At 36.8% G+C, this 144,179-nt stretch overlaps 2 protein-coding genes across 5 annotated transcripts in view; both read right to left on the minus strand.

Moving 5' to 3' along the window:
- Positions 1-26,718: 26,718 nt before the first annotated feature.
- Positions 26,719-111,514, minus strand: LOC128999258 (intermembrane lipid transfer protein VPS13D-like). The gene is made up of 77 exons (XM_054425653.1): positions 111,242-111,514; positions 110,149-110,339; positions 108,254-108,436; positions 107,499-107,744; positions 106,460-106,514; positions 105,492-105,607; positions 102,273-102,455; positions 100,989-101,129; positions 99,674-99,865; positions 98,176-98,318; positions 94,072-94,229; positions 93,289-93,436; positions 92,242-92,440; positions 91,474-91,660; positions 90,254-90,404; positions 89,552-89,675; positions 89,081-89,241; positions 88,301-88,448; positions 87,712-87,890; positions 86,852-87,018; positions 86,256-86,483; positions 85,746-85,841; positions 85,166-85,372; positions 84,285-84,539; positions 83,505-83,673; positions 81,338-81,538; positions 80,889-80,997; positions 80,228-80,334; positions 79,424-79,613; positions 78,632-78,914; positions 78,020-78,156; positions 77,242-77,479; positions 71,694-71,863; positions 70,996-71,152; positions 70,575-70,833; positions 69,622-69,793; positions 68,663-68,855; positions 67,904-68,101; positions 67,141-67,292; positions 66,809-67,010; positions 66,048-66,147; positions 65,504-65,625; positions 64,818-64,960; positions 64,181-64,360; positions 63,460-63,607; positions 62,261-62,442; positions 61,541-61,737; positions 60,630-60,782; positions 60,251-60,394; positions 59,883-59,986; positions 55,806-55,948; positions 55,037-55,190; positions 54,232-54,448; positions 53,086-53,299; positions 52,582-52,761; positions 50,974-51,081; positions 50,239-50,346; positions 49,403-49,627; positions 48,887-49,065; positions 44,249-44,393; positions 43,708-43,907; positions 39,744-39,936; positions 39,265-39,445; positions 38,076-38,105; positions 37,258-37,330; positions 36,690-36,783; positions 36,030-36,299; positions 34,857-35,012; positions 33,654-33,860; positions 33,181-33,363; positions 32,473-32,647; positions 31,904-32,103; positions 31,111-31,217; positions 30,705-30,845; positions 29,658-29,777; positions 29,126-29,279; positions 26,719-28,143 (listed from the first exon to the last, which is right to left on the minus strand). The coding sequence occupies exons 1-77, from the start codon at positions 111,336-111,338 to the stop codon at positions 28,048-28,050; spliced, it is 12,618 nt and encodes a 4,205-aa protein (XP_054281628.1). The 5' UTR covers positions 111,339-111,514; the 3' UTR covers positions 26,719-28,047.
- Positions 111,515-120,564: 9,050 nt separating this feature from the next.
- The window catches only part of LOC129000901 (protein enabled-like), a 39,267-nt gene continuing 15,652 nt past the window's right edge, over positions 120,565-144,179 (minus strand). For 3 of the 4 annotated variants that reach the window (XM_054427979.1, XM_054427978.1, XM_054427977.1), the window contains exons 2-11: positions 136,583-136,748; positions 133,640-133,795; positions 131,680-131,834; positions 130,566-130,664; positions 129,652-129,713; positions 128,360-128,655; positions 127,592-127,768; positions 126,758-126,889; positions 125,671-125,791; positions 120,565-124,321 (exon numbers count right to left, since the gene is read on the minus strand). In XM_054427979.1, the coding sequence (XP_054283954.1) occupies positions 124,293-124,321; positions 125,671-125,791; positions 126,758-126,889; positions 127,592-127,768; positions 128,360-128,655; positions 129,652-129,713; positions 130,566-130,664; positions 131,680-131,834; positions 133,640-133,795; positions 136,583-136,748 (1,393 nt within the window). In that variant the 3' untranslated portion in view covers positions 120,565-124,292. Of the gene's footprint in view, positions 124,322-125,670; positions 125,792-126,757; positions 126,890-127,591; positions 127,769-128,359; positions 128,656-129,651; positions 129,714-130,565; positions 130,665-131,679; positions 131,835-133,639; positions 133,796-136,582; positions 136,749-141,031; positions 141,131-144,179 lie in introns of those variants that run through there. The other variant, XM_054427976.1, reaches the window with a different exon arrangement.

Below are 144,179 nucleotides of genomic sequence, written 5' to 3' on the forward strand. Positions count from 1 at the left end.
ATCAGGGATTGATATGTTTAAAGCCCAATAAACTAAGGTGACCACGTGCGGCCCGAGCCTTATCTGACATCAGAAGTCTACAAATTGCCACATCAAGAGGGGGGGGGGCATAAACGACACCTCCCCCAATAAAAACCGCTTCTGTATCGTACAATCTGTAACTTGCAGCCTATATCCCATCTCCCACGACGAATTTAACCCCTCCGAATAAAAAATTGAATTTGTCAATTGATATGACTTTTGTTATTAGAAGAATCGAAAGATTCAAACGGTATTCTTTAAGTGAAAGCACACACTGTCTATAGTATGTGGTGAAAGTAAAGACTACTTGATATGCTGATACATGGAGGATTAAAGCACCAAAATAACCCTGATGGTTGTGGTGTGGTATAGCGGTTAAGCAAGGTTGTACCTGAGACATACCTGAGAACGTAATATAAACTAAGGAAACTTTTTGGTATTTTGTTTAACATTATCTGTTGTTCATGTGTTATCTTTTTGGATGCTAACATTAAGAAAGAATAATGGTGACTTAAGCTGGTCCCAATAAAAAAGGGTTTCATTGATTTTTCATTCACACTTTCTCATTTCATTAGGCCTACTTTAGATTTTTCTTGTACATTATATTTTGTTCGTGATAAGTATTTTATTGATAAACTTGAAAAAGAATCATGAAGAATAACAAAGAACTAACAAACTAGTATTCTTTTTCTCATTTTTCATTCATACTAAAAGAAAATTTAAATTTACAATTTTTTAATATAAATTCAGGTGCGAAAATGGAAAAAAATGACTGCAGATTATTATTATAGCAGCTATTAGACTTGCCAAATCTAGAAAGTTGGTGGACAAAAATACCTTAAGCCCGAAAGCTACATATTTAATGTACTGGAGTATTAATGTTTTTTTTCTTTTAAAGAAATCTCCATTGTAAGCTTTTGACAGACAAATCCATATACTACATGAAATAAAATCATGTTTTTCCTCCAATAACACACCACATTTTTACAATATGCTTTCTTAGCATTATAAAGTATATTTTTTGTAACCTCCTATGATTAAGAGTCAACTATAACTCACAAGCATTCACTCAAATCGGGCGTTAAAGTCTTCAAAAGCTGCGCTGCGCCGCCCTCAAATCAGGCCAAGATCCCATTCCAACCTGACATTTACATTGCAAATCAGCCATTATATTTGCTATTAGTTAAGACTTGAAGGCAGTATTTATGTAGGGATGGACTAATTTGTAGACAAGGGCATAATTCGGTCGTTAAACAACCAATATAAACGAGCGTGCCATTAGCTACAGCCAGTGGCTGAACTAAATGAATTTCAAAACACACAACCCTTCCAATGTTTTTATTGGGTTCATTGTTTTCAGTTTATGTTCGACGTTAATGTTCGCCTTATGGTAATCGGAAGCAGTCTGTCTGTCTGTCTGGTGATAATTTTGGAACTGTTCCTGGTATCGGGCCGATGGTGTGTAAGTATGGTTCTTTTTTAATTATTACACGAGATTTCACTCAAATACGTAGATGGATCTCCTTAAGGACACTTTTTCATCCGACGAATAGAACTTTCGATCTGTCTACTTGAAATCATTTTTATAACTAACTGTTCATTCTTTGTTTGAAGTTCATTGCTGGTGATGGTGAGTTAATGTTGTTCAAAGGTTTATTGCGGACATTTTCCATCACGAATGTAAAAAACAATACACAACGTTTCGGGATCTGTAATATGTTGTATCATGACTTGACCGCTATCCAGTGCATATTTTTTACTACTACCCTCTGTAGTGTATTCCAACTTAGGTTGGGCGTTTGTGTATTGTTTGTTGTAATGTGTTAGTTAAGTTTTTTCACCTGAGGACGGGATCAGATTCCAGATCCCGAAACGTGTATTGTTTTTTACATTCGTGATGGAAAATTTCCGCAATAAACCTTTGAACAACATTAACTGTTCATGTTTTATTGCCTCTGAGTCAACATTGTTCTAATTATTATTGTATAAGTTTATTAAATGTTTAAAAACGAAATTTTCGTTATAATAAGTTAGAAAATGCTTACAATACGATAGCAATTTTAATTTGAGGTTTCTTCCCAAAAAAATGGAATATAACATACAGAACTCAGAAAGTATACAAAACCAAGTATGCAGTATGCAGAATGTTATATGCAGTATGCAGAATGTTATAATGCAGTATGCAGAATGTTATATGCGGTATTTAGAATGTTATATGCAGTATGCATATGTTTTATGCAGTATGCGGAATGTTATATGCAGTATGCGGAATGTTGTATACAGTATGCGGAATGTTAAATGCAGTATGCAGAATGTTAAATGCAGTATGCAGAATGTTTTAATATGCAGTGTGCGGAGTACAGTAGCAGCTGCAGAAGCCGCCATGACTAGCCATTACAAATTGGTAACGGTAACTAAATTAATTTACGCGCCTGTAGGCAGCGTCGCGTATGCTGAGGGATGTCATCGCATACATCATGTGTGTAGAGGAAACGCATTTCATACACTGTAGAATCATTCAATTAGTTTTGAGAACTTTTCGATTCGTAATAATGATTCCGTTTTATATATATACAAGTAATAATGCACGGGGAATTGCCGCTGACATTGAAAATGCATTCAAACTAGAAGTAGTCGTTTAATCAGCTGGTAACAGGGAACCTGCAGACTTGACAAATTTCAGGGTATGTTTTACAACAATGTTCCAAATAGTTTATAGTACGGTAAAATATAATATTATATAATATAATAAATATATAATATATTATATAATATAATATAATATAATATAAAATATAATATTATATAACGGCACTTGTATTTATTAGGCAGTATAACAAATGGGTTCAATAAGTCTTCAGGTTTGCTGCTGCGAGTGACTTTAGCACATGAGGAAATGGATTAAGGGAATTTGTAAAAAAATATATTGATATATTTACAATTATATATTATGAAATATAATTAGCTTTCCTGATAGGCGACAAAATACTGCGCTTGCCAGTTGGCATACAATGTTAATGTAATGTACTAAATTGTGAGGCCGGGGAAAATTGAACAATAACATTGTTTTTAACTATTAAAAGATTATGGTTAAGTTGAGAAACCCCCTCCCGTTATTTACGTCCCAAACCATTTTCAATGGTTTGACCGGGCTGTTTGAAATCTTATTCGATTAAATTATAATCTACAAATTTGATTAAAATATTATCAAGTTCAGTCGGTGAGTCTGTAAGAATAACATGTTACAAAATAATAAAACTGTATGTTTTGTTTCCAATGACCCCAAAACAAATAGTACAGTTCGGAGTATGATAAAAATCATTGTTGCCTGCGTTGAAAATAGAAAGTATTGATCAAACAATTGCATGAAAATCATTGATAAATATATATGCCTATGTCTCTGACAATAAAAGTTTCCTATAGGCCTATGCTGACAAACATATTCCATAGGACTACACCTTTCAGTAAGATAATGTCACCTGACGTTTGACGTTGATGTTTTGAAGATGGTGATGCTTTTTCCGTCCAAATTAACCGGCCTTACATACTCTGGCATATATTTGAAGGATCAACAGTAATAATTAATTCTCTACACGCAAACAACCAAATTATTCTATAAAAATTTCTAATGGTATTCTCGTGCATATGTTACTAAAAAAAACCCTAACAATATCTAAATCATCTCAGCTATACATTCAAATACTATATGTATTTCTGACATCGGAGAAGACATTCCAACCAACGTTTCATTCATGTACAAGAATAAAACCTTATTAATGGTGGAGTCTGCCAATTAAAAAATCTTATGATTTCTTGCCCGGCAGTTAAGTAAAGCGGAATCACTAACTGAGGCCGTCCAAATAAATTATCGTCGTTATAACCCAATCAATTTTTATGTCGGACATACGTTCTAACGAGTCGATGAGCGATTTTAATGCCCTAATTATAAAAGCAAATATGTTTAATTGCCAAGCGAGGGAGGCCCTCGACTGCTTTACGGTCCTAGGGTCCCCAGGCAGCGAAGGGGAAGGGAGGGGGTGGTCGCCATACGGCTAACGAAGTCGTAATAACTTCATTAATACACCGGACCTCGTCGTAACTCAAACTCCGACAATTCTTTTCTAATTGGGTAAACAAACAAAATAATCGTTAACGTTGACTGGCGCTTATAATTGATTTACGGTCGCCCGCTAACGAGGCTACAGCGGCCGTATTTGTTTTCAATTCTGTGGCGGCGTAAGTAGTCGATTTGTGTTCGAACAGGGCTGTAAATCATGCGTGGGCGCCATCTATAGGGGCTAACCTGGGGCGCCGCTGTTGAGGGTGCCATCTATAGGGGTTAACCTGGGGCGCCGCAGTTGAGGGTGCCATCTATAGGGGCTAACCTGGGGCGCCGCTGTTGAGGGAGCCATCTATAGGGGCGTAACCTGGGGCGCCGCTGTTGTGAGCGCCATCTATAGGGGTTAACCTGGGGTGCTGCTGTTGAGGGTGCCATCTAAAGGGGTTAACCTGGGGCGCCGCTGTTGAGGGTGCCATCTATAGGGGCTAACCTGGGGCGCCGCAGTTGAGGGTGCCATCTATAGGGGCTAACCTGGGGCGCCGCTGTTGAGGGTGCCATCTATAGGGGCTAACCTGGGGCGCCGCTGTTGAGGGTGCCATCTATAGGGGCTAACATGGGGCGCCGCTGTTGAGGGTGCCATCTATAGGGGCTAACCTGGGGCGCAACTGACGAGGGAGCCTTCTAAAGGCGCAAACATGGGGCGCCACCGTTGAGGGTGCCATCTATAGGGATAACCTAGGGCGCCGCTGTTTAGGGTGCCATCTATAGGGGCTAACTTGGGGTGCCGCTGTTGAGGGAGCCATCTATAGGGGTTAACCTGGGGCGCCGCTGTTGAGGGTGCCATCTATAGGGGTTTAACTGGGTCGCCGCTGTTGAGGGAGCCATCTAAAGGGGTTAACCTGGGGCGCCGCAGTTGAGGGTGCCATCTATAGGGGATAACCTGGGGTGCTGCTGTTGAGGGTGCCATTTAAGGGGTTAACCTGGGGCGCCGCTGTTGAGGGAGCCATCTATAGGGGCGTAACCTGGGGCGCCAATGTTGAGGGTGCCATCTAAAGGGGTTAACCTGGGGCGCCGCAGTTGAGGGTGCCATCTATAGGGGATGACCTGGGGTGCTGCTGTTGAGGGTGCCATCTAAAGGGGTTAACATGGGGACGCCGCTATTGAGGGTGCCATCTAAAGGGGTTAACATGGGGCGCCGCAGTTGAGGGTGCCATCTAAATGGGTTAACCTGGGGTGCTGCTGTTGAGGGAGCCATCTAAAGGGGTTAACCTGGGGTGCTGCTGTTGAGGGTGCCATCTAAAGGGGTTAACCTGGGGTGCTGCTGTTGAGGGAGCCATCTAAAGGGGTTAACCTGGGGTGCCGCTGTTGAGGGTGCCATCTAAAGGGGTTAACCTGGGGTGCTGCTGTTGAGGGAGCCATCTAGAGGGGTTAACCTGGGGCGCTGCTGTTGAGGGTGCCATCTAAAGGGGTTAACCTGGGGTGCCGCTGTTGAGGGAGCCATCTAGAGGGGTTAACCTGGGGCGCTGCTGTTGAGGGTGCCATCTAAAGGGGTTAACCTGGGGCGCTGCTGTTGAGGGTGCCATCTAAAGGGGTTAACCTGGGGCGCTGCTGTTGAGGGTGCCATCTAAAGGGGTTAACCTGGGGTGCTGCTGTTGAGGGAGCCATCTAAAGGGGTTAACCTGGGGTGCTGCTGTTGAGGGAGCCATCTAGAGGGGTTTAACTGGGGCGCCGCTGTTGTGAGCGCCATCTATAGGGGTTAACCTGGGGCGCCGCTGTTGAAAGAGCCATCTATATGGGTTATATGGGGGGCGCCGTATTTGATTGCACCATCTTTATGGGTTAATCTACGGCTCCGTTGTTCAGGGTGCCATCTATAGGTAACCTATATAATGTTATAACTGTAGTTTTGGTGCATATCACACGAGCGCCAAGTGTCTTTGCAGACTCGATAACGTCTCTTTCTCTAGTGCAGCAACGTGCCACTTTGCTCACTAGTTACCCAAATAACTATTTCAAAACAAATCGTAAGATAATAAAGTGATTTTTGACAGGGAGATTTTAATGGTTTATCCACGGAGATAAACAGAAAAAAATTGTCTAATTATCGTTTTCATTTAACATTTCCGAAATCGCACCTTCTTTCTACAAAATCAACAATGGTCGTTTCCTTTAACATAAACAACGATCGTTATACAAACAAATAAAACATCAAACGTAAAAACTCTTTCTAATTCTGTGACCGAAACAAAATGGGCTCGTATTACTAAACATCTCTAACAATGAACAGTTTATCAAGTTAATTGATAGCAAACACAGGATATAGCCGCCATCGCTGGATGTGATTAACGAGAGGGAAATTCGCCCGAGACCATCGATAAGACCATAAATACGAACAACAGACGGGGTGTCAGCGGCGCACACCGCACAGCTCTATCCAGCTAATCAATTCCCCAGGCAATTACCGGCCAAAAGTAAACATTTCTCAGATGGAAATTTGATTGAATTTTACGTCGGGAGGAACAAAGGGGCTCCGCCTAATGAGGGGAGACTTTTTGTTTTAGGGTCTATTAAAAAGCAAAATCCTCGCAGCGGGGGAGGCCGTATTTTATAAGCATTAATCCGCGGGCTCACGAACCTGTGAAGCGGACCCTGCTCGGGTGATGTATTGTCCAGCAGACTGGGTGGGTGTAAATACTCTGGCGGACGCTTTGGGTTATTCTTACATTGTTAAGTGTTTGTTATAGACACCTTACACGATCAATATTATTTACAATATTATTGAGAGTACCACCTCGAGATTGATGGGTTGACGATATTGATGAAAATCTAGAAATCTTGAAATCCAGCCATCAATATGTCGGCCTTTAGTCACTAACAAGACTACAAGATCGCACCACTCATCCTACACTTATCTCCATTCATCCTTGGCTTAAAATACCAAAATACCTACAATGTATGGTCGCCATTTCATTGAACAGTATTAACAGTAATACCGGAAGTTCAAGGAGGATATAGACAATAATCTATAGCGTTTACATCAATATTATTGTCAAACCAATAAAAAAATAGTCTCCAAAACAAATTTTCATCATCAGTAATATATGATCGTATGTTTGTACTTTTTTCGATGAATATGACTCTACCATTGAGAGCAACAACTCTGGAACCTATATTCTTTTATTGTTAGGTAATTGTGTAGACTCCAGGGTCACTCAACGATATTTCTTTCATCAACTTCAAGTGTGTATACTCTTCACGTTTAAAAGCTACCACTCCTTTACCAATTTCTTAAATTTTACTCATCTTTTTAAGGCACAATGTAAAATTATAGCAAGACAATAAGACATGCTCCCTTCTTGGAGTCCATTTTGGTACAGAGCAAGTACTGGATTGATATAAAATATTAACAATATTATTGACCATGTAATTGTTGAATTAAATTGGTTGGTCATATAAATGGTTGGTATTTAGTGGGTCTAGAAAAGGTATTGTTTGGTACCACTAATAATTGTCCATTAATTAACATTACCAACAAAAAATGAACGTGAAGATCAATCGACCGTCTTGTTGCTTTACAGAACGTTTGTTCAACATGTTTATTGTAAAATCAACATTTCAACCAACGCCGAGTAAGCTTCACTTCAAAAGGTTCGGAGTATTTTATAGTAAAACAAAAAACATTTTTTAGACTTAAAATTACACATTTTAGAAATAATTTCCTTCAAAAGTCAAAAACCCCTTCTCGTGAATCGGTATTGATGCATGTGATGTCAAATAGATGACAACTTCAACTGGTGGTTTTAGTCCATCGGGACAGTAACACCTCGAAAACACTATTGGCCTCGGCCTTACAAAGAATATTACGTGATACCTGATTCCTAATAGGTTAATTAAATACAATTTGAAAATCTTCCGTCATTTATTTAAAAAGACAAAATGCTATTAATTTGTTGAAATGAAGTGTTGAAATGTGGAGTATCAAGCTGTTTATATAAATTACTCTTATTTTCTTTGAAGAAACCTTTTCATAAAAACACGTATGCTAGAAATACTGTTACATCTTAAAGGTAAATCAAATCAAATATCAAAGTAATGGAAACTATAAGGCATATCATTCTGCGCATACGTTTTGGGAAAAGACAAATAAAAAATTTTCAAACCAGTAGGAACACAAATTTAGTACGCAATTAGAACTCAATATCGTTATGACACAATTCAAAAACGTAGACCTAATACTGTAGTTGTTTTCCTTTAACAGTTCACTTGAATTCAAACAACTGAGATTTAACTAGTAATCATATTTTATAGTTTATATTAACAACCGATATTAACTAAATACTTGTACAGTACCAGATTAAATATTACTGATGACACATTTATCCAATGTTGTTGAAGGCAACCTAATTCAAATTCAAATACACAACATCAAATAAGCCAGCATGGAAGTTGAACCAAAATATATCTTACTAATTGGCACCATGTCCAGTGAGCTAACAGGGTTATCATCTCCGGTGCCGCGCCCAGCTTGTACTTGTAATTGATAACTGACTCAACAACCACGTACAGCTACCGTGGATGACACAGCACAAGATATCCCACACTGTATTCAATAATCCCACTTATCCCAGTGATTGCTATTATTAAATCCCACATAATCAGGAATTAGAAAACCATCGCTCCCTAATTATTTCTCCCTTCGTTGATTAGTTGGAAATATTGTACTTTTTAAAGTCTAATTTGTATGATTATGAAGGAAATTTGCTAAAACTGGCTTTGAGGAAACTTAATGAGGAACTCCGCAGCTTAAAATTCATGTTAAAACAATATAATCTGTCTCTTAGTTTTTATCGCTATTCAAATACTTCCATGCTGTGAACTTATAAAGGTAAATCGTCTTTTTCGGAAAACCTAGATAATGTTGACGGCCATAGTAATGACATTTGACTAATATTCCAATAACAATTGTATAGCCAATGCTTTTCAGAATGACGTCACTACTTAGTCCAGTCAATAAAGGGGTTGTAGAGGACATGGAGGGGGGGAAATTTTTTTTCTGCGGGAATGTGTTCGGGGTAGTTAGAAGATAAAAATACCAAAAGTCCCCGCCCCTGGCCCTGCTGCTTCAGGGGGGGGAGGGGGGGAAAGACCCCATTTTTTAGTTTTTTACTTCTACACTGAAAACCGTGCATCGTACGGAAAAAATGTAAATTATAAAAAGAAAGATGATGAAATTCTCTACAAGAATGGTCATATTCATTTCTTCCGTATATGCATTGGTTTAAAATATATTCTCAAAATAATATAAAAATTCTTAAATAAATTGATTTTTCATGCGTTTTTTGTCAAATAAGTTTATATAATCCATTAGCCTGTTGTTGTTTCACATCAATCAGGATAGAAAACAGGTTTTTTAACATTAACCTATATAATATAATATATCAATCGTATATATTGTGTTAAAAATAGTGTATATAAATTTTAATAAGTTATGTATATTTGTCATGGAAACAAGTAATTTTGGCATAATTATTACACTAAAAATTAAAAAGATTATAGTTGTAGTTATATTTGTCCAGGTTTATTTATATCAATTACCGAAACCAAGACTTCATACTATTGTTCATGGTCTCGGTTTTTCCATAATCCAATTCTAGTTCATTAGACTCAATATCTGCTATCGATGTGAGAGTGCAGTGTATATATTCTTCATCATCCTCATTTATCAGAATTGGCATTCTATTTAAACGGCCCCCTTAGCAGTTCTGGCATAACAAACAACGAGGAACATTTAATGGACATTTCATTGCATGTACATCTTTCATTGCTACAATCTTTAGTATATTTGAAAAAAACAAGCCCAATATTTCTCATGGGTTAGGTGGTTCATTGGTTAAAACTGGGAATAGATTACATTTTTTGCGCTCCCAATCCCACATTTCTGAGGGTAGTTGGTTTTCCAAACAGAGTTTTCCTTGATTAAATGATACAAATGATAAAATATCAAATATTTCTAAACTGACAGCAATGTTTGAAAATCACCCACTCTTCCCTGAAACTCAAGACATCATGTCAATAGCATCTGGGGTAGACATTCCGTCTACCCCATCATTTTGAACTACTTTTTTAGACTGGACTCAATGCCGCAATCCGTTTTTGGTTATCAAGGTTTCTTAATGAAATATTAAAATACTCTTATTTAAAATTTCAATATTTCAACATCCAAAGATGCAAATGAAAAACGGATTGCGGCATTGAGTTCAGCATAAAAAAGTAGCTCAAAATGATGGGTCACAACACCACCTTCATATTTAAATTAATCGATTACATTTCAAAATGGCGGATCCAAGATGGCGGCTGAAAAAACTACATCCGTCATAACCAAGTGAAAATATGTCGACAATGAATGGTGGTGTATACTTATCTTTATCTAGCACTATTTTGAGATTATGGTCTTAGTTTGTAAATGCGCAATGTTAAAATGGGCTAAAAATAAAGTTATAAAAAGTCCTCATAACTTTAGAACGGATCAAGATTTTTAAAAACTAATTGTGGCATTATAATCAGCGTTCAATTCTAGTTTGAAATAATGGGTCACAACCCTACCTTTACATTTGAAAAAAAAACTTTGTATCCAATACGGCGGATCCAAGATGGTGGCCAAAAATTTATACCCAGTCAAAATGAAGTACTTACTACTCAACAATGTATACCTCCCACCCCTAAGGGACCACCACTGGTCAGTAGATATTCATTTGAACATAGACACCAAAATTATAGTAACCAGGAACAGTTAATCCCTTAACCAAGTATTTTGCAAATGTACTAAAGATTATAACAGTGCCAGGTGTGCAATTTGCGCATGCAAGAAAATGTCCAATAATTGTTCTCCGTTATGCCAGAACTGCTAAGGGAACTTTTTACATGAAATGCCCATTCTGATGAATGAGGAAGATGAAGAATATATAGGCCTACACCGAATTCTCACTTCGATAGCCAATATTGAGTCTAATCAACAAGAATTGAATGATGGAGATGTCCTAGATGGTGGTTTTCAGTTCCAGATGGCACCAGTTTTTGGGACAGAAGTCGGACCCTCTCGTCCCAAGTGAGCCAGACCATGAACAATAGTATGAAGTCTTGGTTTCGGTAATTGATATAAATAAACCTGGACAAATATAGCTACAACTATAATCATTTTAATTTTTAGTGTAATAATTATGCCAAAATTATTTGTTTCCATGACAAATATACATAACTTATTTAAATTTATATACACAATTTTTAACACAATATATACGATTGATATATTATATTATATAGGTTAATGTTAAAAAACCTGTTTTCTATCCTGATTGATGTGAAACAACAACAGGCTAATGGATTATAAAAACTTATTTGACAAAAAACGCATGAAAAATCAATTTATTTAAGAATTTTTATATCATTTTGAGAATATATTTTAATCCAATGCATATACGGAAGAAATGAATATGACCATTCTTGTAGAGAATTTCATCATCTTTCTTTTTATAATTTACATTTTTTCCGTACGATGCACGGTTTTCAGTGTAGAAGTAAAAAACTACAAAATGGGGTCTTTTTTATAACTCCCCCCGCTGAAGCAGCAGGGCCAGGGGCGGGGACTTTTGGTATTTTTATCTTCTAACTACCCCGAACATATTCCCGCAGAAAAAAAATTTCCCCCTCTCCATGTTCTCTACACCCCCCTTTTGAGCATTCATTGACTGGACTAACTCGAACTCCTAACGAAATCAATTTTATATTGAGCTAGGCCTATATCAAAAGTAAAATAATTACGAATTAAATCCCCGATAATGTTTAAAAAACATTGCTAACAGTTCAAGTAAAATAAAATAATATATTATCAAATTACTGTAGAGATTGCACTATATACACAGAAATACCCCACGGAAAGACATTAGGTGTGGTAGTACCTCAAGCAGCCACCCGCCACCGGAGCGCTAGCTGGCTTCCATTATCCGGTAATTAATAGTGCTCGTCCGGTCACCGATAATATCATAAATAATCCCAATATCACCACATCGATATTGCCGGCCCCCGCCTAAGTTAATTAACCAAACCTGTTAATTTGCTTTTTAATACGTCTCGTCCATGTTACAAATTAGCCGATAAGTGACTACGTCTAGCACCCGCTCCTGGACGGATTGTGATCATCGATAACGTAGATGGATTCACCAGAGGACGGGCGATTCTGTAACGAGCTGGAGGAGCGGTTAATGGAATGTGTATAGCGGTAATTAAAGACTGGCTCGAGTGTTGGAAAATGATTACGTGGCGTGTTATTTTGTACAAAATTTGATCTCAGGACGAGGAAATACAATGTTGTAGCTTTGACTTACAATAGTCAATGGTTATAGTAAATATCAGTAATATTTGGCCTTGCAGAAAATAAGTGGCCTTTAGTTACACTAATGTGGCGATATACCCGTAGTTACGCCTCAAAGCGAAAAAAAACTGCGAGTTAAATATTAGTTAGTAAAAATCGCACCGAAAGATTACCTTCATAGCTTTATTTGCTCAGCCTATTTTGCCAAATAAAAAAAAAACAACTTTTGTTTCTAAACGGCAGAGATTTTGAAAAAGTACATTTTTGAAAATGGTTGATAGTACACTAGAGGTTCAAATAAATTTAATTATTCTGCCCTTTATATTTCATTTAAAGGGCCCAAGTTAGAGAAATTGTTCAGAATCAGAATGAAATCAGAATGAATCTTAAAAGCAGTGGGACCTTCATGCCTTACGTCCTGAGTTGGCCGAGGGGTGTACGGTTGTACCTGAACTTACCGCTCTCTTTCACGACGACCTGCAACCTCTTGGACGACCAACAGACATGGTTTTTCATCTCATATCCATAGTATTTCAAACGCATTGAAGCACTCTCTTGAATCAAACGGCTAGAAATAACACCAGTGTTAATTTGGTGCACCTCTTTTAAGAACCTAAAAGTAATAATAAAATAAGTAAACAAAAATGTAAATAAACAAACTATTGTCAATTGCATGGACCAGCTGTTGTTCTATTTCTTATTTAGGTGAAGTCAATACTTCAGTATGATAAATATTGTTGGACATCACTCGCCTTATTTAAATCAGGAGAACACAGTCCTTGTCATAACACAGTTACGCACACATTGATAAAAATACAAAAATAAAAATAAGACAAAAAATAACAGACTAAAGTTCTCAGCTCCAACGTTTCGCCGCACCAATAAAAACGTGCAGCGTTTTCAAGGATATTTTTCCTTCTCACGTAAACGTTGTTCTCAAAATTAATCGAATAACGCAAACTTCTAAAACGTGTAAGGCCAACAGTGGGGGCAAGGCCCTTTGGAAATCAGCCTGTGGGGCAGACAAGGCTGGGAAAAATCCAGTTTCCGTCTAAAGTGCCCATGTTATCGTCTATACCTTTTTGTAGATGTAGTTAACAGAAACAGCTCATCCAGGCTATTTTTATTGTCATAATTTTATTTGACGTGTAAACAAAAATTACTGTATTGGCTAGTTTGGACTACACTAAACATTTTTAAGAATAGTTATATTTAGTTTAGTTTATTAGCAACATATTAGTGCTAACTGTTTTCATGGTTAATTTTTAAGAAATTCGCGGAAGACCTCCGAAGCGAAAATTTATACAGAATCTGCAAGGTAGAGCAGCTACAATCGATTGTCAGGAATAAATTTTACCACTTCGTCTACAGCCGACCCAGTTCCAACTAGCTCATACATCTCACCAAATGTCTCATACCTTAATTCAATCACACATCGAAGAATGAAAGTAGAGAAATAATTTAAGATCTTATAGCTGAGCAATATGAACAGGCCGATCATCTTAAGCAGGAGCGTTGGTGAATCACTGGCTCGACGTTTGACATTGACCAAAGACTGATCTCAGAGTATACTTATGATTTTCTCCTAGCAAAGCTCGGTCCCGTGTACTACACCAACACTGATTTTAAGTGCTATCTCCATATGTAATAGCCCAATGCTTATAACTTACCAAAACGTCAACAGAAGAAGTACGCCTACGGAATGGGAAGTGTAGGATAAAAAATAAATGTTTAGTTTAAGAGACTGGCGTTCCTTGATGTGTACTTGATCACTCGATATACTTCAAAATCATCCAAACTCGCACCATCTCCGCTCCAACACGTCACTCTACTCAGCAGCTTCGCGGCATCGTCCACATCCAATCAGGCAAGCCTACAATTTGGCGCCGTAACTCCTCCGTCAGCTCCCTTTCGTTATTACATTATGCTAATCAACCGACTAAAGTGTTGTTCAATCAATCAATCCGAAATAATAATAATCGATCAGCGTGTCAACTGGACAGTGAAAAGTCGTGGCCCGCGGAGGCGCTTACGTATTCATTACATACGAGACTCCCTCAGGGAGCACACTTGTACCGGTCATGTTCCCGCGTTCGCGCGTACATTTCCGCGGGTAAAAAGGCGACTTAACTATTTTGTCGAATCCAAATCTTCGACAGATGATCGTGTTGAGGCAAAAATATTAACCAGCATTTTCGTCAGTTCAACGCAGTCATCTTCTGAAAACTTAGTTTCGAAAGATTTTTACCACGAAGGTCTACGTTCTAGTAAAGCTTTAAATAAACCTGGAACACATTGTCAATTCTTCGATCAAGATCAGTTTTTCTTTTCTTATAAACGAGTAACTAACCAAAGGGCTACCAAATCGCCAAAAAGCGTAGATGTGGATTATTTAATTAGGTCAAAGTATAAACTTACCACAGTTTTAGCTCTTTTTCAATAAATTTTAGTTTAGAACATATTAGTGGAAGGAATATCGCGATCGTCTGCATACTCAAGATACTTAGGGGGATAATTCTCTTAGACGTAGGTGGATTTCTAGTTCATTTTATTAAGTGGATGTGGTCTGTACTAGGATGCACCCTTTTCCTTGCACACTATCACTTTTAACAAAAGAATTTGAGCAATAAAGCGAATGACCTGGTGCTAAAATATTTTATTACAATGAAAGTCCAACACACCGAAGTGAGCTTTTTATCTGTCCTAATGTCAGAAACTTACGTATTTTTCTGGCTCAACAGGTGGACTATCAGATAACAATATGAGTGGAGTTGCAGTACCAGCCTTTCAAAGAAGACGTTTTCAAGAGTTAGAAAATTAATTGAAAAGTTCCGTTTGTGTCTAGCTTAGTCAGTAGTTTAAATATTCCATGCTAAAACCAGTGCAAGTATCTTTTTCGTTTAGAATGGTCATTTTAAAGACATCAACTAATAGGCACAACTAATAGATAGGTGTTTTAGGGTCCAAACTGTTATATTTTACGTTTACACTACACACAATACGCTTACGACCAATGCAAAATTGACAATGGCCATTTTTTAAGACAAATAAACGGAGGGTGAAGTGCGACTAAAGATTCCACACAAAAGAGACAGATCGTGCAAAAGAGACAACTTTTGAGTCCTAGAATGGCTGAGAAAGCTGTCCGCTCTCGCGGACGGAATGTGGAGAACCATACGACCAGAACAGATCTCGAGAACGAAATTCAAATGTAACGAGAACATAAACTGCCCCTAATTTAGCCCGTCGTGTATATTAAACAGAAGGCTCATAACTGTAGTATAACTCGCCCGTGGAAATGTGACCCGACGGGCCGATATTCAAACAAACGGACCCGTGTTAATGCAAACCGCAGCTATTTATACATCCTCAATAAAATTCGCCTAACAAGACCGGCAGCCGAATTGAATCAACGCCGGCTAAGTGAAAACTAAATCAATCGCTGAAATAACGAGCGGATGACAAATAAACACGTTACCATTCATCATCAACGGACGTTAACTAAGCGACGGGGGCAGAGTCGAGGGCTGGGAGTGGCCGGCTAATACTCGAGCGTGAATTTATTCCCATCGCCGATCTCTAATAAAGAAGACTTTTATGACGTCGATTGTATAATAGTATAGATAAATTTAGCACAACGAGGACCTTATCGCGGCGACGGACGGGGGCTAATTTAAATTTGATAAGTGGTATAAAAATACGATAAAGGAATTCCAGAAGGTTTAGATGAAAAGTTTAATTGGTGGAGTGATCGGGCGATGGGGAGCGTCTAATGCTTATTGGAAATTTCCTGCACCAATTATCAGAAATGAGAATCAGTGCGGGCAACATCCATTACACGGCGATTAGTCGGGATTGTAGCTGCCGACATTGCAGCCACCGTGCGCTCTACACTCCGGGTGGCGTTCACTTGACATTACATCCTGCGCTCTACACTCCGGGTGGCGTTCACTTGACATTACATCCTGCGCTCTACACTCCGGGTGGCGTTCACTTGACATTACATCCTGCGCTCTACACTCCGGGTGGCGTTCACTTGACATTACAACTTGCGTGGGCTCTACACTCCGGGTGGCGTTCACTTGACATTACATCCTGCACTCTACACTCCGGGTGGCGTTCACTTGACATTACAACTTGCGTGGGCTCTACACTCCGGGTGGCGTTCACTTGACATTACAACTTGCGTGGGCTCTACACTCCGGGTGGCGTTCACTTGACATTACATTCTGCGCTCTACACTTCGGGTGGCGTTCACTTGACATTACATCCTGCGCTCTACACTCCGGGTGGCGTTCACTTGACATTACAACTTGCGTGGGCTCTACACTCCGGGTGGCGTTCACTTGACATTACAACTTGCGTGGGCTCTACACTCCGGGTGGCGTTCACTTGACATTACATCCTGCACTCTACACTCCGGGTGGCGTTCACTTGACATTACAACTTGCGTGGGCTCTACACTCCGGGTGGCGTTCACTTGACATTACATCCTGCGCTCTACACTCCGGGTGGTGTTCACTTGACATTACATCCTGCACTCTACACTCCGGGTGGCGTTCACTTGACATTACATCCTGCACTCTACACTCCGGGTGGCGTTCACTTGACATTACAACTTGCGTGGGCTCTACACTCCGGGTGGCGTTCACTTGACATTACATCCTGCGCTCTACACTTCGGGTGGCGTTCACTTGACATTACATCCTGCGCTCTACACTCCGGGTGGCGTTCACTTGACATTACATCCTGCGCTCTACACTCCGGGTGGCGTTCACTTGACATTACAACTTGCGTGGGCTCTACACTCCGATTGGCGTTCACTTGACATTACAACTTGCGTGGGCTCTACACTCCGGGTGGCGTTCACTTGACATTACATCCTGCACTCTACACTCCGGGTGGCGTTCACTTGACATTACAACTTGCGTGGGCTCTACACTCCGGGTGGCGTTCACTTGACATTACAACTTGCGTGGGCTCTACACTCCGGGTGGCGTTCACTTGACATTACATCCTGCACTCTACACTCCGGGTGGCGTTCACTTGACATTACAACTTGCGTGGGCTCTACACTCCGGGTGGCGTTCACTTGACATTACAACTTGCGTGGGCTCTACACTCCGGGTGGTGTTCACTTGACATTACATCCTGCGCTCTACACTCCGGGTGGCGTTCACTTGCCATTACAACTTGCGTGGGCTCTACACTCCGGGTGGCGTTCACTTGACATTACAACTTGCGTGGGCTCTACACTCCGGGTGGCGTTCACTTGACATTACATCCTGCACTCTACACTCTGGGTGGCGTTCACTTGACATTACAACTTGCGTGGGCTCTACACTCCGGGTGGCGTTCACTTGACATTACAACTAGCGTGGGCTCTACACTCCGGGTGGCGTTCACTTGACATTACATCCTGCACTCTACACTCCGGGTGGCGTTCACTTGACATTACAACTTGCGTGGGCTCTACACTCCGGGTGGTGTTCACTTGACATTACAACTTGCGTGGGCTCTACACTCCGGGTGGTGTTCACTTGACATTACATCCTGCACTCTACACTCCGGGTGGCGTTTGCCAACTAATTTGATTGCATATTGTGCTCTTAAAAACATTCTGGATGTGGGTTTGGATACCAAAATCAACTTTCGAATTTTTGAGAGCTTTGTGATGTGAAATATTGTTTCAGGTCAAATCATTGATTTGATTTCATTTAATTCTACATATGAAAAAAATTCAAATATATAACTTTATCTTCGTCTTTTACATTTATCATTCTAGCATTAAAAAAAACTACAATTTCTGCTGAACTCTCTATAATAAATTACATTTTCATCGACGAACCCATAATTATGACAAAATAGGTTAAGGGCATGACGAGCCTGCACAAAAAATATAAAGTGAAAATCTTTTTTACACCCGTAACCGCTTCTGGTAAACCCCTCGGGTGACGTAAGGATGGATACGTCCGGCGTCCAACAATTGCCTAAATTAGATTAGAGTGTAAGGTTAGAATATTTGCATACACGGTAAGGATGGTTGGAGAACGTGATATATGTGACACGTAGATTGATGCAGGGTAAAAGGCCTCAGGCCAGTGTTGAACTGGGGCACCTGCTGCTATAGTGGAGAAGGTCTATGGAACTAGAATCGGTCCTGGCTTGATCATAATGAGGGTATACGGAATTTAAATTGACCGGGCCGCAAGAAATTAAGTGATTTTATAAACAACATAACATATATTAGTGGAGATTTTGTCTACTTTGTGTAAGGTTTCTGATCCTGATGCTATGTTTTATGAGGAAAGAATACACCGAGACCTAAAATATTTACCGTGCCTTGCAAACTTGTGTCCAGTCCTGCCTAGAGCGCTTCCTTCAGCCCTAATCTTTTGACGAAATCCAGTCTATTGAGATGTATCTACTACAGCGGACGATTGCCTTGCAATCTGAAAACAGATGCTTTGGGATTTCTTCCCCTGATTGGCAAAATCGACAGTCATCCTATTGCTGAGTCAGTTTCTCATGGCTCAACATCCTTATGGTGTACAATTTAGCGAGTACGGCAAGTTCCTTTAGCTATATACTCTTTTGATGCGGGGTTATCTAATCTATTCGCCTTTTGCCATTGCTGAAGGCTGGGTTGCCGTGTCCTTGTCCTCCAGCTTTCGTTCATCAACTTTCTTCCTAGCCTTATCAGATCCCATGCCCTGTTCCAGGAAGCGTAGCTACCAGCGAGTCTCTGCACCGCTGAGCATTTCTCTACGTGGACCATCCCTCCCTCATATTCCCCTTGCTGGGGATGTGTTTGCATGAATACTATTCCCACGAAATCCTAGGGATCTGGAAGTGGATCCGGACAGAGCCTCGGATGCCCGGGCGAGACAGCTGACTGCTGGAGCTGGATGGCACCTGGTATTCTGTAAGTATCGTTTGGACATCACTCAATAGGCTTGGCGGCCATCCACCCTTCGGAACGGTCCACATGACACCTTGGAATGGCCTGAAAAAGAACTCGAGAAAAGGGAGATAGAAACGTAAGTGATGAGAAGACTATGATATAGGTAAATACAGCTAATCCATACGTTTGCAAGCTGAAGACACATGGATTAATAGGACAGGGACAGCCCCTGCTGAGAAACATTGCATGTGAAGACATGATTTTTGTGAGTAATGATTTTTGTTTTTGCTTTGAAGAAATCTCTGTGAATGAATTTGTGAAATAATTTTGAGGAATTGAAAAATATTTCTTTTAAAAGAGGTTAATTGACTTCGCCACCCTTTATTGCTTAGTGAGAAGGTTCTGAGATAACTACCACTATTGCTACAACATTGCTTCGGGCGCCGACATTCAATTACTCAGATATCCATCATGTAAAATCAACTTACCAAGATCGACCTATTGTATTCTGTTCATTTATATCCGCTACTGACAGTTCAGAGGCAAACTTCAATATACATCAAGGAATGAATTACATTGTAAGTATCAGACCACCAAGATTACTGTTTTGCCGGGTGCGTGTCATACTTCACAGTCTCCTGGTAGTTCTATACATCCGTCGCTGGACGTCACCGTCCGTCCGCTACGTTACTGCCGTGGCTGCCCGTAACGCTTCTGAATTATGAATACAAACAGTCCTTTAGTCCATGCATTATTCATAATTATTCATTATTCCCACCTCTAGTGTCTCATGGGCCGGAGATTACTTTAGATGCGCTCTTTTAACTGTTTATACGTGTAAATAAATCAAAAGCGGGTCTTTTGCGTTGATTAACGTTCCGTTGTTGCCGCCAATTTAAACGTATCAGATTTTATAACGCTCCGTTTTCGGCCGAGGCCCACGCTAAGTACTCGAGCTGCGAGCTTCGCTGAGAGGCGATTAACCGATTCACACCCACCGTCTATAAACAAGCGGACGATCCGATCTACATGTAATTGCTAAACCAACGGGCCACTTTACAATTTTTAATTTAACGGCAAACACTGCCCTCTAATCCGCCCCGCTGGAAATTAACAATTAATGGTCTGTTACGGCCGCTAATTCCGCAGATTAGGGCTCGCCACCTCGAGCGAACGGTTATAAATAGTTTTTAATTACGGATTATCGGAGGCTGATCCGATTAAGGGGGGGCGGACCCCTCCCCCCTAGGTTCGTCATAAAGACCGGATTTGATTTTCACTCCTTTTGACTTTATTGGGCGATGTTTCATCGGTAATCGGTCCAAGATGAAGTCGCCAGATTCGTTATCCACAAATCACACTGCTGTGTTCGGCCGTCCTATTAGACGGAGAATGTATTGGGTAGTTAAAAGATTAATTAATCCGTACAATTCGATTAACAGAGGTAGTCCCGGGTTCCAATTTATTCAGAGGTCTGTTACGCGTAAACATGCTGAAGTGATGTGGTATCGCCACAGGGATCTGATGCATCTCAAATCTTCATTTGGTTTTGCTCGCGCTCGCACCTTACATCACCTACGTCCATATGGTGAAGTTAGTTCAATCGTAAAACAATAATAATGTATTATTGTAATTCAGATATCACTTTGTCAAGCCCATGGATCTAACAAGTAAAGGAATTCAAGGAATTAAAAAAATCAAATATTTTCGAAGAATATATCAAAATATTAATTTGTGAAATAGTTGCCAGTATGGCAAAGACATTGGTTACTAATGGTAGTCCACTACACCTTATAAGTTTTGCACGGGAAGATTGCATTTTCTCAATTTTTATTTTATAACTTTGTAGTGTTGAATAATGTGCACAGACGAAAACGTCTTCTAACCCCTATTGTCCTTTGAGAAATGTACTGTTTTGCTACTAACGTTCTTCATTTATCCCTATTATTCTCATAATAACCGTGGATGATTATGTTTTTATCAAGAGGCACCCTAAGTTGCACACGGCGCACAGCACAGGGTGGAAGTATGCAGCATTGCAATCCTCAGCTTAACTTATTCACCAAACGAAAACTTGTTTATCACATTTCCTAGATATTTTTGGCGTTTTAAATAAACAGCTATAGGTGCATTTTACAATAGGTAAAACGGTCTACTTACAGTATATAGAACGACAATGATAAAAAGCAAAACTCATGTTTGTGGACACTACCTTTTTTAAGACAAACACTGGTTTGTGTCAATGACTAACTTACCAAAACATTGTTCAACGTGCAAAATAGCACATGATTGTTATCACATGTTTACATTACAAACATATGACTACAACAACGACACAACTACAGCTGTTCCTAGATGACAAATGCCTGCCCAAGAGCGCTTATCACCCATAATGTCCCCGGAGCGCCGCGGGCCTACGTTGACCAGTAATCTCGGCAGCCGCAATTCCCAAAATTAATCGGTTTTCAGACCATAAAGCGACGAGTTAAACATATAGTTAGTATAATTGGCCCCGGGTTACCAGGAGGTTATATTTCACCGCATGTAATGAGTGTTGCGCGCAATCGAATTAGGCTACTGGCCTAGGATGATTAAACGGATATTCGGTTGCGGGCCTGTTAATAACCGAGGGGCGGGGCCCATCCATCAGAGGGCCTCATTAATGTTAACAAACCTATTGCTTCTGCCATCGGGAAATGAATTAAATAAATTAGTAGAGGCATCCGTCTGTGATGACTTGGCTGCTGTCAGCGTGTCAGGAGATATGCCACTCCTTACTGACTACGAACTACAGCGTTGGCTGTGAGCTGTGAGTTAGTTACTTTATCTCGGGATGTAAACATGTCTCGTCGCCATAGTGAAAGATTGCGACTTTTAAAAGGGGTTTAAGTAGAATGAAACTCAGATAAACGCTTAAATTGGTGGATGCATGAGCTTATCAATATTAGTATTCAACGTATACACGTTTTTTTGGGATGCAACTCTAAACGTTGGAGTTGTAGTGAGAAATTTCTCCTGAAATTATTCGATTTGGGTTGAAATTCGATGTTCAGGGTGTTTCGAAATTATCTCCTGAAACTCCATGGTCATGTTCCTTAGGTCAAAACGAAAAAAATATCATATAAACATATTACCCTATCTCGCTTTGTTTTCCGCCTGTCAGTGTGTATGTATTTTTTACATAACTCACCATAACTTTGGAACTACTTGAGGTACCAACTTTACACTTGGTACGTGTATGATGACTAACAGGAACTATTATTTTGCAAAGCATCAAGTTTCTACTTTGTATAATTTCAGAATGGTGGTCATTTTAATGTTTCAAAGCTTAATAACTTAAAAACCATAGGATTTATAAAAACAGTTACAAAAGACAAAAAGTATGGAAATTAAATTCATTTTACAGAAATGTACAGTTTTTATAGGGTCATAACACAAATAACGGACCCTGTATGGTCCATAGATATTTACTGTGATTGCAATGCTGAGATGGTACAGTAGTTCGAAACCCGCAGTTTGGTTTACCAATCTAATACAGCAAAGAATGTGTTTGTAAGCGAGAAATACATGTTTCCGTAAAAAAAAATAAATTGAACGCCCACAACCTTATTACATTTTTTTCAGTTATAACAAACTGAGAGCTGATTACATTATTGTCCTGGGCCAAAGATGACTTTGAATCTCTAGAGATCAGGAATATATTATGTTCTATGTACCCACACTTAATACAAAACAAATTCTGTTAAAAAACTATACTAACAACTCTAACTAGGATACAACACTATACATAGTATCGTGAGTTCTACAACTCGACAACGTTCAATATCAATTTCGCCACGTCTCACGCGTGCACGCGCGTGTAAATCTCCTACAGGACTCAATCCCCAGGACTCCCCTAGGTGCAGCATAAACGTCGTCCCAATCCAAGTAACAAGGCTCGCGATTTACACCCAACAAACAATGTAAATCAATACTCAAGACTCCCGGAGATCTCTCTCCAATAATGGATTTAGCGACAACTCACGACTCACGTCTCTGTGACCGTAAATGCGACCGTAAATAAATTGCATTATGACCGTCAGTTGTATCATGTCAGATTGTATCGTTTGACGTTTAGAACCCGCGCGACTTTATAGGAATCGTGGACCGTAAATCTTGCTTCTTTGTAATTGAAATTGTCGGCCTCGCTGATTGACTAAATTTGTTTTCAAGGAATGGCAGTATTTTCGTGCGATGGCAGATTTTTGGATTTTTACAGCTGCGTAAATTTTTGAAATGCTTTTACGATGGTGTAAAACATATTTGTGGTTTGTGTAGTCAGTTATGTCGTCGGCTGTTTGAATTGTTACAAATTTTGATGGTTTTCGAATAAATTGGCCACCTGCGGTGTTTCCAGTTTACAGCATGCCACTCGTGTTAAAAATAGGTCGCTTCCCTAGTAATCGGTAAATGTGAATATTGTCTATCTAGTCTGCGTATTAAGTCATATATGTATGTATTACCAAAAACGTTCACCCGACCACCGAAAAAACCATAGATAAAACATATCCTTGTAAAACTGGTGTATATTGTTCTATATACGCCTTGGAAGGATATTTCGTAAGTACTAGCCAATTATCAACCAGTTTACCAATCTCCAATATGGTATTTCGTCCTGCATTCTCCCACCAAAACTACCATAATGTCCGAACCTCGTGTTTCAACGGCACCACATCAAAGCTATATACAAATTAGATTCATTCATCTCGTTAATTCCCTTCATATCGCATCCTCGGGCCAGAGTTTGTGTGGTTAATTAAACGTTTCGACCGCCCACACGCTCCGTCTTCAGGGCAACTATGATAGTTTATGTAATTTTGTTTTGTTTACACAACTCCGTTCACAAACGTCATCCTAATGCAGCAAGACGTGCAGGATTCAGTGTGCCCCATCGCGGTCGTGTGTGTGTGTGTGTTTACACCTGTTTCATGGACCACCCGTCCCGTCACCCCATGAGATCTGATCCCTTATAATGTTTAATTAGTACACTAGACCTCACGTAGCCTCTTTGCTGGGCCTTAGTAATTAATTATGGACCTGTTTCAAACATCCTTTGGCAACTAAGTGTCTTGTCAGTGGTGTACTTTGTGTTATATCTACTCGACAAATTCATCTACGGATGAATGCGCTTTTTATCTAACGCTCTTCTGACAACCTGAAGATGTGCCCTAGCTGATTGTAGTCGTAGTATCTTTAAGTGTAACCATTGACTATTGGATACTGAAGGTGTTACTTATTTTTAAAATTACAGGAGTATGTTTTATCTATCGGTACAGGTATAAACAGTAATAATCAGCATGAACACATAAAGTAAATTGTTCTTCAAAATATGACAATAAAACATTTTCTTACAGTTTTGCAACTTTCTTACTTACGTGCCAAGAGGAAAACAGTTCGTATGCTCGTTCATACTTCTTTCTTGATTTTTCAGGTAACCGGTTTAATGAAACATGTTTTCAGTTTCTGCTATTTCTGATTTACCATTATATGTATTCACAATAATTTTTACCGGGTTCATTATTTTTAAACATTTTAGGCCCACTTATAATTCATCTTTCAGATACTTCACTTGAACACTTCAGGTTATGTTTAAACCAAGCGTTGAACAAAAATATAATATTAACTATTAACACGAAATGACAGGTTAAATCGTAGTTATAATAGTCAATCAGCTGATCATAGTATTATTATCTTTAAGTGTTGCCAACCTATTTCCAAGCGTACACGGATTACGTGCATAACAAATAAAACCACGCTGTTTTGTGTTGTTTTTGGTTTGAATCTTGATGTACGCCAAAGTATAAACCGTGCGACAAAGTAAGTAAATTCAGCAATTAGAAGCTTTCTGTACTATAAAAAGTGCAAGGAAGCCAACTTTGTCGGGTGACTGTAGGAAAACCATTTTATATTTGTGTTATCAGGTTGATATTGTTTTCCCCTTCTTTGTCAGGAAAAGATATTTAAGTAACATATTTATCTAATTGGTTTAGCTGTTATGATCCAAGATCCAAGCTGAACAAATGGTATTTGAGTATGGAAGAGGAAGGGTGTAAATGGAACAAGAGGTATTCTAGGTTATAAGTTTACCTTGTGTTGTATCACTCTTAAGCTCAACTACGGTAGGACACATCCATCTACATCTAACCTTGTTGTAACAACTTCAAGGAGAGACTTGTGTTGTGAGAAGGACCCGCATGAAGGTAGAAAAATATATTACTGCAACATAACTGCACTTATTCTTTGCCACTTTGAAGATTGCAACAATTTGGTGGTGTCACTTTGGTACCAAGATTAAGTTGAGGAGACACACAGCTCCAGATATATGGTAAGAGAGTGTAGTTCATAAATTGAAACTGGAAAGTAATGAAAATGTGTTTAGCCTTTTAGTGGAAAGAGCACATTATTCAGCATACGTACAAACCATTTTTACAGGTCAACTAGCCTACGTTAAAACATATTGACCAAAGGAGGATCAGGAATTTGTTCCTGTGCTTTGTAATCAATTCCATTAGTAAGTTTCATCCTTCTCGTATAACCTCTCCCGTATGGTCCGGCAAACAAAATCCCAGTCCTGTTTAAATAAAGAAGTTGAGGTTTAGAGCAGTTGGTTTGGATCAACTGTCCTTGCTACTAGCAACACTATCACACATCACAACACTGGTCTGCCATGGACTTAGCAGGTTTACAGTAAGCTGGTCTTGTTCTTGGTCAATGATTTTTGGTTTATCATCTTCTAAGGGTAACCTGGAATAGTCAAGAACATCATCAGGAATACAGGAATAACAGTTTCTAGCACCTAACTCATTGGTTGAAAACTGGTGCCTTCTCCAGATCTACGAGAAATTGCCTTCAGACTTGCCACCCCTTGATTAGGTCTTATGAACAGGTTGATTAGGTTGTTATGAACAGTGAACAGGATTGGTAAATTTTTGGTTATGTTACCTTTTTGTCCAACATTAAGGCATTTGGAATCTCTTTAAAGAATTAGGGAAGAGTCAAGGAGTCAAGGCTTGAATCTTAATGTCCAAGATCAATTGTGAGTTCTGCAGAAATCAAAGACGATTCCCTTGAGAAACACTGGATGAACTTGGCAATGATCGTGTTCTGTTTTATTTGAGGCCAACAAACACAGAGGGTTATAGAACGTTATAATAGCCCATCCTAGTTCTATATACAATGTTTTTGCCGATTCTGATTGCCAAGGGGAATACAAGTACAGTGAATACAAAGTACATTGTTAAGGGGCATGGGCAAGATTGTCCAGTGTGTTGCCTTTAGAGTTAAAAAAGGATATAAAGAAACATTTTGGAATTTTTAAAATTTTAATTATAATAATTTAAGTAATACAAAACCGAAGTAATTAAACATTTGATGCAAAAACTTCATTTAACATTAGCATAACCAATTAAAGGCAGACTTTTGGGTTAAAAAGCTATAAATAAGTATCAAGACAGTCTAACATGATGGAATGAATGATTTCTGCAACTAAATTACATTGTATACTTTGTTGCCTTATTGCACAATGTGTGACATGAGAAGATTTCTACATAGCAAGTCAGCACTGCTTAAAAATAACAAATAACGATAAGATAACATGTAAAACAACAAAGTTATTGTTATTGTTTAGTTAAAAGATTAAGAGCTACCATATGCAATTAATAAATACTTCAATACGGGTAACACATCTACAGTAAATGTTATGATATGATTTCGTTGTACTACGTAACTTTTTTTACATTTTAAATAAAGAATTTTAAATGTTCTAAATTCAAAAAAAGGTTTTATCATACTTTACTCATAAAAAATTTTAAAAAATGTTTCAATTCAATGCATTGGGGTTCACAATACGAAAAGGACTTACAAATGGAACAAACACACAACTAGCTGCAATTTGTTAACTTCAATAAGGAAATAAAATTTACTTAAGTAGTTGATACAAATTGTATTAGAGTAATACAACTATCAGTAAAAACAAAATATAAAATTTGAGTAACATGCTTTACATATTGTGAAAGTAATTTCACAAGTAATTTCCTAATTAATATTCAAACATTGCCAACATAAATATTTTGTGTATCTGAAAAATTGCTTCCTGTTTGTTCTCATATTCATAATTGCCCACCTACTGATCGAATTTCGACTATACCAATAATTTAGAATAAATAAATAAAGTATTATTTATTTTCCTGTCCAATAAACACATAGTTCTTAAAATAGTAATTAGGTAAGTAATTTGAGGAATCTTATTCATACATTGGTTGCAATTTAAATGTCATCAAAAACTTCATTATCGCTCGCTCATTAGGCTAACAAACAATAGCTACGAATCAGTGTCTCTCAGAAAAATATTTTACTTAACGAAAAAATGCAAAAAATCTAAAACATTATTGTGTTAAACCTTTCAAAAGCAAGACTAGAAATATTTAAATCACAACAAACTAAGACGAGTTAACAATATTTACAGAGCAGAATAATCCCGACCGTTAGCACAAAAATATTTATTGCCCTCTTTGCCTTTCGGAAAATACTGTATTGTTTAGAAAAAATATATTCAACGATTGCAAAAATAAATAGTCAACAACAGTTCAACTACGAACTAAAGCCTACTCTATATCACAAGATTCAAGGTAGAGAGGAAGCAGTCTTTGGGAGCGTTCAGTCTTCCGTGGCGTACTGGTGTTCCGCACTTGACATTAGCGTGTGCTGGCGTTCTATGTATATTGCACGAGCATGATTCACTTGTTGAGATACCTAGAAAATTAATAAATTAGTTACGTAAGTAATAAATTAAAGACTACAAAATATAGAACTCTTGAAATTACCTGTTTAGTTTAGTTCTTCATTGAATAACGCTATCAGTACTTTCGGGAGCCTGGAGCTGCAAAGCCATGACTTACATTAAACAAATACCAGACATTGCAAAATTGATCTACAAAGCATTTTTAGTAATATTGGAGAATAAAGAGCCCTTTTTTAAACTGAAGATACGGCTAAGTACGGTGCCAAGCAAAAATGTGTAAAGCGAGGACTAATTATAAACTGCCATTTGCCACTGTGAATGAAAAAATCTGCAACCAATTTAATGAAATTAGGCTTTTCTATAGATAATGTAAATACGTTTTATTACTTAAACCACTTTTGTGGGATGAGACGGAATTGAAATGTACTTTAATCTGAATATGAATGGAAGATGATTTAGTGATGAGTGCAACCCCTTTTGTAGCTTGGTTACTGTATTTAGTCAAAACTGTTTATAGGCCTACAAGGACAGAAACTAACATCTTTCGCTTTTGCTATACAGTTAAGTACGCACTAAAACAAAACTGTTTTTGTAGATGCCCTTTACTTTGTTTGTGAATCATGCAAAATCCAACTCATAACCGTGAATGAAGCGAACCACCTAAATGTTTCAACAACTTTGTTGCAGAAAACTGCAAGACTATCCTGTTTTAAGGATTAAACATGTTTCCAGAGTGCATAACATACATATCTGTGTTGCAAATCCCTGCAGACTGGTAAAAAAGTAGTCCAAGTCCAATATTTTAGGAACACAGAATTTTATCTCTGTTTGCTTGAATATATTCACACCTTGAAAATTAGACTGTGTACTCATAAATATCTTTACAAATAAATCGTGGGGAGGTTGCTGCACAAACTAGAAAAAGGCAAAATCATTATTTATCCTAATCGTCCAGTAGTAGCAGATTATTTAGTTAAATTTGCGTTGTCTAACCCAGGCTGCGATGGTGTTGGTGTCGCACCGCACGCGAGGTCGTTTGACAGGTTCTTGGCTCAGCAAGGCTCCCTCCACACGGATAGCCAGCTCTATGTAGTGCAGTGTGGTCCCTCCCTCGTACAGACTCAGTGGATGACAAGACACCAACTCTCTGGAACAATACACACCCTCAATACAATAACAACAATCCATGACATTTAAACAAATTGTTTATATGTCTTTTGTTAGAATGAAAATATAATATAATAAGGTTTAAGTTGCATATGTTTAAGCACACTGTGCGTTAAGTATGCACTAACGGAATGATCTGTTGTGGTAAAAATCAACTACAGCTTTTAAGTGCTGTCAGAAATGTAGCACATCTTCAGGTTGGAAAGTCTGTGTAATAATTCCTCGTGGTCTGTATACCTGTGACTTTAAGTGTATTCTGTTATATGATTTAAAAGTTTAACCTATTCAACAGCAGCAAACACCACTATGGCATTAACTTCTACAGCATGATTTGTTTCTAGCAACAATATATGGTTACCTGAGATGTACTTGCAGGAACGAGTTGAATGTGTTTCCGCTAAACACTCGCACCATATCGCTTGATATGACGATCCTCAGGTCCTCGCAACCACTGCGTAGAACCTCGTAGGCCATGAACCTGTGACGTTAGTTAACCATGTAATATCATAGAGTTTTAAACATGAATCAACAACAACTACACAATTACACCTTATTCTAGTAAGTTACTTACTCATTAGCAATTTATATCAACGAGGGAATTACACTTTAACAAATAACTTAATATACTTCTTCAGATCTTGTGCTCCTTCACTATTAGCAAGAGATCTTTGTGAATTTCGCTTCGTTTAATCTTCCCATCTCGTGTCCATTGGAAGACGTCCATTGGGTAGTCCTGTCTAAAAGGACGTGATCCAATGCGGAGGAGAAATCCGGATGGCGGAGGATAGAGAAGAGTGGAAGCAGCTAAAATACGAGGCAAAAAATCAGCCGTACTGACGCCGCATCAGTAAAGTAGGCACGTATCTCTTATCCAAGGGTCTTTTTCTTAAGGACGTCTTTCCATATTTGTTTTATCATGGCTTTTCAAATGTCTGATTTTTGCTCAGGAAACAATGTTCTGTGATTGGAATTAGTTCCCTTAATTCTTCACTCTTTATTTTCCTTTGTCCACCTGTTCCTTTAAGTTAGTTGATATACACGGCACTAATAACATTTTTTTGTCTTAAGAAAACTGAATAGACAGTATCTTATTTTTCCATGATATCAAATCAATTAAATTTTTAAATCGCTCATTGCATAACCTTTTTTTACTATTGGATTCGGTGAGAGGTAACTAATGTTATTTACAAGCATCATGTTCTATCCCTATGGTAACTTGCTACAATTAACCTGAGATTGCATATTATACAAAAACAGTTGATCCTGTATAAAACAGAACATTTAATCAATGTATGATCAAATTAATTTTCATCCATTGCACAGCATTAGTATGCCTCAAAAACTTAGAAAATATAATAAAAATAATTAGACAATATATCAATAATCTTTTCCGACAAGTACTCACAGCTCAGTATAGTCGTAGTTGTTGATGGTGTAGAGATACTCCTGTCCTCTGCTCTGTTTCTGGTTGTACAAAGGCATCAGCCCAGTGCCGCTGGTTACACATCGCGGCGGCCTCGTGCGCTCCGGGCTCTTACGATTGGAACTGCGGGAAAACAAAGTTTAAGTTTAAAAAACTATTCTTATGATTGTAACTTATTGTAAAATAAAAGAAAGTGTAATTTTTTAACAATCTTTTAAACTTGAAATTCAAATTCAAATTATCTTTCTAATAAATTTAAACAAATAAATAAATTTTAAACACGAAATTAAAATCTGGCTAGTTTCTCTTGCTAAAGACTTAATTTCATAGTAATTGTTAATTATTTGAACGACTATTATGTTAAAAATACGAAAGATTTGTAAATAACCTGGTGATTCTGACGGCACTAGCAGCTTCTGATGTAAGGTCCAGAAAGCCGATCACAGGTTTGGTTACTGTTCCAACAAGGCCTTTTCCTAGGCCAGAGATGAAACCCTGTGAACAAACCAAACAATAGGATTTAACTTTTCCTGCAGGTAATTCTCAAGTGTTACAAGACTATCACAAGACCAATCCTGCTTTATGAAGCAGAGACATGGATGATAGAAAAACAAACAAAAAAGAAGTTGGTTTCATTTGAAAACATAATTTTGAGAAAAATATTTGGACCTGCTAGAGACGGAGAAGGATGGAGAATTAAGCACATCCAAGAAATAAGAGACATGTACCATTCCCCAGATATAGTAGGAGAAGCAAAGAGCAGAAGACTAAGGTGGGCTGTCCATGGCAGGAGGGAAGATGACAGACTAATTATTAAAGAAGTTTGGAGACAAAACCCGGTAGGAAAAAGACCCCAAGGAAGACCCAAGAATCGATGAAAATTGAGAGCAAGGAAAGAAAATTCAGAGAACAGGGAGAGATGGAGACAACATGTTTGCGAGGCCAAATACCACATTGCGTATCCATGGTCATGGGAGTAGAGTAGAGTAAGTAATTCTCAAGTACAAAAAAGAAAAGTCTCACTATATCAAAACTGCACGAGTCAGAGTGAAAACGAAAACTACTACTGAATATTAATGGATCAGAAAAACTAAAAGGAGCAAACTTACTCTTCTACACTTTTCTTTACATACGAGCGCAACAGTTGAAAATTGGATCAAACATAAAACTGTTGTACGTACAGGTATCCCCTCATTAGCAGCTCCCTCGTAGGTCTGTTTGAAGACGCTGGTGACTCCGCCAAGCACCCCAAACCCAAAGCCACGCAGACCCGCAGCCAAGTGGTCGCGCGAGGTGCCAGCGTGGCCGCGTCGGATGCGCAGCCGCTGCTCCTCATGTTGATCGTCCAATGCAACACGACCCAGTCCGTCGGAAAGCGACTCTGTAATGACAATGACATGAAATACAATTATTCAACTAAATGAAGCTTAGTATAGAGTACATACAAGTTTTGCTCATAGGATTTTTTGTACTCTGATTAAAAACATAAAAAAGGAAGATGAAATATATAACAACCCAGATATTCCATTTTATTTTAACATTGTTTTTTTAATCATTTTAAAGGACAGTTTCTTTCTACAAATTTAATATACAATCCAAATTAGAATTACATTCTAAAATCTAAATTTAAATACATTTTTTTATCTATATGTTTTAGGTTTTACTTTTTCAATAAATCGGTCCTGGAACATTAGAGAGTCTTTATGATCTTTTTGACTATGTAATGGTAATTTATAGTGATACTCCTCACCTGAAACTTTGGCAGCTGAATTTGAAAGACCGTGTGTAACATTTTTGAACAATGCTCCAACATTGCCTTCATAGAAGAGGCCTGTCACCCCCTCAGTCAGATCACTGAAAAATCCCAAAGGGTTTCCCAGGAAGTCTGTAGACCCCAAGATGATAGCTGCTTGCCACATCAGATCCTGAAAGTGAAAATTGTTGAAAATCTGAATCTGTTTGAAACTTAGCCTCTTGAATCTGAACTGATTATATTATGTTCGTATTTTATGTTTTAACTACTATGGAGCTATGTTCTAGTAGTCAAGGTTTAACTACTAATGAGGAACTTAACTGGCATGCAATTTTAACAAGCTTGACAAATTGATGTACTGAACACACCACATTTTCCTTCACAGCTCTGGTCCGTCCTTGTAGTAGGCGATCCAGCTCCATCAACAATATTAGCTTGTAGGATTTCTGCTCATATCAAGCCAGGATCATAATTATGACTGCCGAGAGTAAAAAATAATCCATCTTGCAATGCAGTCAACCAATTCTCAATTAAAAACGCAAAACACAACACAAAACAAACAAAACAACAAAAACTAAGTCTAGATTCAATGCTGAAATTATCAAACTATCACAGTGCAGAGTATGACAATAAATTTGGTATGTACACCAATATACACTGCTCTGGAGGCCACAATGATTAACCTGTATGAATGTTCTGACCAACCTCTTTGTAATGCTTGATGATGGAGCTGAGCAGGAACTGGCTGTTCTCAAAGATGTGGCGCTTGACAAACGGTTCCAGATCAACAGCCGCGTCTTGAAACTTGATCAGGGTCAGGCCGAGCTTGCGTTTGATCACCTTCAGCTGTTCACTCAATTTGTTACTGGTCGACACGCTTAGTCTCACCTACACGTTACGACAAATAAAATGTTTCAACAATCATTAGAGGAACAATCTATACTACAATCAGCCTCCACACTTTCAAGAATGAATAATTCTCGTTCAGGAACAGTTATTATCCCAACCTGTCAAGATATTTTGAGAATACTGCAAACCACCTAAGTCCCCCTTGCAAATTATTTTGACAGAGGTTCAGTTCTGTACACACTTTACGTAAAAGAAAACTATACTCTGTTTTGTTTGTCATCATTACATTAGATGTTATCATACATTATGTTGTAGACAATAATACACACTTGGCAGAAGATGAGCTTGAGAGAGCCGAAGTAGTATCGCTTGGCGTGGGCAGACGTCGCTTCAGCCAGGATTCTCTGAGTTTCAAAGTCACTCTCGTCTGCAGTCTCTTGTTCATCCTGTCCACTGAAGCCAAGGAATGCAAACAACTTCAGCAACAGACGCTCCTCAACGTTGAGAGACATGTTCTTCATACGAACAACCAAGTGCTGCAACAGTGACAGGTAAATAAACATTTGCTTGAGACCTCAAATTTTATGTCAGCTGAATTTATGCTTATGATTTATAAACTTATTTTAGGTTATATTGGAATCAGGTTAATTTGGAATTCCACTGATTAGTCTTAGCATTATGCAAAAGGAAAAATATGAATTTTGGGATGCTTACGAGACAAAGTAACTTAAAATTCATCCTTAAGCAAGACATTTGGAATGAAAAAATGAATTGATAAACTTTTACTAATTTAAAATTTGTTGCAACTATTCATGTACATTGGTTGGGAACTTTTCTAAACTTATTTAATCACGAAGAATCAAGTACTTTGTTCACTGCTGTAGAGGAATGAGAAACAATAAATAACAAACTAACATTCTTTTTTTCATAGTGATGATCAGTCTTCCTTCCTAAAGCAAACCAAATTCATCCCGACCTGATGTTGGCCTGATGCCCTGATACCATAGACAAAAAGAATGAAATATAGACCGTCAGCTGTGCTGCGGTTACCATAGGTTCTGGCGCACACCGCTGGGATCGCCACGGTATTTACAGCGTACGCGCTACGTAAACTACAGCGGTGTGCGCCGGAACTTATGGTAACCATGGTAACCGCAGCACGGCTGACAGTCTATATTTCATCCTTTTTGTCTATGCTGATACCCAACAGTCAAAATGTCTGACCCAAATAGAAGTATGTGTGGCTTGTAGAACACCAAAAAATATCACAGCTTCTAAAGGCATAGTCTGATTCCAGTTAAAGTTAAACCTATCTACAGGAGTTTAACAAATATCTAAACTACCAAACGGATGGTTGGATTGGCGACTATTTACTAACAAGATGAGGACATAGTGAATGTTGCAACCACAAAAAAATTTGAATTTGTACCATACTATTTCTTATTGTGTTTTTCTGGTTGTCTGTCATTACATCCCATAATAAGTAACGAATGGCCACCTACACTTTAAATGTAAAACAAAAATAGAATAACCTTGACAATCTCCGCGTTGCTAGTGTGTCTCCGAGGCACTCTTTCCCCTGTTATCTGCAAAGCTGGTCTGGCCACCTCCTCTGGGTCTGTGGAGCGTGAGGGAGGAGTGACATGCAGCACTACTGGACACTGTGCCTTGAACAGCTGATTGTCTACCTGCAGTCACACAACAACACACACATAGACAATACTGCAGAACTTTACTAGCCACCTTTTCATCAGCTGATTGACATTCAGTTAAAACATTATTGATATTTTAAAAAAATCTTTAAAAAAGTTGGCGGTATAGAAAATTATAGTGGTAATTGAAATATAGATTTTAGTCAAATCATGAAAGAACAAGGTATAGGGGCTGAACGGTATGATAATTATGTCTTATCTAAAGTGTAGGACATCTTCAGAAAGGAGATAGTAGTACCTACACCAGAGTTCCGCTCATCCAAACTAATTGGTACCAGGCCCTATTTGGTGGAGCAAAATTTTCAGATTAGCTGGAAATCCAGTCAAATTGAATTTAAAAATGTATTTTTATGACTGTAAATGGTCATATGTTGCTCTGGCAGTAACGTAAACAATGAGATTGTCTCTTACGATTATCTCTTTGAATTGCAGAAATATTTGTGATTAAAAACCAGGAACTTGGCAACACCCTGAGGTAATTTCCTATGGTTGCATTCTTCTTATTGCACGAGGATCTTAATAGAGAATCAATGGAACGTTGTTATTGAAAAAAATGCTCAGCCATAGGCTTTTGCAGATTATTCCAATTCATCCGGTCATAAAAAATTTAAGTATAATTTCTCTTTTGCCCAGTTTGCTACATAAGCTACCCTGATTGTACTTCAAAACAAAGTTTTGTTTGAATTGAAATTCAGAAAGTGTTACACTGTAGACAAAAGAATAAAAAGATCAATGTTGTTCATTGTTTCTATTTTAAATATAATTTATCCCTTGAACTTAGATATTCTCTCAAGTAAACTAGGCAGACTATACCCTTACCAAGTAGCCTATGTATACCACAAAATCACCTCAATCATGAACACTTACTGAGGTTACTATGCGGATGTTTCACCACAATAAACAGGAATTCCACTTGGTCATCAGTAAAAATATTCACTAGTGGTTCCTATGAACCTCACCTTTATGCATGACCATTCTATTGAAATCACAAACCTGAATATCCTGCACACAGGCGTCCAACATCTCCGCCTCATGAGTCCACATAGCACTGAGCCTTATCTGACTGAGCTTGATGTATACCAACTCCTCCGGCGGTTGTCTAGACACAAGACTGACTCCGATACAAGGCAACTCCACGTTCAGCTGGAACTCCTTGTTGTCCTTGGGAGCTAGCAGAGCTGTGTCGTCTGTCAGCAGAGCCGCTGGTCTGTGATTGGTCGACACATTCACCCAATCACTCTCCTCCAGTACCGCCACCATCCTCTGTAAGATCAGATAGTGTCTTACAGTTGGGATTTTACTTACTGAAGTGGCCACTTGTACCCTAGTAGGTACTTCATCAACACAGCCTCTCTAATAAGTTCAGACCACACCATCTTCTTTGTTAAGGACTCTTACCACATATCTCTGAGCGCCATATACAATTTTCTGTTATTGCTAGTATGGCAGAAATACAGCTAAATAGATTTAACAGGGCATTGTTTCAAATACCTGCAACATCAGTGAAATGCCTACAAATTTTGCTTTATATGAAACTACAAAAAGATCCTCCTTTTAATTCAAAAGATACAAGAACAGGTATGTATAATTCATACTTTGTGAACTCGCTACATGAGCTAAACGACTGATAAAAAACACATCTGAGACACTTACCGAGTCCTTGACGTCCGTGACTTGCAACACTCTCGTAGGTCCGTCAGTGAGCACTTTGACTGTGAGATATCCAGAGCCTGGCCTCAGTCTTTGTCTGTGAAACAAATACAAATTGGTGAGAACCAACTGAAATGTTAAAAATGCTTTGACAACAATCTCTTTTATATACACTTGACAAACTATTCACAATAGAAGAGGAAAGATAAAATGATATTACTAATCTTTAAAACTCATAGTTTGTACTTTATCCAAATAAGGCTGGTATGATCCACTAAAGTTTTTTAGTTTATTCTGAAGTAGAAATCGTCCTCTCAATAAAATTGCTTTCTGAGAATAATAATACCTGTAAAGGATTGATAGCTTTTCTGAATTAACTTTTGACCATTTGGTTGTATAAACTTTGCACCTTGTACAAAATGGAGCCTCTTATTTTATAGATGAACCTTTTATTAATAACAAAATAATTGCTTCATTGGCTTAAGATTCCTATGTTAATATAAGATATGAGAAGAGAAGAACATTTATTTTTACTTTGGTGATTGCTGTTGTGACATGCAATGTTATTTACCTTGAAACAAGCTGTTCCAGAGGTACTGATCCATCTGGCAACGTAGAGCTGCGACCTAGCACCACCTCACTCCCTGCGAACAAAACTCTCATGTATACAGAGACTACATACTCATATACCAGGAACCAGGATCTAGTTATAAATAATGTCAGTTATACAAGTTTGAATTATATCTTCTACGAAGACAGTGAACTGTCACTGTTGAAGTCAGGAAAAGATATACCCATTATTCCTGAATCATAAGATAAAAATGTGCTGAGAAAATATAAACAAAAATACATCAGGGAAATCAGATTTATTTGTTGTGGTAACTTTTTTTTATCCTACAGCTGTAAAATAGTTCACTGTTAAAATAACTTTCCATTTGGTAATCTATTGAAATATTAACCTGCTTATTCCAAATATGACCTAAAAGAAGGATGTGTCTGAAAGTACAGGATAATGAAAGGAAGTAAGTGTGGTAGTGTTGATTATATTTAGAAAGAGGGATGTGAAGTGACATACTGCTAAAGGAAAATTGTAGTTATAAGCAAGGAAATAAAGGGGGGATATAAGAATTACTTAATAAAAAAACGCTAATAGAAAATAAAAACAGTAAATAGAACGGTTTGCCGCTGAAAAAGTAAAAATACAAAAACAAATCACAAACATAGAAGAAACATCATAACATGATTAAAAGTGCACATAGAAAGAAACACACACAAACACACATTTGATTTACACTTTTTGAAACAAAGTACAGTAGAAAATAATAAAAAAATACATGCAAACTGAAATTGAATAGAAGGGAAAGAGAAAATAATTAGAACATTACATACACATCTGCCACGCAACTCCTCGAGATTCTCCTGCCAACATACTTCATACATTCAGACTAACATGGTTAATTTTGATCAAAAATCCTACAAGGAGAATATGATATTTCAGTAAAATAAAATTAACAAAGGAGGAATGCACCAGTACCAAGTTTTACAAGACAGCAAGTAAAATTGTATAGAATATGTCTTTTGAATAAATAATTTGTGGTGTGTCTAAGATGACTCTTGAATGATTTTGTAAGCTGTTTTTGAGATTTGAATATAACATCTCATATTTTTTATTCTAACCCGCTGTTATTTGCTTTGTTCGTAAAAGGTAGAAAATAAACCAAAATCTGAATGTTCAAGTTCAAATAGTGTAGAAATGTGCTTTTTGTTTACCCAATTTTTTCAGTTACCAGGCAAGATAACAAATTTGGAGATCGTTTGAAGACTACATTCTAGAAATAATCAAACAACTGTTGAAAATAATGACTTGTAGCCAAGATCACAAAGATTATCATAGATGTGACTGCAAACACAATTACTTAAAAATACAATTACTATTTTAGTCAAATTGATTCAAAACCAAAATATAGTAATAGTAGGAGTTGAGTTACCACAACAGATTCTATATTGTTTTTCAATTACAATTACAATTATACTTTGATTCAATATCCTAGACTTGATATTCAGGATTCGGATTAGGGATATCAAAATCCTGAATTTTACCCTTTCTTAGTTAGCACTGCAGTTTACCACTTTTATTTTCCTACTTTATAAGTGGATCAAAGTACTGTACTATGAAAATTTAAATACTTATCCACTGCACATTTTTAGTACCTAATGAAAGAAATATTTCAGATTAGATCAAATTAGATTTGTACAAAACCAAAATACTCTAAGGTGAAGAATAAGAAGAACAAGTAAAGAATGAGTGAAGAATGAGAGTTGAATGAATGATATAGCAGCTTTAACTGAAATCAGCTGGTTCTTTGTCCCGGATCATTTTATAAACCTAATGATTTATAGCAGCTGGGTTTATTATTGGACCATTAACAAGATTCAGATTTTTCTCTGGGTCACTTTTACCCTGGATTTTCCAGTTATACTCCCATAGAAATTAAATAAGTTGGCAATAAGTACATAAGTCAACAGCATGACACCCATGTTGGGGGAGGAAAAAACAAGGTCAAGAAAGACTGCATACCTTGTCTAAGACCAAAGAAGCCGTCCTTAGCCTGGACACACATGTTGTTATGTACACAGCAGAGACGGCCGTCGTCAGTGAACCGCCAGGTCTGGGTAGACTTGCGCCGCTTGTCCGGCCGGCGCAGCACCAGGCTGACGTAGTGAGAGGGCTGCGGCGCCGGACCCGAGATGTCCAGAACCTGACACCAGGACGAGAATCAATTATGTTGCAAAGCCAAATAGGGGTTCTGTCAGGACCAAATCTAGGATTTTGTTTAAGGGATATTGGAGACATTTTCCATCTCTAATGGTAAAAAACAAAGTTTCAAGACCAAGAGTCTGACGGGGGCGAAAGTATTTAAAAAATAACAAGAGTAGTACAAAACCCTGAAAAAGCTGACAAATCACCATCTTGAATCTGGGAGCAATTGTCTTGGGTATATTTATTCATGGTGTGTTGTTGTGAAATAAAATATGTTGATAGCATCTGCTACATACCAGTATCTTGTCTGGAGGTGCCCGGGGTGGACTGGAGCCCTCGTGCTGTAGCTGTCCTTCCCCTGTCATCCTCCACAGCTGAGACCGTGCTCCGTGCTGCTTGCGAGACAACACCACACAGCTCGACCCGTCTGGCACCTCCAGTACCAGCTGTTGACACTGTACGTCCAGCGGGTCCACTGTGTCTCCCACACTACATCAGACAACACCAGATATATCACACAAACATCCAAACATTTAAAGATAGGCTATACAACTGGCTTGTTGAACATCCTTTTTATGTGATTAGTTTATCTAGTATATTCTCCACCCAGCCTACAGCCTTCTTTTTACTTTTAAACTTTTAAATTTTTACCTGTTATTGTCTGTGATATTAGCTTATTAATCTAGATTGACTGGGTTACTGTGTAACCCTATTTTACCATAATATGTGACTATGTCTATTGCAAGATTGTTTTGCTTAATGACAATAAAGGATTTCTGATTTCTGATTTCTGATCCACAGCTGAGAGCGTGCTCCGTGCTGCTTGCGAGACAACAACACACAGTTCGACCCGTCCGGCACCTCCAGTACCAGCTGTTGACACTGTACGTCCAGCGGGTCCACTGTGTCTCCCACACTACATCAGACAACACCAGATATATCACACAAACATTCACAGCTGAGACCGTGCTCCGTGCTGCTTGCGAGACAACAACACACAGCTCGAACCGTCCGGCACCTCCAGTACCAGCTGTTGACACTGTACGTCCAGCGGGTCCACTGTGTCTCCCACACTACATCAGACAACACCAGATATATCACACAAACATTCACAGCTGAGACCGTGCTCCGTGCTGCTTGCGAGACAACAACACACAGCTCGACCCGTCCGGCACCTCCAGTACCAGCTGTTAACACTGTACGTCCAGCGGGTCCACTGTGTCTCCAACACTACATCAGACAACACCAGATATATCACACAAACATTCACAGCTGAGACCGTGCTCCGTGCTGCTTGCGAGACAACACCACACAGCTCGACCCGTCCGGCACCTCCAGTACCAGCTGTTGACACTGTACGTCCAGCGGGTCCACTGTGTCTCCCACACTACATCAGACAACACCAGATATATCACACAAACATTCACAGCTGAGACCGTGCTCTGTGCTGCTTGCGAGACAACAACACACATCTCGACCCATCCGGCACCTCCAGTACCAGCTGTTGACACTGTACGTCCAGCGGGTCTACTGTGTCTCCCACACTACATCAAACAACATCAGATATATCACACAAACATTCACAGCTGAGACCGTGCTCCGTGCTGCTTGCGAGACAACACCACACAGCTCGACCCGTCCGGCACCTCCAGTACCAGCTGTTGACACTGTACGTCCAGCGGGTCTACTGTGTCTCCCACACTACATCAGACAACACCAGATATATCACACAAACATTCACAGCTGAGACCGTGCTCCGTGCTGCTTGCGAGACAACACCACACAGCTCGACCCGTCCGGCACCACCAGTACCAGCTGTTGACACTGTACGTCCAGCGGGTCCACTGTGTCTCCCACACTACATCAGACAACACCAGATATATCACACAAACATTCACAGCTGAGACCGTGCTCCGTGCTGCTTGCGAGACAACACCACACAGCTCGACCTGTCCGGCACCTCCAGTACCAGCTGTTGACACTGTACGTCCAGCGGGTCTACTGTGTCTCCCACACTACATCAGACAACATCAGATATGTCACACAAACATTCACAGCTGAGACCGTGCTCCGTGCTGCTTGCGAGACAACAACACACAGCTGTTGACACTGTACGTCCAGCGGGTCTACTGTAACTCCCACACTACATCAAACAACACCAGATATATCACACAAACATTCACAGTTGAGAGCGTGCTCCGTGCTGCTTGCGAGACAACAACACACAGCTGTTGACACTGTACGTCCAGCGGGTCTACTGTGTCTCCCACACTACATCAGACAACATCAGATATATCACACAAACATTCACAGCTGAGACCGTGCTCCGTGCTGCTTGCGAGACAACAACACACAGCTGTTGACACTGTACGTCCAGCGGGTCTACTGTGTCTCCCACACTACATCAAACAACACCAGATATATCACACAAACATTCACAGCTGAGAGCGTGCTCCGTGCTTTTTGCGAGACAACAACACACAGCTGTTGACACTGTACGTCCAGCGGGTCTACTGTGTCTCCCACACTACATCAAACAACATCAGATATATCACACAAACATTCACAGCTGAGACCGTGCTCCGTGCTGCTTGAGAGACAACACCACACAGTTGTTGACACTGTACGTCCAGCGGGTCTACTGTGTCTCCCACACTACATCAAACAACACCAGATATATCACACAAACATTCACAGCTGAGAGCGTGCTCCGTGCTGCTTGCGAGACAACAACACACAGCTGTTGACACTGTACGTCCAGCGGGTCTACTGTGTCTCCCACACTACATCAAACAACACCAGATATATCACACAAACATTCACAGCTGAGAGCGTGCTCCGTGCTGCTTGAGAGACAACAACACACAGCTGTTGACACTGTACGTCCAGCGGGTCTACTGTGTCTCCACACTACATCAAACAACACCAGATATATCACACAAACATTCACAGCTGAGAGCGTGCTCCGTGCTGCTTGCGAGACAACAACACACAACTGTTGACACTGTACGTCCAGCGGGTCCACTGTGTCTCCCACACTACATCAGACAACACCAGATATATAACACAAACATTCACAGCTGAGAGCGTGTTCTGTGCTGCTTGAGAGACAACACCACACAGTTGTTGACACTGTAAGTCCAGCGGGTCCACTGTGTCTCCCACACTACATCAGACAACACCAGATATATAACACAAACATTCACAGCTGAGAGCGTGTTCTGTGCTGCTTGAGAGACAACACCACACAGTTGTTGACACTGTAAGTCCAGCGGGTCCACTGTGTCTCCCACACTACATCAGACAACACCAGATATATAACACAAACATTCACAGCTGAGAGCGTGTTCTGTGCTGCTTGAGAGACAACACCACACAGTTGTTGACACTGTAAGTCCAGCGGGTCCACTGTGTCTCCCACACTACATCAGACAACACCAGATATATAACACAAACATTCACAGCTGAGAGCGTGTTCTGTGCTGCTTGAGAGACAACACCACACAGTTGTTGAAACTGTAAGTCCAGCGGGTCCACTGTGTCTCCCACACTACATCAGACAACACCAGATATATAACACAAACATTCACAGCTGAGAGCGTGTTCTGTGCTGCTTGCGAGACAACACCACACAGTTGTTGACACTGTACGTCCAGCGGGTCCACTGTGTCTCCCACACTACATCAGACAACATCAGATATATAACAAGCTCAAAGCTGTGAACTAGACCATTACAGGTAGACAAAGGTCATTACAGTAATTGCAGCTGAACGTGAAGAGTTCAATCTTTCAATAATAATTAATGGAATATGGAATGTTGTTAGGACATCTGTATTGCTGTAGGCCAAATCAACTGTAACAAATCATTAGAAAGGAGATTTACTGGAATAAAAATTGTTATGCCAACAAATTATCAATGTACTTCTCAAAATTCTTCCTTAATTACCTTAACTAAATATTTGTAATATTGACCACAGGCATGAATTGGACATGAATAGGTCACTAAGAAGAATCTAGTGCTGACAAATTTCACATGTTTTTGTTTGAAACTAACAGGCTCCAATCTTTGTTATCTGAGGTTTCTAAAGGTGTCAGATTTTAAATGTATGGACTGAGTATGAATTAATTTATGTCTGAAATGTATAGTTTAGGGATGGTAAACAATTACCTTATGACACAATACTCTATAGCATTTCCACACAAGTCCATCAACATCATAACCTTAACTTCAACTCATCTATTTTACATCTTAAAATTTACCTCTTGAATGTGCCAGTGAAGGTGATGTATATGAAGTTCTCGTAAGTCAGGCCGGGTCCCTCGCCCAGCTTGTTGATGTCGTAATTCGCACTGACACCACCAGGTGCCACCACTGTTAACTTCTGAGGCTTGGTCGGCTCGTCAAATGCATAAGGGACAGAACAGTGGGGTCGCACTGAGCTCATGGCTTGTACCCCAGTCTGGCAAATAAAATTCAAAAATTTTGAGTTTCAATTGGTATATGTAGGTATCTATTTGTTTATGATGCAAAGTTTACCAAACTGACTGGGTTTAAATTGTACACAATGGTAGATCATGTAGGCCTCCTAGACAAGTAGACATATTGATGTAAAAAAAAAAAACTCCCTTGGTCAACGCTTGTGAACATCTGGTTTTGTTAATTGAAACCCATTATTTTCTTCTTGCAAATCCCCTGTTGTGAAGCACATGTAAAGCAACTAGTTTACATTTAATTTTTTATGTAAACAAAAAACATATTATTTTCAATCAATTCTTAGATATTAAGAGGGCGCAATTTTACCTGAGAGAATGACACTGCGACTTGAGAGAAGTTGTCTATCCGTATAGGAGCTGGCATGGACACAGCATCAGTCAACACAATGAAATACGTGGCTCTCTGTAGTACGATCTCAGCTCGGAGGAAGTACATACGACCACTGGAGTCCCTACAATGTATTTTCAATATTTACTCAACTTTGCTTTTTTGATAAGGCTTATTTTGGAGCAATAAGAGAAGGGGACACAAGGAAAATAAAACAGAATAAAAAAATTGGAAATCTCCTTAGGGAAGTGACCATGAGGCAGGCTATAAAATATCTTAAGAGATGATGTAAAAAAGACATGACCAAGATGAGAATGACCTAAGATCCATCTTGGGTTTAGATCGCCTTGCATGGGAGTCCATAAAAATGGGCAGGGGACAGGGCTCGAGCCACTCTAATGACACCCCACATTAACCACATTTTTCAGATTTTGCAGTAAAATTATCTTCATGTTGTTTCTTGTCTCAGGATTACTGTTTTTAGATTATAAAAGGTATAATGTTACCTGGATCTGCCAGAGTAATCCAAAGACTGTCTGTCGAGACTACGCGTTTCGAAGCATTAATAGCTTCATCATCAGGTCTTCAAGAACACTTATCACTCATCAGAGGTCCTCAAATAAATATAATTTTTACAAACATACATACAAAAAATAGTAGGCCTACGAACCACGTGCGCGCACTTAGACAGGTTTGTCATGACTGCAGCGGTGAAGGTTGGTGTCGTGAACTTTGTCCCTTGCCGGTCAGCTGTTCCTGGTTAGCTATTACAGTATCATACAATGCATTTGACTGGAAATTTAGTTTGTCGTTTAATAGATCATAACTATGGCTTTTTGTTGCTTCGTATATCTCGTATTCTTCTATGGCGTTCATGAAGCTTCCTTTTGTGCAAAAATGTAGGGGTGTCATGTTTGTTTCGAAATTTGTATAGTTATGATTTTCATTAATCAGATGGGCTGCATAATTGGATTTTAAATGATTTTTTGCTTTTGGAAGGAGTTCTTTGAATCTGGTTTTGAAAGCACGGCCGGTTTGTCCTATATAAAAACTATTGCAATCATCACAAGATAATCTGTAAACTCCAGTTTTTTCCTCCGTTTCTAGATTATTACTGGACGCTTTAGAATCGTTGTAGTTTGATGGAAGTCCTAAACGCTATCCCAATGTTTTTCTTTTTTAATTCGTTTTTCAGTATATTCGGTAGCCTTGTACCATACTCTGATGTTACAAAAATTTTGTCAATTGGGCTATCTAATCTGTTATCATTGGCTTTTTTCTTTAATTGTTTTTTGATAAGTTTATCAATCATGGCGGTTTTAAACCCATTTCTTTGGGCAATGTATTTGATCGTGTTTAATTCTTTGTTAAAATTATCTTGGCTCAATGGGACGGTGAGCAACTGGTGAACAAAACTGTTTTATGCTGCCATTTTTTGTTTTGTAGGATGGTGTGAAGTTTTATGTATGGTTGTGTCGGTTAGCGTAGGTTTTCTATAAATATCAAATTCAATTGAGTTTTCTGTTTTAATTGATGTTATATCAAGAAAGTTTAACCTGTCGTTGCTTTCCAATTCTATGGTAAACTGTAGGCTAGGGTTTATTTTATTTATATACTTAGTAAATATCTCTAGTTGTCTTACGTTGCCATCATACAGGATTGCGATGTCATCAACATAACGGTGGTAAAATACAATCTTATCTTTGTAGCGGTTGTTATCAGACCATATTTTTTTGTTATTGTTTTCGAAACTGTTCAAATATATTTCAGCTAGGATTCCTGAAAGTGACGATCCCATTGCTAATCCATCGTTTTGTATATAATATTCATTGTTAAAAGTGAACTAGTTCTGTTGGGTTACTATTTTTGTTAATGCGATGAGTTCATTAATGGCTTCCTCACTAAGATTAGAATTGCTCTTTAGATTGTCTTCTAGCAGTGGCGTATCCAGGGAAGGGGCCCAAGGGGGCCGGGCCCCCCCCGAATTTTTTTTTTTTTAGTTACCCTGTACACACGGCACACGGGAGCGTTGCAATGCGCGTTCTAGAAACACTCAAATGAGTGCGTACACACTACACAATACGTGTTGTTATTATATAAAATGCCGGATTACTGGAATGTTATCAATAAAAACACTTAAAATGCAATTAAAACACGTCTCCGAAGATCGCGCGATCGGAAACCGCTATTGCCACGATCGGGCGTGACGACGATGACGTTTCCGTAATCGAGGGAAACGATGATAACGTGTACGGCCGCGGGAGATGTTCGTGATTTTGACGCGATCGCGCATGACGACGATGACGTTTCCGTGACCGTGGGAGATGTTTATGATTTTGCCGCGATCGCGCAAGTCGACGATGACGTTTCTGTGACTGCGGGAGTAGACAATGATGTTTACATGGCCGCGGGAAATGATAAAATCTTCGCCGCGACCGTGAAAGACCACGATAATGTCTACATGACCGCGGGAGATGTTCATGATTTTTCCGCGATCACACAAGACGACGATGGCGTTTCCGTAACCGCGGGAGGCGATGATAACGTCTATACGTCCGCGGGAGATGTTCATGATATTGCCGCGATCGTGCAAGACGACGATGACGTTTTCATGACCGCGGGAGAGAATGATGATATCTACACGGCCGCGGGAGATAATCAGCATTTTGCCGCGACCGCGGAAGACCTCCCGCCAAAAGACGCCGGATTACTGGAGTGCCGGAGTGGTACAGTGCCGTTTATATAGGGTCTTCTGTACAATATTTTATAATTAAAAAAATGACGGCAGCTGGTACATATAGTGTCTACTTCAGTATCCAATAGTCATTGCGTGTACATTACATATTTTTGGTCGAGTTTTCGATCACTGGACGACCATTAGTATGCTTTATTCTATAAGTTGAGTGCAGTTTTATTAGCTTGATTTATTTTATTAAAATTACGTCACGCAGATTAATAGTAGTTTAGGCAACTTGTTTAGATTTCAGAACAGTAAAAAACTAATTTTTAGTAGTAATACACCAATATTATTCTCTACTTTAGAGCCTCCAGAGGTGTTGTAAACTGCAATTTATCACCATAAAAAACTAAAATTCCCCCCCCCCCTTCAGTACTGGGGGGTATTCCATGCCCCCCAGACCCCCCCGGATCGGGCCCCCCCCAAAGCAGAATCCTGGCTACGCCACTGTCTTCTAGGATATTGATTGTATATGCCATGGATACATTTGTGTATAAATTAACTATGTCCAGCGATGCCAGTGTATATCTAGGTTTGATTTCAGTGGTACTAGTTTTGTGAATTAAATCAATACTGTAAATTAGGCTATGACTGTTAGTTAAAATAATTTGTTGCTTAATTATCCTTTCTAGGCTTTTAGCGACTTGGTAGCTGGGTGCTGGCATGTAATTCACTAGAGGGGGTTATGATTAATGAAAATCATAACTATACAAATTTCAAAACAAACATGACACCCCTACATTTTTGCACAAAAGGAAGCTTCATGAACGCCATAGAAGAATACGAGATATACAAAGCAACAAAAAGCCATAGTTATGATCTATTAAACGACAAACTAAATTTCCAGTCAAATGCATTGTATGATACTGTAATAGCTAACCAGGAACAGCTGACCGGCAAGGGACAAAGTTCACGACACCAACCTTCACCGCTGCAGTCATGACAAACCTGTCTAAGTGCGCGCACGCGGTTCGTAGGCCTATTATTTTTCGTATGTATGTTTGTAAAAATTATATTTATTTGACGACCTCTGATGAGTGATAAGTGTTCTTGAAGACCTGATGATGAAGCTATTAATGCTTCGAAACACGTAGTCTCGACAGACAGCCTTTGGATTACTCTGGCAGATCCAGGTAACATTATACCTTTTATAATCTAAAGTAAAATTATGTAAAAACCAATCATTTGGAAATAAATTTAGGTACAAAAATGCATTAAATAAACCATTTTGCACAGTACCTAATTTGTTTTATAAAGTTCCAGGGGGGGAAACCTCGGACACCCCTCTTTATTGTTAGGGGGGGGGGGAATTATTAACCCCTGGCCTCCTTTTCAAAAAAAAAACTGGATGGACGCTCATGTGGCCACGAGAGTAAGAGTAATTAAATGGACTTTATTATTTATGAAAACACATGGAATTTTGTACGAGAGTAAAAATTATTGATCTCAGAAAAACTAGTTGTAAAATAATTAAATTTGGTCAGATTGGTCAACCAATAATTATCAAATTGGTTTGATGAAGGATTTAACTCAAAAATAACATTTTTGTCAGCTACATTTTTCTCACAATAAAATGTTTATTCATATTTGTAAAGCAATATTTGTTTGTAGGATTGTTATAGGTTGTAGAAGGATTTAGTCTCATTAAAAAAAACAAAAAATCAAATACGTTGATAGAAGGTAAGACAAATAATTGAAACAAGTTGATAGAAAGACTAAACTTAAAACCCCTTTTCCCATCTAGTTTCTCATAGTTATATCAACACGCAAAGATTCAGGATGCTTAGTTGTACAGTACATTTCTCATCAATTTACTTCAAATACAAGAAACAGAAACACAACAGCAATTAATTGTGTTATGTAATGATAGAGATTATTACCTGACGTTGATGTGTAGAGAGTTGTTGTTGTCAATCATGAAGCCCCCAGACCAGTGACACTGAGGTACATCCATCAGTCTCAGACACAACAGAAGGTCCTTGTCCAGCCTAGGCCAGTGGAAGGCCAGAGAGCAATCAGGTACAGCGGACAGGTAAGTGGCTTGGGCACCCGGGTCACTCTAAAAAGTTTACATTAGAATGAATTCAGTTTATTAATATTAAGCAAAGAAATAAATATTTGAAGAATCCGTAATTCAGTGAGTATTTAAAATTGGTAACTCAGTGGAAGCGTACGGAAGGTAACTCAGTGAAACCAATCTAGCAATGTTGTGTTTTAAGGAAGAGCAGCAATATTCTTCAAAATACCCAAAATGGAAACAAAAGTTGTACATTGGGCGTTACAAATATCTAGTTAACAAGTTTAGGGAACCAAAGAAGAGGAACCTCTCTCAAATCTACCACAAAATAATTGTCTCACAAGGTATACTCAAGCAAAGTTTACGATCTACCACTTACCACTGTAGTGGCAAAGCACAGTTGTGCAAACTGTATCCGGTAGCTGCTCTTGTTGTGTATCTGGTAGTGTGCGGAAAGTGTGACGATGTTGGTACACCTGTAGCGGCCGCGGCCGGGCCGGATGTCAATACCTATCATGTACACCAGGTCTGGCCGGTTGTCCCACAGTGTCACCCTGAGGCGGCGGACCTGCACACCTGGGTGTAGCCGGAAATGTTGGCACCACTGTAAATGATATTCTGAATGAACATTGATCAAGAAATTATTATTGGGGAGTAGTTCAGTGTCTTGAATGTAGTAATTACTAGGAAAAGAAAGATAAGAGGATAAACTTACTTATTTGCCAAACATGGTGGATCAGTAAAAGTGTCATGGGCTGAAAGGACAGACATTTTGTGTTTGAGACTGGCTGCACAATCTTAGCTCTGCAGCTCACCACTGTCCTGTCCATGAGGCAAATACAGCAACTGTCTCCAAATCACCACACATACAAGATGTTTAGAGTGACAGGCAGTTTGGGTTTTACAACCCTGGACTTAAGGATGGACACAATAAAGGATTCATACATTCTTTAGAACTCTCTGTTCAGTAGATGTAGTTATCCCCCATTTCCTAAAAGTAAATTGTAAAGCTTAATATGTACTTTATTTAATAAATAATAAAAAAATTCACTTTAGGATTTATTTCTGTATCTGCCATCTGGCGTAAGGGAAATGAGTCTTACTACAGGTCTACCTAGTTTCACAAAACCAACAATAATAATTAACAATAAATGAGTTGCAGAATTATATTAACAGAAACCTGTGTATGGACATAATACATCAAACATTAGTTACCTGGGGTGTTCCTTCAGGATGCACTTTGCTGCCAACTCTGGCCACCACTGTGGGACTTGCGTCTTGGTCCACAAACGAGAACAACAGAGGGGCGACCATACGAGCAACCTGTAATTATATCATACACTCTGTATAATTCTCTGAATATTGATTTTTTTAAATAGCAAAAATGCAAAAAGATTCAAAGCACAACAAACAATGTTTTGCCATTGATTATTTCTCTATTTAATTACTGCAATTTAATTTCAATTTAATTTAAAGAATTTAACAACTTTAAGCACAAGATAGGCTTCCATGGTTAAAGTGGACTGTCCAGCAATCCATTTTTGGAATAAGCTACAGTTAAACTATTGTTCAGTTGAAATTCTAAATGTTTTACAGTATTTTCATCTGTACAACAAAACAACACGGTCATCTTTGGAATACTAAGACGTAATAAACCAACTTTCTCCCTTACTAAATCTTATAAAAGCAATATCTTAGCACAAATAATCGTTTTAAAACATTTTGAATATATGTCAAACTCACTTGAAAAAAAATGTAAAATGCATTACTCTTTTATTATATCCTCTCTCTTCTATCTATTCTCTTTCCTTTTATTTCTCTTTTATTTATTTTTGATATTTGTGTATTAATCTAGACAGTCACATTTTCCAACAAATAATTTTACATAGTTAGAGAATGAGCTAGTTAAAGTAGTATTAATTGGTTGTAAATAAAGTAAACAACACACACCTCGTGTTCCTCATATTGGCCGGCAGTCTCTGTAGCAACTCCTTCCTGTCTAAACACCAGCGGCAGCCCAGTCTTGTTGACCAACCAGAACATGGCGGAGATAGTCACCTGAATCAAGCAGCGTGGTCAAACACCAGGGACAAGGTGTATTTCACTAAGTACTATTTTAAAATTCAATCATACTATTTTATTGAGATGAATGTTATACAAGTCCCGAAGCTACCATTTAAGTCTGGCAGGTTTTAAAATACAACTAGGTGAACCCGTGCGAATTCGCACGAGTAATAAGTTAGGATATTATAGCATCGTCGTAGAAGTTGCGTCGTTATATCGACGATGGTCTTGAGCTCGATCGTTGGCTATATGCATTCTAAGTTCTTTTTGCTGTTCAGTAGGAGTATTTTGCAGAATGGAGCTCATCATGCTGAAAACTTGCGGTATGGATTAATATCAACCAAATGTTGAGTCAAAATGTGCATGAGTTCAGTGCTGCAAGAGCCATTAGCTTTGTTTGTCATTCTTTCTTGAACAGCGGTTTCGACGTCGTATATATAAATTTGGGCATATGTTGGATGCTCCCCTTCTGACAGTTGAAATGTGCCAATTGAGTGATAAATTTTATCGTGCACCTTCTTATACAGAAATGCCTCAACCGTTATGTTCTTCAATTTTAGGTCGATTGCTGACCATTGCGAGCGCCGAGTTGTACGATATAATGTTCTCTCTGTAGTTTCTGCTCAAATGATTTGTAGGCTCTGGATATAATAGATTTATCGGGATGGTGGTAGATTCACTTTTCATTTATGGCAGCAGGATGAAAATCCTTCGCCTCGTCCTATTTGTTCTTCTTTAAAATGTAGCGCACCTCATTTCTGATATTTCAACGCCATCTCGCCAAGTGAATGCTGCTGAATTCTTGTACTGTATTTGTCAGTGTAATTTGTAAGTACACGTTGCCACTCACGGTTCCAGCTCCTCGTCTGGGCTCCTTACGTTTTGCTTAGCTTGCCGTATGTTGACTCACCGTGTCCGACCGGCTATATTTCTTCGTCGTCGGATCCTTGGCATGTTTAAACAAAAATATTATGTAAAACTTTTCTCCCGTCATGTCCTATAGGTAACATTTCTTTGCCAGGTTTCTAATTATTTTTAAAAACATGCAAACTATTTACATTTCAAAACCAAACAAAACAGCAGGGATTTAATTTTTTTAAACTAATGTATTGACATCTGTTTCAGAATATAATAACATTCAAATCAATCACAATGTTATCCTTATGGAAGGAACTTTGAGGGCAGCCCACGCCCTTAAAAAGATATATTTCAAAAATCTAAAGCCAGTTTGCACATCTACACACCTAGACGAACATTTTGGTACATAATATGTGCGGTTAAATCTTAAAACAAAAAAGCCTTATTGTTCACAAAGTTTCATGTCACGTATTAAATATATAGATTCTATTCAAGCTGGTTGGAACAGAGTTAAGTACTGTGACAAAAGAAAAAGCTATATTTCCACTTTCTAGTTTCTTATCAAACGGTAACAAACCTTGGTGTCGTAAGTAGCCTACACACAATATATGTACTGTAGACAATATATATGTTTACCCTGAGCCCACAGCCCTGCTGAGCCACCACGGAGGCAGTCAGTTGCAGTCTCCGTCTGGACTGGTCAAGCAGCTTCAACTTGGTCGTGAAGGGAGCCGGGAATGGAGGAATAACCAGAGTCCCGCCTCCGGGATAGTTCTCCAGACCAACATGCAGCTCTATCTGGCTCTCCTGGTCAACCTTAGGGACAAAAATTCTGACTTAAAGTAACGGACAATTAAAACAGATGAACTTGTGTTTAAAATTAAAGCAATGTTCATGAAATTGTGAGGATGATTCTGGTCAAAATTTGAATTGAAAAGTAATAATTTTTCATGCTGCTTGAAATTTTCTTTAAGCTTTCCATCACCCCAAAACGGCCAAAACTAATTTGTGTATCGATCGACCAATTTATAAACTTAAACCTGCATTAGTTATATCTTAAGAATAAAATCTCAGCTCAATCACTTTTAAGCGCAGGTTGTCTTGAACCAAGCATTTTTTACACCTCTACTCCGCATGTACCTGATGTACAGCCGCCTCCTGTCCCGGCCTGATGCGGCCCTTGACAATGTCTCGTATGTTGTAGCTGAGCTCCTGAGGCAGCAGGTTCACTATGGTGAGAGCGTTGAGCAGAGTGATGGTGTGAGCTGGCTGTAACCACACACTGGACAGCGGAGGAGCAAGAGGTGGAGGTCTGTCTACCGGGTAGTTCTCTCTCTTCACCATCACCGAGAACCTAGTCACAACCACAGTCTCTCTTAAGCAACCCTGGGCACATTCGATTCCCAAATTAACCTAAAATTCAATGTTCACATGGGCTTTAGGCATGTTCATAGAACCACAAAGTAAGATACAGAGGGTACATTCAATGGTACTTAATTGGTGTCTATTAACAGTTGCTGCTGTCTAGAGAAAATTTGTCATCCCCTATTTGTCGTCCCTTTCCGCTCTCCTTTCCCCCTCGCCATACGTACTACAGCACTAACACTGTAGGAAGCCCTGTGCGCTACAACTGATGTACAAAAATGCTCTGTGGCCATCGCTGTTCATGCTCTTCCTTGTTCGGTACACGTACATTTCCTCCCCACCATCCCACATCTAAAAGCGCACTGCTGTCCCATAAGCTTTTATCCTCTGTATCTTACTTTTTTGTGATGGAACTTATCAAGAAAATCAAGAGTGATCTAGTTTAGTAGATGGATGAACTGTACTGGTAAATTTTACAAGTAGCATTCAGCATTGACTATTGGATACTGAAGTAGACATTCAATCTATATGGACCAGCTGTCGCCATTTTTTTCTTTTAACCTAGTTGTGTGAACAAGGAATGCGTTAAGTATCTAAAATTCTGTTTTCTACTTTATTTTTGGCTGCTAACATAGTTGATGGGTCATGAGTCATAACAGTTGCTATAGATCACAATGAGTCTTTCCATCAGTTTGACTCAATAAAAAAGTTTGTTCATTTGACAGCAATTAGTAATTTACATCAGCACAATCTATCAGTGGCTCACATCAACTACGACGATTTAGTGACAAATTTAACATGCAGATTTGTCTAGTTGTACCAATAGTTAGCACTTGTCATTCAAAAGTTCTTACAGTTTATTCAACAAGGTACTCCACAACAAAAATGAATACTTCTATTTTTAATCCTACATTGACTCACTTGTAGTTGTTGCCGCGATTGCTATGACACTGCCTCAGCTCCTCAATGTCCTGTAGAGGTTTGGTCACATGATGCCATGTGATTGGTCGGTTGCAGAACGCGTGGTAGTGTGTGGGGACCTGTGCACGGTCTAGCGGTCGCACCCACATCTGAGCCATTGCGTGTGACAGGGGCACTGACAACGTTGCACCGGGGCTCGCAGTCAGGTGAAGTGGCACTGGAAATAATTAATTTTTTAATCTAGAAGTACGTTAAGAATAGCTTTTAACACAGAAGCTTCTGATTATTTATGTACCTAGAAAAACCAAGGGATAAGCTACTTAATATAAAACCTGTATTATATATAATTAGTTTACCCATTACGTTTCTTGACAATATTGGCTATTCGTAACTGCCATTCTACCTATGATGAGGCCTCTGAAAGGAACAAAAAAATATCATTTTAAATGTGTCCTTTTTTGTGTTCTTTTAACTTCCTGAGACTCTTTCTTCAGATGAGTTAGTTGTGTGTATCCTTCCTATCTCCTTAACAAGTTCTTAAAGCCAAGTTGCTTTATTCCCCTTCAAAAATACATTTAACTAGTAACTTATAGACTGATTTTAAAATTTAAACCAAGGCAAACTGAAAAAGGCCTATGAGTTAACCATAGGATTATTTTTTTCAGTTATCAAAGTATAAAAAAATAACAGAGTAAATAGAATTTTGACATTAGCACACTCTCTTAGATCTTTGGACTATGTACAATTTGAATAATAATGTCTACTTCAGTCTAATGTATAAGATCAACTAAGTTCTCTCACTCACCACCAGTATGTATGTGCGTGTTGTCCAGTTTCACCTCCACAGTGTCGGACATATGGTTACACAGCTGTAGAGCCGAGCGAACAGTGACCAACTTGCGAGCCGAGCCTTCCAGAGTCACCTCCAGTACCACCCTAGCCTGCGGTAGCTCACTGCGCTGCTCATACATACCACAAACAACATGCTAGTTAGGTATATCCATTGCACATTATCTGGTTAAACAGTTAATTATGATGTATGAAAATGTCAAATTATTTTTAGCAAACAATAGGTGTCGTTTGACAATACCAGAAAATTAAAGGTTTACACATTAGTGATCTAACCCATACCATATCACCTACTTTGAAAGTAAAGCAAAACCTGCAAAACTTTGGATTTTTGTGTATTAAATATGGTCGCCTAGAACATTTAGGTTAGATGGCATGGTTTTAGTGGATCATTAATGTCTTAGTGCGCCATCATTACCTGAGCTCAGATTGGCAGGTAATTTCCCGCTTAGAAACAGATTATCTATTTTCCTTGCCTGATACACATCACTTAGTACAAAAATCATCAATCTAGTTAGTTGGTATGAGTTGAGGTGTAGGTGTAGTGTACTGGGTTATTGAATGTATCAGCTGTCGATTGTTTTTCAAATGAGTAAAAATTGGCTTGATAGGTCTGACGAAATATGAGATGAACTAGATATTGGGCAAGCTGTAGTTCTGAAATTATCACACTCTAAAGAAGGTTACAATGTATGGAGGGAAAATATGTGTGTGCGGATACTTACAGCAGATGAGTAGTCTGGCGATGCAAGTCTAAAGTAGACTCCCACTCTGTCCACAGTGACAGGGTCTATAGCTTGCCACCCTTCTACCTTCACTCCCAGCTGGTGTATGGTCACCTTGTGTGTGTATCTGTGCCTCATCTTGCCTGCAATATCACACAAATATCACAGGGGATAACAGAACAATACATAGAAATGATAGAAAACTGATTAGTGGAGAAACAGTGTAATTCACTAAATACTTGTGTATACTCATACAGGATATTGTTCAAACTGTCTGATAAGTTATTCAATTCAATTCAATTCAATTCAAATTATCTTTATTCATCAAGTACATTAGAAATATATACATGAATAGTGTCACATTTCTTATAAGTTATAATAAAACATACATGCTTATAGTAAATGGGAAAAATTGTAAAAGAACATAAAACTAACAGTTAAAACATAGTTTGATTAGTAGGGAAAGAAAAGTCAATTACAGTTCATCAAATGAATAAATAGCCCTGCTAATGAGAAATTTCTTAAGTTTATTTTTAAATTTTTTTATATTTACTTCTGCTTGTATGTCCTTTGGAAGTTTATTATAGAATTTTGTTCCGGCGTATTTGGGTTTTTTTTCGAAAAGGCGCAATTTATGAGGACTTAATGCTAACTTGCCTCGATTTCTTGTAAGATAATCATGTTTCCTTCCAACCAACTCTATTTCATGAAATCTGTTTTTAACAGATACCACTGTTTCAAAAACATACATACCGAAAACTGTCATTATATTTTCTGTTTTAAACATTCTCTTAACAGAAGTTCTAGGTGGAAGGTTGTAAATTATTCTTATAGCTTTTTTTTGCATTCTTAATATAGATTTTAAGTTTCTCTTATTGGTTGAGCCATAAAGGGAAATCCCAAATGAAATCACTGAATGTATGTATGAAAGTAAACCAACTTCAAAGTTTCTATTTCGCAATAGTTTTTTAATCTAGTTAAGGCATATAATCCAGAAGAAACTTTTGAAAGTACTTTTTCAACATGACAGTTCCAATTGAGTCTTTTATCTATTACTAATCCTAAAAATTTAGTACTATCCTTAACTTCAATGGTTTTATTATTAAATTTAATAATCGGTCGACGTTGATTTCTGGTAGTTCGAGTTTGAAAATTTATGATACTTGTTTTATCCACATTGAGATTCAGATTTTGGGAGTTAAAAAAATCATTTAAAACGCATATGTCTGATTTTGCCTTGCTTTCTAATTCTTCATTTGTTGAGGCTATGATTTTCAAATTGGTATCATCAGCATACAAGCAGAGTTTACTTAAATTGCTAAGTTGCGGAAAATCTCTTAAATAAATAATGAATAAAAGAGGCCCCAGAATGGATCCCTGTGGAACCCCATATTTTAAGTCAGTGGTATAAGATTGATATGGAATTTTATAGTTTTTACGGTTATGATAGATAATTTCAACAAACTGTTTTCTGTGAGAGAGATAAGATTTAAGCAAATTTAAAGCAGTCCCCTCTATACCCAAGGTACTAAGCCTTGAAATTAATAAATCATGGGATATTGAATCAAATGCTTTTTGCAGGTCTAAGAACAAACCCGCTACCTTAAATTTACCATCCAGACTATCAATGACCGATTCTATAAAATCAGTGGCAGCAGTTATAACTGATTTACCTCTGCGAAACCCGTGTTGAAAGTTGTCAAACAGATTGTTATTTTCAAAAAATGTTACCAATTGATTATAAATTACTTTTTCATAAATCTTAGATATAGAGGGTAACAAAGCTATAGGTCGGTAATTTGACACCATTTGCCTGTCCCCCTTTTTAAAAAGTGGTTTTAATTTTGTAATTTTTAGCTTATCAGGAAATATACCGGATATCAAAGAAGAATTAACTAGGTGGGTGATTGGTTTTAGTAAAAATGTCTTGGCTTTTTTCAGAAGAACCACAGGAACCTCATCATAGCCCATACTAAAAGAGTTCTTTAGACTATTAATAATTATATCTATTTCATTCTCATTAACAAAGCTGAATCGAAACCTTTTACCAAACTGAAATATTTCATTGTCTACCTGATTCTCAGACATTGGTTCAAAGTTAGACATTATACTAGTTACATTTGAAAAATATTCAATAAAACTGTTACAAATAAATACAGGGTCAGAATTCAACTTATTACCTACTTTTAAATTAATGTTTTGTACATTCTTAGATCCTATTCCCACTTCTGAATTTATAATAGACCAAGAGGTTCTATTTACATTGTTTGATTTGTTAATTTTTGTTTTATAATATTGCTTTTTAAAATACTTCAATTTTGACCTGAATGTTTTATTTAATTTCCTAACTTTTTTATATAAAGATTTACATTTTAACTCTCGGGCTGTTTGGCTAAGATTAAAAATTTTTTGTTTTTCTTCTTTTAACTCATTGCTAATCAAGTTAGGCTGTGTGTGCTGCCTTGACAGAGATTTAGGAAAACATATGTTAAAGTAATAACAAAATGTTTCATAAAATATATTATACTTATTTTCCACTGGAGAGGCATAAAGATCTGCCCATGACTCACATTGAAGTAAGTTTTTAAACTGGTCAATTTGTGAGTCAGAGAATTTTCTTTTATACTCAAAATAAAATTTTTGGGAAGAATGTTTAGTCACAGTATTTAAAATTTCTAGCATCTGACCATCATGGTCGGACAACTGAGTGTTGATGCCTGTTACTCTGTAATTATAAGGTTCCAAATTAGTAAAAATATTATCTATGGTAGATTGAGTAGATTCTGTGATTCTAGTTGGAAAGTCAATTAATGAAGAAAATCCATTTGCTCTCACAATATGTAATAAACTGTTCCTATTTCTATAATTTTTGTCAAGCATGTCAATATTAATATCGCCAATAAAAACTATGTATTTGTACTTTAAGTTGAGAACTTCAATTAAAATGTTAAACCTTCTAATAAACTCTGATTCGTTTTGCTTGATAGGATTTCTGTAACAACCAATTAAAAGTAATTGGTCATTATAGACATAGACATAGACATAGACATAGACTTTATTTGCACAAAACATTCCATACATGTCATAACATTTAGAATAGGTGCATTGTCAAAATTAAATCCATAGGTACATAAAATATTTAACATTAAAACTTTTAACTTAAAATCAAACACTTAAAAAAATTCTAAATTGTAGTTCTGTAAAAATCTTCAATTAAGTAAAAAGGCTTGTCAATAAGAAAATTATCTATTGTATCTTTAAATTTGGTTTTGATATGTGTAGCTGTAGATGTGAACGTTAGGTAAATACTAGTGACCGAGTGATAATTTTACAGAACTTAATAAATGTTATATTTTAAGTGTTGTCAATGTTTATATTATACTAGCTGACCCGGCGAACTTCGTATCGCCTAAGTTATAGGTTTCCCCTAAGACAGACCGATGGAAAGAAAGTACCGTTACGTTTAATTTTCAAGATGATCTCGTTCGCATCGCTCAATCACGTCCTGGTTGAAGTTCGTTCGCTACGCTCACTCACCTTTGGGTTGGAGCTCGTTCGCTGCGCTCACTTGCCTTTAGGTTGGAGCTCGTTCGCTACGCTAACTCGCCTCCAGGCTAGCTCGTTCGCTACGCTCACTCGCCTCCAGGTTGAAGTTCGTTCGCTACGCTCACTCACCTTTTGGTTGCAAATTAGCTGTTGTCATAAATGTAAAAGAAATAATAGTGCTGCACCCTGTTGGTAATCCTTGTAACTTTAATGCTATTGAACATCATAGAACAGAACCAACTTGTTTAATTGAAACAGCTGTTAAGATTCATTAATTCCATTTCTCATAAGGTTAACATGGGAAACTCCAGAGCCACTGGGGCGGAGCCCTTTTAAGAATTTTGAAACGGGAAATAGTTTACGTCCGATTCGCATACCTACAGAATTTACACACCAAATTTCATAACGATCGGTGAAGTCGTTCCGGAGGAGTTTGCAGACAAACACTGTGACACGAGAATTTTATATATTAGATTGTTTAAAAACAATTGAAAAATTCCAGGTGAACAGTTAAACCATGCTAATATCTACCTCTCTCTTCAAACGAGAATGGGATGGTTTCACCAGGATCAACTGCTGTCCATTGTTGATTTCTATCAGAATTTCTCCTTTCAGTTTCCAGCCCATCTATGTATCTGTATAATAAACAGGTAAGAACAGTTCAATTTAGTATAATATAATGCAAATTAACGCTATCGTCTAATCAATCACCACAATTACATTTTATTTATAGCTCAAAAATGTATATAGTGCAAGTTTATTTGTACAATATACAGCATTATTTTAAATTTTTACTTTTTCAAATGTGTACCTATGTTATTAATCGAAAACTCTTTAAATAAAATACTTGTTGGGCTAAAAAATTAGCCTCCTCCTAAGTTGACAGTGAAATAACTCACGTATTGTTGGAAGTGATGATAGTTGTGAACCACAATCGAGAACCAGTGTCGTTGCGTAGCGCAAATGGAACAAACGGAGATCTTCTTCTATAGCCAGGTGGACTACCAAGGGCCTTCAGGTTGGTCGCACTGTCACAGCGAGCACTGTACAAACATTTTCAGGTGTTTTGGAAATAAATTGGGTTTAAAATTGGTTGTTCCTTGAATAAGAATTTTTTAGCAATCAGCTGGTATTTTAATTAGAGCTGAGACTTAAGTCCTTGAGGCTTGGGCTTGGACTCAGTGAAAATTCTGAGCTTTTACAATTTTTGGTGATTGGAAACGTCCACAATAATTCCTAGCATACGATAACTCAATTCACTGTATCTAACTGTCTCACCTGTCCTTGGGGTTGTAGTAGTCTTGGGTCCAAGTCTCCTTAACACTGTTGAACAGTTCGACTAGAGTGCTGGTGATGTTGATGTTTAAAACATCCTCACTCAACAAGTAGACCTGTTGTCTTTCTTGAGTTTTGTCCCATTGAAAGCTACATCTGCAAACAATAATTGGCAAATTATTATTCTATTATTATAATTATTTAAATATAGTGGATTATCTAAATGGCTGCTTCAACTATGATGGTTGTCTCTCAATTTTGGTCTCGGAAACGCTCCTGCCACTGTCAAACAAACTACTTAAAATCTGAGACAAATGCTCTGTTCTTTACTAGCTGGATTTCCCACTTTTATGTGACAATAAATTAGCCTTTTCAAAGTCTTGTAAGGTAAATATTTGCAAAATGATAACAATTTTTTGTTAAGGTGTAAGCTGTCTGCAGTCTTTTATGAGTCTTGTTTTTTTACTATAGGCCTATATACAAAAAAAAAAAATGTGTAAAGGTCAAAGTAAGTTACAGTTTAGTATACATTAAAAGAAGTGATAATTTAAATTGAAACAAAATTGAGCTACAAATCTCCAATCTTGAAACTTAAACGCAAAACCTTTTTTACTTAAGTGTAAACCAGTGTTGAGAGGTTTGGCTGTGGTCACCTCACGATAGAGTTTATGCAACACATTGGTTGATTCTTACCCATACTAGGGTAGGTTTCCATTAACATCCTCCAGGTAGGTACTAAGCATTCTTGTTCACATGTCCTTATGTCAAATACAATATTTATCTGTTAAGGCTTCTCACCCAAATACTTTAAACCATCTGGTGAAGAAGTTTACTGTATCCATCAATAGGAACCAATTTTACTTTTTCTAAAATCTATCTTGTTCCAATAGCTAACTTGCAAGAGTGTTACTTACGACCAAGGCTCGATGAAGGGCTCCCATCCAGACAGAGTGCGGTTGTAGTAGTCACTGTGTAACGCACAGTTGGCAGAACCACTCTGTTGAGCCAAGTCCTGTCGGTACATCAGTGAGCCGAGGGTCAGCTCTAGCAGAGGAACATCTGCGTCTCGGCAGTCGTCAATGATACATACAGACAGACAGTCCGTCTCCACCTGCCACATATAGATTAAATTGTAGTAAAAAATGATCTAGGGCACTATAGAAGTCTCACAAGCATAATACTGGTTGCACTAGAGTATCTAAGAGATAGCATTTGCCAGTTTACAAGGGCCTTAGGGCCTAATCAAGTCTTTTTTACTGATTTAAACTGAAGGAACAACTTATTGTGAGCCATAGCAACTGTTATGAGCCACCAACTTTGTCAGCAACAAACAAAAGGTAGAAAATATAATTTTTGATACTAGCACCTTCTGTGACTGGCTCAATATCTTCACAACTATTTTATTTTTTAATAAAACATTGGTAACGGCGGGTCCATATAGATAAGATGTCTCCTTCAGTATACAAAAGTCTATGGTAGAACGTATCAAAGTAAAGGGTGAGCAATACAAGAGTGTCGTGTGGTGCATCAGGACACAAACATCACTGACACACATTTGGAGTTGACTAAGCCATCATCTCAACTGATTTTTTTTGTTTAAACAATTACATTTTATGAGAAATCCACTGATATACCTCTATGACAGTGAAGGACCGGTTAGTGTAGCCAGCCTCGCTTGAACCGTGAGTCTCTACTACAGGCAGAGCGTGCTGAGTCAGCCACAGAGCAGCATCATCCAGCTGACCACTGCATGTCTCCAACGCCTTCACACAATCCTCCTCCTTGAACCCCAGCGCACTCAGCTTCACCAGCTGACCTACAAGTCATCATTGCACATTATGATGCATAGTGAATATGGAACGTTACAACAAGTAAACTGTAGGGATGGTCAAGTCTCGAAATTTCGGGAAATTTTAAATCTCGTTACACGAGACGAGATTTCTTTTTGGCCAAAATTTTTATCAAGACAAGAATAAAAAAAAAAAAAAAAAAAAAAAAAAAATTAAAAACGCCTGCAGAAAGTCAATGCAATACCCACAATACAGGAGCGTGTTGTAGTTGCGTTTCCTTTGCGAAGGCGTTCTTATTTAATTAATTCTTTAAATGTAAATATTACTTTAATTATTTTAATAATATTACTTTAATAACATTTGAGAAGTTTTGTTAAGTGTAAGCAGTGTGAGGAATGTTTTATTACTATAAAAAGTCAAAACAAGTAATTATTTTATAAAAATTAATATTGCTTTTATTTTATGATTTATTTTATTTTAGGATAAGTTGAACTCTCTCCTAACTGATATCACTATGTTTCCTAATCGTAGGCATTTTTAATAAGTTAGGCGTGATTAATAAAAAAAATGTTATGCTGATGTTTTTTAATAAAAGATTGTAAATATTCTTGCCTATTATCATTATTTTTGTATTTAAACAGTCATCTAACAATGTTACAAAATCAGGTAAAAATTTTGAACGTGCATTTCCCATTGTGTATGAGAAGGGAAATCCCGTCTCGATCTCGTCTCGAAATTTTATGAGAAATAAAAAGTCTCGTCTCGTCTCGTCTCGAACTAAAAATCCAATCTCGTCCATCCCTAGTAAACTGTGTTCACACTTATCAGTTTCTAACAATTCAAGTAAGGGTAGAGATATTACAAGTGCTAAGACTATTCAAAATGTTAAAAGAATGTTTGTACTACACTTAAATTTTTGACTAGGTAGGAATTTAAGATTTAAAACCATAGGAAGAGCATGGTGACTTTCCTGCTGAGCAGAAATTTAACAATTAAAAGAAAGAAATAGAGAATATGAAGAACCTTTATTCTGTGAAACTCACTTCTAAAGTTAGCAGGCCTCGTACTACTGGGTGACTCTATGCTGTGACTGCGAGCCCATCGTGTTTGCTTGGGTACTGACTCCAGCATTTGTGAGAACATACGAACATCATGGTAGGAGAGACGGAGACTCAAGTGTACCATCTGTGCCTGTGGACAAGAACACAATGAATCACAATTATTGTATACAAGTGAGCTACTAAAAATATATTGTTTAATTCTCGTTTCTCTACCAAAATTTCTCAATTATAGTATTCAGGCCAAGCATGGTGTGCAAATGCTCTTTTAGCCGAGTAAAATTTTTATTTTTGCGATAGAATAAGCTTCTGCAATAAATACAGAATTTGATTTTTCAATTTCACTTTGATTTCAGGATATGTTAATGATTTCGACACAAACACGAAGACAATGATGATGTGTTCACAACCGTGGAAGACATTCACGATTTCACCGTGACTGCAGAGGATACTCGGGTTTTTGCCACAACCAAGGGAGAAGATGAGGCTGTCTTGACGACTACAGAAAACATTACTGTTCCCAGTTTCGCCACAAATGCAGTGGATGGTCATGATTTAGCCATGATCGCAGGGGACGCTTAAAATTTTGCCACAATCAGCGACTCAATGTTTCCAATTTAGCATACAAAACCTTAAAAAACTTTAGCATTTATGGCAAAAATATGGCTTAATACTTCTAGTGTTGATTACTTGTTTAAATAATTACCTTGAGTGTCTTGACTCCCTTATCCAGTACAATCTCGATGTTGACGGTGACAGGGTCAATAATGGACAGAGCAGTTTCATCCTCCATACCCAGGATACAAGAGAACATCTCACAATGGTTGAGATTACAAGACAGAGGCTTTTCCATCACAAGTGGCCGGTAAGTGATCACCGTAGTGCTCTGCCAACATAACATGTGTTACTCATTAGTAAATTTCCAACCATCGTTACCTTCACTAGTAAGAAAATGTGATTGTTAATTATTTTTATCTTTAAGGATGGTGAGCTCTTTTAGCCTTGAATTTACCTATCCACATACCATAAATGTGCATGGAATGCATTAAGCAAGCAAGGGGTGAAAGTGACAATGCTGGGATATGAATGCAAGATGTTGCTACTTTGGATTAACTGTCTGAAGCAATACCACCTGAGTCAATGGCTCGTAACAATTCTGACAGCTCTGTCACTAACACACTTTTCCAACTGTCTAACCTTGAAGGACTCAAATGTCGGTCAAAATCTTTTTTTATTTTGGTATTATTCTAGGCTGAAGAGAGGCCTATACCATAAGTGCAGCCTCAGTAGGTTCTCCACCTTTAGTGATAAGGCAATATCTACAAAGTTAACAATCACATTACCTTCAGAATGACAGCGTTAGAGTCCCACTGTGAAGTATCTTCCACAAACACAATTTCTGAGTTGGTGATGTTCAGTTTCATCTCAAATGGTAGCGGAGCCTCCGGATTTGCTGGTTTTTCCTCTCGCTTGTTATTAGCCACTACTGCAGAGGAAATTAAATCAAGTAAATACATATAGTAATATAAAAAATTATTATTTGATGGTTTCTTGGATTTTCTTATATTAAAATGAAATATTAAATGTTTTAAATTAGGATGAATGTATGTCTTGTTGTAAATCCACTATTTTTATTATTGAAGTAACTGAGAGTATCATTGCTTCAATCTCAAATTTGATCTCACCGTCAAATAATAATCAAAAGCAGATGTTTCAGTGAACAACATTTCAGTTAAACTAAACACTGATTCATGAACTTAAAAACATTCCAGAAAAAACAAGTCCAGGGGCTGAATAAAATGTCTGCATGGTTACAGCTTCAGATAAATCATCCTGATTAATTGTAATGTGACGTTTCCATATTCCTTAAATCAGTGTTCAGAGTGATTGAAACCGATTAACCGTTTTCTTTTGGGCATTGTAGTGTTGATGTTTAATACATTTACACAATGTAACTATGGACCTAATGCAATCCAATATATCTTTTACAGAAAGGTTAGCTTAACTAATGACTGGCGTGCTGCCTTACCTGGCCAAGGGTTGACAGGGTTCTCCAGTATAAAGTCCCTCGCAGTCTCCCACCAGTCTAGAATAGCCATTAGTCTCATGTTGTTCAGTAGAATGGTAAACTTGGACATGTCCAGTAGTCTCCTGCAATGGCAACACCAACGTATTACATTCAAAAACACAAATGATATATTTTAATGTTAGACCAATTTTACTATCTTGCAGCTTATTTTTCATTTTGAAACAATGTTTTCCTGCCTTTGAGCTATTTCAATGATGAAAGATGGGATTGCTCACTGAGGTCAGCACATCAGTTACAGGTTTGATTAAATTTGTGCATGTTTTGTTGTTTTGTTGTCAAAACATCATCATCAGGTATTACTAGTGAATTCCACAGTACATACAGACACATTTAATACAGTTACGTTAAGGATTATAGAATTTACAGCTGAACAAAAATGTCTGTTGAAAATATTTCCGTGGCCCTAAACTAATTCCCCAGACCTTAAGCACCTTCTAAGTCTCAGAATAACCATTTAGTAGACATTTTGACGAGCTAGACTGACCTGTGGTGCACCTGAGCCTGAACTGTCCCGACCTCAGAGGTCATCACTATCGGTTGTAGAATGTTGGTGAAGATATTGGATCTCTTGTTGGCTGGTTCATCTGAAATATCCACTAAATGTAAGTATCATTAGCACACTAGTTTACCTTCAGATAGAGAAAGTCTTCAAAATTCCAGGTTTGGTTTAGGTTGGTACTGATTTGTTTGTATTCTATTTCAAAAAATCATTTTAAATACTTGCATTTTCATAAGGTTTGATTAGTTAAGCAAAGGTGTGACGGACCGGATGATTCCACATTTACAAGATACAAAAAATTTGAACTTATCAGTAAAAAAATCATTAACTAAATTATCATTATATTTAAGGTTTTTGTCATGAATAACTTAGCCTGGGTTATTCGGGTTTTACCATGATTGCGTGAAATGAACGAAATTTGTTTGCAATTGTGGAAGACGATGATGTTTTTGTTACCACAGAGGAAATGATGGATTTTGGCATCACCGCTGGAGCCAATGACAATGTCTACAAGGCTGCAGAAAATGAACAAAATTTTTGATTGTGGAAAACGATGCTCTTTTGTTATTGCGGGGTTTTGCCGTGGGACAGTTCCTAGTTTCCATATTGTACATAATTTTATACAAAACGTTTAAAACAATTAAAATTACAAAATTAATCACTATTTTATCACAAAAATACCATCAACAGCTGATCACTGTAACTCTCACATTTTTTAGAGACAAAAAGCAAACTAAAGAGCTCACCTAAAAACCTAGTGTCAGTGATGAGTATCTCCTGTGAGACCAAGTCAACATCTTGTGTGGCGTCGCTGTAGCTGTCCACGTTGAGGTGGCTCTTGACAAAGTTGATACAGGCCAGAGTCTGATGTCCTCTACGTAGACACACACTCACATCTACCAGCTCCAGATGTATAGAGTTCCACAACCATGCGTTGTTTACCTCCTCCTGTATACAATTGGCAGATAAATGGTTAAGAACAAACGCCATTGCAAGAGGATAACAAATATAATAAAGGGGTTTATAGGACTTATTAGAGGTACAATTATATGTTTGCTGAGTAAAACTTGATTTTTACCTGCATAGGTGCAGTGGCAGTTTCTCTAGGAGTCAAGTCATCAATACACTCTCCGATGTTATAACTTAGCAGTCCTTTAATCAGCTTGTATTGATCCAGGTCCACAGTAGCTGCCAAAGTCGAGAGAGTGCCTTGAATGCTCATGTCTGGCACTGGGGAATGAGAAATTGCAATTTAAAATGGAAATAAATAGCTAAAAATAATATTAATATACTGTTAATGTTTTTATAAATATTTTCTGCTTTGTTGTATGGAATACAAGACAGCTAGTGTTACTTCCATACGTGTATACATACAGTAGTACAATAAGTATCCACCGTACCGGTATAGTAAAGTATAATCCTAAAGTCTAATATCGTTGGCAATGTTAAATTTGCTAAGCAATTACCACTATTAATGCATTTGTTCAAGGTAGTGTAAGAAAATCTGATAAGGGATATTAACTCATTAAGTCTAAAAAAGTTTGAAAGTGTTGTCCTATTTATTTTTAAGCTAGGAGATTTTTTGCACAGAAGTCTTGCGATATTATATGGAGAGTGGTAGATAATCATCATGTAGATGGTCATGTAGATGCTCACAAATTTCACCAAAATGGCGGGAGATTACCTCAATGCTCTTACAATGCTAGCTTAAACAGGTTACGACATTACTTTATGAATTGATTCATAATAGCGTAAATAATAGTGAGAATAGAATTTTAAGATTATTGTACATATTAATTAGTGTATTTGACCGCCACTAGCAGTAAGTAATCACACTTTACCGGAGTGAGCGATGTGCGTCATGAGGTTGCGCTCCACTTGCAGTTGCAGATGACATTTGTCTCGTAGCAGTGAGCCACCTCGGCGAGTGATGCAGTAACTACCCAGCACATGACTGTTGGGTTGAACCTCAGAGACCCGGTAGCCACTCAGCAAGTCCATGTGGTCTAGTTGTATCTGCATCACGTCCAACAGCACTCCTGAGGACAACAGTTAAAAACCCATGCAAATTGCAGTTTTGGTTAATTGGTTGTTGCAATCACATGACAAGATTGCAACGTCTTGGCAATCACAGGGAACTTAAAAGATTTTGTCGCGGTTGTATGTTATAAAAATTATGTCTTTGCAAAAAATCACGCTTTTGCCACGATCACAAGAGACGATTGTGGAAGACAATATTAAACTTTTTGTTTTTACTTTTATTAATTTTATGTTATTGTTAGTTTTTTAAGGTTAACTGTTAGGACTTGAGGTCCTAAGTTTGTCTCGATAAAGGCAAATTTACATTTAATTTCATTTCAATTGTTGTTTCAAGGATTGTTGCATACATTTATATTCAGTTATTAATCAAACTAAGTTTAACCTGCAATAATCCCTGTAATAACATAAACCTTAAACAAAAAATATTATCTTTAGAGTGGTATTAGCTGAATTAAAAGTAGGAAGAAATTCTTGCTGAAAAACAGATAGGCCTTATCAATAAAATAAATACCAAACCAAAAAACATGGCAACCGACACATCACTAATAAACTGTGGTAACCTTTAGAGTTGTCCTGGGGTGTGCTGATGGTCCCCTCCGACCCTGACATGAGGAAGCGGTTGCTGACGTGCAGTTTGCCCAGGTCTACCACGAGCACCTCCCCAGAGCGAGCACTCATTGGTAGAAACAGCACTGGAGACGCAGCCACCATCTCTAGCTTCAGTCTGGTGCCTGACCCCTCGAGCTCACTTATCTGACCACATAGAGACAGTGTTAAGGTTAAGGTGGCGACTAACAATTTTTGACTATCTAATAATAACAACAAACCAGAAGGTAAAAATCTACACTTTTGTTCAACTGTTGAAATTTGAAACACCATTGTGGTAAGTATCAACAAAACATCATCATCATAACTGGTATAACTTGTGTAACATGATATCGTTCATCTTGGTTTAACTCTATACAATAGATGTAACCTAAAACACAACGGCCTCAGTTTGAAGTTAACAACCATCCTTGGTTGAAAATAGCTAAACATATTCCCACGAGTGTTGGCATTATCAAAATTATTAATGTCTTTTCCGTTTTTCTGAGGGATTTTTAAGTTTACAACTGATTACTAATATCTGTATCTTATAATTGAGTTGTGTTTTCATACTCTACATAACTTTGTTTTGTTGGCTTATTTTGAACTTTTTTTGGATTTATATTTTATATCTTTTAAGAAAGGAAGATTTTTTTAAATATTAGTGAATTTAATACATAGAAATAATTAAGTACTTACTATAAATATTAATATTACAAACAACAATCCAATCATGTTAAGTTATTTAAATTTACTATCAACTGGAGCCTAAAGCTGGAGTAAAACTCTTAGGATAGGTTAAGAAATAGAAATAAGTAGTATGAAGTGAATGTAATCTTTTTGAGGATCTTTCTACCACAAAATGCACACCAACAAGGGATAACATTGTTGATGTATTTAGGCTAAAATTTCAAAATATTGTAATTTTAATTACCTGTCGAGTAGAGCGGATACCGTTTAGAATGCGTTGAAGCTGAGAAAACTGGCGAAAGAATGCTTGCAGTTCTGCGATGAATCGTTTGGTGTGTACATACTGTACGGACATCATGTCTAGTCGCAGATAAGTGTCGTATTCTCTGATTAAGTGGGGATCTGGTGTGTTGTGTCTAGAAAAAAAACAAGTAAAACAATAATTATTATCTTTTATTAACACTTGATCAGCCAAGGAAATTAGCCTGCTGGTCTTTTAGAACAGAATCTGGTCTTATCCAGAAAGGTGACTTATGTTATTTATTAGTTTATAACAAGAAGACATTATAAGAAGGATGAAGTCAGAATATCAAATAAGAGTGGTAACTCGGATGGTTTACTCAGATATCACAGAAGCACGAGCTACCTCAACCCGTGTGTTCATCAAGATAGTAAACATAATGCAATAGATATATCTAATTTAGTAATTTGTCAGAGAGTATTTATTGATGTCTTTAGGGCGTGATTTGTATAATTTAGGGATTTTGATGAGACAGGAACCTCAATACTAATGCGATTGCATCAATTGATCTAGATGACGTTGTGATCAAGAAAATGAAAGGGCATTGCCTAAATTGCACAACGTTGCTGGATTCTGACACGTTAAAAGTTTGGAGAACCATTTAAACATTTTAGAATTGAAAGAATATGAAGTTTTGAGTATCGGTTCACACACTAGAATCAATATTGGGTTTGATGAAAGTTTCGCTTTGTTTCTAGAATGAATTGCTAGATTTTACCATCTCTAAACATAAGTCTTGTTTGTCAGCTACTTAAGTTAAAAAATGCTGGCCATACATTTAATAAAATCACTACATTTCACTCAACCTTTCAAAAACATCAGAAAAGTTATTCCATTGTTAGTAATCTGCAAGCTGTTCTCTGGTATAAGATACTATTTTGTCACATCCTACTCACTTCTTCATGACCATGTTGAGTCCCGCAGTCACAAACTTCTCCCTGTACAGCTGGCCATGGCAAGGTGTCAGGTCTACAAGACTGAGTGATCCGACACTCGCTTCTGTCTCCGTAACTCCTGCGCTCGCTGCTACTACTCGTGCGCTCAACTGGCTCATGACAGCACGAGCAACCTCGTAATCAGCACGGTTAAACACCACGGACAGCGAACGAACAAAGATCTCGTGCTCTGTGTTGACGTGCGGTTTGTCACTGGCAACTGGAAAGAATTTGAAGGATTACAATAACAAAAATACAGGTACTTGTTGTAGGATGTCTCAGTAAACTCAACATAAGTTACTAAGGACGGTATACAACATACAAAAGGGAGAGGTTAGAACGAGAATATGGTATGTTTTCTATTCTAAATTTTGCAACGAACCTGACTTAGCTTCAGTTGCTGGATGCTGTTGACCCCTCTTGTTGTCTGGTTCTCGACCGGTGGAACTGATGCCGAAGAAATCCAACACTACGACCCACGACTCCACATTGACCACTACGTCCAGGCTGTTGAAATCTATTGTGACACATTTGGAGTTCTGAAAATGCAACATAACCAAACCAAATCCTTTATTGTCGTCAGGCAAAACAATCATGCAATAGACATGGTCAATTTTAGATATTTAAAGAGCTTGTATAAAACCTGATTACAAAAACGTGATCAGCTGTAAGGATTTTCCATTTACCAAGCATTTAAGTTTAATTATTTTTACATTTCTATGGACTTAGATAGAAGTAGACATTCTATTGAATATACAAGTTGTAGCCAGTTTTAGAATACAAATTAATTGAGCTACTGACAAAGTGTGCTGATGTTTATCACTGATTTCTATTGAATACGCCAAGTAAACCAAACTAAAAGACAATGATTGTATACCAAAGCATCTTTTTTTATGCAACATCAGAATTTGACAGCACTAAAAACTAAGGGAGGAAACAGAATTTTAGGTTATAGCACACTCCTTCAGTAGCTTAATTAACTGTGATCTTTTCTAATAAAAGATTGGCCACAGCTGATCTATAAGGATGGGATATTGACTTCTGTACCCAATAGACGATTTATCTATTACCCATACATACATTGAGAGCCGGGTGCCTGGGTGCTCGCAGTACCATGTTGATGTGTACCAGGTTATCCTCACTGTAGCCGCAGGGGGAGGCAGTAGCACGGGGTGAGGGAGGGGGAGTGGATGGATACAACCCCTCTGTAGTCACTGTAGGTTTGGTCGTCCGCTTGGAACTGCTTGTCTCTGTCAAACATTCAGCATTAGAACAACTGAGTTTGCGATAGAGCAAAATGAAAAATGGTTCATTGAAAAATAAAACAACAATAATGGCTTGTTCATAATAGCATTTAATAGAGAGTCTCTGTGTGAGAAATGCCTTGAGGAGGAGCAAACAGCATTTCATGTACTGCTTGAATGCCCAGCCTTGTTGGGATTGCACATGAGATTTCTCGGAATAACTTGCTGAGATAAAGGAGAAGGTAAGGGAGGGGCGAGATTTTTGTCAATAGGGTGTATTAAAAACGGATAAGTAGCCAAGGTGCAATTTAATGGAAAACAAAACTTAACAGAAAATACTGATTTTGAAATGTTAACAAAAACAATATTTTAGGGCCTTCCGAAGGTTATTATTACTTACTACTAAATGTGCAGTAAAACAAAAATAACCATGACAGCGCCAAAATAACCTAGGCTATGGTGGCCTAGTTCAGACAGTTTCAACCTTTCTGTCATATCCTTTAGTCTATCTTGACTTCATATGATTTAGTTAATAATTCAAATAAGGTCAAGACAGATGATAATTGTTTTTCAATGTTTACATTTTACTTTATTATAGTTAATCATAACAATTTTCAATAAAAGAGTTTCTTCAAATGTGTGCTTATTATGATCTCTAATTCAAAGTCACAACAATTATTTGGCGACGAAGGAAAAACAGAATTATTACATGTAAGATTACTAAATTTTTCAGAATTTGTGTTCAAATTATTTTGTATTCAAAATGAATGCAGATCAGTTCAATCAATTCCTTACTATCTTTCAAGAACAACAAAGACAACAGCAAGAAAACCAGAACAAGTTTATTAAAGAAGTATTAGAAACTGTCTTAAAACAGAATGATCAACAGACTGAGATACCTCGGGTCAACTACTCAAATGTGGCTCTTTTTGAAAACTATGATCCAAAGAAAGAAAAATTTACATGTTACTTAGAACGTTTTGAAAACTATTTATTACACCATGAAAGGCCTAACAGACTCAACTAAGATTGGACAGCTACTGTGCATCTCTATCGGCAGTGATCATTATAACAATCTTAATTCTTTTCTAGGCCCCGAGAAACAATTGAAAAGTCTCAACTATGATGAGCTTATCACAGCATTCAAGCAGTTATTGATTCCTAAGAAGAACGTTGTAGTATCTCAACACTCTTTTCTAAATGTATTTCAAAAAGAACACCAATCAATAACAGAATTCGTGGCTTCCCTACAACGTGATATTGCTGAGTGTGAATTTTCTGTCAAGTGTTCATGTGACCAGACAGTTTCAATTGCCGAAGTTTTCCTGAGAGCCCAGTTTATTCGAGGTTTGCGAGATGACTGGCAACGAGAACAAATTCTACAGTCAACTGAAACTACTTTTGAAGGAATCCTTACCAGAGCAATCGCCCTCGAAGCATCAAAAATTGAATCCAGGGAACTGTCTAAACGTTCACATTCAAGTAATGCAAATTTCAATATATGTGACGATGTGAATAAAGTTTCACATAAAGCAAGGAAATCTCAATTCCAAACCGGTAATCGACCTTCCAGACAGCAACAGGGTCACTCCTCACGCTCTCGAAAACGTCCAGATCTGAAATCTCTTGGAATTGGTAATCTTTGCTTCAGGTGTGGAAAAGACAATCACCAAGCATCCGAGTGCCGCACCGACAAATCTAAGCTCAAGTGCAACAAATGTAACAAGCAAGGACACATATCTAAAGTGTGCATTTCGACCCTTATCGCAGAACAGAAGAAAATCAATTCTCCCAGTGCAGCCAATTACATCCAGTGCTGTTCTCCTACAGAGTCTACATCGAAATTTTCTGATTACGGACTAAATAAAGTAACTAATGTCAATTCAAGCCCGAAGTTACTAGATCTGTTTGAAGTAAATAACGATTCAGACAAATACATGATCACAGTTAATCTCAATGGAAAACCACAACAATTCGAAGTAGACACAGGAGCGAAATTCTCACTTCTAGCTAAAAATGATTTCGACAAACTCAAATTGGACATTCCATTGGAAACAACTAACATTGCTTTCAGAACTTACTCAGGTAATATTATCAAACCTGAAGGGAAAGTGAAAATAAATGTTACTTACTGTGGACGTTGCGTCAAAGAGGAACTCCACATTGTTCCAACAGGACACGAAGCACTCTTGGGACGTCAATGGATAAGAGCCCTAGGAATCGAACTGAACAAATTGAATGAAGACACAAATCAAAGCACTCAAATTTCCCAAATCAAAAGAATCCAGTCTCCTGAAGAAATCTTTCAGTCTTTTTCCAACATTTTTGAAGAGAAAATTGGATGCGTTCCAGACTTCAAAGTGTCATTACAGCTTCGAAATGGTGCAAAACCTATTTTTGTTAAGGAACGAAATGTCCCACATGCTTTAACCGACCGAGTGAACAAGGAATTGGACACACTGGAAAATGAAGGGATCATTTCACCTGTAGAGGCCAGCGATTGGGGATCGCCACTGGTTGTCATTCCTAAACCAGACGGTGGTGTCCGCCTCTGCGTCGATTACAAATGCGGTGTCAACGAGCGTCTAATTCAAGCAAATCATCCTATAAGGCGTATTGATGATGTTATTGACAGTTTGCGCAATTCAAAATACTTTTGCAAACTTGACCTCTACAAAGCCTATTTACATCTCCAGGTGGATGAAGAATCTAGCATGATACAGACAATGACGACTCACAGAGGTACTTATAGAGTACATAGACTCAGTTTTGGCATCAAAACTGCACCATCAGAATTCAACCGCATACTCTCTCAGATCTTAAAGGGGTTACGTAAGACAGAAGCATATTTTGATGACATTATTGTGCATGGTTCGACCATTGAAGAATGCAGTGAAAATTTACAAGCCTGTCTACAGAGACTCTCTGATTACAATTTACATGTCAACAGAAACAAATGCTCATTTTTTCAAGAAAAAATTGAGTATTTAGGACGAGTCGTAGAGTTCAACAAAATTAGTAAATCTCCAACGAAAATTCAAGCAGTCCAACAGATGCCTCGCCCGTCCAATACTGAAGAGGTCAAACGTCTACTCGGACTTGTGTCGTACTACTCACGTTTCATCCCTGATGCTTCAACTATCACATATCCTCTGCGATGTCTGTTACAGAAAAATATGAAATGGGAATGGAATTCATCCTGTGAAGCAGCATTTTTACAAATCAAATCAGAGCTCTGCAGTGATCGAGTTCTCGTACCTTTCGATCCGGCTCTCCCTCTAGTACTAACTACAGACGCCAGCCCTACAGGACTTGCAGCCGTGCTTAGTCATGTCACAGAAGGAGAAGAAAAGCCCATTGCATATGCTTCTCGTTCTCTTACAGTTTCTGAAAGAAATTACAGTCAATTAGACCGTGAAAGCCTCGCTATTATTTTTGGCGTGTCACATTTCTACTATTACCTTTTTGGGACTCACTTCACACTAGTAACTGACAATGCACCCATTTCACGGATTTTCCAGCACAACAAAGCACTCCCTCAAATGACATCAGGACGTTTACTCCGATATGCATCTTACTTATCCGGGTTCAACTACACATTAAAATTCAAACCTGGCAAGGAAAATGAAAATGTTGACTGCCTCTCAAGAGCTCCACTTCAGCAAGTAAATTCGACTGTTGATGAAATCATTGCCAATGAAGTCAACCAAGTATACGAACAAATGATTTTCGAGATGTCAGATGAACACATAACCGCTTCAACAATAAGGAGTGAAACAGAAAAGGATCCAGACTTATCAATAATTGTAAAAGATCTAAAAAACAAGTCTGATGAAACAGAATATACATTGGTTGACGGGATTTTATTTCGCCAAGATCGTGTAATTATTCCAAGAAGCTTACGACCATCAATCTTAAATGAACTTCATTATACCCACCTAGGTATAACAAAAATGAAACAGCTGGCCCGCCTCTACGTCTACTGGCCCAGTATCGACAAAGAAATAGAACGTATTGTCAAAGGATGTGAAAAATGTGCTCTCACACGTCACAGCCCTCCCAAAGTTCCAGTACATCCCTGGGATACACCACAAGAGAATTGGGAAAGGGTTCATATCGACTATGCAGGACCGCTTGATAATACATATTTTCTCATGTGTGTTGATGCAAAATCTAAATGGGCGGAGGTGAAAATCATCAAAGACTCACCTACTAGTGCGAACACAATTAATCTTTTAGAAGGAATTTTCTCATGTCATGGATATCCTCAAGTACTTGTTTCAGATAATGCTACCATTTTCAAAAGTGATATTTTTCAAAATTACTGCAAAACAAACGGTATTTTCCAGAAATTCATCGCTCCAGGGCATCCGGCAACAAACGGTTTAGCCGAGAGATCAATCCAAACACTAAAGAATCGCCTGAAAGCAGTCTCAACTGACCAAACTCCAATCCAAACCAAAATTCAAAATATTTTACAAAGGTACAGAGCAACACCGCTAGCTTGTGGTCAGTCCCCGGCGGAACTCTACCTGCACAGAAAAATAAGGATAAGACTAAATGCCATTTTCCCGTACAAACCTCAACCTTCAACTACACAGTCTTCACCTGCACGTTCACTATATGTGGGGGAGAGGGTACAGGTCAAACTTTTCATCAATAATAAAAACATATGGCAGTTTGGTCAAGTAAAGAAGAGGCTTGGGAAAAGACACTATCTCGTAGTTCTCGACTCATCTGATAGAATCCTGAAGAGGCACATCAATCAACTACGCCCAACGCTGGTACAGAGTCCAAAAACGAAAAATGTTACATTCGGACCAACGCAGTTGTTTGATGTTCCCAGAATTCCAAGACGACCAGAAATACATAGGAATCCAGATCCAGTTGCAGCTCCAGAACCAAGGCAACCAGAAGAACAATCTCCAGCAGAAAGAGCTCAAGCTGAGAATGTCATACCACATCGTGAGCAAGCTGATAATACCAACGCCAGACCACAGCGTAAGCGTCACATGCCCTCAAGATTTAGAGACTACCAGATTTGATTGAAAAAGATTGTTCTTAATTAGTGGGGAAGACTGTCATATCCTTTAGTCTATCTTGACTTCATATGATTTAGTTAATAATTCAAATAAGGTCAAGACAGATGATAATTGTTTTTCAATGTTTACATTTTACTTTATTATAGTTAATCATAACAATTTTCAATAAAAGAGTTTCTTCAAATGTGTGCTTATTATGAACTCTAATTCAAAGTCACAACACTTTCCGTCAACTCTTTTGACTTTCTAGCTAGGTAATTTACCACAACTAAACCCTAAGGCCTTTTTCTGAGGCCAAGACATATTTTCCATTATTATTCCATGTTGTAGTGTGGTACTTACGTGTGTCATGGTGATACTTGCTGCCGTAGACATTCTCCGTCTCCAGATGATCAGGCAAGGAGATATGCATCTGAGAGCCACTGCCAGGGTGCAGCACTGCAGCCAGGTTAGGACAAGACTGTGACACGTGGTTGCTGTGATGAGGCGCTGCCGAGGTTTGCGATGACGCCATGATCCGGCGGTACTTGGAGTCTGGCGCTTGCAGCAGGTCTTCCATCAGTAGTGAGCGCAGCGACATCTGCACAAAATGTAGTGCAAAATTTAATTTGTAACTTATATGCCTGGCTATAGATGAAAGATATATAAAATCTTATCTAATTAAGGGTTTTGTGGTAAAAAGTTTACATCCAACTAAGTTTTTTCTTTTCCAGTACTAAACTCCAATTTTTGACTCACAACAAGACAATTTTTGTCAACAAAATGGTAGGATTGTGCAATTTGAATTGTGTATTAATATCTTAGAAAGCCAACCTCGCAGTAAAAAAATACACTCTAGGTGCCAGGATAATAAGCAGCATAAATGTTTTTGAAACATTTGCTTTGAAGTAGAACATAATTAAGGAGTTAATTTACAACATTCATCTTTGGAATGTTAGATTTTTATTTATTTTCACAATCATTTTTGAGTCACAAATTAATTCTCTTACATTTAAACGTTAGCTACTAATGGATAATAAAACACCAAACAAACAAGTCACAAGCCCTTGGGGCAGTGCATTATTTCACTTTACTTTCTAAACAAAATTTGGTGAGATTTTTTTTTTAAATCACAAATTACCTGTATATTAGTCTCCAGGGGGTGAGACTTGTCGTACTGTATCTGTAGATCTTTGAAAGACAAGTCCACCAGTCCCTGCTCTCCGGAACCCAGGTCAGCTATCAGCTCCACTGTTAACACTGGCAAGTCCATTGATGCTGAAACAAGGATTAAATGTTAAAATAACAACCACAGGATCCATACCAAACATTGACAGACGGTGCAGTAAAATAATTATTTGAAAGGGGGAAAAATTGAAATAGCATCCGGGATGCTAGGATTTGCATGATTCGGTCATTCGGACTAGACTATGAGACAGAAGTTGTATAAACATATGTAAAACTTAGTCTAAGTACCAGGCTACTGTTTTTAAGTAATTTTTTTGGAGATGAGACAACTATCTAGGTGAAAATTAAAGGTTCACCTTTTTTATTCCACTGTTTTCCACATTACTTCAGGCTAGGACTAGAGGGGTTGCGGTATTATCACTTAGATAAAATCCATCGGTGATTGGCTGGATTTTAACCCGAGACCTCTCCCCCCAATATCACACTAATATATGTTTCACTAATGCATATACTAACAATAAATACAACAAATAACAAATACTCCATATATCTGATTAATACTAACCTCTCAGTATGAACGAGGACTGTTGACGCAGTTCCTGGTTGGCCGAAGTGTTCATGTACATCCTGGCTCTCAGTTTGGGGTCAAGGTTAAGAGTTGTCACTCCAGTCAGTTCTGTGTCTTCCTCTATGTCCTGCAGCGGTCGGTCGCTGTGCCCGTTCTGTTCGCTCTGCTCACTCACTGCAGCTGACTGTCCACTCAACACGTACGCCACTGTCTCCAGCACCTGCTCGTACTGCTGCCGAGACAGCGACACCTTCAGTGGAGTGACCACGTTCGCTCGAATCTGCAATGGTATATGATCTGTTCAAAACTAAACTTTCAGTGCAGAAGAAAGTAAGTAACAGTGTACCAACTTGTATAGCTCCATCTGTAACGGTTAAAAAGATATTTAAGCTGTCCTGGGAGTTTTCACCACCCCTGTATGTATCAAATGTATTATATATATACTTGAAAAAAGTCTGATCATTTAAACTCGACCCATATAACATTTTAAACGATCAGATTTTTTCCAGTCAATTATTATATTTGACCAATGAATTCACCAATGATGTAAACTACTACTTCACTAATGTTGAATCAATTATTTTTATAAATAAACTTTGCCACCACTAGATACATAATTAGAACAATAGAACATAATTAATGTCACAATTAGATTCGAGAACCACATATCCCTGAATAATTCCTATCATCCACATATTTTCCACAAACAATAATAACTTCAAACAAATCAAAGCTACTCTTCCAATTAAAATGTTTCAAAAGACATCAACTACATAGTACATAACTAACCTGAACAGTGTTCTGTCGCTCGGCGGAGGTGAACTCAGGGCCGGACTCCAGCAAGATGCTCTCTGCCTGTCGCATGTACAGTTGTCCAGCCTGGTGATCTACAGTCAGTTGTATCACAGTGTCATGCAGCACTGGCTTGCCTGACTCTGCACAACTGTACAACTTGTCCACGCGCTGCATCATCTGACCTCTGCAAAACAAACCCAACAGTAAGATCATAACTAGTAAAAGAATTTTTAAATCTTGTATACAAATCAAAACTGTAGTGTTGATTCAAGTTTTACATGTTTGATACCATTTGTTCATAAATATGACAAAGTGCAAAGTGTAAAGACCAGCTGTATATTAGGGGTCTGGGGGGAACAGACTTTTCTACTGGGGGGTTAAAATACGGTCCAGCAAAGATTTGGGTGCTTTGGAATGTATTGATTTAGAAAAATTATAATTTTTAATTTTTGGATTACAATCAGTTTATAAAATATTGTACATTATTTTCCGCCATTTCGGGGAAATCAGAACATCTCATACAGTCGTGGTTAAATGTTGTACCTCTCTCAAGGTTGCAGTGAAATTCAAGAATGTCCCCTGAGGACGTGATGAAACCATAAACGTCACTGATTAATGAAGACCCATCGGTCAGTAGTTATGAAACGGTTGGGCTCAATTATGTACCATCAGTCTCTGGTGGAAAAACCACCACAGCTTATTTTTTAGCTGTTGGTTGATTGTAACGATTATATTACAATCCAAAAGTTAAGGTGTAAAAAAATTGTTTTAAAGTTTGAAAATAAACCAACTACTTACTCGGACAGATGTTTCTGAATGTCAAGTGTGTAGACGTTCATATCTCGTATCTCTATGTTGTAATGTTCATTAGTATCTGAGTCATCCACCCAGCATGACTGGGGTTCCTGTAACCAAATAGAACTTATGGTTTCTATTCAAGGTAGGCATAAATGCGTAAATTGTTAGCAAAATGCTGCAGAATGAAAGTATCAGTGGGCATGTCACAGTAAAAAATTGAATATTATTTTTCTTTGGCAATCTGCTAATTCAGGAATCAGGATGCAGTGAGGCAAATTATTTTTTTAACTCACTCTGTAGCGGGGTGGTTGGTGGTAGATAAGGGAGAATGGCCTTAGTTATAGGTAACAACTAACAACAGGAGGATTGTATTAATTGCACTGGACACTTGAGGAGAGCTCGTTTGGGATGACGTGTATTATTTATCTCTTAGTTGTTCATTCTTGCACCTCAACTTGCTGTTTGTTTGTGATGTAAAGTTTTTCTTTTATTGCAGGACATAAAAAAAAATTGGTAAATGCATTTTGAATGACAAAGACTATTTCATTTGTGGAAAGTGGACAAGAGATAAGAGTTACATCACAAAATGTACTGTTTGTAAATTTTTAACAAAGTTTGATGATTTTTACATCTGATTTGTTTGGAGACCACTGTTACTCACAGGTGTTCCGTTGGTGAGAGACATACGCCCCAAGTGAGCCACCAGCACCTCAGTGCTGTCAGCTGACCTCGGCACCACTACCACAGGCGTGTCCAGTATCACATCCCACCTGCAGACAGCAACAAGTGTTAGCTAGAAATACTACGTTGGGAATCCTCTGCTGATATACTATTACTGGAGTAAAAATAGATAAGGTTATAGTTTAAAAGCAAATTGGAAGATTTATTAAATTTATTCAAAGTAGCAGTCAGTTTAATTTCCTTGTATGTATTATTGTAGCAAGAATCTAAACCCAATGATTGTAAAAAATGTTATATTCGATTCTCGAATCTCGATTGAATCTGAAAATTCAAATCTTTCCTCTGAAATTCAATTCATTCGAGGTGCAGCATTCACTCATTTGTATCTAAACTGATAAAAATTTTAAATGTCAAATCTGATGTACTGACTTTATCTGAGTGCGTAGTAAGTCGTCCTCTGGTGTGAAAGGTGTGGCAGTCCCTCTGGTGTTGGTGATCTGCCCGGAGTCCAACATCTCTATACTCTGAGACAGACTGCTGCGTCGTCGTTTGCGAGGGGTGGAGGATATGTCAGTGGATGACCCGTACAGTCGCCCACCCATAGACAGTGACTGTGCCAGCGACTCTGCTCTGCAAATACAAAATAAATTAGTAAATATTCTAACCATTTTTAAGTTGCAATACAGTAGATTCCTGCTATTTGGAACTAACTTGGATCACACACTGTTCAAATTAGCTGACATTCTGATATAGCGAATTTCTGTCATAAAATAATTATCTTTGCTGAGAATGCTGGAGACATTTTATAATACGATTATCTATACTTTATTTCCAATCAGTGTGTTTTTACACCATTGGCGTTTTATATGTTTTTTGTAAGGGAACGGCCCATACCCTAGCCTTGTAACTATCTAACATCAAACTTTTGTTATAGGCCTAAAGCATTATTAACCAATGATAAATGTTACTCAGTCTGGAATTTTCTCCACTCCAAACCAGCAGCCTTCAGATATAACAGCAATTAGCCTACTATAACTACTAGGCTACCCAGACAATTATGTAAGCAAAACATTTGTATAATCTTAACTTCCGTTTATCAATTGTAACGAGTCAAATGGGTAGGGGGGTAAAAATATAACGATCTAGACCACGAACATTAAACAGCTAAACATAAGCTGTTGAGTAAGCCTAGTCGCGACACTAAACTGACGTCGTACCTAACCTCCAATTCCAAGACCGCAGACGACGTTGGTGTCAGTTTGGTTGTTTGGCTGTTCGACTGCATCTGAGGCCGGGCTACGGGAGAGAAGATGAGCAGCGAGGTCACCTTTGAGCGGTACGCGGCTGTAAGCCCGTTAAAGCTACCATGCGCCTGCCTTCGCTGCCAGTTTTTTTTTTGTTTCGGTAACTCGTTGACCAATCAGGAATCGTTTTAACTTTCGTCTCGATTCTGAGACGAAGGTGAAGTAAGAAGAAGTTTTGTGAAGTTTTCGTCATTCGTATTCCCGGCTTTTCGCGAGTTCGTTCGTTTGTCTTGAATTCTAAGTGATTTCATTCAATTTCTTCGTCGTTTTTAAAGTTACGTTTCAGCAAGCTCTGAAAGCTTAAGTTCGAATAGTTTTGTAGTGAACTTGTGCAGGAACATAGTGGGTTATAATTTCGTCGACTGGTGAGTTTCGTAGTTAACTTCTCTGGTTTTCGTATATTACTTGACCAGCTTTCGTGTACGAAGCTTGGTTGAACTTGAAGACTAGGCCTGATACGCAGACCTAGTCACACGCCTTAACCAACTAATTTAGTAAAGTATTGCAGTTGGTGAAATATATTTTCGCTTAACGTTTCTTAATCCGTCTTGGGACTTTCTTTTTAAATTCTTAAACCCCTTTATAAAGTTCCCGAACGCCCCGAAGTTGGCCCCAGCAGACAGGTTTCTGCTTGATAATTATTGCAGAAGTTTGCTTAAGTTGAACACGTGGGGAAGTTGAAGTTTTAGTTTTTCTTTTTTCGTATCAGCTCTTGAAGCAGTTTTATTTTTAGTTTCAGTTTTTCTCCCGTTTCGTGTCTCACTTGGACAACTTAAGCCAACTCTTTTCTTGTCTAGTAAATTCAGACTCTGTGGGAGTTAGGCTAGGTTAGGCCTATCTTGTACTAACCTTGTTTGTTTCAGGGTGACGACGTAACTCCGTAGGTAAGCGGAGTGCCTACTTAGCTTACTTGTTGATTTGTTAAGTTAGCTAGTAGTGTGTCATTTAGATATTTGCCCACAGAGTCAAGTCAAAATTTATTTATTTCCCCACAAGCCCTAGGCTAGAGTGGTGATTTCGAGTAGGGTGTTTAGTAACCCGCAACGTTCGTCTCGAGCTCTGACAACCAGGGCTATCAAAGTTAGGCTATCCGAATCACTATCGACTCCTGGGAAACTCCCCGCGACCAGACTAGGGCGAATCCTGGGATCTCGTTTTCTTACCGGTGGCGTAATTTACCTCTTGTCGTCCGCCAGGAAAATTACGTCACACAATGATACATAAAAGTATCTCAAACTCAAATTTGATTTACATTGAAAACCCAAACTAGCAGTAGCGACGTGGTGACCTACCTGGCATGTACAAGGCCAATTGCCATCTCCGTGGCAGCCGAGCCAATGGAGCGAGCCAGATTAGCAAGATATTGCTTAAACTCCTTGGCACAGGACTGCAGCTCCAACAGTAGGTGTGGCGAGTGTGTGTACCACACTGAAGCAAACCTGATAGAGATGGCAGCACTGTCTGTAATATATCCACCAAGTGTGTTACAATAGAATATAATGGAATGCATGCAGGTTGTAGTGGAACTGAATGAGATTGATGAATTAATCGAAGATTTTGCTGACAAGGATACTTGTAAATCCTGGTATCCTATCAACAAGTATAATTTCTTAACTTTAGTCACGGTTTTTATCACAATTCAAAGGTGTCTACTACAAACAAGAGACTACATTTATATCCCTCGCAACAACTGGCATCGGATTAAAATAGGTTGACCCCCTTCCCACAAAAACTTAATCAAGGAAGGTGATTCATAATTGGCAGGAGCAAAGATTTTCCCAGACATCATTATCAGCTTCTATGAGGCACCCAAGTATGTTAACCAACCTGGAAATCTAAATGAAAACTATACCTAAGTGACCTAAGATATCTTAGGTAACTAAAAAAACTGAGTTGTACTAAAACAAGCAAATATTTGGTTTCTTGAATAAAACAACATTAGTCAAGTAACTCAATTAAGGTATTGTTTAGCAATCACAATGCCTAGATCATCGAAGTAGGGCTGCGATCATTAACTATAGCTGTACTTGAAATTCATCATTTTGTAATAATTTTGTAAAACAACACACTACCTGATTGAGACTGCAGATCTCGTTGCAGAGTGAAGCTGAACGCCTCCTTCTCCTGATAGGACAGACTAGGGGTGGGAGTGCCAGCCATGCTGTACAGGTCAGCACTCAGGTGAGCCATGAGGTCCAGTGGAGGATCCAGGGAGTCTGTGAGAGGGTCCTGCCCCAGAGACAGGATCCTCTGATGTGTCCTGCCTGTCTGTGTCAAGTCCAGGACCTGCAGACCACCCAGCGAACCTTCTATCATCAGCTGGTCACCTGGACAATCCATCACACTCTGAGATGATTGATGCTGTTACATGGTTATATAGATTGTTTATAATTAGGGAAAAGTCGATTATCAATAGGCCTACCACAGATACTTGCGCATTGGTATCGGTATCGAGGATTGATTGTCAAAATTCAATGACGATACAAATACCCGACTTGTCTGGCAAAGATCAGGCAATTGAAAAAATTACCATTTTGGCCGCAATCACGCATGACAACGATGATGTTTACACAATTGCGGGAAATGAACAGAATTTTACTGCGATTGCGGAAGACGATGATGATGTTTTCGATACTGCAGAGTTATTCAGAATTTTGTTGTGACAGCAGAAGACAATTCTGATGTCTATAAGCCCACGGGAAGGGGTCAAAATATTGCAGCGATCGTGGGAGAAAGTGATGTTGTCTACAAGAGCGATGTGATGACTTCTGTCACGTAGGAAATAGTTCAGGCTTCTAAAACAGTATCAAGCGCTACCTATCATATGAGCTTTGCTCATGTTTAATAACTACCTATTCAAGTGGTGACCAAAAGTGTAACAAAGTTCTTTCTAAAATAATCCCATTGTCTTTCTAAAAATAAAAATTAATCAGCCTTGAAACATTTTTCTCACCAACACTAGCATTGATCTTGGCATGGCTCAGTGTAACAGTGGCTATTTTCCGTCCGACTATGACGTTGTCTCTCACAACAGCTCGCAGCAACAAGATGTTCAGTCGGTGGAAGTCAAAGGTCAGTTGAGTTCTGGTGGAGGGAATCACAACACCGCTTGATCTCCGACTGGTTGCCTCGGACCCTGACAGAGCATCTACCTCGTCCTCTGAAAATTATCACAATTAAAATACTGATAAGTTTAAAAAGTGTTTTTGAAATGTTTTAAAAGGATTAGTCCAGTCTACATACAAAAGTTGTTTTTGTTCAATCGTTAGCTGACTGCTGATGCATTACCTTGCTGTTTCATGGATATGATAGTTTAAAATTAGCAGTGAAATAGGGCTTAAAAAGCATCTCAATCCATCGGCTGTTAAGGTTAAGAGAGGAATTTTCTTGGGAATGAACATCAATTCTTCAATCAGTTCTCTGGATAGCTAGCCTGATAATTTGCTAAAGTAATGTTATGAAATGCTAGGAACATTGATGACCCAGTAATAACACCTGCAATTTAAGTTGAGATTTATGGATAATGTTTTTACCTGGTGCAATAGGTATTGGAGGCTTGTGATGATTTGGCTTGCTAGGAAATACTCTCTTGACAAAGCCTATCAGCTCGACAATCGTCTCTTGGTTGGCTGGAAAAAATTAAAATTGTATACTATCATGTATACTTAAAGAAATAAATCTTGGTTAGTTATTCCGAGTGCAAAACATAGAAACAATGAAACATAAAAAATTATTTTTAACATAGCTGAATGGTTCTTACAATCTGGAGGTTGCTAGTGAAATACCAAGCAGAATTGATTGTGAACTCAGATGCCATTTTGTCATTGATCATAAGTTACTTGTGCAATGGAACAAAAGATCAACGTTAGGTAAGAACAAGACCAAACTGTTCTCTAACAAAAATGGTAAAGTTGAGTTCTTAAAATGGAAGTTAAAGTCAAAAGCTTTACCATACATGAAAAGTATCTACGGTCTTGATTTTCTCAGATAATTAAAAACTATAATACTATAATGGTTTCCACCACTTCTCTAGTCGATCTTACCAATGATGTCGAGGTTGTTGAACTGGATATTGGCTATCTGCAGATTCTCCCGTGTATCAGTGTTGGAAGGACAGTCCGCACTGACAAACACCAGCTCTATGGTGATGAGAGCTTCAGAAGTGACAGTGACATCTCCCAGGAGAGGTGTGGTCAGCAGCGGGGGCCGGGGGCTGGCTATTGGCGGAGGTGATGAGGCGTAAAGTAGATTTGGCGGGGGAGGAGACTTGGCTGCAATGTTATTAGTTATGAGTCAGGCTTACACTAAAAAGTCTAGATATAAACTCTTGTCAGTTGCATTGCAAATTCAGGGGTTGACTTTTTTTTTACTTAAATATTTTATTGAACTGATTGTTGTATACAATTGGGATGCGTCAAAAAAGTTTACATAATAAAATAAAATAAAAGAGCATTCCCCTACATTGCATGTCTTTTACTCTCTGAAGAAATTCTATACACTACGGTACAATTTCAGTGTTACATTTGTGTGCATATGTTAACCTTGGACTCTTAATTTGTTTCAGGTAAGCTATCTGAACTCAATCCCTTCTCAAAATAATACTATAAATTTTAGGTATAATGATAAAACCAACAGTTACCTCTGGTGATGTCAGTCTGCAGAGAGGAGAGTGCAGACGTGATGGCAGACGAGATGGTTGTAGGGAGGAGACGGAAGCCACTGCGTCCAGACAGAGGGTCAGGAGATCCCGGAGATGTGGGAGATGTCGGCTCACTGTCTCGCAAACTACCACTTACACTGTCCATCCTACACAGACAAGAATGGTTTAAATCAGCCGGATGTGCATTAGGTAACTTTTTGAAAAATCTGCACAGTTTCATACATCTTGCAAATGCATTTTACTGCCTGGCAGTTCAGAGAAAGTTTTTTATTCAAGTAGTATTTTGTGAATATTTCTTTTAGGGCTTCATGAACCTAACATGGTTTTAGAACGATGATGTTCTGTGATGTTTTTAGACCTTTTAATTTGTATTTAATTTAATGTACGGTATATTTACCCAATGTCCCTCAATGAGTGTTAATTTTGGATTTTTAACAATGGTTAAATGCTAACCCTAGAACCCTCATAAACATAACCAAAAACCGGATCTAATGATATTTTTTTATAAAACTATTTTAATTGTGGACCTTTAAACAAACCAACTTGAAATGGCATCACCCTTTGTAAAAATGGTGGTTAAACTGTCATTAAACTATCAATATAATATATTAAATTAATTAAAGTGTTACAGTTTATTAAAAAATATTACCCAACTACAACAAATTACCTTACTATTTTTCTTTTGATTTATTATTTTACTACTTTTCAATACAGATAATTATTTTAAGATGATAATTTCTCATAAACACTGGGACTATGCTTTTGTCAACAAAAGTTAATACATCATTCAGGCCAATCTGAGCAAAGGCGTAAGTATGGGTCAGATGCATTTCACCCACCCCACATGCTTGTGGCTAGCGACTAGCAGTTCAAAGTCGGGGCCGAACGTTTGCAAAGCGTCGACCAGCAGCAGTCCGTGCACACTGAGACTCAGCGATGTGTCGAAGGGGCGTTTGGTGTACGACATTCTCACACCAGACACTTGCAGCTCTGCCACACTCCGACCTCGAGACTGAACCTGCACACAGAACATTCACTTCCTGACCAGCAATATTTATATTACAAATCAAGGAGAGTTCAATAATCAATAAATAAGCATCCATTCTATTTCCTGACTTATTCATATCCAGTAGTGGCCCTTGCCTTGTCACATGATGTAGTTGATCCTTTCTGGTCGTCATGTAACCCTCAAAATATCAATATATCATATACATCAAATCTAAGATATTTTGCCAATAATAATTAATCAGCCTGAAAGCAAAAACATTTTAATTCATCATTATATCACTATTAGTGACACACTCCCAGCAACGTAAAAAAGATTCAGGTGCTTTTAGACGTAGTACGATTCCTAACCTCAATTCATTGGTTTGTCCTAGCAGTTCGACAGATGTTTATTCTGGAGGGTATAACTGGTTTATAGTTTACCTCCAACGCTAGCTGGTCCACAGAGAACTGCAGCATGAGCAGTCTGGCCGCACTGCAGTCACTGATCTCTGCAGGTTGAGGGTTGGTCTCTGGCCTATGAACCACAACATCCACAGGCTTCTCCTCCTCTGGGGAGCCCTCTTGGGACCTAAAACCAACTCGAGGTCAAGCAACAGTCTTGGACTAGATTGATGCAGCCTCAACACACCAGCATTGTAAGGCGAAGAGAAGCAACATCTTCACCCAAAAAATTTTTGAATGGATGAGATCGCTTTGTTACTGATTAATATCAGAAGGTTGGTTCTTCAGCCAAGACCATTTATTGAACCTAATGATCAAGCATAGTTGGTGCAATTTTTAATGATCAAAAAGCTAGTAGATTTTCTTAGGATTGAACCAACCTTCTGATTAGGTGAGCATCAGGTCAACTAACTACCCAGCTGTATACAAACAACATACCTCAGAGGATGATTTAAAGTTATGTTCTATGGATAAAATAATTTTTTCATAAAACTGACGTATATTAGGATGGATTTATTAATTTTTTTTTTATTGTTTTCTTATGATCCTAGGACACTCGGTTTCGGCCCGAGATAGCTTTTCACACTACTTCAGGCTAGGATTTGAACTCGAGACTTCATGGGACCAAAGTCCCACGCTCTACCACTAGAGCAGCTCACTCCCTACATTTTTTCTAGTAGGCCAACATAAAACCAATATGGATGTTGAATTTGCTATCAAACTTACCATTGAATGATTGGTTTCAAACAGTTGTTTTACCTGAAAGGCGACGGAAGGCCACGCCCTGAGATGACATCAAGCAAAGTGCAGATAGCCTGAATCTTCTGCTCGTTGAGGTGAACGACCAGTTTGGGTAGGTTTCCTGCTATTGTGAGACTGGGAAACTGAGGGTCTGTAGTGTAGACAATCCTCTGCTCCATCTAAACAAGTTTTAAACTTACTTTTGGTTGTAATTTGGATTTCCTTTTGATACGTTAAGTTACACAAAATTCCACCAATTGTATGTATCGTAAGGCTATTAGCAGTTACTGAAATAGGATGAGTTCCCAGTAATTGGGAAAGCAAACTACTGATAACTAAGATTGAAATCATTCCTAGGCTCCAAATCAAAGAAATACATACATTTTCAAGTCTACAACACTATGCTGGCAAACTCAGAATCAAATAAGTTGGAAGTATAATTTTCAATATGCTTACATAGAAGATTTAGAGTGTTTGTACAGTTTTTACCTGAAGTGAAATGCTAAAACGGTCAAGGACGTGTAGGGCTGAGGTGCCTTTCAGATGGGCAAATTTCCAGTTGTCTTTCACTCTTCCAACAAGGATCTGTAACTCGTTCAAGTCCACGGAGTACCTAGAATATGGAGTTAAGTCAGTTTCATTGAAACAAAAAACAAGAAAACATGAGAATGAGTAAGTTTTAGTATAAGTATGAGTAGTTAGTTGTGATCTAATAGTACTTCAGGACTAGCCTAAGTGTTAATGCCTATGTCAACAGAAAATAGGTCTGATAACAAGCAAGTCGAGAGTCACAACACTGGTGTATGAGCTGTGAAAGGAAAATCATAGGCCTAGTTGAGAAATAATAAATTATTGTTCAGCAATCCACCTTTTGCTATAAATTAATAATCGAAACGATTATTAATTACCCTGCTGTAGTTAGTGATGTCATGGATGAAATTCCATAGGCCTATGAGTACTCATGACAAGTCCCAAAAGTAAGCATGACAGTGTAGTTTCTGTGACCTTAACAGTGCTTGAGTATTTAAAGAACAATTTTAAGGGCAGTCTGACTTCTCAGGCTGGGTAGAATCAGCAAAGCATGATATGAGATCTTCTTGCCACCCATTGTGGCTAATATGCTGGAGGTGACTTCCTTCTACTTTGTTTTACATTATACAAAAATAAAATAACGTCACATTAATATATTACCTGTCATAAAGTTTATGATGTATGGCTAGTTCACTGATGCTAGCTCCGGAATCAAAGGTTTGGTTGAGAGGAGAGCCTACAGGTTCCACAGGAGAGATAGAGTTGCTTGCCTCACTGCCAGGAGGTGTTGAACAAGGTGTCTGGAACGCCTCTGTAATATTCAATATTCATTAATCAACAAGTACTCAGCAGGTACGACACTAAGCTTTCTAATTGCTTTAGCCAGGCTTTTCAATGGGATGAATGTTGAAAACCAAGTTTTATTATATAGGGGCCTATCTTTTTAGCCACTTGACGGTGATATCTCAAACGAACAAGTTCAAGTCTATACACCTAATAAATTATTACCAGCTGCCTTCTAGTAGGCACCTGAATTGGAATGGCTTTACAAATTTTATATATAGAATTTATTTCTTAATCTCACTGTCCTCTGATGATTATCTCAGACTAAAGATCTACTGTTATTGGAGAAAAAATAACACAATTCTTTAGATCTACTGCACTTAACAGTTACACACCAACCATTTATTATATATAAAAAAAGTTTATAAGGTCTACTAGTAAATATAACTACATCTCACTCCATTCCACAGTCATCTCTGACTCATATTCAAGTTAAATAACACAGTATAGTGTACTTGTCTCAATGTAAAAATGACAAAAGTCGAAGAAACCACATAAGCAGCATAATGAAATTATTAACTTAGACAAAATACAAACAAAGTAAATGTTAATTGAGTGAATGTAAACATTCTGGATTTCAAGCTCAAGATTAAGACCAATTAATAGACTCTTTTAGAAGATCAAACTTGAAACTTTGGATGTCTATGGGGCATATACCAAGAGAATTTGAAAATGAAAATACCAATAGAGGTCTACGAGTTAGATGGGTTTACAGTCTACTTTAGTACTTTTTGTGTAAAATTTCATACCAATCAATTCAGTTTTTGTTCACTCGAATAGTCTTAAACCAGAACCACATAGAAAATTTGATGCAATCTATGATAGGTTTTTCTGTAGTATCTGTAAATATTATTTTTGTAAAAATTGTAGTAATTAAATTGACGCAATCTATGCGATAATGTCGGTCAAAGATGAAGACATCAACAAGTATCAAGTAAGTATTGGCTTTAATCAGGAGGTTATATCTAAATGTATGCAAATGTAAAACATACTAAAATCGTGTAGGACAGGTCCAACCAACATTACATTTATCATACCTTCGGTTTCCTCGTCGGTGTTGGATATCACTGACGGCCTCTGATCCATCGTCTGACTCCTGTTTGTCAGATGCAGTTTTCCCAAGTCAATGACACAAAGGACTGCGTTTTTGTCGTTGAAATGTTCAACAAGGAAAATTTGAGGTGCCGAAATAGCAAGTTCTACATCCCAGGTCTTCCTGGCAGTCTAAAATCAAGACAAGCTGTTAGCTGGTGGCAGGGGAAAACGAGTGAGGATTCTTGATTTATGCTGAATAAATCTTAAATTTGAATGTTTTATTGAAATTCGGTGGATTCATCATTTGCCTTTGACAAACTTGAAGTTTGTATCAGTACTATCCTAATAATTAGACCAATTCGTTAATTACGAGGAAAAAATGTGGTTCGGATTCCAAAATAAACTGTAGGTCCCTTAGTTGCCATTAGCTGTATGGGCTATTAATTAACAGCTGTGTCTAAGGAACATGTCAGCCTTAGTCACTATCAAGACTACAAGATTGCGCCACTCATCCTACACTCATCCTCCACTCATATTTGGGTTAAAATATGCACATAGTGGCGTCCCCATCTTAAATAATTGATAATTGATAAAACTGCTGATTTTGACCAATTTACTTCAAATAATCAAATAACTGTGGTGCTAAAACACTAGGAAATAGTGATATAAAGTAATACATTAACAGATAAATGGATTGTTTCAGTGCACAATGTAACTTGTTACCTTGAACAACACTGCAGTCAACTTGTCTGAATTATATCCTCACTGACCTGATGCCCCTGCAGTATTCTATCCCAGTTCCTCAGCAGTTCTTGCTTGGTCCTCTGCTTCATAGCGTTGTATCCTTGTCTGGCAGCCGCTCGGAAACTTGGATCAGAAGTTTGGAACGGACGAACAAAGAAGTCTATGAGCCACTTTACTGCGCCTGGGTTGTACACAACGTCCAGTGCTTGCGAGTGGATTTGGAGCCTAGGAATGACAACAGCTCTGTCAGATTAGGTAAGCTAACTTAAATGCAAGATATGGGAAAGCAATAAGGCTGGTAGAGATTTTTATGAGTGGAATAGAATTTATCTTGTTCCCTTGAAATGTCAAACTCCAATGGCTACATATGAGTCTCTATATAATAGAACTCAGAATCAAACAATTATTTCTCCTTTCTCTTCTTATTCAATTCAATTCGCTTAGGTTGATTTTTAAGTAACCTAGCTAAACTCTAAATACTTTCCTAAAAAACTTTTTGATGAAAATGTTATTTGGTAGATAAGAAAATGTTACGGTATTTCAGAATCTTTTTGGAGTTAATCTACTGCATGGAAACAATGGAAATCAGTATGCCTAATTGGGAAAACATGAAACACACTCTTTATGTTTGTGACTGTATAAGAGTAGAATATGAAATAGTTCCTGTGATTTTAAAAGAGTTCCTCAATAGAAAAAGGCCTACTCAGTACTCAATCCTATTAAAGTTCTAGTGATTTATTTAAGTTGCATACTCAACAGTTTACTGGATATAACTATATTCAACAACTGTTTCTTCGAAGGCTTCTTAGTAAGTGAACTGTTAATTGTTGATACGTTAATGTTAAATTTAAATACATGTGAAAGCAAGAACACCAACTCTTCTTTGGATAGGATTAGACTCAATATCTAAATATAGTAGTACTTGCATAATAATACTAAATGGTGGTAAGAAACACTGGGAAACTAAAAAATTAATTATAAACTTTACTTTCCAAACAAAGGGGGGGGAAATACCCGTATTTTTATGTTTCTTACATTAATTTTCATTTTTCAATGTGGTCCTAATTACATACCGAAAGTCAGCAGCAGAATTGAAAGGTTTGTACTCATACAGAAAGTGGAATAAAGGTTCTTCTTTCATTTCAGAACTTTGATTCAGAAGCCGTTGTAATCCTGGAGGAAGATTCCGAGCTGGTCTTCCAGAAGGAGCAGACTCACTGCCTGTAAATTACCAATATTACCATACAATTGCCTATTTCTGGTACTACTGGATACAAAGAACTTGGTATTGTAAAGCCCTACAAACTTGGTAACCAATAATGTTGTAATCTGTACTACTCAGTGGACCCATAAAGAGTTTGTACACAAGCTGCATAGAAACATACACTGGTGTTGATTACGATCCTGACAGACACAGCAATTTAAATTTATTCATTTAAGTATGTCAAATGTTGCAATTTTATATGTAAATAAAACATATTATAAAATATCCTTTATGACTCAAGATTTAGTTTTCGGTCCTTTTCCTAATCCAGCATTTCTTAAACTTGGAACTTTTGTGGTCCACTTCTCACTAAGTTTGAGGTTAAGGATATAACACCATAGAGCACAAGAGCACTTCTAAAAGTATCAAGATCATAGTGTGTTTTATCAAATACAATTCATTCTTGTAGATGATTCAAATACGAAAGAGATGTTGATAGCCATACTTGCAGCAGCATCACAATATAAACCTGATGGTTTATTCCACAAATATTTTAATCGAGTACACAATACAAATACCACTCACTAAGCTAAGTCCTATTGTGGCCTTACAAAAAAAATACCTATTTTAAAAAGTTTATCAGATTACTTACTTTGGGGGGAAATGAGCACAGGAAATGCAGAATCTTCTGTGAGATTATCATGAAGAGATAGACCGCCCAACATTACTGTCACACAGTGAGATCCAGTCCTAGGTCTACTCTCAAGTCCCAATCTGACCTTCTCAAACTGTAGCTCCATCAGTGACTTCCTGTAATGAAATACAACTGTAGAGGCAGAATACTGGCCTGAAAACACATTTGTTCAAAATATTTTATTTCTGGTATACTTGCGTGTTTTATTATTTGTTGAGACCCTGAAGTATAATTTTATAATCACATTGTTTATGGGGCCTTCAGTTATAGAGTCGTCTCCTTTCATTTCCATGTCCTGTCCGATTCCTATTTGTTGAATGTAGCTTAAACTTTAAGGTCGTTGTGTAGCAAGAGATACAAAATTGTAGGAGATGATTACAAAGTTGTCATGATCGTCAGCGCAATATATGGATGTTTACACTGGTAAATATACATTATTTAAGTTTATGTAATTTGACTGTAATTCCCGCTAATCCTAATAATTCTGTAAATTTAGGTTCAGTCTCAATTAGTTCAGATTAGCCCTTTGGTGTACTCGCAGAAGAATATTTCTTGATATCCTCCAACATCTGGGATACGTTGGGGATTGTACATAATTTTGTGAAGCTATAGACGAATCTGGTTAAAAGGGCATTTTTTAGAGGTATAAATTTTTTTCTTTTCAAGATTTTATAGATATAAATTGTTCTTGAATATTTAAATTCTTATAACTTACGTCAAAAAGTTATAAATTTTTGATTTCTTATCTTATACCCTTTAAAAAATATTTTGGGATAAATCTTAGCAAATTTATTTTTACAATCGCCAAGCCATGATTCAGACTCACTGTAGGACACTGTAGTTACAATAGTATTTTTATTAATTTATTTTTATTTTTATATCAATTTCAAATTTGTAATAGAGCTCGTCCCGCGCACAGGTCTTGTAAGGCCTATGCGGGACTATTATTTTGTATTTCTTATGTATATATATCTTAAGATATTTTTGAAATAAAACAGATTTTGATTTGATTTGACTCTATGGCTAACCGTTGATTGATGACTTACTGGAGTTTTAATCCAGGCACTTATATTTTAAGTAGGCTAATATGTTTTTACTGCTTGACTGTCTTAGGAGCCACATTATATAACACAAGTCTTTCTAAGAACAGACTTGACCTCGTTCATCTATTCAAAATCCTCCTACCATAAACAATGTGTGTGTTGATTACTGTTTTTGAGTTTTATATTAAATCAGTTTACACAGCATTTGTTTCTTCAATCAGTTCTCTTCTTGTCATGTTGCTTAAGCCTATTACTATTTTAGGTCCTATAAAAAATAATTCATATGTAAAGCTATAGACCTGATGAACTGTAGGATGATGTAACTAATAATGCTATTGCAAGTGTGAGGTTTTAATACTTAGGAGGTTAGGAGGAAGGGAATAAATTATACATATCATATTGCATGGTGGAAACATAGAATTTTTATTTTCTTCTTACTTGCAGTCTTGAAGCCAGTCAACAGGCTCTAAAACTTTTTATATTATTATATTATTATTCAATTCAAAACTTGTTGAAGTTTCGCTATTTAGTTATTTCAACAGTTATAAAATTAAAATGGAAAAGAATGTCTTGATAAAAAAAATCATTTTCTTCTTTCTTTCAGTTGAGGCAATTATTCAAGCTGTAAATAAGATATGAAAATGAAATAATATACATAAATTTCTCATTTTAGCGAATTTCCCTATAGGGAAGTAGCTATTACCGTAGGTGGCACGGTAAGACCTAGACCCGGGACCGATTTACTTTTTCATTTTGATGTCCCCAGAGGCCAAAAACACCATTCGTTCAAATTTTTATATATGTATATATATATATATAGACATATATATATATATATATACGTCCGTGAACGCGATAACTTGAGTAATTTTTGTCCGATTTTGATGAAATTTGGTTTAAAGGTGTAAAGCGGGATAAACTTGAATGAGTTCGCGAACCAGCACGATCGGACCATGGGAACGGGGCTTTACGGGGGGTTTTATGAGGTAAAAATAGGTTTTTCTCACTTTTGACCCTCAAAACACAAAATTTCCCGATTTCTCTTAAGACCTTTTTAAAGAGCTTAAAAAAAAAATAATTTAGTATATAAAAGTATTTGTGTTCGATTGTTAGTAACGGAGAAAATTTATAAAATAGTAAATTTAAAATTCCCATGTTATTCTTATGGAGAATATTGTCAAATTTTGTAGTTTGCTTGTTTATGGATATATTTCGATCAAACTTGGCAAATTTATTTATTTTGTACTAAGCTATCAATATTTTACTCAAAAACACACTTTATTAGTTTCCTTGTAGCAGCAAACCTAGGTACTCGTTAAACCTAATGTTATTAAAATATATTTAACTGAAAATCAATTCAGACAAATGGAAATTCGCTTAGTCGGCAGGTTTGCTGCGGCGGGGGTATTATTATCAAGTAATATTATAAACACAGATAAAAGTTAAAACAAACAAATCCGTTAATTAATGATTTTTGGCCCTACCCGAACCAAAATAGTCTGACCCACAGACCCATAGTATTTAACAGAAAATAGGCAGAGCTTTTAGTATTGCGATTGCAGAACGTGTCTGCAAGAGAGGTTTTCAATTTTGCCACGATCACGACTTCTGCCTTTTTTAGTAACAATTCTTATTACTATCCGGTATGTCATAAGTTTTTGTAAAATTATTTTTGTAAACTATTTGAATAATCAGCAAATTGGATAGTTGTAGTTTTGATAACTGGGGTCCTACTATATTTACACGGTTTGTTTATGATTTTGTTATAAAAAAATAAAAAAAAAAACTCTGATATCACAACACACAAAAACTCTTGTTATTTAAAATTAAAGTCACCTGTGGGTGATTAATGTAACAGTTGTGTAAGCAGCAAATCTGTCATCTAATGGGTTTCTATTATATGGAGGCTGAGGTATTCTGTGTAAAACTTTTCTGCTAGCAGACCGAGCTAGCAGATCAATTCAGAATCAAATTCATCATATCCAAAAACAACATTTTTTTAATTATATAATAATCAATGCATAACTGATTCCCAAACATATTTTTAACATTCTAAGAAAAACAAATCAAATATTTTAACTGATTGGTTTATTTATTAGGCCTGACATACAATTTTGCTAAACCGTGGAGAACATAAATGAAAAATTAAAATTTTCTACTCGCAAGTTTGACAGTAACGCCGAGCCCAGCAGAACATTGACAGAATGATTACCAGTTCTGGGGCTCATTTTCAGCTCTAACTTGGTCTTGGAAAACTTTACTTCCCACAGTGATTTCCTGAAAATTGTTATTTCAGGCAAATTTATTTGTTGGTAGATTTTCTTTTCTTTACAAACTACTTAAAATAAATTCTGGATAATGTTTTAACCAGATAAAAACATGGTTGTTATAGTTAGGTTTAGATATTTAATTTTTTTTTGGGGAGTAAATTCCAATAAAATCAATTTTTTTTGTAAATTTATTTAAGTTTAGTAGATTGTTTATTCCACCATTTTTAATCTAAATATTTTATAAGTCCACAAAAGTACCTATACAAAGTTGGTTGTTTGTATCGTTTAAAACTGTCTTGTTAATTTATCATGCTCGACATTATTTGTATCTCGTCCATGCTTTCAATGTTTCGATGTCCTACACTGAATGTAAATGGATGACATCGAGTTTAAAATTTACCGTTGCAAATGGTTTAACACTGGAAAATATTTTAAGAGAAAGTAATGTGGCTTATTAAGGCGTTTTCTGGAATGGAAAGGGGCAGATTTCAGTAAACTTACCAGATTATTTCTGAGCAAAATTACAGAAAAAAGTCATTGGGTGTTTTTTTTATCATCAATAATATTCAAAACTATTTTCTTAAGTACACTAGCTAAACCCTATCCATTAAAAACCTCCTTTTAATAAGAACATCCTGATTCCTGATAATATAATTTTATAATAAGATTCAAATTTTTTAATTAATAATTGTGGGATTTTGGTTTGAGTTTTGGGACAAAGGTTACCGTTTAGTGTATTTGATACTCACTGGTTTTCGTTGCAAAGGTTAAATGTTCCTTGGTTGATGGTAAAATTCAGCTGACCGAAGACAGTGTCCCTCTTCAGCAATGTACTGTTCTCAACCGAGTCAGCCAAAGCATCTAGTATTTCATCTTCTAACGTCTGTGTCATCTGTAAATAGAAAAACAATAGAATTGTTGGTTTTAGTATATTTAATAAAAATATTTGTTCAGTGGAAAAGTCTGTTGTTGAGTTATGAAAACAAAAATATACCAAACAAATTAACATATACTTTCACCCTTATGAAGGCACTAAAGTAGGGTACATTTTATTTATATCTGTCACTTCGGGCTTTTAAGAGGTTGGTATTTTCAAGTAACAATTTTGATTTTGAGTTTGGTGAGGTTATAATTAGTTTACATTACAATTAATAATGTAATATATACCCGGTAATATATACCGGGTTTATGAAAAAGAACTCCCTAGTTTTGATTTTTTTTATTGTACAATATACAAATTACAACGACTTATACATTAAATGAAAGGTAATCAAATAAATGGTTTTAACACTAGTACACTTTGATACTCGAACCATTTGTAGCCCTGCAGATATCAAAGCAATTTTCATTTTTAGCATTTTGTTAATTATTTTTATTATTTCGTTTTTTATTATTATATTCTTTATTATTTATTACTTTTTTATTTTTGGGATTTTTATTATTCCTACCATGTTTACACCTAAAATTGCGCTGCTGGGTAAAGGAATGTGTTTTCACTAACCAAATAACACATTGGCTTTCTGCTGAGGAGTAAAAATTACTCCTCACACAATTTGAGGAGCAACACCAAGAAGTTATCATTTTGACGCTAATTAAGACATAATCCATTTGACACTCATATGTTATGTTGGGCCCGTAAGTGTTGATATTGCACTGAAAATGTGAAAAACTACACTCAAGGTCAAACAGGTGTACCAAATTTATTGCCAACGTACAAAACTAAAACTTACAAGCATACTTTACAGCACCAAAGGATTATTACTCATCCATTTAAACTAATACTATCGTAAGGTATTTTTAAAACTAGGGAGTTCTTTTTCGGACACCCGGTAGTTATTAAGTCAAATTAAATTTAAGTAGCACTAAGTGGATCCTCAAGTTCGTTGAAACTTCTATTTGAAATTGATGGCTTACGGATACTTTGTTCTGCACGGTGAGCGTGGAATGGAGTCTAGAGCCAAACCCAAAAAGCAAAGGTAATTCAACATTGAAGCTACAGAGATAGGCCTAGTTCACCATCAAGATCGCTTGCAGGGTAAATAATTAAAACTGGAGTAGGATTATGAGGAACGCACATACAAATTCTTTACTTGTATGCAAAAACAATTCGGACTGTCAGCTTATTGGATGCCAGTTCACAGAACTTTACTGAAGTAGTAAAGTTTTATCACCTGTATTTAAAGTTTATATTTCTTTCTAAACATTTTTAACGTTCTATTACCAACGTAGCTTAACATGAGCACCAACCTCTCTGCTCTGTTCCGTCGTGCTGGCCGCGCCCTGAGGTGGAGGCTCTGGTGTGAGTGAGGGGTTGGTGGAGGTAGGGGAGGAATACCACCCCCACCACTGGGGGAACCAGCTGAGCAACACACTGCGTCCCTGGCTGTGACTGTCGGGTGGCTCTGGCAGTGGAGGAGGGCGCACTCTGGTCATCGCCACCTGAACATGCAGCATAGAGTGGGGACAAGCAATAGCTTAAAGTGGTATAGCAAATTAACTGTGGCAGAGCTGATAAGAGAGGTCAAAGAGGGAAACACAAGTACCTCAAAACTACTATAGTAAATAGCCTTTGTACATTCTTGTAGTTGAAAAACCAACTCGACTGTTTTTAAGTCTGTAGTAACTATTAATGTTATAACATAAAGGATTTGTATATTACGCCATAGATAAAACATACTCCCTTAGTAGATTTCTCATCCTTAAGGAACAGCTGAAGACAATTTTATTGTTAGTTCTGTACGGTTTATGTAGAGGTCGTGTTTTGTTTACAATTTGTTTCCCGTTATTACAGCCATTTAAAACCTCGTTTAACCAAATAATACGATCTAATCATAAACAATAACTTGTCCCCTAGTTATATAACCAAACAGTAAAGCACAAATCAAGAAATTAACCCTAAAATAATAAAAACAAAGTTTTGTCGACACTAGCGCCCAGTGTCACCGTACACGAACTAGACACGAAAAACGTGCTTCAAAATTTACAATGGGATGAGAAGTCTACTTGTGTTGGTTAGTCTATGATTACGCTTACCGTTCCAATTTACCGATATCATTATTGTAGTAGATGGTTAATCTGATCAACAGCTAGTTGTCTATTGCATTATCTCCCAGGCCAGGATTCACAGATCAAATCCCTCCACACTCAGGGACGGTGTGCAACTCAATAGTCAACTTGTTAGTGACAATTTTTACGTAGGTGAAGTCATAACAACGGATGGTTCAAGTGAAAGCTGATAGGATGGATGACGGATTTGAAGTTCAACTCATTAAGAATTTATCTTTCTTGTAAACTTCCTCCAGAGACATCAACTGTTACGGCTTTTCCCATCACACAAGTTTATATTGAGTTGCACAAGACCTGACTGAGGAGGTTTTTAGGCGTATACACATAAATCTACTACAAATTTGTTTATAAGAATTTAGATTCTCATAATAGGCCTATGAGGTAAAAACATGACAAAAATATTTGTAACAATGAAATAATCCCTGGGGGCTCAAAGGACTAAACACTCATTTTCAAACGAGGATTTATTGCAGAAGCTACGTGTTCAAACACTAACCTCTCGTAACGCCCTCAGCTCCTCAAAGCCTCTCTCCCACTCTACTTTGTCCTTGAGCTCCTTGTTGTCAGGAGCCAATGGGGCAGAGGCTGTACTGGTGTGTAGCAGCTTACTATAGATGTCCACATACGCTATGTTCTCCTATAAAACAATGTGAAACAACTCTCATAACTAATGGAAATGAAGAGAATAAATTTTCCATAGAACTACTATAAGCATACTTAAACGTTACCTACAGCAATGTTTTGGTTTTGTTTAGGAAACGAAGTTGGTCAATGTTTAGGAATCACCCCAAAGGTCCCCAACTGCCTTTATTTAAATACCTATTGTGACGCTTGCTACATTAATCTTATTACTGCCACTTGACTGAGTTCACACTTATGGAGAACAAAAAGCTCAATAGCAACAATAATATTTCTGCAGTGGTTTTTCTAAAAATGTACATGAAATTGTATAGCCTTTTTTTATGAACTTAACAACTACATATAACTTAAAATATCATATAAGTTTTTCTTTTACTCGTGGTCGCCCAGGTTTTTTGATATTGTCCGTATTCATTGTGCGGAACCAAACTCGCAGGCGATTTAGTAACACATTGAGAGGATTTAATCAAACGCACAGATCGGCTAACAGGCAGAGACTGAGCTTGTGGCACAGCTTGCAACAGTGGGCTGATTTCTGAAAGCTTATTGGATGCCGCTTGCCTTCACCCACGCTCTCCCCACCCGACTCAAACTGGTTTCGGTCCTATTTTGTAATCTATCTATCTATACTTATAAAAGTCAAATACCACTCACTCACTGATCACTGTATCTAAAACTACTAGCCATAACAACTCAGGAATTGGCATGGTTCCAATCAACCTCTAGGTGTGCAATAAGAAGCGTTTTCAATAAATTCCAAAATGATTGCCCCAGTGGCTTTTAAAGTTCCCATGTTATCCTTATGGAGAAAAGATTTGTTTACATTTGATTTTAACACATGAATACTTTTGAATCTGCACTATTAACTAAGGGAACAGCTGGTTATTTTATTACACAAAATGAAAATATTTAATTATTTTTTAGGTTTGAAAATGTGTTTTATTGCATAACACATTTTTAATAGTTAAATGAATTAAAAAAACAAGAAGTATAGGCCCTACTCAGGATGAACATTTAACTTTTTAATTTAAAAATTTTCGTGAGCGTAGCCACGCAGATTTCCTAGTTCTACTATAGAAGTGAGAAACAAACGGACAAGTGGAAGTCAACTATAAGACAGGCAAGAGTGGCATGCACCTACCTTAGCTCTAGTGTGCATGGTGGCCCAAGTCTGGCGAGGTATGGTGATGCAGGTGTAGGCGTATCTCCACCAGGCACGAGGATCCTGCGTCACAGCAACTGTCGGCCGATGTTTACGGTACCTCTGGCTCAGCATCACACTGTCCAGCATCTTTATGCAAGCAACCATCTGGCCAAACTGCTTCTGCAACATTATCAACTCACTTTTTATAAACTTTACTTAACTACGCCTTTAATTTGGATTATTTTGAGAAACACAGGGACAATCAGATTAACTAACCAAATGCTGTTCAAACTATGATCTGGCATTTACAATTTTATTTAATAAAGCAAGGTTTTAGGTAGAGGTGTGCGGATAGTGAAATTTCATTTCGGATCGGATTCGGATCGGATAGTTGAGGCTCGGTTCGGATCGGATCGGATATTGGGAGGTTCGGATTCGGATATTTTCGGATTCGGATAGTTCGGCGCGGTTAATAATAAGCTGCATATGCATTTTTAACATATAAAACACTGTAAAGCTGTGTAAATAAACATAAATGGCGATTTTGAATCATAAAATTTCAAATTAGCCAAGTCCACAGTTTTTCTCTCTTGAAAATCACAATTCACAACATCTATTTTCAAAAGTTGGTTGCTTGAATTAAGTACACTAGCAGCCGAAATCTTCACACAACACTTAAGCTCAGCAGGACTGATGTCAAAACGTTTGGGTTTGTTTACTTGAGGTTATGTTTTATGTTGTTTCCTGGTTCTCACAAGACAAGGATTTCTATCTCAATTTTATTTTCACATTGTATTTCCTTACGTTTTTGGAACAGATTATTGGCCTTAAGTAGCATTCTTGGGGTTTGTCAAGTTTAGAAAACATCACTAATACACTAAACTGGGCTCTAGATTTGATGTTGTGGCAAGTTAATTAGAGCAATTAGGCTTTATAACTCTGTAAAAGGTGTGTATCCCTGAATTTATCAATTTCATTCTACACTTATTCACTGCCAAACATAATTCAGTAGAACCTTGATGAACCAAGAATTACACTAGCCTACATAACTTCATTACCCCAAGTAAAATACCAAGATAAGTTTTAAAAGTTAAAAAGTTTGTTAAAAATGGATTTTAAATTCAACAATTATTGCAGTCCATTATTGTTATGCAGTATGGTCCCAAGTTATTGTTTTTGATTTTGAAACATCACAGTTCATTTGAAAAAATTAAAGTTGAAGCAGCCCAAGGTCAACAAGTCACGCTCGTGTGCAACAATAGTTTTTTACAAGCTTTCTCCAGACCACTGGGGAGGGTCGGGTCTGATAAGCCGTCTATTGTTCACTTCAACCCTCATTAGTGCCGCTCGGCTGCACTCAGTGGGGAACCCAATACCACAAATCAATCTTTTAAATGAATAAAAATATTTGGTAATAATTGTTTTATTGATATTCACCTTGAAATTCCAATAAATTTGGTGTAAAATTTGACAAAAACCGGCTAATTTATTAATACATTACCAATCAAGTACATTGTTAATTAAATAATAGGTAAAAATTAACCGATTTTCGTCAAGTTATACACCCTGCTGTGCTATGTCACAAAAGCTGATAACGACTTGGGCAACTAGGCAACTTGTTGAATGCGTGATGAAGGGAAACCCAAGAAATAGAAGAACAAAGAGAAAGTATAATGACGTTGTTATCTTTATACCCTTTTTACAATTGCTGTTATCGTTATTATCTTTATGTAAGATTTTATGATTTTGTTTTATAGGTTTATAAAATAATTCTTTTTATCCACGGGAATATTAATTTATAATTTATCAACGTGTTTCTCCTGAAACAGCAATACCGGATGTATAATAAAGGTCAATGACCTAAAATATCTTGATTGTGCAATATTGTATTTTGATGTTGAAATTCAAATCATGACAAAAGTTTGTATATTTCCCCTGGTCCCTATCATTTAATCATTTAATATACACAATCAATACTAAATAATCGTGGTTAGTTCCAATTTTATTTTTGATTATTCAAAGTTTCTACACAATAAGACAATCCAAAGTCAAACCGGGCAATGAATACTCGAAAAACAACGTATCTTGTCCTGTGATTGGAATACCACTCGTCAGTCCTTTAGATTTAGGGAAGTAGTGCAAGTCTATATATATCTTCAAGGTCGTACCCACCCCTTCCCCCCTCACGGCCTACTCGACTCACTGTTGCTACCCGTTACCCGGGCTCCTTTCGAGGTCATTGCCCAACCCCTCCCACCCTTCTATTGTGTTGCCTTTCTATTGTTTCTATTCTGACTTTTTTCGGGAAACATTAAATCTATTGTTTACGTAACAGCACATAATTAGGCTAGATTTTTATGATTTAAAACAGTACTGTAAAAAAAACTATTACGCATTGTGCCCCTAGTATCAGGAGACAAGCACGAGTTGACCATGGAAGTTCTTTTCTGCTTTATGTATGTTCGTTCCAGACGAATCTAATCGTAAAGCAAAACAGCTGATAACGTTCCAGACGAATCTAATCATAAAGCAAATCAGCTGATAACGGCTAAACTAGACATCGGTATTGCATCATACGGCTTCTTTGTCCTTTGCTGTTACGTCTACGTCGTCGTCGTTGGAAACGTATCGCTGTAATTTCGTCCAGGGAAACTAATGATGGTTATAAAGATTTAGTTTTCTGTCCAAAACGTCAAAATATGTTGTCTATCCGATAAAGTCGGATATATAAGGGATAGTATCGGATATCAAATTTAGGCTCGGTTCGGATACGGATATCCGAACCGAACCGAATCCGACCCGATTTTTCGGATAACCGCACACCTCTAGTTTTAGGATACAAAATTCAAAACATTTTTTAACTACAAAAACCTGACAAGAATAGTTGACACTCTGAAAAGCAGTTTATGATGTTATAGTTTTATCTACAATTGTTTCAATTGTATTTCATTCATCACACAAAGATTTATCATTAAGCATTAAAGATCAGGATTGTTTAACCATGCTAATAATTACATTATGTTTAAATTACAATGAAATGAATTTGATGTTAAATACAGTAGTCATTGATAGATATTTTTTATCATTTATATATTCTTAACTAATCCACATCACCACTAAAATGTGGTCTTGTACTTTGTAACCTTCATGTATCTATTATCAAATTTAAAACAAACAAAATAAAGAGTGCAAATTAAAATACAGCATAACTCTTACATCTGTGAGTGTGAGACGAACTTGGTCAAACTTCAAGTCACAAACAATCCTTGGTTGTGTGCGTGATCTCAAAGGCTGCTCAGATCTGTTGCGCTTTGTTTGTGCTTCCGCTGACACTGGTACAAAAACAAAGAATTAACATGGAAAGTCAAGTTTCAGCACAGGGCAATTGATTCATAGTGGTAGAAATATAGGTAATAGGGTCTACAAACTTTTGCACTGGCAAATTATTAAACATATTCTCTAAGTTGAGTAATTCTATTGTAATTTAAAACACTAGTCATTTTATTTCTCTCCTCACATTAACATAAGAAAACAATATGCCATTTTGTTGGCAAGTTAACAGGAAACACCAAAACATACCAGTTTGGTGTTTGTGAAAATAATAGGGCTGTCCATATAGTATCAGACATTTCGCATTGGTGTGGTTGGGATGAGGTTATTGCCGCCACATATGCATCAGAGCATTCATACACTTAGTAGCTATAGGCTACATCTAGACTACAGTAGCTTTTGCATCTTATCTCTCATACTTCGTCTACAACGGAGTGTTAAAATGAGTGATGTTGTTGCACAGTCCCGCCAGATATGAGGTGCGCTCTCTGATCAGATTTGTGTTAATGAAAAATCATAAGTCAATTGAAAACTGATAGCAATAACCCAAGCGGCTCCAATGCAATGCATTAGTTATTTTCAGGACAGCCCTTTTAAATTTGCCTACAGAAAGCGCTTCAAAAAATCTTTTGACAAAACATCATAAAACATGAAATTAACAAAATCATTTTACTTTATCTGTGAGCAACAACAAAAAAACAGGTGATTAAATCTACAGTGGGAAATTATGTGAAATAACTATAGGGGAAAAAACTAATTAAATACATCAAAAGAGTAACTTAGTTGTAAGAAATTTTAAGTTATAAAGTGAAAAACCAAACAAAGCTTAAATTATAGATATAGGCCAAGCCTACCTGGTACTAGAAGATAGCAGTGATTTTGATCTGCTGCTTTCTTTCCCATTGCAACCTGTGAAAACCACAAATTGAACTTGAAGTGTGTTTTGAAGTGTTCTATTACCATCAATAGTGTACATTTGAGACAACACTGCCACCTAGGTGTGTACTTTTAAACGCAACACGAACAAAATATTGATATATTGATGTATAATGGAGTGATATAATCTATGTGGATTTCTTACTGAAAGCACCACGATCAAGGACAGCTCAGCTTATCAAAAAGCTACTTGCTTTTTTCAGAATCGAAACGGCGACCTAGTGAATGTTGAGCGAGAACTATAACCACTCCGCTATCCAGCTTTGTAAAAGCAGATGGAGCCTTTACAGTAAATTGAAAAACTGGAGCATGACAAAATGCCCCCGTCACATCAAACTAAGCAGGTTGTCTAATTGGATTTGTGCTCAATTATTTCCCTTAACATGTCAGATAAAGGAAAAATTCATAAAGATGTGAGATTTTTTCATTATTTACATAAAATTAGGTTTAAGGAGTACTTAGGTATGCTGCTACAGGGAGGGAAACAGGTTTATTTCGGTAAAATGTTTATTGTAGCCTATAGCATTACTGTAAATAAATGAATTTGAAGCTTTTGATTGTATCAATAAACAAGCAAACTACTACAGTTTACTTTTTCTCCATAGGAATAACACAAAGGAATTCTGATTGGAGAGTGTTTTGGAATTATTTCCATAACCTCATGCAACAACACTTCAATATTAAAATTATTTGTTTTTTAAGCTTCACATAACGTCTGTAATGCAAATGGGTGGTATTTTAATAAATTTTGTAAGGATAATACATATATACATACAGTTATGTACGTTACATTTTAATTTTACATAAAACTTGAACCAATAGTGTTTTGGGTATTGGCCTACATCAATTTTTTTTTTTTTTAACTGTGTCAATGAAGGTCTTACCTTCCAGGTTATAGAAGTAAAAACAAAACTCACATTCTGAATTACCCTCCCAAACTGAACTAGGCCTACTCACCGACAACTCAGGAATGGCGAGGTCTCCCATCATCTGTTCCACAGGGATGTTGTCCCAATAGACAGCGAGGTTGGCCAACTGCAGCAGCTTGAAGCAGCAACTCTTGTCTCGGCTGGAGGCGCCGGGCGTCCACGTCTCATCACAGCTGCGGGCGGTCAGCGACTCAATCTGTACACCCAGCACCAGCCCCGCTCCACTGGCCGTCTGGTCGTCCTCGTAGCGGAAGTGGACGTCAGAGATTTTCAACTGAGAGGAATGGTAATCAGTTGGCGAAATAAATTGTATCAAGGGGACCCATGCCCAAATTGTGTATTTTTAATAGGAAAACTCATCTCTGAGGCATTTGGCTCAAAGACAAGATTTAATTACTTTGTAGTTAGAAACAATTAAATTTAAACATTACTTTTAATATGTTGATTGTAGATTTATAAAGAGTTATTTACCTACCTCAATCAGGCTATAAAAAAGTAGCCTAATCAAACTCATTTTCATAAACTGTTTTTTACCTTGTGTACAATCTAACGGATGTTAAAAATAATTAAAATGAAGCTGTTGAATTTTCACATTCAAGAGAATTTCACTGTAATCGCAGAAAAGATTATAATGTCCACAATTCTCACTGCGGGATACATAGGCTACTATTAAGAGCTTCTTACTAGTTTGCTTTATTTTAATGTAGTGTCATTAAAATAGGCTAAAGCAAGCTAGTAAGCTAGCAGCTAGCAAGCTAGTAAGCTAGTAGCTAGCAAGCTCACCTGCAGGTTCTCAACGATGCTGGTAGCCAGACTGGAGCCGTAACTAAGCCAGGAGCTGTAGCTGCTCGCATAGTAGCTGTACTCTGGATTTGTGTCTGTCTCCGCTCGCCATCTTGCCTCAATAGCATCCAGCAAGCTCAGTTTATACTCGTACGATGCTTGTTCCTCTACACTTTCATCCCACTGAAAGAATGTTTACTAGGTACAACTAACTGACATTAACGAATAGTAGGTAGGCTACATAATTATTACAGTACAGGTACTGCATTAGGCCTATATATGGTTTATGTAAATGAAATGTAGACTAAATAGAGACTAGAGTCGAGATGTAGAGGTTCTTTTAGGCTCACTGGAAATGATAAGTAGGCTACCGGCAACTTACAGCAAATTAAAAAATTTAAGTTAACAGTGTTTAGACAGAAGTGGTCTTGTCCTGCTACCATGAGAAAGAAATTTTCAGCAAATTTCTCTTAACAAGAATGCAAGAATTTTATATTTTGTCCTGTCTTATTATCTGAAGAGATGACCTGCATTATTTCAAAATATCAGTTAAAATTGTTTTTTGTAAGTTACTAGGCCTATATATTTTTTTAATACTGTATAAAAAAATACTATGCCCTAAAAGCCACCTAAGATGAAGTAAGTTACTTCCATTAAACCTCTTTTTCTATATAAGTTAGCAGGTTATTTAATACTGAAGGCCCTACTGTATTGTTCAGAATTAAAATATATAGCTTAGGCTAACTTCTGGTTTTGTAACATATAAAAAATCTTTTTTAAGGTTTAAAAACACGTAACAAATCATTAACTAACAATATTCAGTATGATAATAAATTACTGTATTACCACCGACAAATTAACTATCAAGGCCAATATCACAGCTGCTCAAATACCCATTAGATACATTTAGATAATTGTGGATGATTCACAGTTCATATAATCTGAAATATTGTTAACAGCTTTCTCTTTTCTGCATAGAAGAATTAATTGTAGAAACTGTTCCCTTCTAGACTAGCTATTTACAAGGGTAAATTTAATAACTTCATTAAAATGAAAGTGTAAAAGAAAAATCCTATGAATACTGCTGTGGGTTTTTTTCTGTCAGGCTACAATGAAAACCAATCAATAACTTATTTAAGTTATACCAAAACATCCACCTCAAAACATGTTATGTCTACGTCTACAGCAGAGCATATTTTGAGGGATTTCCACTAGGCGACAGTGGCGCCGGACTTACCAGGGCGTATGAAATACCTCCCATCAAAAAGAGGGGTCCGAGGGTTCCCCGGCGGAAATTTTTGCATAAATTAGAATAAAAATCACACATTTCTACGAATCTTTTAATGATTTTTTTCGATTAGGTACATTTGCTTGTAAATAGTCAAAATATCATCTCACTTAATTACGTATTCTAGGACGTTGTAACAGGCCAATGCTCCCTTCACAACCTCTAGGGCCAAAATAATAGCTAAATGCTCTAAAATATTTACATAATGTTATTTTTTTAATTCTGATACATTAAAAATGAGAATCATAAAAAAAAAATGCCGGCACCACCCATAGTCACTAGGAGATAAAATCTCAGCGCTCACATTTAACATGTTATTTTATGCCCTGGTCTACAGAGTGTACGTAACTTAAGAGATGTTTTTTCTTTAAAAGATGGACATAAAATTATACCTGTTTGATGGCTCTCCAAAGGTCTCCAAATGTAAAATTTCAACCCCTTTACTTGCGTAAGTAGTTTTTACATTTGCCAGGAACAAACACATGACTTAGACACAGGGTTGGAAACAGCCTGTTGTTTCACAGTTTGTTTTATTTGAATCTTAAGAATTATCAGTACGTTAGGCCTTGCTTCTAAAGCTAAGTTACGTACTTAAGTTATAACTCACTTCTGATAATCTTACGGGTCCAGTCACCAAATACAGCTGGTCAATGCTTATTTCCCACGGAGCACTGCGTATTTGACTGACAGGGACCTTGAGTCGAATCTTACCGATGAAACCTGCTCTGACTTCAATTGGTAGCCCGATGTGTCGTAAAGCATCTTTCCGCAAAGGTAGGTTTTCAAGCTCAACTGCACCTGTTTTACATTTTTATAATCATCACGTTAAACTTACCTATATAACAAACTTTAGCCTAAGCAAATCTTACAAATGTAAAAAAAAATGGGTCCAGACTTCCGTATCTGTTAGCACAACCAACCGAATGAAAATATCGATCGATCTCGATATATAGTTTGATTAGTTAGGTAAGGTTAACTTAACCTAACTAACCAAATATATACCGTACAAATGAAACAATCGAATAGGCCCCTAATCAATAGATTTTCATTCGGTTGTTTTTGCCAACAGATAATGGAAGTCTATGGTACCTACCCAAAATAATGACTAGGGACAATCAATCTGAAGCTTCCCTCATCTTAACACCTTGTTTGAATTATGATAATTACAGTTTGAAAAGTAGCCTCTAGGCTACTGTAGGCCTACTTATCTTCCTAGTTAGCCTAGTACTTTGTAATATTAAACTTTTCGGCTGCACTTTACTTTAGGTCCTACAAAACAACCGAATGAAAATATCGATTATTCGATTGATTCATTCAATATATCGTTTGGTTAGTTAGGTTAGGTTAACCTTACCTAACTAACCAAACGATATATCGAATAATCGATTTATCGATCGATATTTTCATTCGAATGAGTGTACCTAGGACCTTAAGTAAAGTGCAGCCAACTTTTCTTAGGCCTAGGCTGTTCAACACTGCTAACTTATATAAGTTACTGCATAAGTTTAGTTGAAATAGTGGCTTAAATTATACTAAATTAGGCCTAAGGCTTGCAAAAACATTAAAATGTTATGATACCCTAGGCTCAAGTGCTTCTAAGGCATTAGCTCCATAGGGTGAAATAGGTATAGATTAAAAAACATCACAAGTCCAAGCAGACGTTACCTATTATCTAATTAGCATTCAATAAAACTGCTCACCTTGAAGAAGAGCTATGCTTAGCTGGTCTGTGTTAAGATTCTCCACATATTTACCCAAATAATTGTTTAACACCCAAGCAACTAGTCCCTCCAACATAGTTAAGAATTAAGTTAATCGACGTTCATACATAAAATTTGTAAACGTTTAAATTTACAAATAGGCTACACATTATACATTTGAATTTAAATACAAATACGGTGGCCCTACTAGTGCTAAGAACTAATTTCAATTTATCATGTTAACCTAGCTAGAACGTAGTTTTCATTGCCGTAACAAACATGCATATGCATACACAAAAACGCTTTGCGCATGCATGACTTTTTTGTTGTTTGATTGATAAACATTAAGTAACAACCATCACACCATTCACACCAAATACCAAAATGGAAATGGCAAAATAGTCAGTCGATGTCGTCTGAATTAGCAGCTGACTAAAAAAACTTGTTCAGAGCCAGTAACGTAAGTTTTTTTCAACATGAAACTTTAATGTCTGCCATTCATTAAAAATCACAAATTAAGTGGTTTTCGACTATTAAACTTGGAAACCTCATCAATAAATTTTTCAAGATAACAAATTTGTTTATAATATTCATAGAACAACTTGCACAGAAAACTAGCCCTAGCAGATTTTTGGCCCAAAAAAGTATAGTGAGGAATTATTAAGTAACGAAACCCATACAAAATAAAACATGTAAACCATTTCAACGTTATATATGCAATATAAATAATATTATCGTCCAAACTACACAACATTCAATCCACCCAAGTACTTTCAAATTAAGTATATACGGATTTGACTTTTTAACGTGACCATAGCCAAGCCAGGAGGCTACTGAACGTTCTACACCGATTTTATCCAGCCAATATTTTAATTTTATCCAAGGTCAAGAAAAGGTGTAGAATCATAGCTGGTTAGCTTAGGTCTTTAGTTATACTAATTAGCTTTACTAACACAATATTAATCCTGCTGATTTTTTATGCACCATTTTTTAAATCACCTCACACTCTATTGTAAACATAGACCTGGATTATTTTGTTAATTCTTGTAAAATAATATTGTTATACCTAACCTAGATAATTCTGGCATAGTGACATGTGATTTAAGCCCTGACAGGTTTACATGTCCTCACCCTCCTTGACTTTAGAGAGGACTACTGTAGCCACTGGCCACAAACAATTGTCCTACTCCATGTGGGTACGCGTCTAATTGGCACCGCGTCAGATTGGCACCGCGACAGATTGGCACCGCTCCTAGAGGTGCCAATCAGTCGTAACAGTACACGACAGATTGGAACCTGGAGAAAGGGGTGGTGCCAATCTGTCGTGGTGCCAAGCTGACGGCTGCCGCAGAGGTGCCAATCAGTCGTAACAGTACACGACAGGTTGGAACCTCGAGAAATGAGTGGTGCCAATCTGTCGTGGTGACAAGCTGACGGCGGCCGCAGAGGTGCCAATCAGTCGTAGCAGTATACGACAGATTGGCACCGCTGTCCTCAATAGGCCCACCTGTTCGTTTTACTTACTAGTCTGATGTTTGAAAACAGAAACGTGTCAATACTTGATGCAATTAATGTCAATTAATGCATACACATTGATAATAACATTAACTTTAACAGCACAAACCGCTTCGTAAATGGTCCATCTAATCAAAGTTACAGTTCCTCAAGGCTTTTAATATTATGCCATTAAACTCAAGTTTATAATTTGGAAAACGTCTGATACCTACTAAAGTATTTGGCACAATTGAATGAAACCTTGCAGTCATTTTTCGGAAGTTGGGTGTGCGTTAACCTGGTTAAAAAAGGTTTTTTCATTCAGAAGTTACAGCTTGTCAAAAATATGACAATTTATCATTCAGTTAACTAATATTATTTCAATGAAATTATATTTTTTATGCATTATAGAGTGATAAATTGTGATATATTTGAGATGCTGTAATTTATTACTTAATTTAACTTTTTGTAAACAAGATGCGGTTGCACGCAAGTAGGCTTGCCCTATAAAATAATTACCGGTACTTCCTTCTTGGACCAAAACGCTAAAATCAGGTAATGTATAACTCGAGGTATGGTTACACTGAATATGCAAATCTTCTGAAATGGGGTTATTTAGGCGTGAAATTTACGTGGATTAAGATATATATAGCTATGGAAATTGAAAGTGGTCGCTATGATGGATTTTCTGCCTCATATCAGGACTTTGAGAGAAAATACTGTACTTTTAAACACTTTTTTAGTATGCATCTAGATATAGGCTACATGCCATGATGTCGTGTTAGTTAAGCAGTTTGTAACTCGAGACCGGCTGGATCTTTTTAATGATTTACAAGAGGTTCTACCCGCGAATTCACGGGCGTACAGAAGCCACCATTAAATTATTTTAATCAACTTTGACTTTATATTTCATTTAAAGGGCCCAAGTTCTAGGAATTCTCATCTGAAAGGATGTTAAAAGCAGTGGAACCTTCATACATTACGTCCTAAGGTGGCCGAGGTGGGTACGGTTGTACCTGAACACGCCGCTCTCGTTCACGACGTCTTTAATACTTTTCAATGAAATGGCGACCTGTTAAAGATCGGTGAAAACCTCTTGGAACTAACAACATACATGGTTTGTTAGTCTCATATTCATCGTGTTTCGAAAACCTTTAATCACCTACAGAACAATCAAACAGCCTATTATCAAACAGTTAGAAATAGCTTCACTGTTAATTCACCGCACCTCTTTTAAGGACATAAAAGTTAATAATAAAACAAGTAAACAAAAATGTAAACAAACAAACTATATTGTCAATTGCATTGGCCAGCTGTTGTTCACTAAATTATTCGAATAGCGTTAACTTCAAAACATGCAAGGCGTATCCCTTTGGAAATAAGCCTGTGGAGCAGAGTAAAGGCGGTTTCACACTGGCGTCATTTCATTTCATCCGTCCGCGGACGATAATTTCGTCCGCGGACGGATGAAATGATTCGGATGGTTGCTACGCGCCCCCTTCACATTGCGAGCTACGTTTCAAGCGTCCACTCATTCGCGCATGCGCATAGGGAAGTTGGCAATTCCTACTACAATCATAGATTAAACATACTTCCTCTTACATCTCAGTGGAGGTGTGCAAAATGTCTGAGCCTTCTGTCCCATGGTGTCAACCCGGATTTTCTGTTCTGTGGCTTGATTCAAGTAGTGATGATAGTGACGACGAGGTTGTACTTTTGTACTCATTATCAAAAAGGGAAAAGTGGGTTCATCCGATTAACAGTAAGCGGCAGCGATTTGGTGAATCATTGTAATAATGCAAATAATCATAGTAATACAAATCATTGTAATAATTATTTACTGTACAGTAATTCGTATAAATATACATGGTTATTGGTTAGGATACTTTATTCTCTTTGTAATCTCTTTGGAGTGTAGTCGCAATTTCCGACCAAATTTTATCTTTCTCTTGTTGATCTCTATAAATTTCTATAGTTGTATCCCAGATAACTGGGTAGGCACGGACAGCCTCAATTAATTCAGCCATAACAAACAACAAGGGAGGACACAAAACAACAACTAGATGAACACTATGACTGTAAACACAAACTACTAAACACTGTGATACGAGTGAAACATGCATCGCTGAGAGCTACACGTGGTTTAGTGCTCTGTCTGCGCATACGCGAGGGCGTGATCGTCCGCGGACGTTTTAGAAAAATCGCTCCCAGAGCGATTCCGCCAAATCGTCCACGGACGAATTTCTGCATCCGCGGATGGACGATACGTTTCAATGGGTGGTGTGAACGGTCCCATCTGATAACATGGGCAGCGATTTATTTTCGCATCCGTCTGCGGACGAAGAAATCGTCCGCGGATGCCAGTGTGAAACCGCCTTTAGGGAGTTCGTCCATACCAATACTTTTCGGCAAATCTACACACTCTAAGCTTCATTTTGATATGCCATATGCCTATATTTTTATTTGGTAAAAGGCCTTAACCGTTTACATAAAATTTGATTGTATCACTTTAATAATATAATAGATGATTTGTTGGATTCGTCTTTAACCCGATTAACACATGAATCTTCAGTTCAGTATTTAAATTTAGGGCTAAGCCCCACATATGTATGTTATGCGTATGAAGAAAAATATGATGGTTTTTGACCATATGCATAGATTAATTTAATATATTTTAGAAACAGCTGACTAAACATTTGACAGGTAATGTAATTGAAAGTCATTTTCAGCGGTTTTATGTTGTCTGTGATTGTTTTTAAAAGGCTTATAAAGGTGGCCGGTTGATTTAGTTTTTCTTTACTTTTATTGGGTACAAAGTTCGCCGGGGAGTATGTAATGTACAGCTCGCTCAATGTTTCTGTAAACATAACAATAAAATACGTTTTATATTAATTGTTTTTCGTGTTAACATTAACAATTCGCATGTGTTTTCCTAGTAGGCCTACGTTTATTTAAGGAATCTTGATCAACAGTAATAACAAAAACTAGTCGAAATCAAAATACTACTGAGCAAGGCTTGGTCCTAACAGTAGGCCTACTTTACAAATATTAGGATTGAGAAACAGATGGTGTGGTGTAGTTAACTGAACTGTCATTAATAAAAAAACGACCCCTAAATGCCTCAAGGGTCACAGCACTGACGCTAGTTTTTATTTATGGCCTTGTCCTATTTCAAAAAAGGATCATCTTATAAAAGGTGCTTGAAAAAATATTCGAAACCCTCCCAGCGTGGAGTTTTCCGGCTTCCTCAAATTCTCTGTACGTCCGCTCGTTTGTCAATGTCAACGTTTATGTTGAAGACCAAATTGACAGTTGGAAATGCCACATAACTTGCAGACTCAAATATAGAAATCCCCGTAATTTGAATAGCGTGAGGATGCCAGCAGTTCCTTGTGGTCGCCCGTAACAAAGACACTGTTGTTTGTCAACAAGGGATTAGGATTGCCCCGTATACCTGTTATGGGGGGAGGACACCCCGACTTTAAAGCCAGGTTATTGAACCACGAGGGAAATAATAGCTACGGTAAACCATCAGGCCAGATTTAGATTAAATGTGCCGCACACACATTATGTCAGTAGTGAATTGATATACGGGACTCGTATTAAGTGTACTGTACACTGTACTGTCAATAAAGGGGGTTCAATGATTTTAATTAACTTTAATATGGAAATCATTTTTTTTGTAAGTAACACACTGAGTTAATATGGTATGGTACGTGTTATAATGACTTTCCTAACATTAAATTTGAACATGAGGTTAGGTTTCTCCAATACAGCATATGCAGACTCACGATAATCTGAGCCCCAATTGATCAAGCCTCCGTAGATAACCGAGCTCATCGGAAAAGTATAATAACAATTAAGCTATTAAAACCGCGAAAATTGACGTGAAAAGTGAAGATTCTTTCTTTTAGTGCAGTAGTAAGTAGCAACCAGGTAGCAACATTATTCTTATATATATGTGTCCGTCAGCACGATAACTCAAGCAAAAATGATCCGATTTTGATGAGATTTGGTACAAAAGTGTAAACCTACGTTTATTCGAACGAGTTCGCGATCCAGCATGATCGGACCATGGGAACGGGTGTTTACGGGGGGTTTTATGGGGGTAAAAATAGGCTTTTCCCATTTTAGACCAAAAAAACTTAAAATTTTGCAATTTATTTTCAAACCATTTTGTAGAGCTTAAAAAAACAAATAATTTAGTATATTGAAGCGTTATTATGCGCCTAACGGTTACGGAGAAAATTAAAAAAAATTGTAAATTTAAAATTCCCATGTTATTCTTATGGAGAATAAGTAAACTGTTGTAGTTTGCTTGTTTATGAACATATTTTGATCAAATTTGGAAAATGTTTTTATTTCTTACTAACTATTAACATTTTACAAAAAAACCCAATTTTACCCTCCCTGATGCAGCAAACCTAAGTACTTGTTAAACTAATTCTATTTAAATCGGGAATAAATGTTATATTTTTAAGTAGACATTTCAGTGTAAATCCAATCAGTCAAATGGAAATTCGCTTAGTCTGCAGGTTTGCTGCGGCGGGTTTTTTTTTTAAGTTTTCGAAAATCAAAGTTATTTCCCATTAGTAGCATTATTTGTAAGCAGCTTTTAATGTTAACATATTAATGGCAGTTTGAAGAAACCACCTTTATCCAAACAAAGATTACGTAATCTCTAAACGATAATCGGTACATATATCTAGCAAACATTCGGAGGAAATGTGACAAAAAACGCACAAATCTGGGGTTTTGTACGTTTGTAGTTTTACTTCCTAAGTAGGAAAAGTACCGATATCGTTGTCGAAATGTAAGTAAGTAGAAAGCAAAAGTGACACATTGGAAAAGCGAGTTTAGCTACATCTGTTAAGTTAAACCTCCGTTACGGTACGATCACAGCGAAATCAGAAAAAATTGATGACAACAGCTAATTTTAACCAAGCAGCAACAAAAAACTGTGATGCAAAATGAGAACTGTCAAAGTAGGATTTTTTCCTGAGGTATGTTTAGGTTATTAATTTAAGAAATCAATTTTGATATTGTGGGAATAAGGCGTTTTATTTTTTAAGTGCATCGTTCTTTAACTTATTGACTTCATTTTTTCCTATTTGTTAAAAAAAACTATTGTGTTTGTATGGTTTATTTCCCCTAAAATAATGTTTGGGAAACGGAGTATCCAGTTAATACTTTTTTGGACCTCTAAAAGTGTATCTACATAGGACAAATCTATGGGACATAATTATTCTCTTCAGCGTTCTCTTCCCGTTGCGAAGAACGGGTATGACTGCTAGTTAACCATAAAAGAATGTTAAATACGTTTTTTTAATCAGGATTAGTTAAATAAAATCAGTACAATTGTTTGTACAATTAACAAATTATAATTATAGTACAGACAGTTGCTAATTGCTGCATTTACTTCCTTTTGCCGCACTCCAGTATTCTAGTATTCCAACCAAACAACACAAATTGTTTAAAAAGCAACATTATTTGTTCTTATTTTTAACCTATAATAATAATTTCACAAGAAATAATAACTGTCCGGATTTGTTAACATCAATCAGTAGTTGTTACTTGCAAAAGTAAACAGATTTGTTTTTAATTTTATATCAAAATTCACAGAATCTCATTGTAGAAAACGTAATAACATGTATGTTTGTTAGTTATTAAAATATGTTTAATTTACACATTACCTGTAGTATTTACTTGTCAAGGCAGACGTAAACCGATTTGCTAGAAATTTAATGTCAAATGTCAAAAAATCATGACTAAGAACGTAATAATATTTGTTTTTGTAAATCATCAAAAGTTGTACAAGATACATATTTATACTGAACACATTTATTATGAGTCAGTGTCTCTTGTTTCCGTGGATGTACGTACGCCCCAACAATAGGAGTCGGACCCGGAAAACAAGACGATTAGTGATAGTTGACAGATTCTCTGCCTCACTCTGACCGTTCCAAAACTTAAAATATTTTTAGAATGAACTTAAAATTTGATTATTTTTTTTTCGGGAAGTCGTAACAGTTTGATACGTTTGCCCTTTGCAGTATTATTAATATGGTTTACACAAGAATTTACAGAATGACTGTTGAAGTGATTGACTTTAAATTAAAGAACTACATTCTAACGTTTTATTTTATTTTTGTATATTATGTTTTAGTTAAAATGAAAATAAAACGTTTAATTTATAATGTACGTTAGTTAGATGGAAAGTAAATAAAAGAAACGTCTTATAACATTAAAAACATATATTTACGATTATACTGTTACAAGACGGTAAATACACAAAAAAGATGGTAAATGGTTACCACTTACCATCTTTTTTGTACATTTACCGTCTCTACTTGAATACTGCAAGTAGTTAAATCTCATTCACGATAGTTAAATCTAAAAGTCAATACTACACCTGTTCCTCGTGAATGAGATTTAACTACTCATTGAGAAGGATTGGATTAATATTCCAGCTCCACTCAATATTGCACGCAGAAAACTGCGTTGTTGTATTTTCAAACCTCATTCAAGAAAGGGGTGGTGCCAATCTGTCGCGGTGCCAAGCTGACGGCGGCCGCAGAGGTGCCAATCAGTCGTAACAGTACACGACAGATTGGAACCTGGAGAAAGGGGTGGTGCCAATCTGTCGCGGTGCCAAGCTGACGGCGGCCGCAGAGGTGCCAATCAGTCGTAACAGTACACGACAGATTGGAACCTGGAGAAAGGGGTGGTGCCAATCTGTCGCGGTGCCAAGCTGACGTGGGGTGATATTTCATGGCCTCATTTCAACGAGGTTCCAATGTGACGCCGGGTGCTAAAACACCATGGTGCCAATCTGTCGTGGTGCCAATCTGACTGCGACTCCTCCATGTATATTGTTGAGAATTTGCCTATTTAATTTGACAACAAAACACAAAAACTCAGGCCCGGATTACTCTCTTTGGCCTAGGTTGGTTCCAGGGCATGATTTGTGGGGGGGAGGGGGCAAGTTGGATTATGATCGAGGGAAATCTCCTAGGAGGTCTGGGGGCCCACTCCCGGGAAATCCTGGAAAATCTGAACTGAAAACTCGTGTTTTTAGACAAACTAGAGACAAAAAGTGTTAAAAAAAATTAAATCTACAACCACTAATTTTTTGATTCTCAGATTCTTGAGGCTGACCACCCCTTGAATCTGCCGCTGGACCTAGGTAAACCTTAACACCTAGGTAAACCTGAAAGCATGTGCCCTCTCTGCCAACAGGGAAGAAAGGTAGGGAGGGTTGGCTAATATGGTTACAGAAATTACCACGCCTGAAGAGATTCTTTTTGTGAGTCTTGTGAGACTGTGAGATGACGAGAAATTATGACAGTTTCCGATCTACATAAACGTAGGATATTGCACATTTGTGATGTGTCATGGTATGTCACTCAACAGTAGAAAATGACAGTCAGTGAGAAAGTGTGTGCTAGTCACAATTTTGAGGAATTATACAACACAAGTTAGGATGTTGTGCAATTTTGCTTAGCTTTTGCGTAGTTTGCAATAACACAGCTCTTTCTGTTATTGCGCCATTGTTAAGCTATCAACTCTCAATAAACATATCGCAGGATGTGCATGCGCAATTTGTCCTTCTCAAACACAGGTGAAAAAAAAAATTATATTGAAAAATGATATGAATATTATTGGCCATGTTAACTGGCCAAATGGATGATTCGGCCCTGCTCAAACTAGCCATTGTACAATATAGGTTATACACTGTGATTTATTCATTGTTATTAACTAATACTGTCTTGCTGCGACGGCTGTCTTATACTTCTCAAAGGATACATAGGATAAATAAAAAAGATAAATTGAAATGGAAAATCTGTATTTCAAGAATAGTTGTTATTTCATATGCTTAAAAAACAATGCTAACTACATAAATAACATGCGTGAAGCTGAATCATATAATACAACTAATGTAATATGCCACGACATGGAACGTAACATGTGTGCTTAGTAAGTAGTAAAACTGAGTGTATCAACACTTACAACATAATATAATTCTATATTTATTGTTACTTATTTACACTTACATGTTTGTTTATACACGATATATATATTTATATATTATGTTGAGTAGAAGACATATATTAACTATATTATAACATACAGTTAAATAAATGCAAAGTAAGATATTTTTCATGACATTTAATCCTTTGTTACCTACAGAATCAGAAACTACCATTACATTGTAGTGTTAGATGTCTTTATGAACTAAGTAGGCATTTTGAAAAGTGTTCGGATACAAAGTCATGGGGACAGACGTAGATTTATTTGATAATCTGGTTTCCTACTTGAACAATGTTTTGTATTTTTTGTACGCCTTTTGATGTATGATAAAAGTTGTGACTCAGTGAACACTGTATAAGTTACATAAATTTAATAGAATCATAATTTTAACAATAATAATCATGAGAAAGAGTTTTTTTTTAATAAAATGTTCTATAATTTGATTGGCAGTTAACATAAACCAATTCTTTATGCGTAATCCTTTTCAACATCATGTTCTTTATGCATTATTCACTGTTTGTACATTTTACACTAACAATAAAGGAATCTTAACATAGACTTGAAGATAAAAAATAAAGGAATTAGTCTTTGTATACGATAATACATATTTCCCACTCAATAAGAAATGTTTCACCGATTAAAAATCATCAAACAAAATAAATATAGAACGCATCTACTTTTTTGCTGGTATAAGTTTTTTTGAATATAAAATATAGGACGCTGCTTAACCTTGAAATCAACAATTAACAACGTTTACTTGTTCTTGAAATGGGGGTTATTTGATACTTTTCGGGCTTACGAGACAAATCCAACCAAAAAAATTGTTCAGAATCACAAAGGCTATCCATTTATGTAAACAATTATGAATGAAAGAAACATAATATATTTTTACATCACAATTTAGAAAAATATATCACTGGAAATGGGATACAACAGTGAGATCTTACATAGCACATGATCAGTGTTAAAGTTTGAAGTAACATAAATCCTGACATGAATATTAAAAAAGTAATTTAGTAGATTATAAATTTTTTTTGCGGTTTAGAGATTAGATAAAAATCCTTCCTTACTTTGAATCCAAGCTTGTACAGGTTCTTGCAACCGGAATTCAAAGCGCTCAAAATGGGTTGCAAATTGTTCAATATTCTGGATAGCCCTCCGCGAGCAAGTTGATCGTAAATTGTTCCTCTACAACGCAGGAAGCCGACTCACAGCCACATCAAGCAAGCGTTACATCACCCAGCACTTCCCTATGACACTTACGCCTTACGCCTACGCAACACAAGTATAAACAATATAAAACACAAGCGAGTTTACAAATCAATAGTTTTACACACATACTAAATGCCTCTTTCGACTATACAAATAAATAAATAAACTATAATCTAATCATCGTGGTTATTTACAATTACCGTAGGATAGAATACAATACTAATTCGTATTGGCTGACCGGGCCGAGAAATGGGGTATTGCATTTGAGCACGAGACGCAAACTCATAACTAACTTACTTGAATAACTATGAACCGGTAATATTCGTTTGGAATTATACAAGAAACATGTTTGTATAAATCATAAGAGTATAAAAATAAAAACATTCAAAAATGAAAGCTATGTAGACGAGAAAAATTATCGGTGTAAAAAAACCTATAAAAGTTACATATAAAATAAATGTCTGATATTTTGTTTGCTTAAAATTACTCAAGTACAGTATTATGTTTACACTTGAAACATAAAACATATATGTTTAAATATTAGGAATCTAAAACTTAACTATCTAGAGCCAGAGCAAGTACTTTTTTAAAATTAATTTATTACTGATCTAAAAATATTATACTTATCAATTATAAAAGTGAATATTTAACAATTTCTGTGCCCTCTCGTCTTTTGACTTTTTCATCCATACAACAATTTAAAAAAAATGTCACTAAAAATAAACACTAGAAATATCTTTCTTACTGAAAAAAGCTTGAAATATGTTTTAAGTAACATAGAAAACAGTAAAATAGTCTAGGCTACTAATACTAAACAAAACTGTTTTTACAAGTGGAATTAAAAAGTCAAACTATTGCTTGACTTAAATAAGTTTGCAAAAAATTGGATACTAAACTCTATTTGAGTCCTTAAAATCCATGTTAAGCTTACACAATTACAATCATCGGTTATAAAACCGTCAGAATGTGTATAACACGTAAAATTGTTATAAATTCTACTGAAATTACATTTTCTAATAAAACTACGAGCATAATTATGTTAAGCTTTCTACAACACATATTTGAGCATTGTTGACAATATTTTTTAGAGTTATGCAAAGTAAATAAATTTTTATATTTCAATTAGTTTTAAAATTTCATTGTGGATTGTATTTTCTGAATATTTTACGTCACCTGATTCACAGTTAGAAATGGTAGGATTTTACATTATACCTTTGTAGTAGAAACACTTCCCTCATATAATTAAACATTGCACTTATGACGTGTGACCGATGTAACCAGTACCTACACAGATTTATCACACACAATAAAGTTAATAGCCTTTCCCACCATTTCTACTGCCTTGCAGGTTCTTACAATTACAGGTTTTAACAAATAAAACTATTTACTGTACATTACAGTAATGGAAAATGTTTAAGGGTATAAATATTTAATGAAATCCAAGAATGTATTATTTTGATCACAACCAATTAAAATGCATTGACCATACACCCCGATATCAAATCCAAGACAAAATGCTATGGTGTTTTAACAAGGTAACACTTTAAATACCTTTATTATCATGCCAGAGCAACCAATATATTCTAATGGCACTGAGTCAAGTTAACATCACCACGAAGGATGGCAAAACTCCGAGGGTGTTGAACTGTGTCTAATGATGCAATAAAGATGTCGAGTAAGAAAGAGGGAATGTTTATAAAAGGACAACGTTTAGCTTACTAAAAATAGAGTCTCCAGGTAAAGATCAACTAAACTTGACAGAGCTTACAATTCTAGGTGTATAGTCAATTCTCAAAGATAACACGATAAAATCACAATATATTTGTTCAAAGATTCTTCTACCTAAATTATTTAGTTCAATTCCTTTACAGAAATTCATCTACCAGTTTAACAATTTATAATTTTGACCAGTTATTGTAATTTGTGCTGTTCCGAATCCAAAGTCAAACAAGCGAACGAAACACGAATAAGACCGACACACATTTACGAGATTGCACAAGTAGTTATAAAAATTTGTACTCTGGCTACCACTAAGGCTATCAGACTTGGAACGATTGCAGCGATTTATCTGTGCTCACTTGTGTCGTGTTTAGAAATACAAAAGAACGACTAGGCCGACCGGGACCTCAGAGATTCGCTAAGGGAGACTAAAAGAAATTATTGCCATTTATAAATATATAAATTATGCGTACATCCATATATGCAGTATAACACTTATACTGAAATGTGTTGATAAAAACATTTATGTACAAAAAAATATAAATGTCCTTAACATGAGATGATTCGCTGTTTGTGGTCGTCACTTGCTGCGGCATTACCTTCTACTAAGCTCGACTTTGATTGCTGAAAACAAAAAGAATCGGTTTACAATGTTAAACATATACACAAATTCTGAAATATATATTTAGTGACTTAACAGTATCATTTGGTAGATATACGTTTTTCTTTGTGGTGATTAACTGTTACACTCCTTTCACTCGGTTATGCCATCTGGTTTAACACTGTTTCTTTCACATAATACGGTTTCAGACCGCTTGGTGAGATGTATGTGTTTACAACAATGATCATAAACAATGTCCAATTGACACATTGTAAATAATGAACAATACAACAGCTGATCTATTTGCACCATGGACTGACTACATGCGCCACTGACTCACGGCCACGGCGAGACAACTGTTTGTTCAAGGTTATAATAATTTAAATTCGGGACTGGATTTTTTAGGACTTGGATATCTGTATTTGCAAAACAGTTGATCGTAAATACTTGAAAGCGTTGTTATTTTCCAGTTAAAACCATAGATAAAACATACTCCCTTAGTAGATTTCTCATCCTAATGGAACAGCTGAAGACAATTTTATTGTTAGTTCTGTACGGTTTATGTAGAGGTCGTGTTTTGTTTACAATTTGTTTCCCGTTAATTCAGTCATTTAAAACCTCGTTTAACCAAATAATACGATCTAATCATAAACAATAAATTGTCCCCTAGTTATATAACCAATACAAACAGTAAAGCACAAATCAAGAAATTAACCCTAAAATTATAGAAACAAAATTTCGTCGACACTAGCGCCCAGTGTGGCGTACATGAACTAGACATGAAAAACGAGCTTCAAAATTTACAATGGGATGAGAAGTCTACTTGTGTTGGTTAGTCTATGTTAAAACTAAGTACTACCAGTCAATGATACTACTCAGCTAAGGTCCTGTATTTTTTTATCAATTACTTGGTATTAAAATCAGATTAGAGACAATGACTATGATTTGAATTAAATGAGTAATATCGATTAATTTCATTGATGAGCAAAAAACATTTCAAAAATAAAAAGAAATTTTTAACGTTTATCTGATTTTTACCTTAACATATTACTTTGTTAAATTGACTCTTAAATCATTACTACTTAGAACAAAGATTATTTATGTTTAAACACCAACAAGCAATCATCTTGATTCTTGAGTTAGTTTATGACTGTTTATCTAATGAAAAAGATTTTAGATAACATATTTTAGATAGTTGTACCTCTGAAAATTCGTGAGATTAGGATTTATAAAAAGAAAAAAAACATACAAAATTAACGAAGAGGCTACATTGAAAGTGAGATTTTCAGAAATTATAACATCACAAACAATCTAAAAGATTAAGCCTATCATCGGCTATAATTTTTTTAATAGTTTATAAAAATAAACTTACTATCAATAATTTCTTGTTTGATTTTGCCCATTTCTTTCCTCATCTCACGCAGAATGTCTTGTTTGAATGCTTCCAGTTCAGCTGATGTTATGGAGGCAGTAGGGGCAGAGTCACCATTAACCTGCGAACATAGAACAACAGCTTAAGTATCTACCTCTAGTGTAGTCAGTGCTAGATTTCTATAATTCAATGTACCGAAACTGAAACGTGGGAGCTAAAAACTTCTTCCTCAAAGACACTACTGTGCATAGTACAACGGAAAACATACACAGCATAGCTCTTTTGTAGGAAATATCTTTCTTTCACTGTTTTGTGGCAGTGCCTAACATTTAACCCTTTCAGGACTATAGGCAGATATATCCGCTAGATAGCGGACAGTAGGCGGATATATCCACTTATCTTTTTGGGCTCCGTGGACGGTAGGCAGATATATCTGCTGATTATTACAACAGTTATTGTTATAGTTGATATCATTAATCTTCTTAAAAACGTTTATTTATTCAATTATATCCTTAACTGATGTACTACTTCTAAAAGAATAAAAAATTAAATTAAAATATTTTTTTTATGAAAAAAAAAATAAAAAAAATAAATTAATAAAAAGTTTAAAAAAAGATTTGGACAAAATTGCTGCTAGGTCAACTATTTACAACATTCTATGAATTATAGATATAAAAAAATATTTTTTGTTTTTATTTAAAAAAATTATTTTGTTGTCTGTATATGTACTAGGCAGTCTGGGAAAGCTTATTAGTTGTTAAAACTGAACTATAAAAAGATGTCACTTATTCATCTTGGCAGTTTCATTCTTGCGTTATTGCACAACAGGGTGAAAAATAAGTTTAATTTGATTTGATTTGAACATCCTATAACCTGTTTAAAACCTGGATTTTTAAGAAAACCCTATCAAATGAAAGCTCCCAAATTCAATTAATTAATGTTTAGAAGGTTTGTGTTTCCCAAAAATTAGTAATGCACCTGACTCGAGATAAAATTATGTCTGCAGAGAATGGGGAAAACTTATGCTGATGCATTATCTAGCATTAAAGCATCAATCCATCTAAGTTGATTCACTCTCTGTACTCACCGTAGGTCTGGCCTGCAGTTCTTCACTACTAGACGTCAGCTGTTTGCGGCCAGGTTTGGGTGACAACTCGCAGCCATTGCCGAGTTTGTTGGAACCCCATGGAGCCTTTCTGTCCCCTCCTCCATCTCCGTCCTGGATCAACACAGTTGCATTAAAAACCTCTCCACTAAGCTGTACTTTTCTACATGTTTTTTTAGAAAAACTAAGCAAAACTTAACTGCACAATGCAGTTAACAAAAGTTTTATTTGTTGCTTAGTTTTGATAAAACTATATTGAACCATAGTGATCCTTGAGAATATTACTCTTTTAAATCCTTTAACACGATCTAGGTATTAAAACTAAGGTACTTTCCTGTTAAAGGGAACATTCATTATGATAGATGATTTTTTTCTCGATATATCGATGTTTTTGTTTCCCGATCCAATATAAATTGATAACAACTAACTGATCTTGGTTAGGCCAAAATGGTCTATTATTATATGGATTAAGAAATGAAACTGTTCTAAGCTAACCTAACATAACCAACCAAACTTGCTGTACTATTTAAAAATTCCGTTTGGGTTTGAATATAAAAGGCAAGTTATAAACACGGAATTTTAAAATGTTACAGCGAGTTTGGTTAGTTATGTTAGGTTATTTTTTTAGAACAGTTTCATTTCATTAATGTTTGTTGATACTGAACAATATTTTTCGTAGTTGTCAGCTGATATGTTTCAATTTGTTAATATCGATATATCGAGAAAAAAATCATCGATAATAATGAATGTTCCCTTTAACAGGAAAGTACCAAAACTAATACTAGTCTTGACATGTTAGTTTGATATAGTGCCTACCTGTGACTGAGTGTCTGCTACATCCTTCTTCTCTACAGCTGCCCGTCGCCTGGCCAGGGTCTTGGCCATCTCATCCATCATGCTGGCCATGCCTTGTGCCTGGCCACGACCCAATGTGCCGTAGTTACTGCCACTACTGGCACTGCTAGTCGACGACCCGCTGTTTTCTGCTGATTGCTACAACAATAACGGATGATTAAGTATTTAACACCTGAGGTAACGAGGCTCAAGATAGGGGGTAAAAGACTCAAAGTGTTCTTGCCGTTGAAAAGTATGTTTTGAACCAAAGCTGCAACATTTTTTCATTGGTTTGGGAGTTGTGTGCAAACTTTTGTTTGGCTCCCAAAGTCGAGTTATGGCGCTTAGGAATTTGAACACATTAACTTGTCTTTGTAGGCTGAAATTATCAACTCTATAGATTACAGAGCATATTGCCATACACTAATCTACTTTTTTTAAAGTGTGTACACTAGTGGCATTTTAAATTAAAGAAACTCAAATGCTTGAAAGGAAAAGCAATTCAAATCCATCCAATTTGTGTATGTACAGTGGGAATCAAACACGTCCCTTTCCCAACAAAGTCTGAGACGCTACTAGGCCTACAACACACCCTCTTTTTTTTAATAGTTCTCGATGGATTAAAGGACCTCTATAAGTTAGTTGATTTAACTTGAAATTAGCCCTAACATTGGATAAATAATATTGACAAGTCTATAATACATTTTACAATGCAAAATTAATAATTTTCATTGAAATATCCAAATGCACCTTGTTCGACCTGCGAAGTCTGGCGTTTTGTAGTTGAGCGGCAAACGAGCTTTGGTCGGGTCCATCAGAGCTGGAGGACCGTGACATGTTGGGTACTGGGGGTGGAGGTGGTGGTGGGGGTCCGGCAGCCACAGGTGTGGGGGCGGACCAGGGCGGGGGCGGACATGGCGGGGCAGGGGGTGCAGGGGGTGGTGGCTGTGGGGCGGGGGGTGCTGAAGAGGTCCGGTGATGTCCCCCAGGAGGTGTGGGCGGCACGGGCGGTCCCTGAGGCGAACTGGCTATCGGGCTACTGATCACTGCAACACCACCAGCTGTTACGATTCAGCTTACACACAGTATATTCACCACTACTGTAGAGGTGAAATCATAATCTCGATATCAATATTTTTGGTTACAGTAATATTTTTTAGTACACCTGAGTCCTGGTAGTCTGAACTAATTGTGACCTAATCCTGTTCGGATTACCTAATTATTTGGATTAATGGACATGAAGTAAAGTTAGAAGAAGATATAATGTATTTTTTATGACTATAAATATGTTTTCCTGCAATCACAACAACACTGTAATCTGTGATTGTCTCGCATGTTCACAAAATGACCATAATCGTCTCCCGGGGACACAGCAACATCAGATCATTTCCGGTGATCTTCCGAAATTGCGAAAACACTCCTGATCGCAACACTTACTACGCGATGACCTTAAAAGGGAACTAACAGAACACATTGACAAATCGATGCTTAACCATAGGCTTTTAGGGATTATTCAAAATTTCCCGATGCCAAAAGTTCACAGACTCCAGTCAAAAAGTGTAAGTACAATTCTCAGCTTTCTTGGTTTTTAGGTTGGTTGGGTACCCTGGTAAGTATTTTAGAACACATAGGCTATCTTTATTTTAATTTTAAAATCAAACTTTCCTCCAACCAAATAGGTGGTTTGGATTAGCTGGGCTTTGAGATTAGTTTAAGGTATGGATTAACGGAGTTCTCTGATTAACAGGAATCTGGTAGTTGCAGTATAACGGAAAAGGTTTTTAGGCACCTGTACTTTTTAACTCTATTAAAATTGTTAACATCCTAAACAGATGGTAAAATTATCCTAGTATTCTCCATCATCCAGACAATTGTAAAAACAACAGGGGCTTGACAATAGTTTGAATCAAATCGCCAGCTTCAGATATACATTCAAGTCAATGATACATTACACATTAGTTATCACAAGTAATCATAAAAAATAAAGTAGGCCTACACCTGTATTAAATACTGTACAAATAAAAAAAAAATTTTGATCTTACTTTGATTTTGTTGAGACATTCTTCTTTCTTGAATTTGTGCTGCATCTTCTCTCGTCATTGTCCTGCAACGTCATAAAAAAGAAATTAAAAACAAATACTTTATCATTAAAAGCGGATTAATCCAAACAAATTCCTACAACAAAAGTTTTTCTAGAAAATAAATTGCTTTTAACATAATATTTTTAATTGATCAAAACAGAATACAAGATTATCGTGTAGTATAGATAGCTGTATTCGTAAAACATTCAAATAGCTTAGTTAAATTGAAATTTTTAGAGAATAAAAAAAAGTATGATTTCTCTGGGGTATTTTTTTACCCAGCAAGTGGAAAAACAATCAAATTATTAAAAATTTCAAATTCGTGTTTTTTTAAAGTTGTTCTTTAAAAGAACAAATTGAAACTTGAAAGAATTTTGTTTAGTTTATCATATTACACAAGAGAAAAAAATATTTACAAACTAAATAGGCCTACAGGCTTCAAACTAAACTTGACAATGAGAACAAAAAACACTTATATCCTTGAGACGTTACTTTTCTTAAAATAATAAACTGTGACTGCAGCTTTAAGGTTTTCTGTTATAGGAATAGTTCTTATCTTTAAAATGCATTACTAATTAGTTGTCAGCCGCAACATTGCCTCAATGTTAGTCTTTTAACCAATTTAAAGTTTTGTATTAGAACCTAGATTTAAGATAGCCTCTAGCTGCTACCCTCCAAGCCTAACTTTGACCTTCAAGTTATAATGGAGAAGCGTTTACAATTTGATAATTTTAATATGTTTAAAATAATATTTAAAAGTTATTATAATTTTTTGCTTTTCCAACCTTGATGGTTTGATTGTAGAATCAAGATTCGACTGTGTGTGTGATGATTATTTTTAAAAACTTTTACTATCACTATAATAGTAGGCCTACCTTGCGTGTGTGTGAGTGTTAGGACTGAGGTCTATCCGCTGGGGACCTCCTGGTGACACCTGGTGGTAGATGCCTCGTGCAGACCCAATACTGCCAGTGCTGTAACATCACAGTAAACTATCTACTTCTTGTCCACATAACTACTAAATAAAGAGGTTCTCGTACAAAGGCAAGTCAAACATTCATTGTAAGCTCAAAAATGAAGTTTTTGTTTAAGGATGCAAATTTGACATGCAGAAAATAGTCCTGACAGGGGTTGAAAATTTCCTACACTGTCAAGCCAGTAAAGGTTTTGTGTTGGAACAAATTAGTAACAACAAAGAATTATTAGAACCTAATCCAATTTAATTTTTTCCCTCGAGTCCCCTAAAATCCCTCGATGCTTTCCCCATCACTTAATAGGGTGTTAGACAATCCAGTTACAACCTTTTCCTCAATCCCATATCCAATGCATAGGACACATGGGGTACCCCACTTCTTTACCTTCTACAGTAAGAAATTCAAGCTCGGATAAGGTATCAAATAAAATTTATCTTTACTTTTTTGTATTTTTTGGGATGTTCACAAATTTGCAATGCAATTTCCAAGGGTGTTGCTAGACGAGTAGTTAACCTCTCAGTCTTTGGTATGAGAGGGATAGATTTGTTTACTACTTGATGAGTTTGGACCTCTTGCCTTAAAAGTGTTGTGATTCATTCTTTGAAAATGCATCTAGAAACAACAACTCACCTCTCAGTAAGGTATTGCATGGTTTTACAGAAATGCATCAAATTCAAGTATTATTCCATGAAATAACATATTAAGCTTGTTGTATTAGCAATTACATTTGTTCTACAAAGTCCTTTTTTGACTTATGTAAATCTACTATTTTCCAAAGTTTAAGTCCAAAACGTAATAATCTTAGGTATTTTTTTACTGTCATTTGATATTTGTCTTTTGTTGTTTTTGTTGTTGTGTTGGATAGAAAAAGGTTGTAAGTCTTTTTCTGTGTACATAATACACATATATGAGTATAACTTCGTGATGAAATTTTGAGCAGGAAAGTAGCCTGACTGGACGGCAGTCCGAGCGCTCACTATCATACACTTAACAGTCTCGTAACACTCTAGCTCACCTGTAAGTCTGTGAATCATCGTCGTACTGGCCGTTAGCCTGTTGGTACTGTGTGTTGTTGTTGTTGGTCTGGTACACTGTTGTGATTGGTTGCACGACGGGCGGCTGCGGCGGAGGAGGGGGACCCGCAGGCCGTGTAATGGCGTTGCTCAGGACCTACAAAACACATTGTATTCTGTGAATCTTGTAAACTATTTCTTGTTTGGTTTCAAAAGTGAAGAGTAAACCACACTTAACATTTTAATCTTAAATAATTAATTGAGGAACATTTATTCTACATCAATACAAACATGCTTAAACTATACATTAAAAAAATCAAAACAAACTACATAGATTGATAAATCTTATAGCAATATCAAGTCAACGGAATGATATGAGACATCAAAAGGTATAGACACAGTTTCAGTTTAAGACTAGGTAGAACAGCAATCAATAGCTATTTACATTACAAGTGTAGTAAGAGTGTTTTTACATCACACAGCATAATTCTACTAAGTGATGTAAACAAGCTCTTACGTAACGTGTAACGTACAAGATTTTACCTGACCCAACAATATATAGGGGGTTACGAACAACATTTTTCATTATCCATTTCACTCATCTTCTAACAGTAACGTTCATTTACAAACAAAAGCTATGTTAGGACAATTCTTCAAAGCATAACAATAAAATTCAAACGCTCAGCTGATTTCTAGCGTTGAACGTCGTTGGCTCCATAGAGGTATATTTTTTAAGCTAACCACTCAATGTTATTTAAATGGGTTTCATTACCTCACCGAGTGAGTTTTTTCAACTTTACATCACTCGTGAAGTAAAGAAGTTGTATACAACACGCTTGGGATAGGGAAGTTTAACATGGCGGATTAGGTAAAACAATATTTTCTTTGTTAGGTTCCATTGTATACAACCCATTCACCATTCTCATGTTAAAGTGGTAGACAGTTAATAGCTATTTACATTACAAGTGTAGTGAGAGCGTTTTTACATCACGCAGGTGAAAGTTGCATAATTTACCTAAGTGATGTAAACACGCTCTTGCGTAACGTGTACTGTACAAGATTTTACCTGACCCGACAATATACAGGAGGTTACGAAGAATATTTTTCATTATCCATTTCACTCATCTTATAACAGTAAGGTTCATTTACAAACAAAAGCTAGGTTAGGAAAATTCTCCATAACATAACAATAACAATAAAATTCAAGCACACAGCTGATTTCTAGCGTTAAACGTCGTTGGCTCCATAGAGTTATATTTTTTAAGTTATCCACTCAATGTTATTTAAATGGGTTTCATTACATCACCGAGTGAGTTTTTTGATACTTTACATCACTCGAGAAGTAAGGAAGTTGTATACATCACGCTTAGGATAGGGAAGTTTAACATGGCGGGTTAGGTAAAAGAAATTAATGAGATTAACTAAACCTGTAAATGGGTGTGCTAATGACTATCACTGATTACTGTCATTTACCAAAACGTTTCAACCAATTTGAACAAGAAATGTCAACTTCCTGTAAACTAAAGTGTCTTTCATGATCCGTTCATGAAAAACGTACCAAAAACTAAGAGAGACAAACACTCTGAGAGTAGCTCCTTTAAAACTGTGATCAATTTTAATACAAAACTAGATACAGTCTTCCACAATAACAGAATGTCTTAAGTATCCAAAAGGCTCTTTTATCTTTAAAAACAGTTTGTTTTCAGTCAAATTTTCTACCTGAAATTGAACTACAGTAGATTCCCTCTTATCCAGACACCTTTTAACTGAACAATGTTTATAAGCACAGCGGTTTAACCCAACTGAAACGGCAGGAAGTGGGCGGTACTAAAACGATATCTGGTGTTTTGTGTCTACAGTAACCATTCCAAAGTGTCTTTTTTACATAATAACAAAGGGGAATTCTGATATTAAGAAAATTCTAAAAAAGTTGTAACTGTTAGCAGAGTTCCTATTACGTACGTCGAGCGCGTGGAACATGGCCCTGGCGAAGTTGTCTGCATCCTCCTTGTTGCTGAAGTTGAGTCCGTAGACTTGTTTGTTGTCCCGCCACTGGTGAAATGTGTTGGTCGCTTGGTTGTACTTCAGTCCCTTGATTATGGCACAGTTGATCACCACCTATAACATCACACATTCAAATTGATAAGTTAAAATCAATCCATGACAATTAATTATGTATGGTAAAGAACTGAGAAGTCGTCAACAATACAGTTCACCAACTCAATACCCACAATTGGGAGTATTGTGGGGTTTTCAGGATCATAGAACACAGAAACATCAATTTGCTATTAAGTAAAGATTTTTTAAGAGGTTGGGGCCTGTTTTACCTTACATTTGCCCGAACACATGGGCCACAGAGGGTTTAGTGTAAAACATAACCAGCAAAGCAAGGGGTGAGTCGGTACAGTACAAGAATGAACTGTAGTGATGAAAGTAGTGCCAGGTACCAGGATCCGAATTCACAACATTATTTGGCCCCAAAGTCTGTGACACTACTGACTCACCTAATTACATCTATATCAACAGGAATGGTTGTGACAGTTATTGATTTGGTTAACTAATGCACTCGTTCAAACATAAAAACATTCAAAAAACGCTTTTGGAACAAATAAAAAAAAAAATAATTTAACACTGTGTCAGAAGTATACATACAATAAACTTCTGAATTCCTATTTAAATGTATTTCTTACACAATTGTGGATTAAGTTAATTCAACACAACTTGAAACAAAATTCAATAATTTAATGAATGGAAATTAAATAATTTAATACAAAAAATCCACTTAGGGTTATGGCTTTTATTAACTAAAAACCTCTCGAACTTATAGGGATACAAATGTTTAGAATAATGTTTACAGAAAATTATACATAATAATTTCTCTGGTTTCAAATATTATTTACGACTTACATACCCAAGTGTTATCACATCTAAAACTTCCCCTAAATTTTCTGAACCAGAACAACTGCTGATGGAGACCAGAGGCAAATACAAAAACAGACAGAGATGATATGTTATGTAGGGCGTGTCCCTTTACATTTAAATGTTAATAATTTATCCACGCCACACTGCAATCAAACAAATTGACATGTACATTCTTCAAGTTTTATTCATGTTTATTGTGCCAGAAAAATTTTTGTAAAAATAATTTATATTGACATTATTTAGGTATAAAAATATAATGGCTATGTAAAAAAAGGAAAAGCTGTCTCTTAAATACAATAAAACTAAATAAAAATAAACGGTATCAGCAATCTTACACATACCTTCTTACATTAGCTTGCTAACTCTCCTTTAAATAAGCACCTTGTATTGTGTACCAGAGGACAAGAAATTGTTATAGAATGAAATAAACCTTGGCAGAATCAACAGAATGAATAGAAGTATTCAACTAGAAATTATCTGAATCACACAAAAAATACTAAAAATCACTTAAGTGCAAAATATCCATACTCAAACATTATTTTCAACATATACCTCTTGAGAATCCAAAATTTCCAAGGTTTTTTCACGCTGTAAAAACCACGTCTGGGGCACTTTGGCAATTTACTTCGCTTAAATCGACACCAGAATGATAATGATGCTCACAGCATAGACGAGTAGAACGTAGAAAAACAGATAAAACATGATTTTCATGTTGGAGACGGACTGAGCACAGACGCGGTCAGGGTTGGTAGGACACTAATTAATTGTGTGAGGCAGAGCAGCGGCGGATAAGGGCTTTGAGGGCCTCCCTACGCTATTGTCTCCGATATTGATTTTATTAGAATTCTTGTTGACACTAAACAAACCGACTTCCAATTATCCACCGATCAATAATCTAAACACCTTGATAAAAAGATTTTATATTAATTCACTAAACCACTAACTATGGATAGCAATTCAATGTCCGTACGTCAATGATATAACTTACTAATTTAGTTATTTGACCTCTTTGATGTAGAACCTTTTTACGATTTTTTTATGAGTGTCCGATTTTAGGGTATGTCGTTTTATAATTTTTATGGTATTTGAATTACCTATATGGGAAATTCGCTAAAAAAGAATATCTGTACACCCTCATCTTCTAGGAGAGGTTGAAAAGAAGCAAAACAGGTAAACAACAGGCAGAACTTCATTAAAACATGTGGAAATTAACATGATAAAACATACAATGATTTTTTTGTTAGTGCTTTAACTCCTTGTAATGTGCATTTAATAATCTTGACCCTTAAAGAAAAACCATTGTAAATTCGATGATTTCTAACACTCAAACAAAACAAGCATTCCAAGAGAAACTTCAACTGACCCCCTAAACTGTATCTACAACTACAGCACCACAATACAAGATGATGTAGAAACCTAAAAATCCCAAGGTGTCACTTGACTAAAGTTAAGAATAGTTATTCCGTTGGCATATAAAATGTTCAATAGGTAGTAATATTTAATTTGCCATCAAACCTGCTGAAAGAAACATTGACCACCTGGTTTTAGAAAGAAGAGTCAGAGTCTGTACTCTCGATTTCTTTAATGACATAATGGATTAGATTTATAAAACCAATGCATGTCACATCAGAATTTAAAATTATTTATGTTAATATTGTTTAATTGCGTACGTGAGTGAATGAGTAAAGTGGAAGTATGTGACAAGATCCGTCCATATATCGTATTGCTGGTGAAGTATTGCTGTGTGGTAATAAAGTATTTAATAGTTATATCACCAAATTTAGGCGGTTTTGGGGGAAGAAATATATCCCCTCCACTTGATCCTACATGTAAAACAACTATAGACAACAGAGGTTTTCCAAAACGCCAATCAGCTGCATCATACATAAAAAAAGAGGTGGGGGAAATTTCCTTCAAACCACCTAAATTTTGTGAACGAACTACAATTAAGTGTGCAGTTTTAAATCAGATTCCAAAGCTCACCTCATGGTCTTGCAGTTTCCGGCCGACAACTCTGAACGAGTTGTTGATCTGGTGCTGGAAGATATGGACTTTGGAGAGTCCAGAAGAGCTGCCGCTGGGGATCCACTTCTTCTGGACGTCGTCATAGACCATCACAGAGGCGCGAGCGGAAGCTATGCTTTGCTCACTGCAACATAAGGACAATTTTTGAACTACCATACATAGGTATAATGTTGAGCTATTAGAAACAACAGAGTGCATATTTTTAGGCGAAGACGACTTAAGAATAAGATAATAACTTAGTTAGTGACGAAGATGATCAAATTTTTATCTAAGAAACATTTATTAAAAGCCCAATGAGCAGAGTCTAGTTATGAACGATAAAAGAGTAAATGACTTCTCCTAAGATCAAACCAGCAACCTTTTAATTAGAAGGCGAGCTCTATACCTAGCTACCCAGCCATAAATGATGATTTATTGTACTAATGGGTGTATAATTGATATTCCGGATGTTACTTACTAATGGTATTGCTAAGCATACGGTATAAGTTACCAAACCATATGCAGTCTAAAATACTTGTGAAGAGATCCGAGTTTTAAAATCTCATAATATAGCTCTAACCTTTCCCAAAATATTAATCCTGTATAAACAGTTAAAATTAATCTTGCTGCAGTAGTTTTTAGTATTATTTAACACAAACTGCAATCATAAACTTTTTTCTGTAGACTTACAACATTTTATTATAACTTAAACACAACCACTATGATAACAAAAAATTCTAAGTTCAACATTGAATTTGACATAGATTTTCTTTACGTGTAGCACAAAAGGTTAATGCAATTAAGTTAACTTTAAGAGCTTATCAATTGAAGAGAAGGTCTGACAAAAGTTGCAATCCCTTCTCGCTGTAGGGAAATTAATAAGTAATTGGGTTTGAAAACACTTTGCAACCTAAATTGAGTGTCATCATCTAGAATACAGTTAACCTCTAAGAAGTTTTCTTTTTGTAGAGTTGCAATCATTAGGTAGTTAATGCTACAAGTAAAATCATTGACTCATAAAAATAGGAGTTGGTTATAGGAAGGAGTTTTTTAAGTACCAGAAATATAGAAAGTTTGTAGATAATCATTATAAGATAAATAACTCAACATAATATTCAAGATAAGCAGGATGTTGTAAAACATTCAGTAAACTAGTGTTCTGTCTACTCCAGCAATTAGTTCAAGGTTAGCAGGATGGAAATTGTCTGGTAAAATAGTGTAGTCCAGCCAAGGTACACCCTGAGGTACACTGTGTCTACTACACCGTTATATCCAAGATAGTAAAATCAAGTAAAACATCAATAATGTAGCAACTACTTTTGTTCTTAAAGATACTAAAATAGTCAATAACCTTGAAAGGTACCACTTAAAAGGCAATTAAAGAGTGAATTCAAGCACTTTTATAACTTAACAGATATTAACCTTTGAATCTTCAAAGGTTTAGGCAGTTTTTTAGTAGTAGACACAATCGTAATAATATCCTATACCCTCTAACATTATGGTTAGCATCTTGGATTTAAATCCAAATTTTGTTGATTGCTTCCAAGATTTTGGGGAATTCGGACTACTTTTTTTATAAATCATTTGTATGCGAAATTCCTAAGAGTAAAGTACCTATCAGTACTCAACAGCAATTTATGGATTGATGACGTAAGTTATTTAATTATTTGATAACTCAATCCGTTGTGCTACAATCTCAACATTATGAAAGACAATGACAGATTATACGCATCTTTTGTATAGACATAACACACCTCTTATGTAGGCTAGTCATATTATTCACATGCCTCTATATCAACAACAAGGAACCCATCACAAACTCATATCTCATTGGCGGTCTACCATTTACATGAACTTTTATGAGGTTTGACCTTTAAGGGGTGACATTTACAGCAACATATTTGGGGCTGAACCCTCATTGATCCGAATTAGCCCTCACATACATTTCAGTCAAATAAAAAAAAGAGTAGGCTACATGGTTCAACAATTACTTTATACTGTACCTCATAGAATAGAGGATATGGTCTGTGTATGCAAATTCTTTTTGTGCTAAACTACTGTTTTTTGGGTCAAAACTATTCTTGGTCCTTTGGTATTATCATTGACTATAAATCCTTAAGGATTTATAGTCAATGGTATTATACTGAGGCCACCCTTATACAGTGCACGTTGTTAGGTGCTTGGGCGGTTATTTTAGGTTGGGTTATCATAAATAGAAAGTATGACTCATCTGGTATCGTTAGATTCATAACGAAATGAGGAAAGTCCTACAAACATCAACAGAACAATGAAAAAAAAATAATAGTAATAACAAGCAACCTCCGTATAATACCAAATGAATATGTACTTTAACTCTTAGGTTTGTAAATAAAAATGGGGAATGTAGGTGGAGTGTCAGTCTTTGAATAATTTAGTTAATGATTACCCTTTGATATATACTCCTGGAGAATTTCCCATACACATAGTATGGGCAAAGCTGGTTTCATAGCTCTCGCTTGGATTGTCTTGGATTCAACTTTGTAAAGGGGAGACTTGAATTTTTTCACAATCTTGAATTTTCTTTGGTGGCTAGCAGGTGAAGCATTGAATAGGATTAAATCTGCATTTAATAATGTTGGACATTAATAACAAGTTTTTCAATTAAGTTTTAAAAATACAGGTGCCACAAAGTTAAGAGGATTCGGAATAATTTATGAAGACAATTACAAAAAGAGCTGTGAACATAATTTTATTTTTCACAGTAAGAATAGCATAGGAGACGAAGATCAGCATTAGGTACTTAAAAATTAACGTCCATTAAGTTTTTTTATCGTTTTTTTTACTGAAATGAGTACAACTTTGGGAGAAAAGAAAACCCCTTCCGAAGGATGAGGATATTTCGAAAACACAAATCAAAACTATAATGGTTTACACGTTTGACACAGATTTAAAAAATAGACAGTATTTAGAAGAGCAATCAATGGTTGGTTTAACATTTAACTTAAGTTGCTTTAAGACTAGCAAACATCAATTAGATGAAATCAATGCTAACACTCCAGCTTTGGAAAATTGAAACGTACTAAAACAAACATAATGGACCACGATAATGGACTATCGCAATAATTCAATCAAAGTGGACATTTATGGACCAAGCCCGTGATAAGCACAATTATTTCCACTATTAAGGCACGCTCCCAGCGCACTCTGATAAGAGGTTCCAATGGCTAGAGATAAGCCTAGGTCAATAATGGAAGTCAACTTAAACATGGGAATGCCACGGCGAAACCAATTGTCCATTCCCACGTTTCAATACCTTCTAATGTTCTCAAGAATAGATCGCCTTGGAAAGATTTATACGGGCATTTCGGACCTTTACTAAGCTAAAATTTGTAATTTAAATGCTTTTTATCTTATTTTACAAAAATACATTACACTGATTTATACATTGACCGTATATTGATAAAAAATACTGGGATCAATATAAGCATTAAACTTGCAAGTTCCCAATGATTCGCATTGTAACTTTATAACTAAGTTTACATGAACAAAACTCAAAACAGAAAATTGTGAACATTAATAGAAAATAAAAACAAAACTCAAATCGAAACGTTAACACCAAACGCAATTTCGTTTAATATACTAAACTAAAACAGTATACAGGTAGTATATTTTTGACTATAGTGAGAAACTTTAACAAAGCTAGCACACTTTGACAGCACGTTAGGCCTACTTTACTGATTTCCCTTTGAATATTAGTAAATAATAATTTATACAGGGTAAGAAAGACAAAAATGTTAAATATTTTTCAGCTATGTTATCATGGTCATTTAACCCTGTCTAAAATAGACGATAACTGCAAGAAAGGACCAAGTGGAAATGAGGTAAACACTATAAAGAAGTACGGCATTGCTCATCTTATGTATGCTTCTCAAGTTCACCCGTGTACCATGATTTTTTGAACACCTATTGTATAGTATCCAACTATTTTAAATCTCTTTATCCCCCTAAATTGACATTAAATAGCTGTAGATTGAAAAACAACAAAAGTTAGCTGACACTAAATCCGTTAAATAGTTGGAAATATTTCAGGTGAGGTTTAGGTAATTTTCAAATCTAATCAAAGCAAATTTGACAATTTAATTCAATTTGTCGTTATAGTTTTGGTGGAAACATGATAATTGATGAAGCTACTTTGACCAGATAAAACGTGTAGTTTGCTTGAGACTCACCACCATTTTAGCTTGGTAAAATAACTACTGATCACAACCAATCTAGTGACTAAAACTACATAGTTTATAAATGAATTTTTGACGACCCAACTTAATTTTTACCTAAACACTACTTACAACCGCTTAGAAACGTGACCATGATATTACCGCATTACTATCGAGGCATACATGTGGTAATAACCCTAAAATAGGTCACCACTTCATTATTTCAACAGTATACCTGGTCTCCTCTTCCAAGGCAAGCTCGAAATCCATGTTGGCGCACATCCTTAAAATATCGTCCGACAGTGTCTGTAGTGATTCAAAAGACTCCATAGCGATGGCGTAAACACCTCGATGTTTGGAAACAGTAGCGTGCTACGATATCCCCATGTGTTCCTTCACCTTCGCGGGAAGTGGCGTCCCTTATCACTCTTATCTCACTTCCCTCCGAGCTGCGTGAACGTCATTGTAACATATGGAACACTGACACTACACCGTGGCCAACTATCACACAACGCACTGGGGTAAATAAACAAGTAAATACGATAAGGGCGTATCAGTATGACGCGTTTTGTCAACAGCGTTCACTCCGATTTAAACGTTTAACATATTTTAACAAATGTATCACGGTATGTTTACAAAGGTTTAAACATGTATAATATGACGCATTATTGACGAAAAGTGAACATAAAGGTTTTAAAATGTAGGGAGTGTAAGTATTTTTACTATTTCACACTAAGGGTAAAAAACGGCTATTCACGATATTAAAAACTTGTATACAGCCATGCAAAAGTTATTCTTAATTCGGTTTCGCACGGTCAAGAGATTAATTCTCCTAACCTAAAGCACAATTAGGTACTGGGAAAAAAAATGTGCTCAGGGATTCTGAGGTATGATATATATATAGTTTTCATCGTTCCAATCGCAAAGAAACTAGGAGGAATTATGGTAATAAAAGAATAGCAAAAACACGGATATTAGAATATAAACTGTATGAATCGCTAACGTAAAGGATGTCACTTGCAAATTAAACATATTTGTAACATTATTTAAATGGAACTAAAAAAGTCCGAACCTTATTTTAATGTTATTCGTATAAGATTCGGGCCAGTGACGTAATTGGTTTATGTTTATGGTCCATACCGTTTCTGCTCTAATATCCGTAAGAGCCATGTAACAGTAGGTGTGTCCACATTAGTATAGATTGAAGCATATATACGGTACATAGTCGGTTAGACAGCAACTTTGTTAAAAATACAAGTCTTCATTTCTAGAAAAATATGTTGGTTTGCAATGATTATAGGCAGTGATATAAATTGTTCTCGAGGGATGTTTTAAAACATAAATAGTTATCATCAATTAAATTAATATAATATAAGGAAGACTTTATAATTTTAATAATGTACGTTAGTACCATGACTTAGCTAATGCAATATGTATTGTCAATTTTAGCTAAATAAAATAATTTGAATTGAATTGATTTGATTTGAATTGTGAAATCAGCTTAAATCACGTTAATATGATTCGAATACGAAAAATGTTATATTGTACAGAGTTATGGTAAAAGATTGTGGTAAAGGCCTAAAAGTAAGTAAAGGTTATCAACATTCGTAACGAAATAAATAATTTAACCACCCAATTTAATTAAATGGGATATTTAACCACACGGAGACAGAAGCAAAAAAATGGGTCATACGAAAAAAATAATAAGAACGAATTCCGACCCCAAAATATCTACAAAGTTATTAAAAATAACTGCATAGACCTGAAGACATTGACACATAGGAATATTAAGGTGCAATTGAAATGGTTGTATTACCAAATTTTAGCAATAACAAAGACACGAGTACACAAAACACGGATGATTTATTGGCAGTGAAATCAATAATGATGTTGTATACCGTCATGATGTAAAAAGAAACATTCTGACAGTGAAATCAATAGTTTGTATCTATGCTAAAGGCATTATGCCGTTGTATTATTTGTTAAGATACGTTCAACCATAAATTGTAAACCTTTGATACGTTATTATTTGCTAAAAATTTGACTCGTGGTTTACTGGAGGCATTTAATAAATTGAAGACCAACGTCCAACGCCATATGTGTGCGAATGACAAGCGCCTTGGAAATATGATCATGCTAATAGGCTATTGACTAGAGTCTATTCCGGGAACTCTAACTAAATCTCTATTAAAGCGTGCATTGCTACCAAATGATTTCTACAGTAACTGAAACCTGACGTCATAAAATCATTAAACCTAACGCCGCAGTAGTACACAATATTCCTACGTGTTTATACAGATCTAAGTATGGTGTAAGAGAATTTTACTCCGAATAAAGATCTTTCAACGGTATCGGCGCAAGGCACATAACTACGAACTGGGAACCGACACATGGTTAACTCGATGATTCAATGGACGACGTGGTGACTGTACACTGGCGCCGCGACGGAGGCGATGAGAACTACCACCAACCCACCCTTACATACGCCCTACCACCCCATACCCCCTACCACCCACAGTCGTAAACGTAAACCTCGTACACACTTACACAGTACAAGTCGAAGTGTTGGGGGCTTGAATCCCTGCTGATTGTAGGGGAAACTCACCAATAGTTAGGTTTGATTTGTAGTCCAAATATGTGAGTGAAAAGATAATGGCTATCCGACATATACTTATTAGCTTGTCAACAACCCTATTCATCGGCAAGCGGTGGGAGTAACTATAATTTATGGGAAAATAACAAAATTTGCATTAACTTTAAAACCAAATTTTTTTAAGAAATGGGGATCGCACCATTTTGCTCACAGTTGAAAGGACCATAACAAACAATTGTTTTCAAAATTGTTCGGGCATTTTTGGGGGAAACATATTTTTTTCTTATTTTATGGGTTATGAGGAAATTCCAAATACAATGGAAAATTTTTTTATGAAATAATGCGTCTGGAGATACCATGGATTAGTACCCACATATAAAATTTCATCAAAATCGGACTACATGTAGTCTGTGGTTCTTTACATATGCACACACACATACATCACTTTGAAAACTACTTTCGTGGGTCCAGGAGACTCGAAACAGATATGTCCACCCAAAACTCAAACTCGAAAGTGTTGACGAAAACAATAGGAACCACTTTCTCTACATACTACGTAGAGGGAAAAAGTAAGAACTAACCATGCTGAAATTGTAACCGACTTACATACGCTGGGTTCTTTAGCCCAGACCATCTCTTTAAATTGAAAAAAATTGATAAACCCCCTTGATCAAGGGTAGCTGGGTCCAGATTCAAACCATTTTCTTTGGATTAAACCGACAGCCAACTTTGGAAATTCGCTTTACTGTACAGTAGATCGATCCTTGAATGACATGTAGTTAATCTATTT

Source organism: Macrosteles quadrilineatus, unplaced genomic scaffold (genome assembly GCF_028750875.1).
Source record: "Macrosteles quadrilineatus isolate MER2022 unplaced genomic scaffold, UCM_ALF_1.0 Scaffold_8__2_contigs__length_117827958, whole genome shotgun sequence".
In the NCBI taxonomy this organism is placed as follows: domain Eukaryota; kingdom Metazoa; phylum Arthropoda; class Insecta; order Hemiptera; family Cicadellidae; genus Macrosteles; species Macrosteles quadrilineatus.

Bases quoted from the DNA above. Each gene is read 5' to 3' on its own strand.
- LOC128999258 (XM_054425653.1), bottom strand. From the start codon at position 111,338: ATGTTGGAGGGACTAGTTGCTTGGGTGTTAAACAATTATTTGGGTAAA. The intron at 83,674-84,284 runs GTAGTGTGTTGT...GATATATTACAG, and splicing joins AGATCTGCAGTCTCAATCAG to ACAGTGCTGCCATCTCTATC. The intron at 29,778-30,704 runs GTGAGTACTTGT...CTAACGTCACAG, and splicing joins AACTACGACTATACTGAGCT to GTTCATGGCCTACGAGGTTC.